Source organism: Coregonus clupeaformis, chromosome 9, assembly GCF_020615455.1.
Source record: "Coregonus clupeaformis isolate EN_2021a chromosome 9, ASM2061545v1, whole genome shotgun sequence".
NCBI classification, from domain to species: domain Eukaryota; kingdom Metazoa; phylum Chordata; class Actinopteri; order Salmoniformes; family Salmonidae; genus Coregonus; species Coregonus clupeaformis.
In genome coordinates this window covers 30,146,211-30,270,571 of record NC_059200.1, presented here as the reverse complement: position 1 = coordinate 30,270,571, position 124,361 = coordinate 30,146,211, and the positions used below count along the sequence as shown (strand labels likewise).

The 124,361-nt window shown below is 41.8% G+C and overlaps 6 protein-coding genes across 10 annotated transcripts; 3 read left to right on the top strand and 3 right to left on the bottom strand.

Annotated features, from left to right (window-relative positions):
- Positions 1 to 4,970: 4,970 nt before the first annotated feature.
- On the top strand, positions 4,971 to 41,283 carry rnf128a (ring finger protein 128a). Of its 2 annotated transcripts, none has more exons than XM_041885934.2 (7): positions 4,971 to 5,483; positions 30,654 to 30,901; positions 34,409 to 34,480; positions 38,398 to 38,480; positions 38,613 to 38,709; positions 38,951 to 39,125; positions 39,701 to 41,283. In XM_041885934.2, the coding sequence occupies exons 1-7, from the start codon at positions 5,078 to 5,080 to the stop codon at positions 39,808 to 39,810; spliced, it is 1,191 nt and encodes a 396-aa protein (XP_041741868.1). In that variant the 5' UTR covers positions 4,971 to 5,077; the 3' UTR covers positions 39,811 to 41,283. The 2 variants fall into 2 exon arrangements, with proteins under 2 accessions (XP_041741868.1, XP_041741867.1); XM_041885933.2 differs by lacking the exon at positions 4,971 to 5,483 and adding an exon at positions 27,611 to 28,191.
- An 8,234-nt stretch (positions 41,284 to 49,517) lies between these two features.
- Positions 49,518 to 63,818, top strand: LOC121573736 (TBC1 domain family member 8B). 2 transcript variants are annotated; one of them, XM_041885931.2, is made up of 21 exons: positions 49,518 to 50,011; positions 53,637 to 53,747; positions 53,982 to 54,100; positions 54,925 to 55,150; positions 55,337 to 55,577; positions 55,734 to 55,941; positions 56,042 to 56,209; positions 56,959 to 57,120; positions 57,340 to 57,490; positions 57,641 to 57,855; positions 57,957 to 58,074; positions 58,226 to 58,511; positions 58,690 to 58,822; positions 58,910 to 59,008; positions 59,102 to 59,170; positions 59,337 to 59,577; positions 59,745 to 59,810; positions 60,087 to 60,179; positions 60,466 to 60,513; positions 60,637 to 60,734; positions 60,916 to 63,818. In XM_041885931.2, exons 1-21 carry the CDS (start codon positions 49,885 to 49,887, stop codon positions 61,348 to 61,350), a joined length of 3,414 nt encoding a protein of 1,137 aa, XP_041741865.1. In that variant the 5' UTR covers positions 49,518 to 49,884; the 3' UTR covers positions 61,351 to 63,818. The 2 variants fall into 2 exon arrangements, with proteins under 2 accessions (XP_041741865.1, XP_041741866.1); XM_041885932.2 differs by lacking the exon at positions 60,087 to 60,179.
- Positions 63,819 to 65,095: 1,277 nt separating this feature from the next.
- On the top strand, positions 65,096 to 93,974 carry LOC121573734 (zinc finger MYM-type protein 3). Of its 2 annotated transcripts, none has more exons than XM_041885928.2 (25): positions 65,096 to 65,167; positions 66,073 to 67,106; positions 67,366 to 67,424; positions 67,510 to 67,567; positions 67,707 to 68,091; positions 68,278 to 68,458; positions 80,028 to 80,240; positions 80,357 to 80,507; positions 80,638 to 80,750; positions 82,329 to 82,415; positions 82,636 to 82,786; positions 82,911 to 83,083; positions 83,409 to 83,574; positions 83,841 to 83,890; positions 84,118 to 84,274; positions 86,153 to 86,268; positions 86,466 to 86,613; positions 86,716 to 86,847; positions 88,157 to 88,257; positions 88,842 to 88,989; positions 89,135 to 89,274; positions 89,444 to 89,558; positions 89,649 to 89,906; positions 92,647 to 92,761; positions 92,925 to 93,974. In XM_041885928.2, the coding sequence occupies exons 2-25, from the start codon at positions 66,080 to 66,082 to the stop codon at positions 93,109 to 93,111; spliced, it is 4,431 nt and encodes a 1,476-aa protein (XP_041741862.1). In that variant the 5' UTR covers positions 65,096 to 65,167; positions 66,073 to 66,079; the 3' UTR covers positions 93,112 to 93,974. The 2 variants fall into 2 exon arrangements, with proteins under 2 accessions (XP_041741862.1, XP_041741861.1); XM_041885927.2 differs by having other exon boundaries at positions 66,073 to 67,112.
- Positions 93,080 to 103,106, bottom strand: LOC121573735 (gap junction alpha-3 protein-like). The gene is made up of 2 exons (XM_041885929.2): positions 102,718 to 103,106; positions 93,080 to 96,055 (listed from the first exon to the last, which is right to left on the bottom strand). Exon 2 carries the CDS (start codon positions 96,004 to 96,006, stop codon positions 94,948 to 94,950), a length of 1,059 nt encoding a protein of 352 aa, XP_041741863.1. The 5' UTR covers positions 96,007 to 96,055; positions 102,718 to 103,106; the 3' UTR covers positions 93,080 to 94,947.
- Positions 103,107 to 104,390: 1,284 nt separating this feature from the next.
- Positions 104,391 to 107,726, bottom strand: LOC121574368 (gap junction beta-1 protein-like). Of its 2 annotated transcripts, none has more exons than XM_041886990.1 (2): positions 107,576 to 107,726; positions 104,391 to 106,047 (listed from the first exon to the last, which is right to left on the bottom strand). In XM_041886990.1, exon 2 carries the CDS (start codon positions 106,031 to 106,033, stop codon positions 105,311 to 105,313), a length of 723 nt encoding a protein of 240 aa, XP_041742924.1. In that variant the 5' UTR covers positions 106,034 to 106,047; positions 107,576 to 107,726; the 3' UTR covers positions 104,391 to 105,310. The 2 variants fall into 2 exon arrangements, with proteins under 2 accessions (XP_041742924.1, XP_041742923.1); XM_041886989.2 differs by lacking the exon at positions 107,576 to 107,726 and adding an exon at positions 106,480 to 106,593.
- A 634-nt stretch (positions 107,727 to 108,360) lies between these two features.
- LOC121573733 (immunoglobulin-binding protein 1) lies at positions 108,361 to 111,739 on the bottom strand. Its single transcript, XM_041885926.1, has 6 exons — positions 111,276 to 111,739; positions 110,670 to 110,972; positions 110,247 to 110,442; positions 110,077 to 110,153; positions 109,772 to 109,881; positions 108,361 to 109,622 (listed from the first exon to the last, which is right to left on the bottom strand). Exons 1-6 carry the CDS (start codon positions 111,485 to 111,487, stop codon positions 109,474 to 109,476), a joined length of 1,047 nt encoding a protein of 348 aa, XP_041741860.1. The 5' UTR covers positions 111,488 to 111,739; the 3' UTR covers positions 108,361 to 109,473.
- Positions 111,740 to 124,361: the final 12,622 nt, after the last annotated feature.

Sequence of the window (124,361 nt, the reverse complement as noted above, 5' to 3'; positions counted from 1 at the left end):
ACCAAGACTCTTCCTAGAGCTGGCCACCCAGCCAAACTGAGCAATCAGGGGAGAAGGGGCCTTGGTCAGGGAGGTGACCAAGAACCCGATGGTCACTCTGACAGAGCTCCAGAGTTCCTCTGTGGAGATGGGAGAACCTTCCATAAGGAAAACCATCTCTGCAGCACTCCACCAATCAGGCCTTTATGGTAGAGTAGCCAGATGGAAGCTACTCCTCAGTAAAAGGCACATGACAGCCCGTTTGGAGTTTGCCAAAAGGCAACTAAAGGTCTCTCATACCATGAGAAACAAGATTCTCTGGTCTGATGAAACCAAGATTGAACTCTTTGATCTGAATGCCAAGCGTCACATCTGGCGGAAACCAGGCACTGCTCATCACCTGGCCAATACCATCCCTACGGTGAAGCATGGAGGCAGCATCATGCTGTGGGGATGTTTTTCAGCGGCAGGGACTGGAAGACTAGTCAGGATCGAGGGAAAGATGAACAGAGCAAAGTACAGAGAGATCCTTGATGAAAAACTGCTTCAGAGCGCTCATGACGTCAGACTGGGGCGAAGGTTCACCTTCCAACAGGACAACGACCCTAAGCACACAGCCAAGACAACACAGGAGTGGCTTCGGGACAAGTCTCTGAATGTCCTTGAGTGGCCCAGCCAGAGCCCGGACTTGAACCCGATCGAACACCTCTGGAGACCTGAAAATAGCTGTGCAGCGACGCTCCCCATCCAACCTGACAGAGCTTGAGAGGATCTGCAGAGAAAAATGGGAGAAACTCCCCAAATACAGGTGTGCCAAGCTTGTAGTGTCATACCTAAGAAAACTCAAGGCTGTAATCGCTGCCAAAGGTGCTTCAACAAAGTACTGAGTAAAGGGTCTGAATACTTATGTAAATGTGATATTTCCGTTTTTATTTGGAATACATTTGCAATAATTTCTAAAAACCTGTTTTTGCTTTGTCATTATGGGCTATTGTGTGTAGATAGTGGGGGGGGGACAATTTAATATATTTTAGAACAAGGCTGTAACGTAACAAAATGTGGAAAAAAAGTCAAGGGGTCTGAATACCTTCCGAATGCACTGTATACAATACAACGTCCATGTGGACGTGTGTGTAGAGTGCGTGTCTTATCATGTGTCTGTGCCTGTGTGTGTCTATTCACAGTCAGCTGTTCCATAAGGTGTATTTTTATATATATATTTTTTATCTGATTCTACTGCTTGCATCAGTTTCCTAATGTGGAATAGAGTTCCATGTAGCCATGGCTCTGTGTAGTACTGTGCGCCTCCCATAGTCTGTTCTTGACATGGATTGTGAAGAGACCTTTGGTGGCATGGCTTGCGGGGTATGCATGGGTGTCGGAGCTGTGTGCTAGTAGTTTAAACAGACACCTCGGTGCATTCAGCATGTCAACACTTACAAAAACAAGTAGTGATTAAGTCAATCTCTCCTCTACTTTGAGCCATGTTAGCTCTCTGTGTACATTTAAGGGCCAGCCGTGCTGCCCTGTTCTGAGCCAATTCAAATTTTACGAGGTCCCTCTTTGTGGCACCTGACCACACGACTGAACAGTAGTCCAGGTGCGACAAAACTAGGGCCTGTAGGACCTGCCTTGTTGATAGTGTTGTTAAAAAGGCAGAGCAACGCTTTATTATGGACAGACATCTCCCCATCTTAGCTACTGTTGTATCAACATGTTTTGACCATGACGGTTTACAATCCATGGTCACCTCAAGCAGTTTAGTCACCTCAACTTGCTAAATTTCCACATTATTTATTACAAGATTTAGTTGAGGTTTAGGGTGTAGTGAATGATTTGTCCCAAATACAATGCTCTTAGTATTTGAAATATTTAGTACTAATTTATTATTTGCCACCCATTCTGAAATCTAACTGCAGCTCTTTGTTAAGTGTTGCAGTGATTTCACTCGCTGTAGTAACTGACGTGTATAGTGTTGAGTCATCCGCATTCATAGCTACACTGGCTTTCCTCAAGGCCAGTGGCATGTCATTAGTAAAGATTGAAAAAGGTAAGGGGCCTAGACAGCTGCCCAGGGGAATTCCTGATTCTACCTGGATTATGTTGAAGAGGCTTCCATTAAAGAACACCCTCTGTGTTCTGTTAGACAGGTAACTCTTTATCCACAATATAGCTGGGGGTGTAAAACCATAACACATGTTTTTCCATCAGCAGATAATGTCAAAAGCCACACTGAAGTCTAACAAAACAGCTCCCACAATCTTTTTATCATCAATTTCTCTCAGCCAATCATCAGTCATTTGTGTAAGTGCTTGTTGTATGTCCTTCCCTATAAGCGTGCTGAAAGTCTGTTGTCAATTTGTTTACAGAAAAAAAATTGCATTGTATCTGATCAGACAATTTTTTTCCCAAAAGTTTACTAAGGGTTGGTAACAGGCTGATTGGTCGGCTATTTGAGCCAGTAAAGGGGGCTTTTCTATTATTGGGTAGTGAATTACTTTTGCTTCCCTCCAGGCCTGAGGACACACATTTTCTAGTAGGCTTAGATTGAAGATATGGCAAATAGGAGTGGCAATATTGTCCACTATTATCGTCAGTAATTTTCCATCCAAGTTGATAGACAACAATACTTTTTTTCACTTCTTCCACACTCACTTGACAGAATTCAAAATTATAATGCTTGTCTTTCATAATTTGATCACTTATACTTGGATGTGTAGTGTCAGTGTTTGTTGCTGGCATGTCATGCCTAAGTTTGCTAATCTTGCCAATGAAAAAATAATTAAAGTAATTGGCAATATCAGTGGGTTTTATGATGAATGAGCCATCTGATTCAATGAATGATGGAGCTGAGTTTGCCTTTTTGCCCAAAGTTTCATTTAAGATGCTCCAAAGCTTTTTACTATCATTCTTTGTCATTTATCTTTGTTTCATAGTGTAGTTTCTTCAGGGTAGTTAGAGGGACATACAGTGGCTTGCGAAAGTATTCACCCCCCTTGGCATTTTTCTTATTTTGTTGCCTTACAACCTGGAATTAAAATTGATTTTTTGGGGGTTTCTATCATTTGATTTACACAACATGCCTAACACTTTGAAGATGCAAAATATTTGTTATTGTGAAACAAACAAGAAATAAGACAAAAAAACAGAACTTGAGTGTGCATAACTATTCACCACCCCAAAGTCAATAGTTTGTAGAGCCACCTTTTGCAGCAATTACAGCTGCAAGTCTCTTGGGGTATGTCTCTATAAGCTTGGCACATCTAGCTCCTGGGATTTTTGCCCATTCTTCAAGGCAAAACTGCTCCAGCTCCTTCAAGTTGGATGGGTTCCACTGGTGTACAGCAATCTTTAAGTCATACCACAGATTCTCAATTGGATTGAGGTCTGAGCTTTGACTAGGCCATTCCAAGATATTTAAATGTTTCCCCTTAAACCACTCAAGTGTTGCTTTAGCAGTATGCTTAGGGTCATTGTCCTGCTGGAAGGTGAACCTCCGTCCCAGTCTCAAATCTCTGGAAGACTGAAACAGGTTTCCCTCAAGAATTTCCCTGTATTTAGCGCCATCCATCATTCCTTCAATTCTGACCAGTTTCCCAGTCACTGCCGATGAAAAACATCCCCACAGCATGATGCTGCCACCACCATGCTTCACTGTGGGGATGGTGTTCTCGGGGTGATGAGAGGTGTTGGGTTTGCGCCAGACATAGCGTTTTCCTTGATGGCCAAAAAGCTCAATTTTAGTCTCATTTGACCAGAGTACCTTCTTCCATATGTTTGGGGAGTCTCCCACATGCCTTTTGGTGAACACCAAACGTGTTTGCTTATTTTTTTCTTTAAGCAATGGCTTTTTTCTGGCCACTCTTCCGTAAAGCCCAGCTCTGTGGAGTGTATGGCTTAAAGTGGTCCTATGAACAGATACTCCAATCTCCGCTGTGGAGCTTTTCAGCTCCTTCAGGGTTATCTTTGGTCTCTTTGTTGCCTCTCTGATTAATGCCCTCCTTGCCTGGTCCGTGAGTTTTGGTGGGCGGCCCTCTCTTGGCAGGTTTGTTGTGGTGCCATATTCTTTCCATTTTTTAATAATGGATTTAATGGTGCTCCGTGGGATGTTCAAAGTTTCTGATATTTTTTTATAACCCAACCCTGATCTGTACTTCTCCACAACTTTGTCCCTGACCTGTTTCGAGTGCTCCTTGGTCTTCATGGTGCCGCTTGCTTGGTGGTGCCCCTTGTTTAGTGGTGTTGCAGACTCTGGGGCCTTTCAGAACAGGTGTATATATACTGAGATAATGTGAATTTTACTTAAAGTATAATTTCAACAATAAATAAAATAATCACATTTTAAAGAGGATTCGTAAAAAAAAATGCAGGGGTTTTTACTAAAATATTTATGTCAAATCATCTTCCATATTCACATGCTTAATGTTTCCTTATGCCATAGCATAAAGACAAGCTACATGGGCTCTGGAAAAAGTACATAGAACTATACAGAAGGTAGAATAGTTGAGTAAACATCCTGAAACAGAGGATATAGTTTATAGCTCAAATGTTGAGTAAACCGCCTAAACTGGTTTCACATTAGGATGAACTTTCCAACTTGTGATGCTGCTACAAAGGAATTGCCAAAGTTATCTTGCTAGATCTTCTGTGTTTTAAGCCTACATTATCACATTATCTTGTGCACTTTTATGGCAGCAGTATTGTATTGACATTTAATGCGTTTGTTGACACTGCTTATTTTAAATCCTGCTAGAACATTTCCTCCTACACTCTTTTAATAACACACTGGCCGAAACTAATGAAGACAGATCATGATTACAACACTGCAATATCGCAAACAAAATGATGTCAAATCAACAGTAGTGTAAATACTGTATAATATTTTTCCAGGCTAGCACTCACAGGTAAACCTGGACTTAAAGTTAGTGAGCAAGGTCCACTGAGATAAGAGAGACCACAACTGACGTAGACTTGGTTTAAGTTACAGAGAAGGGAGGTATCCGTTTACTGCCCAACAGTACAGCGCTCCAGGCAGCCGTTGATCAGGAAGACCGGGCAGGACTGAACTACAGGAGTTGCGAATATATTTGAGAGGAAAATGGAGAAGAAAGGCACACATGGCTTTGGCTTTTTCACATTGCTCTGCTTGATAACTGCTCAACATGCTGGGGCGAACATGGTATTTACGACCGCTATCGTTCAAACGCGTTACTTTAACACAAGTGACAACCAAACCGTGTTACAGAGCTGTGATTGTGGATTATATGGGCTCCACTCTTCTGTCACCTCGGCTTCCGGAGAGGTGACTCTTCCTATTTCGGATCCCTTAGCCTGTGGTCCCCAGACTGGCTTTAACAGCTCAGAGCCGTGGATAGCCCTTATTCAGAGGGGGAACTGCACCTTCGCTGAGAAGATCAAGACTGCTGCTGACAGTGGAGCCAATGGTGTGGTTATTTACAACCTTCCTGGTACAGGCGACGAGGTAACCCCCATGGTGCACCATGGTGAGTGATTCGGTTATTTTCACTTCTCTCTTTTCCGCCCTATGTGTTAGTGCATGTGACATTTAGATCAGATGAATCCATATACTATTTTGAAAGAGAAAGAAGAACCACCGTTTACATCAGCTGCATGGAGCGAAGGATTTGTTTGTATTTCCATGGAATGCAAAGTTGAAGTCTCACGTGTCTCCAAGTTGTGGCTTGTGCTCTACTTTTTAAACACAATAAGGGGTAACACAACATACCTTCCAATTGGTAGTGCTTCAGCCTTTTTTGTTTTTCTATTCCTTACATAATTGCAAGCTTAACTAGAAAATGATATTTAGTGAAGTAAACTGAATTAAATGTGGTGTGCTTGCTAGTCTTGAAGTATTTATGGTTGTGAAATAGTGGCAGTAGTAATGAAAGTAGTGGTAATGTAGGCTATGTGTTAGTTATAGTGACCTATTTTGGGGTGGTTTGTAGGTGTAGAGCAGAGGACTCTGGTGGGAGGAGCTATAGGACAGGCTCATTGTAATGGCTGGAATGGAATAAATGGAACGGTGTCAAACATGGTCTCCATATGTTTGATACCGTTCCATTTGTGGCAACAAAAAAGGGGTTAAATATGTGTCCAAAAAAAGGTAAATATTTCCTGAGCTTTCTTGTCCTAGATATAGGACAGACACTTCAAAACCAATTTAACTGTCTGTTTTGCCATTTATGAATGTGTTATTCAATGCGTTTCTATGGGCTATAGTAGTAAAGGCCAATTTTTTCGGGGATACTTACAGGGGTCCTAAAATTCTAAATCAAATAGCTAAATGATCCATGGTATGACCATCTTAAAACAATTCACAAAGGCTTAGACATTGAGGTTAAATGGTGGAAGACTAGTAGTGACCATCATTTTTACAATTCAAGTCTACGGCCCCTGAAATGCATTGGGATTTATGCAAATATCGTGGTAGTGTGAAAACTATAAGTAGTATCAAAAAGTTTGTCAAGTAACAGTACCAGTGCCAGTCTGTATATTTTAAAGTTGTTTTGGTAGCTTGAACGGTTAAAGAGCTGTGGCTTATCCAAATACTTCCCATTCAAGCCTATGGCGCTTTTATGCACATTTAAACAGTTAAAGTATAAATGGTATCAAAAAGCTGTATACAAGCAACCTTTTCGAGACCAGGTCTGCACCTTTTAAAGATTGAATGGCGCTTCTAGCTTAAACAGTGAAAGACTAGGTATGACCAAATTTTTTTCCATTCAAGTCTATGGCCATTGAAATGCATTGGGATTTATGCAAATGTGACCGGCCGGATCGATTCGGTCTTATGTAGCAAAATCTGAAATTGTGTTTTTTACATTGGATAAAAGTAGAGACTCTGAGCTAGAAAATTGTATATCATACACTACAGTTGAGGAACAATGGGAAAGTATTTCTGCTTTGAAAGTTGATAAACTTGTAACCTCACTTTTGAGAAAATGGCCCTTGAATGTTTTGGTACACCTACTGGAGAGCTCTTCTTAGTCTACACCCATTCAGCATCATTCACACCCTCCTAAGCCTTAGCCCCACCCATCTCTTTAAGAATGTACGTAAGGCCATGTGCTAAACAGAGTGAAGATGGTAGTGTACTAAACAACCAAAGATTTCAAATCTAAAGGCTGTTTTATACTACGTCTATCGACATGTCTGTAGACAGTCGCAGTGACATTAATTGTCGTCCGTTATCAAACTTGTTGTTGTCGTTATGAAAAAGTATAAACACTAAAATGACAGGCTGCATGACATCAGCAGCCTGGTGGTCCAAAATAGCATAACTGGTGTATTTTAACACCAATAAACCCCTCCGTTTAAAAATGAATTTAGTATATGTCAATCTAGCAAACCAGGCAACTAAAAGTAACTTTCTAAACAATGTTTTCGTTCATTTCTAGCTTGTTAGCTAGCTAACGTTAAGTTAGCTGGCTAGGCAGTTGAAATAATGACCATATCATTGCTGACAATGTCTTAACTTCAGCTAATTTTTATTGATTATTACAGGAAAAACTCACAACAAGATCATTATTTAAAAGTTAATGGTGAGCTAATTACAGAAAATGGCTTATGGTTGTGAGTGTGACGAAATAAAAGCAGAGCATTCTACCAGAATTGTTTTTACTTGGACACTGTCTCATTGGCCTAACGTTATATCCTAATTTGACTTTGGTGTAGGTCATGTTGTTCTTCACATTACCGTCTCTGGTAAACACACACTATATCAAATAAAATCTAAGTTTATTTGTCACATGCACAGGATACAGAAGGTGTAAACGGTACAGTGAAATGGTTACTTGCATAGTGGAGTCTTTTGTTTAGACATGTAGCTAGCTAGCTAAACAATTAACCATAATCCCAACTCATAACTTTACTACATGCATAAATCTGCAGGTAACTAAAGCTGACCAACTAGGTTGACGCTAGCTAACATTAGGCTCTAACTAGCAATGCAAATGGTTTTCTGAGATACAAATAATATTACTACATAGATCATACACGTAACGTTAGCTAGCGAGCCAGCCAGCTAATGTTAGCGAGCTAGTTAACAGTACGATTTAACTTGCAATGAAAACAACTTTGACTAAGTTAGAAACGTATAATATCTGAAAATGTAGCTAGCTAGACTCTCTTGCCCGTATACATGGATGAATCGCTTCTCCCTCTCTGTCACGGATGCCATGGTTGCCATGGTTTGAAGATGTAATCCGGAGGCAGATGTTTTATACAACTGCCATCTGTGTGTTCTCCTTTCGACTCCCTCCACATATTTGCTATCAAACGCCATAGTTTTATCCATCTCCTTAGCTATCATACTCTGCTTCCACCGGGCATTCCACTGATTTCAAAACTCAGTCAACTTCTTCCGTGACAACAACACTGTTGATCACCATTTTAGAAGACTACAACGTCTGGTTCAATTAAAATGTTTTTACCTAAATCAGGGATTTCCTCATCGTCTGATTAATTTTCAGAGTCAGAGATAGTCAGCATGGCACGATCATCCTCCAGAAAGTGGAGAGCATTAGCAACACTTTTGCAGTTCTTCGTGATATCTTTGTTGAAGCACCTTTGGTAGCGATTACTGCCTCGACTCTTCTTGGGTATGACGCTACAAGCTTGGCACACCTGTATTTGGGGAGTTTCTCCCATTCTTCTCTGCAGATCCACTCAAGCTCTGTCAGGTTGAATGGGGAGTGTCGCTGCACAGCTATTTTCAGGTCTCTCCAGAGATGTTAGATCGGGTTCAAGTCCGGGCACTGGCTGGGCCACTCAAGGACATTCAGAGACTTGTCCTGAAGCCACTCCTGCGTTGTCTTGGCTGTGTGCTTAGGGTCATTGTCCTGTTGGAAGGTGAACCTTTATCCCAGTCTGAGGTCCTGAGCGCTCTGGAGCAGGTTTTCATCAAGGATCTCTCTGTACTTTGCTCCGTCGATCTTTCCCTCGATACTGACTCCCAGTCCCTGCCGCTGAAAAACATCCCCACAGCATGATGCTGCCACCATCATGCTTCACTGTAGGGATGGGGCCAGGTTTCATCCAGACGTGACTCTTGGCATTCAGGCCAAAGAGTTCAATCTTGGTTTCATCAGACCAGTGATTCTTGTTTCTCATTGTCTGAAAGTCATTTAGGTGCCTTTTGGCAAACTCAAGCGGGCTGTCATGTGCCTTTTACTGAGGAGTGGCTTCCGTCTGGCCACTCTACCATAAAGGCCTGATTGGTGTAGTGCTATAGAGATGGTTGTCCTTCTGGAAAGTTCTCCCATCTCCATAGAGGAACTCTGGAGCTCTGTCAGAGTGATCATCGGGTTCTTGGTCACCTCCCTGACCAAGGCCCCTTCTCCCCCGATTGCTCAGTTTGGCCAGGCGGCCAGCTCTAGGAAGAGTCTTGGTGGTTCCAAACTTCTTTCATTTAAGATTTTGAGTCTCATAGTAAAGGGTCTGATTACTTATGTAAATAAGGTATTTGTTTTTTATTTTTTATAAATTTGCAAAGATTTAAAACCTGTTTTCACTTTGTCATTATGGGGTATTGTGTGTAGATTGAGATTTGTAATTTATTTAATCAATTTTGGAATAAGGCCGTAACATAACAAAATGTGGAAAAAATCAAGAGGTCTGAATACTTAATCTGTATCTTAATCTGCAACAAATCTGCCAATAATTATTATTTTTTAATGTCTGTGAAACTGTACGTTTAACTTGTGGATTACTTGTGGATTTTGAAAATACAATCTAAAATCAAGATGTCAATTTGTTTGTCTACATGCAGATATTGGAGTAAACAGATTTTGGGTTTAAGACAAGTAACTATGAGTAAGGGCAAACATCATGATAAGCTTGCAAGCTGAGTTTGAATAAGACATCCGATTAACACTTTGCATTTATAACGGTTGGTTTTACTATATCAAATAAATAACCAAATCATTGATGGATCAATAGGTAAAAAAAATAATTGTCTCTCGTCTGCCCCTGCATGCCGGTCGGCATACGTGTCATCACAACGCCTCATCTGATTGGTCGAGTAGGCTGGCCTTTTGACTTTGTGAGTGTGGTAACTAGTGACGACCCTACGGAAACTTATTTCTCAAAGCTTAGGATCCAGATCACGTTCTGCGCATGTGTTATCTTACGCACACTACATAGCTATTACTCACACTCCACCTCCCTTTAAGTTTCTCTCTTTACTCACCCACTTCTGAACCATGATGATGTAGCCTATCTCTGCCTCATATTTCTGAATTGCTTAAATAAAAAACCCTGCAGCAATTTGAACTTACATTCCCAAACATATTTCATGAAGGCTAACCTGCTCTGTCTGTTGTAACGGATATTGAAGTTGCACAAGCAGGACACAATCCTTACACATTGCATTGCAGCAAAAACAATCAGCGTTTTGTGTGATGGTGTAGGCACATTTTGTAGTTGCTGCCATATTGTAGCCACTAGTCAGAGTTCCGAATAAAGAATGTAACTCCCCACTTGAGTTTTGTATTGGGGCCAAAAACGACATATCTGCCTTTTAACCACTCAATGATCATGCAAGTACCCATGAGTAGCCAACCTAGCTGTTCAACCTCAGGGCAGCTGAACGTTCTAAGCAGCCTGAACATGTGTATCCAGACCCCAAGTCATTTGTCAACTACAGCTTTAGACCGCCTACTATATGTGATGATAATCTTCAGTTACTGTATGATGGCATATTGTAGCGAGAGTTGCTGAAAAAAGAACTAGCCAATGTTTGCAATGAGAAAACAATCGCTATTTTGACTGCCTGTATGTGACTTGCTTGTGTTTGATATGCCTTCCTAAATATAGGCTACAACCAGTGGTGATTTTAGCATGTAAATCTTGTTGGGGCAAACCAAAAAACAAAAATTGGGATGCATGCCAGCAAAGCCACTACACAACACAACACTAAACAATACATTAATTGCACTATAACGGTGACAAACGGTGCCGACAAACTATTAGGGCCTACATAAAGCTGTCCCAACAGCAGAGTCCCAACAGCAGTCCCAACACCTTACCACTGCTACACCTGGCTATCAGCGGAGCCTTGTCTGGCAGCGAAACAGTTCATTCAGCCTCATTTACTGCCTTTTAAAAAAACATAGGCTGACTTGCTTAAACAAATGTGGTTTCTACTGACAATTGAGATGTACAAACTATGGCATAAGGGGACGACGAGCGGATAAGAGGCAATCAGTAATTTCGATTAAGACATTAATGAGCGAACTTGGACGGACGTAGTCAATATAACTATTTGTTCAGCACTTTCGGAATGTACAGCGACAGAATTCAGAACATGGGCCGTTCTTACTGTGTTCTCCCTGTACACCAAGTCAGAAACATAGGATAAATAAAGGTGGCATATACGCAGACAATGAAAGCTCTTACAATATTTGCTGATGACATTTCTCTAATATAGGCTACATGTGCACCACCAAATCAGAACAGTAGGCTAAGTTATGAGGGGGAAAGGGACCAAATTATTAGGGTGAGGCACATGGGCTACTAACAGCTTACTACACAACATACACTTATGTATACTGTAGCTAAGAAAGTAATACTATCTCCCTGGCATATTATATCATTTATGGTGCAGCATATAATACATATTTGGACTCACCTTGTTGTGCTGTGCTCACTTGAACAGGAAGGTGGCGCGGCAGTCCTTCATGGGCAAATTTTGTCATCAAACTTTGTCATCAAAGTCTGGCCTTCTCTGGATTTATGGGGCTTTCAAGAAAACTGTGAACTCGGAAAAAAACAAGGTTGAATCATGATGACGTCAGTGCTCTTCACGTCGTAGCTGTCAATTAAGCAAATTTCCCAGTTCCGAGTTAACAGTTGTTTTGAGCGTGGCACAAATCATGCTTAATTGACAGCATGGCCAATGTTGAATGTTTATAATTTTAAGCTTGGAAAAGAGACCCTTAAACCCAGACTTGGGACCACACAGCCACTCCACTGAACAGCAGGCAAGTGACTGCTTTGCAATGCTTGCAGTTAGCCACTGATTCCTTCCAAACCACTCATTGTTGAATTTGCGATTTCCAACTCGTTGTGTAATCTTTATGTCCAATGGCCGATGAGCACTGATACGTTTGATCTATAATTTCTCTTCATTATTTCTCTTTATATGACAAAGATTAAAAAGGATTTGCCAGTAGATTGTCGACTTGATTCATGACTGCTAGCTAAGATTTTGAAAGTATGATGTTGACATGATCAGTCCAATCAAAGCTACTGTAGATATAATGTGATTTGACGTCATTTTATCTGTGGCCAATGACCTTGAGCCTTCTTGGATGGGCACTTCTAATGTCACTCTATGGCGGCACCCAAGGGGCTTGAATTTTCTAGCTCTACCCTTAGACTTGGCGGTGACGTAGTGTCCCCATGAGTGACAGAACACTGAGCCAATCATGGCGCAACTAGAACATTACCAACCCCTATGCTCCGTATTTTCCGCTGGCTGCCCCACCACCACCACCACCACCACCACAGAAAGCACTACGTTCATCCAAATCGGAATTCCAAGTCGGAAATTCAGACTTCTGACTCTGACCTGCCGACCTAAAGATCACTGACGTCATGATGCGACCTCGTTTTTCCATTTGTCTTGAAAACATCACAAGCGCAAGAATCGCCTAGGTAAGTCGCTCTGGATAAGAGCGTCTGCTAAATTACGTAAATGTAAATGTAGGTTCAATTCTTGATGGCTGACGTGAATTGAAATAATGAGAAATAAAGTAGATTGTGGTTGCATATGACCTCGACTATACAGCACTGGTTATTTTACTAAGATTTATGAAGTCAAGAAGCTACTACTACTAACTTACTAGTTACAATGACTAGGTAGGTTCACAATGTAAACAAAAGCAACTTGTGTAGGCCTAATTAGAGGATAATTTAGTACAACCACTAGCAACAATTGAATGAGTACTTGCGAAAAACTGACCCAAAGTTATTATACTTAGGCATTATGGATGAATATGGTACAGTACAGTAGGTGAAAATAGAATAAAGACACTCTTCCCCTGTGCTCCTGTCAGCTCTCAAAACAAAGCGATCTGTGTAGCAGGTCGAACGTCACATTTTTATATTTTTTCAACATTTTATTTAACCTTTATTTAACCAGGTAAGCCAGTTGAGAACAAGTTCTCATTTACAACTGCGACCTGGCCAAGATAAAGCAAAGCAGTGCGATAAAAACAACAACAACACAGTTACATATGGGATAAACACAACGTACAGTCAATAACACAATAGAAAATCTATATACAGTGTGTGCAAATATAGTAAGTTATGGAGGTAGGGCAATAAATAGGCCATAGTGCAAAAATAATTACAATTTAGTATTAACACTGGAGTGATAGATGTGCAGAAGATGATGTGCAAATAGAGATACTGGGGTGCAAATGAGCAAAATAAATAACAATATGGGGAAGAGGTAGTTGGGTGGGCTAATTACAAATGGGCTGTGTACAGGTGCAGTGATCGGTAAGCTGCTCCGACAACTGATGCTTAAAGTTAGTGAGGGAGATAAGTCTCCAGCTTCAGAGATTTTTGCAGTTCGTTCCAGTCATTGGCAGCAGAGAACTGGAAGGAATGGCGGCCAAAGGAGGTGTTGGCTTTGGGGATGACCAGTGAGATATACCTGCTGGAGCGCAGACTATGGGTGGGTGTTGCTATGGTGACCAATGAGCTAAGATAAGGCGGGGATTCGCCTAGCAGTGATTTATAGATGACCTGGAGCCAGTGGGTTTGGCGACGAATATGTAGTGAGGGCCAGCCAACGAGAGCGTACAGGTCACAATGGTGGGTAGTATATGTGGCTTTTGTGACAAAACGGATGGCACTGTGATAGACTACATCCAATTTGCTGAGTAGAGTGTTGGAGGCTATTTTGTAAATGACATTGCCGAAGTCAAGGATCGGTAGGATAGTCAGTTTTACGAGGGCATGTTTGGCAGCATGAGTGAAGGAGGCTTTGTTGCGAAATAAGAAGCCGATTCTAGATTTAACTTTGGATTGAAGATGCTTAATGTCTGGAAGGAGAGTTGACGGTCTAACCAGACACCTAGGTATTTGTAGTTGTCCACATATTCTAAGTCAGACCCGCCGAGAGTAGTGATTCTCGTCGGGCGGGCGGGTGCAAGCGGTGTTCGATTGAAGAGCATGCATTTAGTTTTACTAGCGATTAAGAGCAGTTGAAGGCTACGGAAAAAGTGTTGTATGGCATTGAAGCTCGTTTGGAGGTTTGTTAACACAGTGTCCAATGAAGGGCCAGATGTATACAAAATGGTGTCGTCTGCGTAGAGGTGGATCTGAGAGTCACCAGCAGCAAGAGCGACATCATTGATATACGCAGAGAATAGAGTCGGCCCGAGAATTGAACCCTGTGGCACCCCCATAGAGACCGCCAGAGGTCCAGACAACAGGCCCTCCGATTTGAGCGATTTGAGCAACCAAGGCTATTTAGTCTGCCAATAAGAATGCGGTGATTGACAGAGTTGAAAGCCTTGGCCAGGTCGATGAAGACGGCTGCACAGTACTGTCTTTTATCGATCGCGGTTATAATATCGTTTAGGACCTTGAGCGTGGCTGAGGTGCACCCATGACCAGCTCGGAAACCAGATTGCATAGCGGAGAAGGTATGGTGGGATTCGAAATGGTCGGTGATCTGTTTTGTTAACTTGGCTTTCAAATACTTTCGAAGGGCAGGATGGATATAGGTCTGTAAAAGTTTGGATCTAGAGTGTCACTCCCTTTGAAGAGGGGGATGACCGCGGCAGCTTTCCAATCTCTGGGGATCTCAGACGATACGAAAGAGAGGTTGAACAGGCTAGTAATAGGGGTTGCGACAATTTTGGCGGCTAATTTTAGAAAGAAAGGGTCCAGATTGTCTAGCACAGTTGATTTGTAGGGGTCCAGATTTTGCAGCTCTTTCAGAACATCAGCTGTCTGAATTTGGGTGAAGGAGAAGCTGGCGGGGGCATGGGCAAGTTGCAGCGGAGGGTGCAGAGCTGGTGGCCGGGGTAGGGGTAGCCAGGTGGAAAGCATGGCCAGCCGTAGCAAAATGCTTGTTGAAATTCTCGATTATCGTAGATTTATCGGGTGGTGAGAGTGTTTCCTAGCCTCAGTGCAGTGGGTAGTTGGGAGGAGGTGCTCTTATTCTCCATGGACTTTACAGTGTCCCAAAACTTTTTGGAGTTAGTGCTACAGGATGCAAATTTCTGTTTGAAAAAACTAGCCTTTGCTTTCCTAACTGATTGTGTATATTGGATCCTGACTTCCCTGAAAAGTTGCATATCGCGGGGGCTGTTCGATGCTAATGCAGTACGCCACATTGACGCAACTCTTCCTCTTCTATGACATCATGGCGGTCCGCAAACAATCGTTTTAGTGCATGCCGCCACCTACTGTGCTGGAATGTACGCTCAATCATGATCTGCCCAATTCTGTACTACCATGAAAATAAAAACCAAATAAATCCCTACTAACTTCTACCACACCCTCCCTCTCCCCCCAAAACCCCTCTGTTGCATCCCCGGTTAAAGGTAGCAGGTTCTTTTTAGTTATTGCAAAGAGAAACTCAACAGTATAAAGCATTAACATCACAATGTTTATTTCTAACATGACTGCGGATACAACATAGCCGGTTCCAAGCTGAGTCCATCTGCACCCGCTCAAAGGTAGCACACTCGAAAACCCTGGCCAACAACCAATGAGGGCCTGCCAGTTAAGCTATGCGCATTTCAATCAGATACATATTTCCAATATCACGCACTGAACACGTGCATACCATTTTAACCAGGTGTGCATAATAACATGCTGCTTATCTCTCAAACACTACAGCTCCTCCCCTGTTACTTCAGCTAGTTTTGACAACCTTACTCTCTTACTTGACCTTTAACAATGTTTTTTTGTTTTGTTTTGAACCAAAAAAATACAACTCCTGAGTACATAACCCATTTACAGCGTTTTAACATTTCCTTTTACAGGTAACAGGATTCTTCAGAACAAGTTTTTACACATCTCTGTTTACATCTTTTTTTATAGTATTTTTCCAGAAGTCCAGCCTCTGTGGTGGGCGTTTGTTACAGACAGGACGGGGTCTCAGAACAACATTCTGAGGCTGTGGTGGAGGCATTTCAACTTCTTCAGCAGCTGTGCTCTGAGGCACATTGATCGCATTGTCCATCTCAATGTCCATATCAATGTCATCAACATCATAGTCCCAAGATCCTCCTACATAAAGAGAACCATCTCCCTGTGCAAGTGTATCACCTTGTCTCCTTGGCTTGATGTTCAACATCTGATTCACATGTCTTTTCACATAGTTATCCTCAACATTAACCATGTATGTGACAGGACCCAGAACCTTAGTTATCACACCATTCAACCATTTTTCACCTCCCCTGTAATTATTTACCAAGACCTCTTGATCAACAGAGAAGGATCTGACCTTCTGTGGTTTGTCACTGTTGATTTGTGACCCCTCAGTCTGTTCCCTCGGCGAGAACTGTGGTTTGACCAGGGACAGTCGTGTACGAAGCTGTCTCTTTAAGAACAGCTCTGCTGGCGTTTTGTGTGTACTAGTATGTGGTGTGTTGCGGTAGCCATATAGGAAGTTAGCAACACAATGCTATAACGTCATACCACCTACGCTCTGTTCTTAGCTAGCGACTTCTTAAGATTTTGCACTAGTCTTTCAGCTAACCCATTTGAAGCTGGGTGATATGCAGGTGACGTGGTATGCTTGATACCGTTCAATTTTAAGAAAGTTTTCATTTCACAGGAAGTGAAATGTGGGCCATTATTTGTGACTACTTCCTGGGACAGACCATAGGAAGCAAACAGATTTCTGAGTACAACAGTTTTAGCTGAAGTAGTACTCTGCATGTGTACAATTTCTGGCCATCTAGCATAAGCATCCATAACAACCAAAAACATTTGCTTTTGGTCTTCTGCAAAGTCTAAGTGAATTCTCTCCCATGGACCTGATGCCCATTTCCATGTATGTACTGGCACTTTTGCAGACATGCTACACTGCTGCTTGCATATGTCACAGAGACTTACTTCACTTTCAATATTTTCATCAAGTGTAGGCCACCAGAGAAGACTTCTAGCTAAGGATTTCATCTTAACTATACCCCAATGACTCATGTAGTTCTGCCAATAGTCTGCTTTGCAGGCTTTGTGGAATCACCACCCTGTAACCCCAAAAAATACAGTCATCCTCAATGGTAAGTTCAAACTTTCTTTTGACTTAAGGTTTAAAGACTTCATCTGGTACATGGTTTGGCAAACCTGACATTACATACTGCTTAACCATTTTCAATATGGGAGCTTTCTCCTGTATTGAAAGTGATATATCTTTAGCAGTGACTGGCAAGTAATCTATAAATGACACTCTATACATTGGATTTGGTGTAGGACCCCTACAATCACTCAGTGGGAGTCTGGACAACGCATCTAATATGCCATTTAGCAGACACTTTTATCCAAAGCGACTTACAGTCATGTGTGCATACATTTTTACGTATGGGTGGTCCCGGGGATCGAACCCACTACCCTGGCGTTACAAGCGCCATGCTCTACCAATTGAGCTACAGAGGACCATCTGCATTGCCATGCTGCTCGGACGGTTTCTACTGTATCTCATGTGTGTAAGCTGCTAAAATCAAAGACCATTGTTGCATTCTAGCTGCTTTATGTGTTGGGACACCTGTCTTAGGTCCAATAATCTTAAGAAGAGGCTGATGGTCTGTCAGCAAGGTACATTTCCTACCATACAGATACTCATGAAATGTAATAACGCCAAACACCAGTCCTAGTGCTTCTTTCTCTATTTGAGAATAGTTCCTTTCTGTTTTGGTAAGCATCCTAGAGGTAAATGATATAGGTTTCTCAGAACCATCCTTCATTGTGTGAGAAATCACTGCACCTACACCTACCGGTGAAGCATCACAGGCTAGTATGAGCGGTTGCTCCAGGTTGTAGTGAACTAACACCTGGCTAGTAAGGAGATGTTTCTTAGCTTCCTCGAAAGCACTTTGGAATTTGCCATAATAGTTAAGTAACGAAAGAAAAGACCTGAGCTCAGTGGTGTTTGTAGGAATGGGAGCCTTCTCAATAGCTTCAGTTTTCTGTTTCATGGGGTGTATCCCCTCTGCATCTATCATGACCTAGATAGGCTACGCTGTTCTCGAAGAAATAACATTTCTCTCTTTTAACATTCAGATTGCAGACTTTCAGTCTTTTTAGCACTTCTTCAAGATTTCTCATGTGCTCTTCTGTGTCATGGCCTGTGATAAGTATATCATCAAGATAGCAGATTACCCCATCTATACCTTGTAGGATCTGATCCATCATTTTCTGAAAAATAACTGGAGCACAGGCAACACCATAAGGAAGCCTGTTGACCTTGAACAACCCCTTTTGCGTATTAATGGTGAGATAGTGCTCAGAGCTCTCCTCTAACTGTACTTGCTGGTATGCCTGTGACAAATCCATCTTTGTGAACTTCTCACCCCCTGTCAGCTTTGTGAACAAGTCCTGCGTTTTTGGTAACGGATACTGATCTACTTCCAGCCACAGATTGATAGTTACCTAGTCATCTCCACATATTCTTACAGTATTGTCTGTTTTTGGTATACACACAATTGGAGCAGCCCATTCACTGTAGTTAACCGGAGTATGGACCCCCCTTCTGACTCCAACTTGACTAGCTGTTTTTCAACAGCTTCTCTCAGTGCATATGGCACTGGGCGAGGCTTGCAGAACTTAGGTACAGCCCCCTTAGTTACATGTATCTTGGCTGTGACACCTTTTAGCATTCCCAGCTCTGGCTGGAACACAGAGGAATATTTTTCACACAAACCCTCTACTGTCTGTCTCTACAGCTGTTACTCTGTGTACACGTGACCAGTCTAGCTTCAACTGACTGATCCAGTCTCTACCCAGCAGGGCAGGACCATTTCCTTTGACCACCAGCAAGTCTAAAGTTTTAGTGCTCCTATTACACTTGACTGAGATTTTCCTTCTTAGAACTAGTGACTCTTTACTATATGTTTTTAACACACAGTTTGCAGGGCTCAATTTCACCTTTTTGAACCTGCGGTTGTACAACCTCTCTGATATCACAGAAACGGCTGCACCTGTATCAACTTCCATTTTCAAATCAAATCAAATCAAATTTTATTGGCCACATGCACCGAATACAACAGGTGTAGACATTACAGTGAAACGCTTACTTACAGCCCTTAACCAACAATGCATAAATTTTTTTATAAAAAAGTACAATAAAACAACAACAACAAAAAAGTGTTGAGAAAAAAAGAGCAGAAGTAAAATAAAATAACAGTAGGGAGGCTATATATACAGGGGGGTACCGGTGCAGAGTCAATGTGCGGGGGCACCGGCTAGTTGAGGTAGTTGAGGTAATATGTACATGTGGGTAGAGTTAAAGTGACTATGCATTAATAATTAACAGAGTAGCAGCAGCGTAAAAAGATGGGGTGGGGGTGGGGGGGGCAGTGCAAATAGTCCGGGTAGCCATGATTAGCTGTTCATGAGTCTTATGGCTTGGGGGTAGAAGCTGTTGAGAAGTCTTTTGGACCTAGACTTGGCACTCCGGTACCGCTTGCCGTGCGGTAGCAGAGAGAACAGTCTATGACTAGGGTGGCTGGAGTCTTTGACAATTTTGAGGGCCTTCCTTTGACACCGCCTGGTATAGAGGTCCTGGATGGCAGGAAGCTTGGCCCCAGTGATGTACTGGGCCGTACGCACTACCCTCTGTAGTGCCTTGTGGTCAGAGGCTGAGCAGTTGCCATACCAGGCGGTGATGAAACCAGTCAGGATGCTCTCGATGGTGCAGCTGTATAGTTTTTTGAGGATCTGAGGACCCATGCCAAATCTTTTCAGTCTCCTGAGGGGGAATAGGCTTTGTCGTGCCCTCTTCACGACTGTCTTGGTGTGCTTGGACCATGTTAGTTTGTTGGTGATGTGGACACCAAGGAACTTGAAGCTCTCAACCTGTTCCACTACAGCCCCGTCGATGAGAATGGGGGCGTGCTCAGTCCTCTTTTTTTTCCCTGTAGTCCATAATCATCTCCTTTGTCTTGGTCACGTTGAGGGAGAGGTTGTTATCCTGGCACCACACGGCCAGGTCTCTGACCTCCTCCCTGTAGGCTGTCTCATCATTGTCGGTGATCAGGCCTACCACTGTTGTGTCGTTGGCAAACTTAATGATGGTGTTGGAGTCGTGCCTGGCCATGCAGTCATGGGTGAACAGGGAGTACAGGAGGGGACTGAGCACGCACCCCTGAGGGGCCCCTGTGTTGAGGATCAGTGTGGCAGATGTGTTGTTACCTACCCTTACCACCTGGGGGCGGCCCGTCAGGAATCCAGGATCCAGTTGCAGAGGCAGGTCTTTAGTCCCAGGATCCTTAGCTTAGTGATGAGCTTTGAGGGCACTATGGTGTTGAATGCTGAGCTGTAGTCAATGAATAGCATTCTCACGTAGGTGTTCCTCTTGTCCAGGTGGGAAAGGGCAGTGTGGAGTGCAATAGAGATTGCATCATCTGTGGATCTGTTGATGTGAGCCATGACCAGCCTTTCAAAGCACTTCATGGCTACCGACGTCAGTGCTACGGGTCGGTAGTCATTTAGGCAGGTTATCTTAGTGTCCTTGGGCACGGGGACTATGGTGGTCTGCTTGAAACATGTTGGTATTACAGACTCAGTCAGGGACATGTTGAAAATGTCAGTGAAGACACTTGCCAGTTGGTCAGCACATGCTCGGAGTACACGTCCTGGTAATCCGTCTGGCCCTGCGGCCTTGTGAATGTTGACCTGCTTAAAAGTCTTACTCACAGAGCGTGATCACATAGTCATCCGGAACAGCTGGTGCTCTCATGCATGCTTCAGTGTTGCTTGCCTCGAAGCGAGCATAGAAATGGTTTAGCTCGTCTGGAAGTCTTGTGTCACTGGGCAGCTGGCGGCTGTGCTTCCCTTTGTAGTCTGTAATAGTTTTCAAGCCCTGCCACATCCGACGAGCGTCAGAGCCGGTGTAGTACGATTCAATCTTAGTCCTGTATTGACTCTTTGCCTGTTTGATGGTTCGTCGGAGGGCATAGCGGGATTTCTTATAAGCATCTGGGTTTTGAGTCTCACATCATCTACCCTTACATACACATAGTACGGTTTAGTAATGTCTTTACCTGTATCTAATGCAAACAGTTCAGTTCATTTTACGTTACCCAACTCATAGTTAGTGGTGAAAACAGCTGATGTGCCTTTATCAGATGTCTCACTCTCATGTGAGATGTAATGCTCATCACTCTGGCGCTTGAGTGCGACGCAATGCTCATCTCTGTTGCAATGACGTTCTTGTCCTCTCTCTCGCTGGTGTGCGTTGCCCTGGTGCTGATCATCGTTGCTCCTCTCGTCTTCCTGCAGTCGCAGTAAGGAGGCCTCTCCCTCAGTAGCATCCAGTTGTTGGTTCCATTTCGCTTGCTTCGTGTCATTGTTATCCACTTGACGCGAGCGGCATGCCCTGGCTATGTGTCCTTTCTTCTTGCACTCCCGACACTCAAAATCCTTGTAGCGGCACTCATCTGGCTTGTGCCCTTATCCCACGCAACGGTAACATGGTTTACCTGTTGCCTCCGTTTTCTTGGCAACGCTTTTCTTCTCGACTGCATTTGCTTTAAAAGTATTTTGTGAAAACTGCTGTGCACTTTTTTTTGTTACTTAAAGAGAAAAACCCATATCCACAGCATGTGCTAATGTTAAGTATTTTGTGTGAGCTACATTCAGTAAACGGTCTCTCAGCTCTTCACTTTTAACACCACACACAAATCTATCACGTAATGACTCTTCAAGAAATTGACCGAATTTACATGTGGCTGATAGTTTTCTTAAACTAGCCAAGTACTCACAAATCGACTCTCCCTCGAGTTGACTCCTTGCATGAAACTTGCATCTTTCAGCAATAAAATTCGTCCTTGGTACGTAGTGACTTTTCAATAGCGCGACCAACTCTGTAAACATTGTTTCACTTGGTTTCTGTGGCGCACATAAGTCCATTAACAAATTATGAGTCTTTATGCCAACAATCGTCAGAAAAATGGCTTTTGACTTATCATCCTCATACTTGAGCCCATTAGCTTCAAAATACTGTTCCAACATTTCCAAATAGGCTTCGAAACTTTCCTCACTTTCCTCGAAGTGAAAATCCTCGGCCTTGTGAAACGCCATCTTCAGTGCTAGCTTTTCTACGTAGACTGTCTCGATGGAGCTAGCACTTTCTTGCTTGCTCTGTTCCCCTTCAGACAAAAACTCTGGTACTTCGTCGCCAATCTGTTGCATCCCCGGTTAAAGGAAGCGTGTTCTTTTTAGTTATTGCACAGAGAAACTCGACAGTATAAAGCATTAACATCACGAAGACGGTTTATTTCCAACATGGCAGCAGATACAACATAGCCGGTTCCAAGCTGAGTCCATCTGCACCCGCTCAAAGGTAGCACACTTGAATACCCTGGCCAACAACCAATGAGGGCCTGCCAATTTAAGCTATGCTCATCCAATCAGATCTATATTTCTAATATCACGCACTGAACACATGCATACCATTTTTAACCAAGTGTGCATAATAACATGCTGCTTATCTCTCAAACATTACACCCTCCTCAACCCCCCTACCCCATTAAACTTGATCTATATCATGCTCAAACACTCCACTCTTAGGATTGTTCAGCATGTCAACAACCATTTCAACAGTAACATCTGTTACCCCCAATCTCTATTTTGCCGTCTCCACAATAACCTTCAACCTGGCATTTCTGCTTTCCACAACCCGAGTCATATTGATAACCTTACAAATAAAAGCTATGATGTCAACTTTATTTATTATTAAAGTGTCCTTTGACGCCGCACATTCATGAGTGCAAGATTTCTGAACAGGCCTCCAAACCATGCCAGGACCAGCAGAAACACCAGCCTCAACATTATGTCCACTTACTACATTAGGTCCATGGAAGCTCCATCATTCCACACTGTAGTTCCACCAATCTGACTTACAGCCTCCGCATACGATACATAATGACTAATTCTATATCTCTGAGCCTCTCTCTGCACCTGGCATCCACCAAATGCTGCACTATGTTCCCCCCCACAATTACAACACTTAACCTTCACATTGCTCCCACATTCACACTAATCATGTTCCCCTCCACACTTGGCACATATTTTCCTTCCTTTACATTGAACAGCTACATGTCCCATTCGTTGGCATTTAAAACACCGCAATAGGGATGGGTCAAATTCTCTGACATTGAAACTAAGGAATCCTATCTGTACTTTCCCAGGCATAACCTTCTCAAACCTCAGCAGCACTGATAGGCTTTCACTTCTTTGGCTTCTTTCCTACTGATCAACCTTTTGGCCTCAATCACTCTTCCTCCCTTCACATTTTCTTTAATATCATCTATGGACATAAATATTGGGACCCCAGTGATGACACCCCTCAATCTAGCATAAGCACCAGGGACATGGCTTTTAATCTTCTTCCCATTAAGCTTTTCCATTTTCAGAATCTTCTCTTGCTGAGCCTGGCTACCACAAAATATTAACAATCTACCATTTCCAATTAACCAAGCTAATTTCACTTCACCTACCTCTTTCTCTACAGCATTAGTTAGTCAGATAGGGCCTCACTTACATTTACATTACATTTTTTACATTTTAGTCATTTAGCAGACGCTCTTATCCAGAGCGACTTACAGGAGCATTTAGGGTTAAGTGCCTTGCTTAAGGGCACATCGACAGATTTTTCACCTAGTCGGCCCGGGGATTAGAACCAGCGACCTTTCGGTTACTGGCACAACGCTCTTACCCACTAAGCTACCTGCCACCCTGAGGTCTCAAACACTATCACCACTTTCCACTCCAACACATTATTAGTCTTGCTTCCTACCTTGGCCGTTTTTATGCTTTATTTACTAGACGCCCCACTGCTTTCTGTATCATGATCTCTCTTCTTCCTATGTCTTTTCACTACCGACCAGTGGCAACCCACCTGTTTAGCAAAAATTGCATGTTATTTTGGCATTAATTCATGTCACATATCAGTTTGCAAATAATGTCCAAACAAATGTATTGAGTGAATAAAGCCGCATACAAACAGGGTGCAGGTGTTTCAGCCTAGCTCAGTGCTTTCTGTGGTGGAAAATACAGAGCGTAGGCGTTGGTAATGTTCTCTAGTTGTGCCGTGATTGGCTCAGTGTTCTGTCTCTCATGGGGACACTACGTCACCGCAGAATCTACAGGGAGAGCTAGGCAGTTCAAGCCCCCTTGGGTGCTGCCATAGATTTACATTAGAAGTGCCCATCCAAGAAGGCTCAAGGTCATTGGCCACAGATAAAATTTGGTCAAATCACGTTATATCTACCGTAGCTTTGATTGGACTGATCATGTCAACATCATACTTTCAAAATCTTAGCTAGCAAGCTAGACAAGCAGTCATCATCATGAATCACTTCGACAATCTACTGGCAAATCCTTTTCAATCCTTGTCATATGAAGATAAATTATAGATCAAACGTATCGTTGCTCATCGGGCATTGGATATCAACATTACACAACAAGTCGGAAATCGCAAATTCAACAATGAGTGGTTTGGAAGGAATCAGTAGCTAACTGCAAGCATTGCAAAGCAATCACTATTTTACTTCCCCTGCCTGCTATTCAGTGGAGAGGGTGTGTGGTCCAAGTCTGGGTTTAAGGATTTAAATAATCTGTCTGAAAGGGTAATCTTTTCCAAGCTTAAAAAGATAAACATTCACACGCAACACCATGGGCCAGAAAAGGTTGAATACATTGGCCACTGTCAATCCAGCATGACTTCTGCCGCGTTCAAAACAACTGGAAACTCTGAACTCTGAAATCTCAGACTTCAGTGAGTTCGAAAAAACTCTGGAAAAAAACGAGATCCGACTGGGAATATACGTTTTGAACGGACATCCAAATCGGAATTCCAAGTCGGGAACTCAGGCCTCTTTCTAGAGTTCCGACCTGAAGATCATTGACTTCATGATTCAACGTTGTTGTTTTTCCAGAGTTCCCAGTTGTCTTGAAAGCACCATAAATCCATAGAATGCCAGAATTTGATGACAAAGTTTGATGACAAAATTTGCCCACAAGAAAGACCGCCGTGCCATCTTCCTGTTCAAGTGAGCACAGCACAACATGGTGAGTCCAAAAATGTATTGTATGCTGCTGCATAAATTATGTAATATGCCAGGGAGATATGTATACTGTAGCTAAGAAAGTAATACTAAGTATATGTTGTGTAGTAAGCTGTTAGTAGTCCATGTGCCTCACCCTAATAATTTGGTCCCTTTAGCCCTCATAACTTAGCCTACTGTTCTGACTTGGTGGTGCACATGTAGCCTATAGCCTGTTTTAGAGAAATGTCATCATCGAATATTGTAAGAGCTTTCATTGTCTGCTTATATGCCCCCTTTATTTATCCTACGGTTCTGACTTGGTGCACAGGGAGAATATTGTAAGAACGGCCCATGTTCTGAATTCTTTCACTGTACATTTCAAAAGTGCTGAACAAATAGTTATATTGACTACGTCCGTCCTAGCTCGCTCATTGATGTCTTAATCGAAATTATAGATTGCCTCTTATCTGCTTGTAGTTCCCTTATGCCATAGTTTGTACATCACAATTGTCAGTAGAAACTACATTTGTTTAAGAAAGTCAGCCATATCAACTATGTTTTTTAAAAAGGCAGTAAATGAGGCTGAATTAACTGTTTCGCTGCCAGACAAGGCTCCGCAGATAGCCAGGTGTAGCGGTGGTAAGGATTCACTCCATGGTGCTGAAAAGAAAGCTCTGCTGTTAGGACAGCTTTAAGTAGGCCCTAACAGTTTGTGGGCACCGTTTGTCACCGTGATCGCGCAATTAATGTTTTGTTTAGTGTTATGTTCTGTAGTGGCTTTGCTGGCATGCATTAAAAAAATATTGGGGGAGTTTATCCCACCAAGATTTACATGCTAAAATCGCCACTGGATCTACGACTCACATTAATCATCTCAGGATCCCTCCCCCTTAACCCATATTCTTCTACTTTCTTCACTGCCTCAGCATAAGACACCCACTGCACTATAGCGTTTAGTCGCATGCCTCGGAGCGCCTCCGGTATCAAACTTAACATCACTACTTGTATACCCCTCCCACCTATCTGTTTCATGTCTCCGGGACAGTGGTGGAAAAAGTACCCCATTTTCATACTTGAGTAAAAGTATAGATACCTTAATAGAAAGTGACTCAAGTAAAAGTGAAAGTCACCCAGTAAAATACTACTTGAGTAAAAGTCTAAAAGTATTTGGTTTTAAATATACTTATGTATCAAAAGTAAAAGTATAAATCATTTCAAATTCCTTATATTAAGCAAAGCAGACGACACCATTTTCTTGTTTTAAAACTTTACAGATAGCCAGGGGCACACTCCAACACTCAGACATTATTTACAAAAGATGCATTTGTGTTTAGTGAGTCTGCCAGAACATAGGCAGTAGGGATGACCACGTGTTCTCTTTATAAGTGCGTGAATTTCACAATTTTCCTGTTCTGTTAAGCATTCAAAATGTAACAAGTACTTTGGGTTGTCAGGGAAAATGTATGGTGTAAAAGTACAATATTTTCTTTAGGAACGTAGTGAAGTAAAAGTAAAAGTTGTCCAAAATATAAATAGTAAAGTAGAGTACAGATACCCAAAAAAACTACTTAAGTAGTACTTTAAAGTATTTTTACTTAAGTGCTTTACACCACTGAGGTAGGCCTAGCCCGCGAAAGCCAGCATGGACAGAATGCAATAATTGGCTAATATTTGCCATATTCTAATCATTCTCATGTGGCAACAGCCCGTGCCATGGTGAAACTTGTACTCCTGTAGATCTGAAATAATTGGATGGTGAAACTTGCCAGGCAACCAGAAAAGCAAGGCGAAGCAATTCAGACATTCTTGAAAGTCAGGACAATCCTTGTCCTGCAAAGAAAGGTTATTTTTACAGTTGAATTTTTTTATTTTTCAAGCAGTAGGTATTTATAATTAAATGTGGATTGGACTTTATAGTTATGTGATGACGTCACAATTATTTGGCAATGATCATTTATTCGAAAACACGTTTCCATCATAATTTGTCGCAATTAAGAAAGTTTGACAAAAGAAACATGCACCGTTGTCGAATGGATAAAAATGTTGTCGAGCTTTAGAACATTTATCCTATCTGCCGTTTCCATTACACGTCACAATTATTATTATTTTTAGCTTTTGTCGAATAAACCTGGGTCAGTGGAAACCTGCCTATTGTTGCACTATTCAATCAATTAGTGTCCTTTCAGCAACATAGGCTACGGCCTAGCCTAACACATCAGCAAATTTACAAGCATTTCAATGTTAACATTGTTATTATGGCTCTGTGTTATTTCTCCGTAAATAATCCTCGAGGTTTGGTTTAAATGTGTGCTTCTCCTTTAAGCATGAAGATGGGAGTGTACTACTCAGTTTGACCTCGACGAAGAGGACTTGTTCGACTTCAAACTAGTTCACCTGTCAACGGCGTCTGACATAATATTCCTAGTTAGGCTGCAACTTTTCTTTGTTTGGTTTTTAAAGTCTCATACCTTTATCGACTGTTCAACGCGGAGAGGCACTATAGTAACCCACGTCGTAAACAGGATTATGGAACCTTTAGCGAAACGGTATCTATTGTCATGGCTGTTTGTGGCTTCAAGTCTTCAGGTGACGAGTTTGCATTTTGCGGAGGCGATTTATATATGTACAGCCTACCTGAACGTGTCGTTTATTGATCCTGAACACAACGTAACCGTATGGCGACAAGAGGAAAGCGGACTATATGGACAATATTCTCCAAAAGTTACAGTGATGGGTGACGTGTATTTACCAGATCCGATTTACAGTTGTGAAAGTGATACTTTCTATGATGTACCCAGTGGGTCGAAGGGGTGGATCGCCTTAATTCAACGCGGCCAACGATGTTCTTTTTCAGAGAAGATCAATGTTGCGGCCAGTAAAGGAGCTATTGCTGCTGTCATTTTTAATGATATTGGTACAGACAATAGAGTCATCCAAATGTCGCACCCAGGTATGTAGTCTACAGCAAGATGGGCAACTCGGCTATATGTTAGCCCATAAACGTTAACTACCTTTAGCGTCTATTCACTAAGGTATCTTCTCGCCTAAAATGACATACCCAAATCTAACTGCATGTAGCTCAGGACCTGAAGCAAAGATATGCATATTATTGATACCATTTGAAAGGAAACACTTTGAAGTTTGTGGAAATGTGAAATTAATGTAAGAGAATATAACACATTAGATCTGGTAAAAGATAATACACCGATCCGGTAGAGGTTAAGAGCCCCGACGCTTGTTCTGAAAGTAAATTTGCAATTATGTAGCATAGCCTTGGAAGTAAACATGGTAGCCCATCTTTCCATTCTGCCTACTCTTTCTACCATTCTTTATGCACTTTAGACACTTAAAGCTGCAATATGTAACTTTTTGGGTGACCGACCAAATTCACATAGAAATGTGTTATCTGTCATTCTAATTGAAAGCAAGGCTAAGAAGTGGTACATCTGTTCTATGTGCACTATTTCTATGCATCCCATCAAGTTTAATTTTTGCATCTTTTACTTTCGGGTTTGTACACCAGCTTCAAACAGCTGAAAATACAATATTTAAGGTTATGGAAAAATGTGATTCTCTACACTATACTTGCTTGTTTTGTCACAAACTGGAATTTTAGCGACCAGAAAATGGCGGCGCGATTTCTGCACAGTGCGTCTTGATTTGCTGAAAAACAATAGTAATTCCCACAGGTTGTCCATGTGGGGGGTGTTATGAGGTTAGATTTTAATTGAAACCGCAATTAACCTTGTAATATTTCGTCCCTATGAAATGTACAGTGACTCTTTGCTAATTTAGGGAATATGGACAACATTTATTAAATGTTGTTTCTGTTGAAATGAGTCACATGGTTGTCAGAAACGAAGGGACTCTGTTCTAGTGTGATAAGGAAGGTTTGACGCCAACTGTGTGTAAACATCTACATAGTACTGTACTCAGAATTATAATTAAATATAGTGTAGTACTATTCCAAGTTGACATTTTTGGCTAAAACAATTGAGCAACGGTCTTGTTCAACATCCCTCATCTGTGCTTGACTGGTGTAAGCTTTATGCACCAGTTGTCATTTCCAATGAGATCATTTCTAGTTGGATTCAACACAATGAAAGTGAACATGAATTCTTAACACTTACTGAGACAGGCTGGATGACAACCTGTGTAATGGATCTTTCTATTGTTTAAAACTGTGAAGATGTGTACTTTCACAGAGAACAATTCACATTTTGACACTGTAATACAGGGTTTCCCCTATATTCATTTAAATATATATTTCTGCCAAGATGCGCTTTAAAAAATATATTGAGTAGCTCCCTGTGTTTATGCTTACCATTTGTTGTAGTGGCTGCAGCTCAATCACCTCTTTCCGCCATAATAAAGTTTGTGCCTATTCAATGACATGGGGCTTGTGAAAGTGGACTTTGTCTACACATGAGAGGATCCGGACAATAAAATCGTCACAATCGTCTGTAAAACCCGAACCGTGTGAGCTACAAACTCATAAGTCACCACCATCAAAAGATGAGAGACTCACTAGTACTGCTCTACGACATCCACAAGCTTTAGGCAGTCGTCTGAATTCTCTGTCGCGGATGTCCTCATTTCGAAGAGGTCTTCGCACAAAACTGACCCTCCAGACCAAACCGTTGGAGCTACAAACTAATAACACCAATATCGAAAGGGGAGACTCACAAACACCAAGGTGTCTGTTGTTCTGCTCTACGATGCACACGATCTGAAGGTAACCCAGTACCGGGCTGTAAAAATGGCAAGAAGTTTATAAGGGGTAAAATGTGCCACGAATAACATGACCAAACATGGTTCTAAAATATGTATTTTTCCCCCAGAGTTTTCTTATATGTCACGGATATAGGACAGCCACTTTAAAACCTTGTTCCTTTATGATTTTTTTTTTGTTGCAGTAAAGGCCAACTTCAATGTTTCATCAAATATATTTTTTATATACATTTTGTTTTATACATACAGGGGTCCTAAAATTCCAAATAAAATGGCTAAATGATACATTTTATGACCATCTTAAAACAATTCCACATGTTAGCTTAGTAGATATTGCGATCTAAGGGCTTAGACTTACAGGGGTTTAAATGGATAGTCATTGGCTCAATGACTGGAAGTCAATGGGAACAGCTAGCATGTCATTGCGCAAGATGCAATGCACCCCCCACCCTTGCCACCGCTGAAAAAAATACTAGGGGAAACTCTAATACTTTGCAATAGATATGTTTTCACATTAGATAACACTATTCTTACATTGCTTGTTAAATATTTTTGATAAACACATTAGGACAATAGTGACATTTCTTTGAGAGCACCTGGGGGTATATTTAAGGCCTAGCCTGTATATGAGTCTGAGGAGAGTGATGTTTCCTCATACTTTGTTTTCCCCCCTGGTTACAGGAACAGAAGGTATGGTTGCCATCATTATTGGTCACCGACGGGGCATGGAGATTGTTGAGCTGATCAGGCAAGGGATTCCAGTCTCAATGACCATTGAGGTGGGCAAGCAGCATGGTCCCTGGATGAGCCACTACTCGGTGTTCTTCGTCTCCATCTCCTTCTTCGTGGTAACAGCAGCCACTGTGGGCTACTTCATCTTCTACTCAGCCCGCCGCCTAAACAGTGTTCGTCTACAAAACCGCAAACAGGTCAGTCTCCAGTCTCTGGAACAATGACAACAGTTATTTACCTTTAATTATATGTGCAGGGCTCCCTTACGAAAGAGACCCTTGTCTCAATGGTGACTCCCTGTTTAAATAAAGGTAAAATAAAACAAATTCAGTGGTTTGTGCTGAAATAGAATGCTGCAGCACTATCACCTTTTGATCTGTAGAACAATATGACTGGGGAAATTCCACTGGAAACAGTTGTTTTCCTTTCCTGTGTCAAACATAATCTTATACACACAAACATACCTTCCCTTATGTGTGTGTTTCAACGAGCTGGAAACATTATGGAACACTTAGTTGGGCAACACAGTTTGGGGTGTGTCAGCATTCCTCAGCCATACAGAGAGGGAGTCAGGTGAAACTAAAATAAAGAGAACATTTCCTGTTGAGTCAGTGTCAGTGACTGCTCATCTATGTAGAGGTGATTAATCTATTATGTTAATCACTTGAGTTTGTTGCATGACATGGATCCAGCCAACCAGAGAGAACCTCTGGTCAGCAATGTATTTATTATAATGTCGTTTTCTGCCTTTGTGATCTTATGCTTTAGCTTCTCTCTGAAATCTGTGTTGTTGGGATAGAGCGGCAGTGAGTTTCCCTTCTGAAATATGAAGGGATGGTAGGAGTCCTGACTTGTGCTGGTATTCTTTCAGATGGTGACAGATTTCACCGTGTTTTGACTTTTACAGTTCTTTGCCCTTACAGCTTTGCCCGCGTTATTTGTCCAAAGGTTTTGTCACATTGTATTCATTGAGTGTAAATGAACTGTCAGGCCTATATGGTGGAGGAAAGTTTACTATGGGAAGAATGCTCAGTTCCACTCAAAGGTAGCGTTTCCAAAAAACCTTTGAACCTGCTGCTGCGTAACAAGTATTTCCACTTCATCTGATTGGATCTGGGCTGTTATGCAAGGTAAAACCACTCACGTGGACAGGACCATGATTTTCAAGGTTACAGTACTTTTTTCAGCACTGTTTATTACTCCTGCATATAGGGGGTAACCTTGACTGTGAAGACTGACTGGTCTCAAGTGCTTGCTTGCAGGCTCTGTTAACTTATTAGCAGTGTACCACATATTGTCCTTGCTTCATGATCACTCCCAGAAGCAGTGTAGCTCTGTGTTGTCTAAAGCACCCGGTGGTCTAAGGGGCGTCTGTTCACATGTGGCTGATTCTCCAATGCTTTCTGCAGGGAGGCTGGGTAGACAGACCGATACAGAGAAGTGTATTTTTGAGTGGGTAGCTGAGCAGTTAGAGCAGAGCTGACTTCGCCCACTGAGCTAGGACCTTATGCTCAGAGGGCACAGGGCACCATTGTTCAGGCTGTAATCATATGCAAAACTCCAGCTTCGTGCTCGCCCTGTGAACTAGAATGACCGCAACATGCCTCCCTCAAATCTACATATCAATCAAGTAAACATGCAACAGTATTCATTTTAATATATGCCCCTTTAAGGATTATGACAAATGTTGTCAAGCATCAAAACAGTCTGTGCCATGTTAGTCTTTGATATCCAAAACCCAACTCTTTCTATACTGAACAAAAACATAAACGCAACATGTTGGTCCAATGTTTCATGAGCTGAAATTAAAGATCCCAGAAATGTTCCATACTCACAAAAAGCTTATTTCTCTCATTTTGTGCACACATTTGTTTACATCCCTGTTAGTGAGCATTTCTTATTTGCCAAGATAATCCATCCACCTGACAGGTGTGGCATATCAAGAAGCTGATTAAACAGCATTATCATTACACAGGTGCACCTTGTGCAAGGGACAATAAAAGGCCACTCTAAAATGTGCAGTTTCTTCACACAACGCCACAGGGAGCATGCAATTGGCATACTGACTGTCGGAATGTTCAGCGGAGCTGTTGCCAGATAATTGAATGTTCATTTCTCTACCATAAGCCGCCTCCAACGTCGTTTTAGAGAATTTGGCAGTACGTCCAACTGGCCGCACAATCGCAGAACACGTGTAACCATGCCAGCTCCACATCCGGCTTCTACACCTGGGGGATCATCTGAGACCAGCCCACACGGACAGTTGATGAAACTGTGGGTTTGCACAATCGAATAATTTCTGCACAAACTGTCAGAAACCGTCTCAGGGAAGCTCATCTGCGTGCTCGTCTTCCTCACCAGGGTCTTGACCTGACTGCAGTTCGGCGTCGTAACTGACTTCAGTGGGCAAATGCTCACCTTCGATGGCCACTGTCACGCTGGAGAAGTGTGCTTTTCACGGATGAATCCTGGTTTCAACTGTACCGGGCAGATGGCAGATAGCGTTTTATGGTGTCGTGTGGGTGAGCGGTTTGCTGATGTCAACGTTGTGAACAGAGTGCCCTGTGGTGGTGGGTTTATGGTATGGGCAGGCATAAACTATGGAAAACGAACACAGTTGTGTCACCCATTGAGCATATTTGGGATGCTCTGGATCGAAGTGTACAACAACGTGTTCCAGTTCCCGCCAATATCCACAACTTCTCACAGCCATTGAAGAGGAGTGGGACAACATTCCACAGGCCACAATCAACAGCCTGATGACTGGTTTTTGGATCTACGCCCCTACTTTTTCTTAAGGTATCTGTGACCAACAGATGCATATCTGTATTCCTGGTTGTGAAATCTATAGATTAGGGCCTAATGAATTTATTTCAAATGACTGATTTACTTATGAACTGTAACTCAGTAAAATCTTTGAAATTGTTGCATGTTGCGTTTTTATATTTTTGTTCAGTGTATATCACAGAAAATATCTACATAATGATGACATTCTCCAGAGAATCCTCAAAGCCAATGTTGTCCCTGACAGTGATGCCTCATCCTGTGTCTCCTAAGTCCCCTTACATAACGTAGATTCTTCCTGTGTGCCATTGTGCACATTTATTTTGTCTTGTTGCTATGGGGAGGCTGCATGAGCACAGAGTGAGCGGTCTTTAATTGTGTGTGTATGTCCAACGCATGATTTTATTGTACATTCCAAATTATAGTTTTAGAATTGAGTCCGTCACTCTGTCCCTCCAGGATTATTTTTGCCTAATACGAAAAGTCCCGGATGTACGTAAATCTGCTGTTTTGCCGTCCTATATACAAACTGATGTAACGTTTCCAATACATGATCTCAGAGGAACGGCTTAATGACACAGGCAGGGGCTGCTCTAATGAACGCTCTGCTACTCCCAGATCACCTATGTTCTCTAACATGACCTCATCGCATACGGTTCTCCTGCTCCTTCTTATTTCAACAATTTATGGTCACAGTACAGGAAATGAAAAAATTAATTGTTGGTGCAAAATGTTTGCTTTGTTGTTGGTGTTGCATTCTAGATATTACATAGTGATCTTTTGTTTAGTTTTTCAGTTGGCCAGTTGCTGAATGTGTTTGATGATAATGAATTGTCAGAGGGAGCAGATGAATAATGTAATTTAAACAGCAGCCTGCTCACATTTTAATACTGAACACATTCTGCTCTCTACTCCAACAGAAACGTCTCAAGGCAGTGGCCAAGAAAGCCATTGGTCAGCTGCAAGTCCGGACCGTGAAACGGGGAGATGAGGTAAACATGTTCAAGTACAATACGGATGGGTTTATGGTTATTATGCATCACTTTGAGGAGCATATGCAAAATATGGTTGTTTCAAACTGGTAAAATATGGCATAGGCAATTTTTACTGATGTGTGTTGTATGGTTCTTGTTCTGAGAAAATGCTGAGTATGTAAGCTTCGTTTTAACCCATTACACATTTTTTTTTTTTTTTTAATGTGCTTTGTTCTTCTACAAATGTCACCAGAAAGCACCCCCACACCATAACACCTCCTCCTCCATGCTTTACGGTGGGAAATACACATGCGGAGATCATCCGTTCACCCACACGTCTCACAAAGACACGGCGGTTGGAACCAAAAATCTCCAATTTAGACTCCAGACCAAAGGACACATTTCCACCGGTCTAATATCCATTGCTCGTGTTTCTTGGCCCAAGCAAGTCTCTTCTTCTTATTCATGTCCTTTAGTAGTGGTTTCTTTGCAGCAATTCGACCATGAAGGCCTGATTCACAGTCTCCTCTGAACAGTTGATGTTGACATGTGTCTGTGACTTGAACTCTGTAAAGCATTTATTTGGGCTGCAATTTCTGAGGCTCGTAACTCTAATGAACTTATCCTCTGCAGCAGAGGTAACTCTGGGTCTTCCATTCCTGTGGCGGTCCTCATTAGAGCCAGTTTTATCATAGCGCTTGATGTCTTAAAAAGTAATGATGGACTGTCGTTTCTCTTTGCTTATTTGAGCAGTTCTTGCCATAATATGGACTTGGTCTTTTACCAAATAGGGCTATCTTCTGTATACCACCCATACCATGTCACAACACAACTGATTGGCTCAAACGCATTAAGAAGGAAATAAATTCCACAAATTAACTTTTAAGAAGGCACACCTGTTAATTGAAATGCATTCCAGGTGACTACCTCATGAAGCTGGTTGAGAGAATGCCAAGCGTGTGCAAAGCTGTCATCAAGGCAAAGGGTGGCTATTTGAAGAATCTCAAATATAAAATATATGTTTATTTGTTTAACACTTTTTTGGTTACTACATGATTCCATGTGTTATTTCATATTTTGATGTCTTCACTATTATTCTACAATGTAGAAAATAGTAAATATAAAGGAAAACCCTTGAATGAGTAGGTGTTCTAAAATGTTTGACCAGTAGTGTACATGTTCCCACGGGGGCCAGTATGAAAAATGTATGCACTCACTAATTGGAAGTCGCTCTGAATAAGAGCGTCTGCTAAATGACTAAACTGTAAATTGCATGTATGCTCAGTGTCACTACTAGGGCTGTTGGGGTGATGACGTATTACAGTCAAAACGGCAGTCATGAGTCATGACCGCAGTAAAATGCCACGTGACCGTTGAGTCGCGGTAATCTCCTGTTATGCACTCAGGACATGCGTTGGTAGGTCGCTAATGGCCTGGTACTCGGGGCTCTAATGTCCCTCTAACAACTGACATCAATGCAAACACGATCGAAAGTCATATCAAACACTTATCAAAACAGTATCATGCTTTTAAAACTCACATCACTGTGATGATCAATTTGAAGAAAGAAGTTCAAAAGCAGGTTGAAACCGAGTGTAAAACATGGTCATTGTGGATGCTGTTTCAAAGCCTAACACAACAAAAAGGAATACACTTTCTAAGGTGGTGATTAATTCAAAACACCCATATGCATATTCGAGCTTATGAGCCCAAGCCCAAAAAAACAACAGCCCTGCATTAAAAGTATGATTGTGCTGTTATACAATACATAGCCTACGGCATATTACAAATGGCAGGAAAAACACAAAACAAAACTGATTGAAGATGTCTTTGGCACATAATTGGTCTAGCCTATACTCCAAAATTAAACACATTTTAGGAATTGCCTTTGAGTGTGGACTGTATTATTATGCATACTGAATGGTCTGGGTTACATTATGCTATGCTCCAAACTTTCTATCCATGAGTCTGGGAGAGAAAGAATAGCAATTATAGTGAATTTGTATATGATTTTGAATAGCCTAGTAATAGGTCATTTTATTTTTTTTCATAATTAATAGGCTGACACACTACCTTTTTTAAACTACAGAATATCTCACCACCACGCGTTTCCATCTCCTCTCTCTCATTTATTCCTTCCTCGAGCGCGGAGAGGGGCAGCGAAACAGTTTAGTGAAATATGTTTAGTTGCGAAAACATGTTACAATCGATGTTCCCGAACAGAATAACTTGGTTTCCCAAATTAAGCACTGGGTAGCTGCAGGAACAGGGTTAGAGAACTCATGGCATACAGAGTTTGTGCGGAAAATCACCTGTCGCGCAGCGAGAGCATGCTCATCAAATAGTGGTTGACGTGTGGAGTGAAATAAGTGTTCTTATATTTAGTTCTCAGCTGCCCATATTAAGCACAGCTCCGCTATAAAACCAAAGTTGCCTATCCGGCATCATTAAAAAACGGATCGGCGGGAAAGCGCGGCCAACATTCGCTATTCGAGTGCATACGGATGACGTCTTTTTTCCCATGCCCCTGTTCCTGCCCATTTGATAATGGGCCATTCTAAATCGAAACTAATTTGACATATTAGTAAAGACAAGATTAAACTGAGAATAGTCTGATGGGTGAAAATATGATCACTTGATGAGAGAACAGATGTGCAGCCCAAGGCAAGGAATGGAGCACAAGCTTTTTTTCAGACTTTGTCAAATCATCAATAGCCTATAGTCACACCATGCTTCCCATATATGTTTTCATTTCTAAGACATTTTAAGGTTTGTATCATTCACAACTAAAGTTGCCAAGTAACTCTAAATATAGTGTATAGGACCTGTTTCAAATGATCACTTTTATGCTCAATATAGCCACTTCATATGCACACTTGCTCCAAAATGGGAAAAATATCCTTTCTATTTTATTCAGCTAAGTTCAATTATATACTTTACATTTAAGTCATTTAGCAGACGCTCTTATCCGGAGCGACTTACAAATTGGTGCATTCAACTTAGGATAGCCAGTGGGACAACCACCACTGGGGGAGGGGTGGTGTAGAAGGATTACTGTTATACTATTCCAGGTATTCCTTAAAGAGGTAGGGTTTCAAGTGTCTCCGGAAGGTGTTCAGTGACTCTGCTGTCCTGGCGTCGTGGGGGAGCTTGTTCCACCATTGGGGTGCCAGAGCAGCGAATAGCTTTGACTGGGCTGAGCGGGAACTGTGCTTCCGTAGAGGTAGGGGGGCTAACAGGCCAGAGGTGGATGAACGTAGTGCCCTCGTTTGGGTGTAGGGTCTGATCAGAGCCTGAAGGTAAGGAGGTGCCGTTCCCCTCACAGCTCCGTAGGCAAGCACCATGGTTTTGTAGTAGATGCGAGCTTCAACAGGAAGCCAGTGGAGTGTGCGGAGGAACGGGGTGACATGAGAGAACTTGGGAAGGTTGAATACCAGACGGGCTGCAGCGTTCTGGATAAGTTGTAGGGGTTTAATGGCACAGGCACTTATACTTCTTACTATAAAATAATGGCAAGGGACTTAGAAGCATATCTTGTCAGCTAAATGAACAAGCCTACAGCCTATGGCATGAGCATAGCCAGAAAACATACAGTATGCCAACTTATATTATGTTCTTCTAAAATAAATGTTATTCATATCCTAATATTTCTTTAAGACCTGGCTAAAATAAATAATGGATTTATTGTGATGGTGTATATTAAATTGATTTGTTAGACTTTTTAAATGTAGATGTTCCCAAGGCCACAGTTCCAAAGGCCACATTAGTGGCTTGAATGCAGCGTGGATGCCTGGAGATGCTAAACTTGTTTATGTTAATTAATGGGCAATTACCGTGAGACCCGCAGACTTTTGCATGACAATAACCGGCTGACAAAGTTTCATGACCGCCACAGCCCTAGTCACTACAATATATATTTTTTACCTGTTTTTCAGGAGACTGGGCCTGATGCTGACACCTGTGCAGTGTGTATTGACGCTTACAAGTCTGGCGACGTGCTGACCATCCTCACCTGCAAGTAAGTGCCTAACTGTAGTGGTTTTTTGCTTGTTTAGTATTGACACATGGAGTACAGTAGGCCTACCCCTGTCTGCTATTACAATTCCCTTAATTTTGTGATGGTCATCATGATTCTTGTTTTCCTTTCCAGTCATTTCTTCCACAAGACCTGCATTGAGCCCTGGCTATTGGAGCACAGGACGTGCCCCATGTGTAAATGTGACATCCTCAAGGCCTTGGGAGTAGAGGTAGGCAACTGTACCTTGCATCATGTCCTCGGCATTACCCTGTACTTTGAAATAACCTTTGCCTGTCATTCACTGAAGTTTTAAAAACTGTTGTAGATTAAACACAGTATTTACACTGCTAGCGCCATTGTTTAAGGAGAATAGGCAAACATGCTAGATTGAAACGCCTGTAGTGGGACCAGAAATAGCTATGTTTTTATGATTGTGATGATAGTCCATCCATCTGTATCCCCCTGAGCAGCAGCCGGGGGAGGAGCAACCCAGTCATCAGGTGACCATGCCTCCAGACATGAGGTCCTACCCCAGCGTCCCAGTCCCAGAGGACACCCGCAGTGAGACAGCCTCCTCAGGCTATGCCTCTGTCCAGGGCACAGAGGAGCACAGCAGCCCAGCAGACGAGACCCACACATATGAGAGTAAGACACACAATTCACATTCAGAGGCAAATTATTTCAGGAAGTCTTATAACATCACAGAAATAGCGTTTTGAGAGCTTTTTCACATCATAAGCATTGTCTATAGACGTAAGGGGACTACTTTAGTTCAGTTGGCAGTGGTAACTCTTTGTGCAGGTTCTTTGGAAGATGCAGGCTTTCACGTTACCTTGATAATGTGTTAAAGCCACAACCCTATGCACCCCTGCTCAAGACCGTGTGGGTTTTGCCACCTATGTTTGAATTCTAGTGGTTAGATATTCCTGTTACTGAATTTTTCAGATACTTTTTTTGTTTAGTTAGTTTGATTGCTGCAAGTAGATATCACAGAGTTCACTACAAAGTCTATTCCTGATCAAACAACCAGTATTGTTGTTACTGTCTGGGGCTGAAGTGCCTCCTTTCAGTTTCCCTCCTCGCTCTTTAGCTTGCCTATCCATTGACCTCTGTATGAGCCATTGTGCCAAAATAAATAATGACCGGCAGGTTGGTTCTTGTACGGTTTGCTAGCAGCACTTATGAGGCTTGACTGACTGGTAATCATGTTTGTGTTGCAGCATTGGGGCACTATCCTGACCCTGGGTCAGTCCAGGTGGACATCCAGCCCCATTATGACAACCTGGCCTTCGAGGGCGACTCAGGAAACGAACTGGAACCCAGGACATGAACAGCATGCTCACTCCAAGCACTGGAGCTTGGCTAATGGGACTTGCGCCACAATCAATTACATTCAAAGATGTTGTTTCCTGTGGTCATGAAGCAAGTGAAACTAGGAGTGTGGGTCTGAGATTATTCATAGGAAAAGAGGCCTCGACCTACCTATGCATATCATTTTAACATTAAATTGATGAGGCAATTCTTCGATGCACTTACCACTATCTAAGTTAGGAAATTGTACTGTTCACTCTTGTTCAAATCCAGTTTCATTCTTATTTGAATTTAATTGTACTTATAATGATTTATTCGATTACGTTTGAGGTTTAATTACTTCAGTCAATGGATCACATGATCAATTAGGTACAGATTTTTAAATTGTATGTTTTTTTTAAAGCTAATTTCACACCCACAGGTTACTGGGATTAGACTACTCTCCAAGTGTCTGTTTTTAATGGGTTATTATAGGTGACAGTTCCCATGACAACGAAAGTTTGTGGCGATGTGCAAATTCAATTTCAAAACGTACAATAATGCAGTAGTTAGTGCAAGGCATTTTCTGATAAGGTTTGCTGCTGTAAAAATTCTCATACTATTTTTTGCATGGAAAATTACTTTGACAGCAAGCACCGCTATACAAAGCTCAGTTTTACCTCTGGGATGCATTGATTTTATTTCAATCATAAGCATAGGATGTTAGCCTCTCTAGAACATACCTTGGTTTTCCTTGTCTAGCAGAGGAGAGCATAAGATTATGTGAGGAACATTCCAGTTTCGAAATATAGATTTGTCTCATTGTTGCTAATTGATTGTACATGTAAATTTGGTTTGCCACTTGTTTGAGGTAAATCCCAAAATGAGGGACTGCTTCCACCTGCTGTATGCTTGTGACATTACAATTTCTTACGTGCTCTGGCACACCCCCATGCCCAGCGCTTCCTGATCTGTAGCTACATGTCTCTTCTTTTTTGTCTGTTATGAGGGTGATGCATGTTAGGAATGGTATTTTTAAACTTGGAAATACTGAGTCTGGATATGGCAGTAAGAGCATCTCTTTAAACCCCCTGGCTTCATTCAAATATTTGTACATGCGTTTCAGTAACTATCTGTGCTTTTTGGGTGTGTGCCTTAAAATGATTCACCAGTGCAAGATCTATTCCATGCCATCCTACTTTAATAGAAAAATGCAATGAGGTCACTGTATATTTTCAACTAGATTGTGCATGCACTTTACATGTCAATAGTCTTAACCTTGTTCAGCCTTTCCAGAGTAAATGTCTATAGTCTTAAGTATTTTTGCTTAAATAAGGGACAAAGGTTATTCATTATTTTCTTTTACTCAGTTATGTGGGAAATGTAGTAATAACTGGTATATATTCATAAAATACTTTGACAATATTGTAAATACATTTTGGTTTGATCCAAATATTGCTTTGTGCTAATTTGTTCATTTTGTTTATAAAATTGATAAATGTTCTAATCGTCATTCACTAGTGATGCAATTAATTGGCAGAAAAGGCCATGCTCACCTCACAGTTGAGAAACAAGTTCATTGGGCAAATAGGCAGGGAAGGGTGTAATGGCAATTTAGTGGTATTTACTGTACGCTGCCCTGTAGGCTGTTATTTTTCTAATTATAATGCAAAAATTAGGGACATTATTAGTATTCCTAGTGTCAGTCAATTATATCAGCTGCACTTGACCATAGAAAGACTACATATTTATCAGTGTTGTGTTCGAGACCACCTAAAGCGAGACCGATTCAAGATCAAGACTGGAGAAAATCGAATCCGTCAAGACCGGGGGGGGGGGCAAGAGAAGACTGGGAGGGGGACAAGGGGTCCGAGACAGAGTCAAGACCGCGACCAGAAAAATGTGAGTCCAATTCAAGACCATGATTGTAATTTTGTCAAAATAAGAGTTCAAAATGTCCAGTATTTCTGTGTTCATATTTCAGAACAATGTATGGGATTATTTAGACGTTCAGAATAGTGAAAACATGCTTGCTGAGGTAAAATGGAGCCACTACAAATTATTACTAACCCAAACACAGTGGGGAACAATGGGCCTTCTACTACTGAAGAGAAGGGCTAAGGATTTATTAAATAATTATTATAATAATAATACTATTATTTTCAATGATGCAGAGCCCCCACCTGTTTGCCTAAAAAAAAAATATACAGTGGGGAGAACAAGTATTTGATACACTGCTGATTTTGCAGGTTTTCTTACTTACAAAGCATGCAGAGGTCTGTAATTTTTATCATATGTACACTTCAACTGTGAGAGATGGAATCACATTGTATGATTTTTAAGTAATTGCATGACATAAGTATTTGATCACCTACCAACCAGTAAGAATTCCGGCTCTCACAGACCTGTTAGTTTTTCTTTAAGAAGCCCTCCTGTTCTCCACTCATTACCTGTATTAACTGCACCTGTTTGAACTCGTTACCTGTATAAAAGACACCTGTCCACACACTCAATCAAACGGACTCCAACCTCTCCACAATGGCCAAGACCAGAGAGCTGTGTAAGGACAAGGCTGGGATGGGCTACAGGACAATAGGCAAGCAGCTTGGTGAGAAGGCAACAACTGTTGGCGCAATTATTAGAAAATGGAAGAAGTTCAAGATGACGGTCAATCACCCTCAGTCTGGGGCTCCATGCAAGATCTCACCTCGTGGGGCATCAATGATCATGAGGAAGGTGAGGGATCAGCCCAGAACTATGTGGCAGGACCTGGTCAATGACCTGAAGAGAGCTGGGACCACAGTCTCAAAGAAAACCATTAGTAACATACTACCCCGTCATGGATTAAAATCCTGCAGCGCACGCAAGGTCCCCCTGCTCAAGCCAGCGCATGTCCAGGCCCGTCTGAAGTTTGCCAATGACCATCTGGATGGGAGAAGGTCATGTGGTCTGATGAGACAAAAATAGAGCTTTTTGGTCTTAACTCCACTCGCTGTGTTTGGAGGAAGAAGAAGGATGAGTACAACCCCAAGAACACCATCCCAACAGTGAAGCATGGAGGTGGAAACATCATTCTTTGGGGATGCTTTTCTGCGAAGGGGACAGGACGACTGCACTGTATCGAGGGGAGGATGGATGGAGCCATGTATCGCAAGATCTTGGCCAACAACCTCCTTCCCTCAGTAAGAGCATTGAAGATGGGTCGTGGCTGGGTCTTCCAGCATGACAACGACCCAAAACACACAGCCAGGACAACTGAGTGGCTCCGTAAGAAGCATCTCAAGGTCCTGGAGTGGCCTAGCCAGTCTCCAGACCTGAATCCAATAGAAAATCTTTGGAGGGAGCTGAAAGTCCGTATTGCCCAGCGACAGCCCCGAAACCTGAAGGATCTGGAGAAGGTCTGTATGGAGGAGTGGGCCAAAATCCCTGCTGCAGTGTGTGCAAACCTGGTCAAGACCTACAGGAAACGTATGATCTCTGTAATTGCAAACAAAGGTTTCTGTACCAAATATTAAGTTCTGCTTTTCTGATGTATCAAATACTTATGTCATGCAATAAAATGCAAATGAATTACTTAAAAATCATACAATGTGGTTTCTGGATTTTTGTTTTAGATTCCGTCTCTCACAGTTGAAGTGTACCTATGATAAAAATTACAGACCTCTACATGCTTTGTAAGTAGGAAAACCTGCAAAATCGGCAGTGTATCAAATACTTGTTCTCCCCACTGTACATATACACTACCGGTCAAAAGTTTTAGAACACCTACTCATTCAAGGGTTTTTCTTTACTATTTTCTACATTGTAGGATAATAGTGAAGACATCAAAACTATGAAATAACACATGGAATCATGTAGTAACCAAAAAAGTGTTAAACAAATCAAAATATATTTTATATTTGAGATTCTTCAAATAGCCACCCTTGAAGGAGTTCCCACATATGCTGAGCACTTGTTGGCTGCTTTTCCTTCACTCTGCGGTCCGACTCATCCCAAACCATCTCAATTTGGTTAAGGTCGGGGGATTGTGGGGGCCAGGTCATCTGATGCAGCACTCCATCACTCTCCTTCTTGGTAAAATAGCTCTTACACAGCCTGGAGGTGTGTTGGGTCATTGTCCTGTTAAAAAACAAATGATAGTCCCACTAAGCCCAAACCAGATGGGATGGCGTATCGCTGCAGAAAGCTGTGGTAGCCATGCTGGTTAAGTGTGCCTTGAATTCTAAAAATATCACAGACAGTGTCACCAGCAAAGCACCCCCACACCATAAAACTTCCTCCTCCATGCTTTACGGTGTGAAATACACATGCAGAGATCATCCGTTCACCCACACCGTGTCTCACAAAGACACAGCGGTTGGAACAAATATCTCCAATTTGGACTCCAGACTAAAGGACAAATTTCCACCGGTCTAATGTCCATTGCTCGTGTTTCTTGGCCCAAGCAAGTCTCTTCTTCTTATTAGTGTACTTTAGTAGTGGTTTCTTTGCAGCAATTCGACCATGAAGGCCTGATTCACACAGTCTCCTCTGAACAGTTGATGTTGAGATGTGTCTGTTACTTGAACTCTGTGAAGCATTTATTTGGGCTGCAATTTCTGAGGCTGGTATCTCTGATGAACTTATCCTCTGCAGCAGCGGTAACTCTGGGTCTTCCATTCCTGTGGCGGTCCTCATGAGAGCCAGTTTCATCATAGCGCTTGATGGTTTTTGCGACTGCACTTGAAGAAACTTTCAAAGTTCTTGAAATGTTCCGTATTGACTGACCATCATGTCATGATGGACTGTCGTTTCTCTTTGCTTTTTTGAGCTGTTCTTGACATATGGACTTGGTCTTTTACCAAATAGGGCTATCTTCTGTATACCCCCCTACCTTGTCACAACACAACTGATTGGCTCAAACGCATTAAGAAGGAAAGAAATTCCACAAATTAACTTTTAATAAGGCACACCTGTTAATTGAAATGCATTCCAGGTGACTACCTCATGAATCTGGTTGAGAGAATGCCAAGAGTGTGCAAAGCTGTCATCAAGGCAAAGGGTGGCTATTTGAAGAATCTCAAATGTAAAATATATTTTGATTTGATTAACACTGTTTTGGTTACTACATGATTCCATGTGTTATTTCATAGTTTTGATGTCTTCCCTATTATTCTACAATGTAGAAAATAGTAAAATAAAGAAAAACCCTTGAATGAGTAGGTGTTCTAAAACTTTTGACCGGTTATTTTTGTTGTTGCCTGTTTTGCATGTTATTTTGGCATTATTACGTGTCACATGTCAGTTTGCAAACAATTTAAACATTTAAAAAAACGGAGTTAATAAAGCTGCATACAAACAGGGTCTCTTTTTTGCTTTCTTGAGTAAGGCAGCTCCAAAATGCAGGTGTTTCAGCCTAGCTCAGTGCTTTCTGTGGTGGTGGGGCAGCCAGCGGAAAATACTGAGCGTAGGGGTTGGTAATGTTCTCTAGTTGCGTCGTGATTGGCTCCATGTTCTGTCAGTCAAGGGGACACTACTTCACCACAAAATCTACTGGGAGAGCTAGAAAATTCAAGCCCCTTGGGTGCTGCCATAAAGTTACATTGGAAGTGCCCATCCAAGAAGGCTCAAGGTCATTGGCCACAGATAAGATGACGTCAAATCACGTTATATCCACAGTAGCTTTGATTGGACTGATCATGTCAACATCATACTTTCAAAATCTTAGCTAGTAGTCATCATCATGAATCAAGTCGACAATCTACTGGCAAATCCTTTTCAGTCCTTGTCATATGAAGAGAAATTATGAAGAGAAATTATAGATAAAACGTATCGGTGGACATAAAAATTACACAACAAGTTGGAAATTTGCAAATTCAACAATTGAGTGGTTTGGAAGGAATCAGTGGCTAACTGCAAGCATTTCAAAGCAATCACTAGCCTGCTATTCAGTGGAGTGGATGTGTGGTCCAAGTCTGGGTTTAAGGGTCTCTTTTCCAAGCTTAAAAGGATAAACATTCAACATTGGCCATGCTGTCAATCCAGCTTGACTTCTGCCGCTTTCAAAACAACTGGAAACTCTGAACTGGGAAATCTCAGACTTCAGTGAGTTCAAGACAACTGGGAACTCTGAAAAAAATGAGCTCCAACTGGGAAAATACGTTATGAACGGTCATCCAACGGCATTCCAAGTCGGGAACTCTGGCCTCTTTCTAGAACTCCGACCTGAAGATCACTAACGTCATGATTCAAACTTTTTTTCAGAGTTCCCAATTGTCTTGAAAGCACCATAAATCCATAGAATGCCAGACTTTGAGGACAAAGTTTGATGACAAAATTTGCCCCCGAAAGACCGCCACACCACCTTCCTGTTCAAGTGAGCACAGCAGAACAAAGTGAGTCCAAAAATGTATTGTATGCTTCTGCATAAATTATGTTATATGCCAGGGAGATATGTATACTGTAGTTAAGAAAGTAATACTAAGTGTATGTTGTGTAGTAAGCTGTTAGTAGCCCATGTGCCTCACCCTAATAATTTGGTCCCTTTTCCCCTCATAACTTAGCCTACTGTTCTGACTTGGTGGTGCACATGTAGCCTATAGCCTGTATTAGAGAAATGTAATCATCGAATATTGTAAGAGCTTTCATTGTCTGCTTATATGCCCCCTTTATTTATCCTACGGTTCTGACTTGGAATACTGTAAGAACGGCCCATGTTCTGAATTCTGTCACTGTACATTTCAAAGGTGCTGAACAAATAGTTATATTGACTACGTCGGTCCTAGATCGCTGTCTTAATGTCTTAATCAAAATTACGGATTGTCTCTTATCCGCTCGTCGTCGCCTTATGCCATAGTTTGTACATTTCAATTGTCAGTAGAAACCACATTTGTTTCAGCAAGTCAGCCATATCAGCTATGTTTTTGAAAAGGCAGTAAATGAGGCTGAATTAACTGTTTCGCTGCCAGACAAGGCTCTGCTGATAGCCAGGTGTAATAGTGGTAATGTGTTGGGACTGCTGTTGGGACAGCTTTACCGTGAGGGAAAAAAGTATTTGATCCCCTGCTGATTTTGTACGTTTGCCGACTTACAAAGACATGATCAGTCTATAATTGTAATGGTAGGTTTATTGGAACAGTGAGAGACAGAATAACAATAAAAAAATCCAGAAAAACGCATGTCAAAAATGTTATAAATTGATTTGTATTTTAATGAGGGAAATAAGTATTTGACCCCTCTGCAAAACATGACTTAGTACTTGGTGGCAAAACCCTTGTTGGCAATCACAGAGGTCAGACGTTTCTTGTAGTTGGCCACCAGGTTTGCACACATCTCAGGAGGGATTTTGTTCCACTCCTCTTTGCAGATCTTCTCCAAGTCATTAAGGTTTCGAGGCTGACACTTAGCAACTCGAACCTTCAGCTCCCTCCACAGATTTTCTATGGGATTAAGGTCTGGAGACTGGCTAGGCCACTCCAGGTCCTTAATGTGCTTCTTCTTGAGCCACTCCTTTGTTGCCTTGGCCGTGTGTTTTGGTTCATTGTCATGCTGGAATACCGATCCACAACCCATTTTCAATGCCCTGGCTGAGGGAAGGAGGTTCTCACCCAAGATTTGACGGTACATGGCCCCGTCCATCGTCCCTTTGATGCGGTGAAGTTGTCCTGTCCCCTTAGCAGAAAAACACCCCCAAAGCATAATGTTTCCACCTCCATGTTTGATGGTGGAGATGGTGTTCTTGGGGTCATAGGCAGCATTCCTCCTCCTCCAAACACGGCGAGTTGAGATGATGCCAAAGAGCTCGATTTTTGTCTCATCTAACCACAACACTTTCACCCAGTTCTCCTCTGAATCATTCAGATGTTCATTGGCAAACTTCAGACGGCCCTGCATATGTGCTTTCTTGAGCAGGGGGACCTTGCGGGTGCTGCAGGATTTCAGTCCTTCACGGCGTAGTGTGTTACCAATTGTTTTCTTGGTGACTATGGTCCCAGCTGCCTTGAGATCATTGACAAGATCCTCCCGTGTAGTTCTGGGCTGATTCCTCACCGTTCTCATGATCATTGCAACTCCACAAGGTGAGATCTTGCATGGAGCCCCCAGGCCGAGGGGAGATTGACAGTTATTTTGTGTTTCTTCCATTTGCGAATAATCGCACCAACTGTTGTCACCTTCTCACCAAGCTGCTTGGCGATGGTCTTGTAGCCCATTCCAGCCTTGTGTAGGTCTACAATCTTGTCCCTGACATCCTTGGAGAGCTCTTTGGTCTTGGCCATGGTGGAGAGTTTGGAATCTGATTGATTGATTGCTTCTGTGGACAGGTGTCTTTTATACAGGTAACAAGCTGAGATTAGGAACACTCCCTTTAAGAGTGTGCTCCTAATCTCAGCTCGTTACCTGTATAAAAGACACCTGGGAGCCAGAAAGCTTTCTGATTGAGAGGGGGTCAAATACTTATTTCCCTCATTAAAATGCAAATCAATTTATAACATTTTTGACATGCGCTTTTCTGGATTTTTTTTGTTGTTATTCTGTCTCTCACTGTTCAAATAAACCTACAATTGAAATTATAGACTAATCATTTCTTTGTCAGTGGGCAAACGTACAAGATCAGCAGGGGATCAAATACTTTTTTCCCTCACTGTATGTAGGCCCTAATAGTTTGTGGGCATCGTTTGTCACCGTTATAGTCCAATGAATGTATTGTTTAGTGGCTTTGCTGGCATGCATGTAAAAAAAATGTTTTGAGTTTGCCCCACCAACATTTACATGCTAAAATCGCCACTGAACTGACAGCATTTTTAGCAACATGAAATCTTATTACAATCTGTTCACATACAACCCCAGGAAGAATTACACTTTTTAAACATTTTCTGACAAGCGACCACTTAGATTTGGTAATTTTCACGTTTTCATAAATTCTTAGAATGTTTGAGAATTACGTATACTAAGGCATTTGTGAAAATTCTATGGCAATGTAGCATGGTAAAAGGGCTGTGAGTTTTGACAATTAATAGACAATGCAGTAAATAAAACCGAATAAAAACATCTGTCTTGACCAGGACCGGAGTCTACACAGACCGGTGCGCTATAGCCAACCAGAGCTACAGTAGGCCTTTATACAAACTAGCCATTTGCTACTACAGGTTGTTGGTGGCACCTTAATTGGGGAGAACCGGCTCGGGATAATGACTGGGGCGGGATCAGTGGAATTATATCAAATACATCAAACACATGGTTTCCAGGTGTTTGATGCCATTCCATTTGCTCCGTTCCGGCCATTATTATGAGCCGTTCTCCCTCACTGATCTAAAGTCGCACTGTTGCAACTGTAAACACAAAGTAAGGTTCAAAGTGAATGATGGCAGGCCGGTGTGGTGTGGCGAACAGTCTGTTTGGGACCGGAGTAACAAAGCACCCGCTGTTCGTTGAGAAGAGTAAAAACGAGTCTCCAATAACACCAGAAAAAGTCGCTAGATTTGTCGCTAGTCGCTTTTTTGAAAATGTGTCGCTAGAGGGGTCTGAAAACACGTTAAATATAGCGACAAAGTCGCTAAATTGGCAACACTGTAGTGTGCGGCGCGCATGTGAATATATGTCACGTGCTTTGCGATTGTGTAGTCTTTGTGGATGATTTCTCCATTGTACTACATCATTGATAAATCGTATACCTCCACTACACTACATTGATACGCATCAATAGGGATTAAGAAGTGAGTATACGCAATGCCACTGAAAAAAAGTGTGTATACGGTTTATACCTGCGTATACCCTCCACTACACCACTGTCCATTTGTGTTTTACAAAAAGTGCTCTCTCCTATATGAATGCGCTGGTATTTGTTACAGTATTTTGCACTTTGAAGTTATAAAATTTGATACTTTTCAACCGAGAAGGACTATGGGAAATCAAGTCTACAGTATCAAGCGAATTCATTCTTCTGCATACACCCACCAATGTCAAGAAACTACAATCCCCAGAAGCCCTTGTATCGTTGACTTTGGCAAGGTTTCTGTCGACGTGGGAAAGGGTCTGCTTAGTGCTCACACAAACAAATGTCCATGGGTATAGGTTGCAATAGAAATGAACAAATTGACATGCACATTGGATTCAACAAATATATGTGAATTGAAATATGTGGCTTAAACCTGAAGAGATATTGCTGAAAAATGCATTCAAGTTATGGGTGACAGAAAAAAGCAACGATTATTTCGTATTACAAAGGAGGCGAGGATATGGAGAAGGAGGAGGCGGTTTGACAGGTATGTGTTCTGTTCTTTGCTGGTCTCGTAAAACTCAGTGACACCGCAATGACATTCTAGCAAAGTGTGCATGCCATCGGACAAGAGTTCATATTTCCGGTCTATTTTAGAATGTCCCCCTTCAGATTCTGTCATGTAATCATAGGGGTGGGAGACAGACAGTTCTCCAGATCCGCGTGTCAAATGGACAGGCTGGACTCCAAACGTTAGCTTAGATTGCAATAGGTATTGCAATGTAACAGTTTACAGCTGGGCTATTCAACCGGGGGTCCGCGGCCCCCTATAGGTCTGCCTAGATATTGCAGGGGTTCTGCGAAAATGTTTTTTGTTGTTGTGTGGATTCCCCCCCCCATGTTTTTATGAATATTGCTAGCAACAACAGAGTAAACACATTTTGAATGACATACCTACAGTAGATCTAATTTCTAATGATGTCAACTTTATTTCTCAACTCCTAATTTTGACAAAATTACACTAATTGGAGCCAATTACACTCACTGGAGTATCTGACAGGCTTTGAAAAAGCAGCCGCGAATAGGCTACTAGTGTGGCAAGTGCTGCTAGTAAGCTTTCTTGACTTGGACATTATTTTTTGCCAACACATGGCTAACCTTTTCTTAACCAGCTAAACAGCTACTCTTAGCGAAAATGTGTTTAGAGTTCCCTTTCTAGCTAGAATTTACACTTCCTCTTCCAATTATGTGGGAAGGTCAAAATAATTTAAAAAAACTACACCAAATCTATTCATTGTAAAATGTTTATTAATTATCCTTGACATTATCATTCACCTGATAAGATGGGAAAAAACGAATGTTTTGCTAACGTATGATGGGGGTCCCTGGGTTGCCGGTTTGCCTGGGAGTGTGTCCCTGGGCAAGAAAAGGTTGAAGACCCCTGGTTTATAGTATAGCCTGCCTACGATGCAGATTATTTACTTTGTTACCACTGACTGAGCCATCAACAAAATTGCCTCTGTTGTTTAGGCTACAAACCACTGTCACAACACTTGATGATGCTGTCTGAGATGTCTGTTGTTTTGGTACACACACACAAAATGACACAGTAGTGTCATATTGGGTTGCCGACATTTGCTTTAGCTTTATGGGTGGAGCAATAGGCTATACTGAGGGCACACAGCACTTCTGTATGAGAATGTACTCAAGCATGATACTCTAGAGGCAGAAGAGCCAGGGCAGTGCTCATCCATTCCATAGGGTCTGTCTGGTCTACTGATTCCCAGCATCTGAAATGGGAAGATTCTACATTATGAAAATAGTGTTTGTTGATCTTTGAGATCAATGCTGCGCTATTTTATAACCCATTGATCCTCCTTCACCATGCAGGTCTGCAGTCAGTGAACACGTTAACATGCGCACAGTGTTCCGGATAGTAGCTTATATCCCGCTTAAAGTCTTATTCGGGATAAGCTGTTTACATGCACCTTTGATATCCCGCTCACTAGTATCCCTGTATCCATGAATAAACAAGATATTCCTAATTTAAATTCATATTGGTTAAATGAAATAACTGCAATATGGACACTGACTGTAGGCCTATAACCTCTCACATGTAGCATAAAATAATATTTCATTTCTTACAGTAAAATTATACAACAAATGTTGATTTTTGCTCGGGAACAGGAGTGGAGAAATATTATTTATTTATTTCAACATCTCTTGAGAAAATGCGAATGCGCATGTAATGTGTTATCTTTGACACTGTTATGCAAGCAGACAGTATTTCAACCACATACAATATGTGCCCAAGACGAACTGAAGTCTTATCAGAAACGTGTTTCATCGTTTTCTCAGCTTGTCATCTCCTTAAAACCGGTCAAACTGATGACATTTTGATATTTTGCACAGGACCAACCTTTCCACTGTTTTGGAGTTATTGCGTTTTCTCTCTGGTCTCTAAACAAAACAGACAACTTTATCGGTGTTAACTAGATTACTAATGCATTCATTCTATCGATGTAAGACATTATTATAGTGAGCACTACTTTATTTAGTGTTTTAGGGCAACAAGTTATGACAGAAGAGAAGCTACACGTATCTAACTATAGTTGACAAGCAAATGGCCTACCAAATGTCCGAAATTATAATAGGGCCTACCAAATGTCGGAAATTATAAGCAGAAACGGTCCAGTACGGACTAGCCTATCAGCAAAATAATTGATTATGGAATTATTGGTTTGAACTGCGCAGGTAGCCTACTTTATGAAGTGATTTGTTTGACAATCAGATAAAAACATCATCACACAACACCATTAATATATGAAACTGAGCCTGAGCAAACCGCGAAAAACAACAGTAAACAGGATAAGATGTTTACATGCCACAGTATCCCGTCTAAAATCAGCATATCCCAGGCATTTTATCCGGGTTTCTCATAACCGGGATACAAGCTTTTTCGGGTTATTGTAAATGGGAAATGATGTTTTATATGCGTCAACTCAAAAACAGAATACTTGAGTATCCCAAATAATAGTGGGATATTGTTGTGCATGTAAACGTGGTCATTCTATCAATTACACCAAGAGTGAGTAGGCTACCTTGTTTGCTCTAATGCAATAATTGAATGTCAGCTTTAGGTTTCCCAACAATAGTACGTTTTCTTGCACATGGTCACACACAGCCTCTGATAGGCCAATTATCAGCTGTTGATCACAGTTATCCACTTGACTGAAACAGCATAGCTAACTTTCACATTTGCCTCATCTCTAAAACTAAAAATAGCAATCTGGTGGCCTTCTAGTCTATTGAAGCTGACGTGCCAGTGGATGTAGCCTACCGATAGTAATGGTAGATGTCTTTGTCAAAAAGACTGACACTGAGAACATCAGAGCTATAATAACAGGTAATGAATGGGTTTGATGAAGTGAAACACAATAGCTTTCTCCTCTGACTGGGCTAATGATGGTGGAGGACCACCAGTGTCTGCTCTCCTCCTGTTCAATGCCTCCCCTGAAGCCCCCTCCAACTCAAGGACCTTTTTAATCCTGAAGTATCCAGATGTAAATCTCAAATGGCCACAGGGCAGAGAGCAGGCTATTATTTAGTAATACCTGCTCGATTAATTGGGCCCTTGCATATGCACAGGTTTTTCAGCAGAAATTCAGCCAAACTTTTATAATAGATGATTTACAGGGGGAAACGAACTCTGTAATCAGTTCATAGATGTGGTCTAGTCCACCAGCCGGCTCTTGGTAGCAATTAGCCTGGGGGCGAGGTTAAGGCCACTGTACAGCTGTGTCATGATCCCCCAGCCCAGCAGCCATAGATTCTGCTGATGCAGTCGGGCCAGGATAGCAGTAAAGGCCTTGCTCTGACCTTGTTAATAATTTATGAAGGCCACTACAGTCCTAGATAGGTAACACAACACTGTTGATTTGAACCACAGACAGGCAGGGCACTTGAATGTGATAATCAGCACAATATCCGTTGAGTTTTCCACTGTTCCATGTTCCATGATTGATAACCCAGGTGGGAGGGCTGTTTTGTTTGCTAGATACTGTACAATCAATAGGCATGAAATTGCCTCATGATTTTAAAATGTCTCATCATGCATGTCTAATGTCTGACTGTTAAGGGGAAGTATGATTGCTACTTAATTTTTTTGACAGGTCTCCTTGTTGGAACTCTTGATACGATGCTGGATTCCACGTCTAAGGTCGCTCCATTTCGCATTCTACACCAGACACTGGACTCTCAGGTCTACTGGTCAATAGCATGTGGTGAGAGTTTTTGCTCTACACTTTCTCAACTATCCCCGTTCAGTCAGAATAGCCACAATGTAAACATTATAGGCTACAGTAATGTAATAACTGACTACAATCATGTAATAAGAACCTTTTCGGATTGTATTTTAGTCGACACTCATTTCCCATTTTGTAACAAAATAGATGGCTTAGTCGTGCATAGTGTAAACAGTTTCCTTTGCATTGTGAATATGTTTTCCCTGTGATTAGGTGGCACCAAGGAGGAGATCAACCAACACTGGGAGTGGCTGGAGAAGAACATCATGAGAACCTTGTCTGTGTTTGACTCCAGCGATGACATCACCAGCTTTGTGCAGGGCAAGATCAGAGTAAGTAATCACTACAGATAATTAAACACATGGTTTACACAGACACTACTATTATTGATCACTGCCACTCTCACAGGGAGATGGAGGCCTCCTAAAGACTTAATCATTTATTCATGTAGTGAAGCCTACTGATGATAAGTAGCAAGTGCTTACTCTTTGAAAACATTTGGTGGTGATTATGGTGTTTAATTGATTACTGTTTCTGATATGGAAACCTTTGACTGTTTATCAGAGGTGGGACAAAGTCATTGTTATGCAAGTCACAAGTAAGTCTCAAGTCTTTGCCCTCGAGTCCCGAGTCAAGTCGAGTCAAAGATGAGGCAAGTCCCAAGTCGAGTCAAAAGTCAAAGCCATCAAGTCTCAAGTCGAGTCCAAAGTCCTACATTTTAGTTTCGAGTCATTTCAAGTCCTCTTAGCAAGCCTTTGCAAGTCATTACAAGTCCTCGTAGCAAGTCTTCTCGAGTCATAAGGCGCAAGTCCAAGTCAAGTCACGAGTCATTGATGTTAAAGTCCAAGTCGAGTTGCAAGTCTTTGTACATTTTGTCGAGTCGAGTCTGAAGTCATCAAATTCATGACTCGAGTCTGACTCGAGTCCAAGTCACATGACTCGAGTCCACACCTCTGCTGTTTATTGAAAGCTAAGCAAAGGATAGTAGGTTTGTAATAAAAATTTGAATTTAAGAAACTATATGATGCTAATTTATATGCCTTGACATAAATGTTACAGAATGGAGATGGCATGCTGACTTGTTTAGACTGCTAATTATATTTGTTTCCTTCAGCGGCCATGAGAGAGATGTTGTCCTCCTCTTCTCTCTATAAAGGGGCTGATTGCTGAGGAAGGGAAGGTGTCAGGCGTGCAGGAGGACGACCCTGAGAAGTTCCGTGAAGCACTGCTGAGGTTTGAGAAATGGTTTGACCTCCCTCAGAAGGAGAAGCTGGTCACCTACTACTCCTGCAGCTACTGGAGGGGCCGTGTGCCCTGCCAGGGCTGGCTCTACCTCAGCACCAACTTCCTCTCCTTCTACTCCTACCTGCTGGGCTCCGAGGGTGAGACGAAACAGAGACCGAAACCTGAACAACCCCTCACTGTTGATTGTCACTTAAATGCAGAAACTGGCAGGCTTCATCCATTTACTTGTCATTTTATACATTGTATTTGGGTACAATATTATTATAATTCCATGACAGAATGGCAGCGAGTTACTCATTAAAGATAATCTGTTTCCTCTTCAGTGAAGCTGGTAGTCTCATGGAATGAGATCTGGAGGCTGGAGAAAACGTCCAATGTCATTCTGACGGAGAGCATTCATGTGTTGGCCAATGGGGAGAACCACTACTTCTCTATGTTCCTGCACCTCAATGAGACCTTTCTGATCATGGAGCAACTTGCTGACTACTCCATCAAACGCCTATTTGATAAGGAGACCTTCCAGGAAGAGCCCTCCCTCTCAGACCCACTACAGATCACCAAGAGGTATACTGCCTGTCACTGTTATTTTTTACTAATATTTGACAGTTACTTCAGGACACCATAGTGAATGGAGATGATATTAATTATTTTGTTTACTACCTCCATGCTCTCAAGCTGTCCTTCTTTTTTCACTACTTTTCTTTTTTTGCTCTCCTTCAGAGGCTTGGAAACTAATGCTAGGAACGAGCAATTCCGGGCCTTCTTCAGGCTGCCTAAAGAGGAGAACCTGCTGGAGGTTTATGAGAGCTTCCTGTGGGTTCCATTCAGCCACTTCAACACGCTTGGGAAGATCTGTCTGTCTGAGAGCTACCTGTGTTTCGCTAGCCAGGATGGCAGCCAGTGCCACGTCATCATCCCCATGAGAGAGGCAAGACACAGCACACTACCTTGACACTAAACTAATTTAATAGCCTCTGTGGCTCAGTGGTTTTGCTCAATGTTGTTGACCCAAACACCTATCCTTGCAGGTGATTGGTGTGGAGAAGCCAGATCGTAGCAGCAGAGCTTTGACTGTGTGTGTGCGGGGTAAGACGGCTCTGAGGTTCTCTGAAGTTCGGGACTTTGAGCGTCTCGGCAATGCAATCCGCAGGAGGTGTGGGATGACTGCCAGTCCTCAGCACTCTGCATCACCTGAGGTGACTAACTTCCTGTTTTGAACATGTGATCCTCTTCCTGCTTCTTACTGCTAGGTCTCTGCTCCAAGGGCACAATTCCAGTCCGCCTGCAACCCTCCAAATGTGTCTAAGGGAGCTTTCACATCAAATTGGTTTAAGCGGTTTTTCCTCACTCTGGTGCGTTCACCCCCTTAGTTCAGTTCATTTGAATTGGTGTGAACACTCTATCTGCACTCGGGAGCGCACCAAACAACGCACCGTGGTTCTCTCAAAAAGGGTGATCTTGGTCCGTTTCCATTCGTACTGTGGTGTGTTTCGCTGCAGGTGTGAGCGCAATTTGGACCAAACACAGGAAAAGAAGCAGTATTATTGGTTGTTTGACTATGAGCATTTGAACTTGGTTTCTCTCAAACATGTTGTGAGTAGCAGCACATTTATGAGCGCATCCTATGCAGATTAGGGGAGACCGGGGCTGTACAGGGGATATAGGCTACTGAATATATTCACTGCACGTTGCAGTTAGAGCAGCTAAAGTATTATGACGATTGGCTGGGACACCCAAGTGATGCTCCATGATGATCATAGATGGATTTAACGTGAGCATTTTTGCCCAATAAACAAATTACCTTGTGTGAACATATGGTTTTGTTTAGGCATTTTAGTTAGTTAGACATTTGTCAGTGTGACACCAACTGGACCAAATGAAAGATATCTGCCACGCTATAATTGCTGCCATTGAAAACAAACTGCGGGTTCACTGTGCCTTGCAGGTCATCAGAGGGGAGTGCCAAAACCTCATCAATCACTTTGAGGACAACCCAGAGGAGGTGGCTCTGATGGTGGGACAGAAGGACAGCAGCAAGGCTGTCAGCAATGAGGCCCTCATGACTGTGTTCCACCCCCAGGACGCTGAAAATCTTGATCCCAAAATGGTGGGATTGTACTCTAAAACATGACCTTCTCTCCTAATATGAAGAAATATACAATTTTTGGTTTATCTAGGAGCGCTGTTTCTTTTCCCCAGTGTGAGAATGAGCAGAGCATGATACATATGGTGGAGTTTTTTTAAAGGTGCTCTCCCTGTACTGTCTAGATGTCTCAGCCTTGACAGCTCATTTCTTATTACGCTGTTTCATCTCTGTGCCTGACAGCTAAAGGAGAAGATGAAGGAGCAGTCATGGAACATCCACTTCTCAGAGTATGGCCGTGGCACCAGTATGTTCTGTACCAAAAAGACCCGAGACCTGATTGTGCGTGGCGTCCCTGAGGCCTTAAGAGGAGAGCTCTGGATGCTCTTCTCAGGTTCTGTTTGATATGGCTCTTTCACTGTTATATGGCTCGTATGTCTCCTTCACTGATGTGTAAAAGTGTGGTGTCTTTAATGTTTTGCTATAGGTAGCTGTATGTGTTTTGTTTAAATATGGTGTGTGGTGTTTTGCCTTGGTACTCTAGGTGCAGTGAATGACATGGCCACTAACCCGGGGTATTACAGTGAGCTAGTGGATCAGTCTCTGGGGACCAGCACCCTTGCCACTGATGAGATAGAGAGAGACCTGCACCGCTCTCTACCAGAGCACCCTGCCTTTCAGAGCGACACAGGCATCTCTGCCCTGCGCAGAGTCCTCACTGCATATGCCTACAGGAACCCCAAAATCGGCTATTGCCAGGTGCTAAGCTAGAAACCCCTATAACACTTCCCTGCTTTCTTTCTTTCAAAAAGCTAATAAATTAGGCATCTTTACATCTATCCTCCTTTTCTCTTCTGAAGGCCATGAACATCCTGACGTCGGTCCTGTTGCTCTATGCTAAAGAGGAGGAGGCTTTCTGGCTGCTAGTGGCCGTCTGTGAGAGGATGCTGCCTGACTACTTTAACCGCAGGATCATCGGTGAGAGACACAGCTGAATAACAATATAATTTTTAGTGTTGCATCACATTAAATATATGTACTGTATGTGTGTTTGATACTGAATACCTGGCTTACACTTTCTCACATAACTGCTATAAATCCTGTTTACAAACATCTTGTATTTCCTCAGGTGCCCTGGTGGACCAGGCAGTGTTTGAGGAGCTGATCCGAATGCACCTCACCCAGCTGACGGAGCACATGACAGACCTGACCTTCTTCTCCTCCGTGTCCCTGTCCTGGTTCCTCACCCTGTTTATCAGTGTCCTGCCCATAGAGAGCGCTGTCAACGTGGTCGACTGCTTCTTCTACGACGGCATCAAAGCCATCCTTCAGCTGGGCCTGGCTGTGCTCGACTACAACATGGAGGGCCTGATCAGCTCCCATGACGACGCTGAGGCAGTCACCATCCTCAACAAGTGAGTGTCAACACAGAGTGGGCGAGGTCTGAAGGTCAACTTAATTGGTTATTTCAAAGTACCGTATTAGGTTTATGATGGATTGTGAAGCAACATAATCTCCAAAACAATGAGTTAATTCTACAGGAATGCCCATCTTATTCATGTTACTTAACTGCTGCTCTGTTTGCCCTGGCAGGTTTTTCGATAATGTGACCAATAAGGACAGTCCTCTACCACAAACAGTGCAGCAAAACTCAGTAGGGAACAACGACAAAGCATCATCCCTCTCCAAGGTGGACATCAGTGATCTCATCAAAGAAGCCTATGAGGTACTGTAACGGTCAGAGTTGCTAGAACTGACCCCATGTCTCAATGTCAGGCTTGTCATTGATTTAGCCTTTTTAATTTGCTTACAGAAATATGGAGACATGAAATCAGAGGAAGTAGAGCGCATGCGGAAAAGAAACAAACTGTATGTAATCCAAACATTAGAGGATACGACCAAACAAAATGTGGTGAGTGGCACATCCCCAAACTTCCATGGCAACCTTTTAGCATTGTTTACTACAATTTGATGTAGGATGAATTGAGATTGACTTTTTTCCCAGCTACGGGTAGTGTCACAAGAAGTAAAGTTCAGTGCTTCCCAGCTTGATGACCTTTATGCATTGTTCAAGGTATCACAATCACTCTTTTCAAATAATAATATACTACTGCATACACTACATGCGTCAATATTCCTCATAGACACAGAGTTGACACGACTGGCATGAAAAATGGAAATGTGTTGAAAATAGACACAGATTTAAGCGCTGGAAGTTGAATACTTCAATGTGTTTCCAGAGGCAACATTTCCTCAGCTGCTACTGGACGATGAACAGCCCAGTGCTGCTGCACCACGACCCCAGCCTGGCCTATCTGGAGCAGTACCAGCTGGGCTTCCATCAGTTCAGGCTGCTCTTCTCCCTCCTGGAGCCCTGGTCCCTCTGCAGCGGCAACGATGCCCTCTTCCTCTGGGCCTTCCGCCTGCTGGATGAGAACCAGGACGGCCTCGTCAACTTCAAAGAGTTCTGCTGTGCCCTGGGTAAGGTTAGACCAGTGCTCTGATGCATAGCTACAGGTCTATGAATGCTGTGCCCACCCTCCGTTTTCACCATTATCTGTGGAAACGGTATGTCGCATCTAATCCAGCATCAACCTCATGCAACCTTTCATGAAAATGTCCCCCTCCCTATTTTGTTCTTTCCGCAGACATTTTGTACAGCGGCACTTTCACCAGCAAACTGAAATTCCTGTTCAAGCTTCATCAGCCACCAGGTAAGTAAGATCACCAGAACTGCATTAGCACCTTCTCTATTAACCACTTGTCATTCTACGGTCATGATACTTTTGATCTGTATTTCTTCTGCTTGAATACATTATTTATAATAAGAAACTCCCAACACAATTTTGCTGCAGACTATGCCCTTCTAATTTCAACTGTACTGTATATTTCGTGCTACTCTTCTACTCGCCAACTAATCTCTTTAACTGTTCCTTACATCTGTCCCTGCTGTAATGTTGCATGCTCTCACAGAGAATGTCTTCTTCTAGCTTTCACAGGTAGTCCTTTCCACTCAAAGGGCCAAAGACTTCCTCACTTCATTCCAATGACTGACGACCTATCCCACTTGAGTCGATTGACTGGTCAGCTTGCTTTGCTCTTTTCTTTCTCTGCTATAAGCATTTCACTCTTTGCCTCTGTGCTTTTGTCTTTGGTAGATGCTCATCTGTCTGTTTGTCTTTAACAATGTCTTAAGTTGGTCTCTTTTGTCGTGTACAATTTGTTTTACTACTATCTAGATATGTGTCCTTGTAGACAAGGTTTATATATGATATAATTTCTCACTGGTTATGGTGTAGAATAGCAAAATGTACTTTAGTTACTGTATGAGTTCCTTTGACTTATGTGAATGTACTTTACACTATGTAGTGTCCGATCTTCCAGAAGATGGCGTGATCAGAAAAAGCCCTGAAAGAGGTAATTTATTTGGCCTGTCTCTTTTTCTCTTTTACCAAGCTCTTCACAATATTGCTAATTTAAACAGAATATCCTTGTACACATTACCCATTTGTGTCTGAACACTGCACTTTCCACCCACAGGCAGAGGGAAAGTGGATCTGCAGGCCTACCTGAAACAATGGCAAGATGAGATACTAAAGAAAGAGGAGAGCATCAAGGATTTACCCAGAATTAACCAGGTAAATACACCCATATCTAGGTTAACATGTAGTCAATCAGGTGAATATGCATGCAGATATCTTTCTAACAGATCAACTTTGAACAATTGAATCCACATGTTATGTCATTACTTTATGCAAAAAGAAACACAATGACAAAATCTTAAAATTGAATCCATCCCTTTTCTTTTAATGTTGTCAGGCTCAGTTTATCCAGTTCTCCAAATCACTCTACAATCTGTTCCATGGTGACCCAGAAGAGGAGTCTCTGTACCGTGCTGTGGCTCGAGTCACCAGTCTCCTGCTGAGGATGGAAGAAGTAGGGCGCAGACTCCAGGAGCCCACCAGCCCCCAGAAGTCCACCACTAGCCCCACCCAGGCTGCCCCAGAGGGGACTCTACCCGACGGGGAGGCCTGCAGCACCCATGAGAGCTGCTCAGACACCCCTAGCACTACCATCACCCTGGAGGCAGGCTCCATCCCACAGGAGGTGGAATGGTCATTTGCCTTTGAGCAGATCTTGGCATCGCTGCTCAACGAGCCTGTCCTTGTGCGCTTCTTTGAGAGGCCTGTAGACATTCAGGCCCGGCTGGACCATGCCAAGTGTGCTCAGTTGAAAGCCAAGACAAACAAGTGAACTGAAGGATACACTGTGGGTCAAACCTTCTCAAAGCCATTAAGTCTCTATGTTCACTATCCTCACTATTCTCTACTGTTCTTTTTCCGCCTGGTCAGGTAACAGGAGTGGATTCTAAGCCAACCCTGTTCACTGTAACCAAACGCAAGGAATACACTTGTAGAGAAAGCATTCACACCTTTTAACGCCTATAAATTCCAGTTGTATCTTGTAGATTCATAGTTTTAGTTATGTCATCTGCACACCAGCAAACCTGCTCAAGCATCTTGCTTCTATGTGCCAGAGTGGTTTTCTCATGCAGCCTTAAATCTCTCAGCTAATTTTCAGAAACACCAGCCTTTCAAATTGGGGGGTAAGTAATCAGTTGACCTGTGTGGGATATGTAGGGAGCAGCATCACACTCCAGGGTTGTCACTTGAACCCAACAATGGAAGTCAATCATTGCATGAAACCGGCACATGTAGATGGGATAGATAATTGTATATGAGACCTTTACTGTTGCTCATCCATAATTATGCAATGAATGAAACCTAGAATGGAGAGATGAAAGAGACACCACTATGTTATTGTATCTCTGGGTTTACTTTGTAATGACAAGATGTGGCCAATTTATTTCTGCTCATTTTGTGGAGGGCGGCTTTTGAAAACGATGGGACCACTACTTGCTCAAGGCCCAAGGCTGTTAGTCGGAATTCTACATTTCCATTTTCTTACAATATATATTACGTTTTTGCCTTCAAATTCCATTTGTTTTGTTGAAGTATCATGAATGAGGGAACAAGATCATGTTGTCATTGCTAAGTCAAATCACTTTCAGGACACAAAGTAAAAACAAATTGGATAGTTGCTGTTGAGGCAATCACTGTTGTCATTTGAGGACATTGTGCAATATTTGTATTCTAACTACTGTCTGAGTCTTTAAGGGAAATTAAGGTAATATATATAATTTCATATACAGAATAATAAACAATAAACATGTCTTATGATTATGTTCTCTTTTGTTTGATATTGTATAATTTAATTGAGTTGCAAAGGGATTACTAAATTACTAATTACTATTTGTCAGAGTAAATGTTATATTCATAATTTTTTATAATGTCTTGTAAAAGGAAATTATTGTTGTTTGATTATATTTGTGAGACTGCAGATACAATTATTTGATGGGTATAACTGATAGTGTGGCCTGTTACACATTCCTTTGTATATCATTTTCCTTTTTTGAAATCCTTTAAAGCATGAAACGGTGCATGGGCATGGATACCTTATGATGATTCAAATGCAACACAGTTGGTTCTGAATGACTTACTTTATTTCTTGGTTTGATGTGGTGGACTGTAAAATGCAGAATTTTAGTCATTGTTGATTGAAAAAACCTGCTTCAATGTCCTCTGTGTAGTATGGATATTTATATTTTACATAAACAGCGTCTGCTAAATGACTAAAATGTAAATGTATAAATGTTTGTTTTCAAAATTAGTCTGTCAGGAAAAGGACAGCTGAGCAACTTTTACATGGTTTGTATTTTCTGTATTTGAGTGTTCTTCCTCAGTGCCATCTGTGTGTAAAATCAAACCTTGCCGTTATATATTATAGTCTCTTAAATAGACCCCTTATCCCACACCAATAATCACTTGGCAGTAAATACTTCTAAAATGCTGTTCCTTGTTATAATAGCTGCTAAGATTAATATACATATTTGTCACTTTAAAGCCTTTACTTGACAGCACAATATCATACAATATCATAGATCGGTAGCTACTCTCCATTTTCTTTATTTGATCAATATAGTAAAGTAATAAGAGCCCATGTTCATTGGAGAACAAGTGTTAGTGTTTGAAATTAGCAGTTAACTCTTTACATTGCATTAGTGGTGACTTGAGTGGGAAGTTAAATTCCCCTGTGAACAAGTCAACTAAATGAAAGTCTATTAAAATATTTGCAGGGCAATTGCCATTTGAAATGCCACAATTCTCAATTTGTCATGAGAGATTGCTGTGTACTACACTCACATTTAGAAATAAAGAGATTGTGTATAGGCTTTATTAGTTATGCTCTAGATATGTGTAGTCAGATCTTTATCAACTTGGTGCAATACATAGGATAATTGTGTATTACCAGTGAAACTATATTACGTTACCTTTTATTTCACCTTTAAGCTATTTACACTTTAAGATGACTCTCATAGCACAAATGTATTTGGGCCTACTTAAGATACATTGTAAATGTAATTGCTTGGTTGCCAATTAATGGTCTTAATTACAATAACCACATCTAGCGTAAATATTCTAATTTAAGTCTGTGTACTGCCTGTTTTTGTTGCGGGGTTTTCTGGAGGAAAATTAATCCTTTGGAATGTTATGACGTTTTTGATCTGCCTGTGCCTACCACAAGTGACACTTTATGTGAATGTCAAACATCTTGAAATGAATAAAATGTTACAATGTAATAAAATAATCTTAGACATCAAATGTGTTTATTTGAATGAATGAGTTGTTTTGCAAATAGGCCAAGTGAATGAATGGAACAGCCAGGACTAAAATGTAAGATACCCGCATTTGCCCCTATTCTCATGTCGAGACTGCTGCTACATTATTTGACACAGTGATTGTCAGCCTCTGCTACCAACACCCATGACATATGCCTACTTAGCCTCCATAAGTCATAGAATACTAGAAGTGCATGAGCAAAGATAATAGGTCTACAAAACTCTTCTAAAGTCTCACTGACATGAAGATGACCCTAGGTACAGGACCAAATGACCATAGTCAGACAGGGCCTTTGCTAATCGTGATTGGCTCGTTTGTTGTGGAGTGGAGAGCTTGCGAGAAAGCTGTAGCTTGTGGATGTCCCTCCGTGGTTACTTCCGACACCTGTTGTTTATTTAACATTGGTGGAAAATAGAAAAGATTGGTCCGAAATCAGTGATATAGAGGAACTGGTTGAAAATGACATTAGTAGAAGCTTTCATGTTTATTTAAAAGGTGTTTACAGATGGTTCCAAGGATCCTGATAGTGGACACATGGGAGCAGGAGTTTACATTCCTGAATTTGATGTGCAGATATGTAGAAGACTAACAGATGGACTGGTCTACTCTCTCTGTCTGTATGCTGAACAGTTGGCAATGGTAGTTGCTCTCCAGTGGGTGGAGGACACTCAACCTATTAGAATTGTATTATGCTCAGATTCTTTGTCTGTACTGTGTAGTTTATCCTCTGGTAACTCTAATATGAGTGATCTACTATTGGAGGCATTGACTCTATTATGGAGAATTGAGAAAGTGGTTGTAGTAGTGTGTTTCTGTTGGGTCCCAGCCCATTCAGGTGTGGGAGGGAATGGAATTGTACACCAAGTAGCCAAAAGGGCTTTAAACCAGATATAATGTATATTTGTGCTATATTGGGTAGAGGCTAAGATCATAGCCATTTTTATAGACGTGCAGAAGAGGTGGGACTCCCGAGCCCTAGGGTTGAGATTTATATGCCCTCCAAAGAAAGGTCAGTGGAACAAGATTCAAAAGGCGGAGGGGGGATGGGGCGTGGGTTTGTTAGAAGTTAGTAGGGCTCTTTCTTTTAATGTTCTTAGTAGTACAGGATTAGGTAGGAGGGTTTTGTTTATAGATGTTTATGTTGACCATTGACCATTGTTTTTGACCATACACTCCAGTACAGTAGGTGGCGGCATGCACCTTTAACGTCTGTTTGCAGACCGCCATAGAAGAAGAAGAAGTTGTAGCTTGAAACTAGCCACACACACCGCAGTTTGATGGTGGTTGCATCCAACATCTTAGCTAGCTACAGCAACATTTCATATTTGCAGGTAAATTCACCATACTTTGTAGAAGTCTCATAATTTATGTTTGAATCATTAATATTATCTTGTAATAAAGTTACTATATTAGAATTAGCTAGCTAGTGAATTAGTTTGACGGCTAGTTTGCATAAGGCAACGTTAGCTTCGTAACGTTAGCTAGCAGATAGCCTATTTGAAGCTAGCTAGCTACTAGCTAACGTTAGCTAGTAACGTAATTAGCGGTCTCTTTGCAGAGTCATAAAACATTATACGCTTTTCATGCAAGTATCGAGTTATGTCTACTCTATAGATAGTATTGAGATGCTATAGATAGTATTGGACTAACATGTACTTATGTAGCTTTCCAGGTAGTTAGAAAAATAGCTAGCGTTAGCTAGCTAGCATTCTAACTTGCAAAAATGGAGACGCCAGGTGAGGCGCGCCAAAAGCAGCAACGTTGCCATAGCCAAGCTAGCTAGTGGTTGTCACTAGTTACCACAGCCACAGTCAAATGGCTATATCGTAAAAACTCGCTTTTTGGTCGTAAATCAAGGTTAGGGTTAGGCATAAGGTTAGCAGTGTGGTTAGGATTAGGTTTAAAATATGATTTTACCAGAAATTGTAGAAATAGGCGGGGTTTAGCCATAAATATAATGATGACATTGTGGCTGTGGTAACTACTGATGACCGCTGGCTAGCGAGTACCAAACTTTAGCTACATTGACCGAGCTAACTAACTAGATATATGCCTTCACGTGTGTGATCTCATGGTCTAGAATAGTGGAGCCACAATAACTACTTAGTGGAGCCACAATTAACTAGCTACTTGTGGCTGTAATTTCTCAAGCCTACCACCACATTTGATTGACATGAATACAACTGAAGCAAACCATTGTTTTTGTTGTTTCCTTTCTCTTCAATTGTAACTTTAGGTGCAGTATGGAACCCTCAGAGCATCCAGAAACCTCGGCCTCTTTTCAAATGGCCAATGAGAATGTACATCTAGACCTGCTATCCACACAGACTGATATGGACCTGTTTTCTGAGCACACTGACATGGGCCTGCTGCCTGCTCAGACTGATGTAGGCCTACTGTCTGCACAGAGTGATATGGACTTGCTGCCTGCTCAGACTGATGTAGACCTACTGTCTGCACAGAGTGATATGGACCTGCAGCCTGTACAGACGGATATGGAGGTGGCCTACACTGGCTCACTGGGAACAGAGGGACACAGTGGGGAGCAGCAGGCCCTTGACGAGTTGACAACCTTTCTCACCCAATCTGAAAGAGAGAGGCTGAAAACTCAGGACAGCTTGAGCATCCTGGGGGACCCAGACTCACTGGAACTGTCCAAAGCCCAGGTGGAGGACTTTTACAGCCGCACAGTCCTTCCAGAACCATCAGACTTTCAGGAACCCTCAGTCTTTCCAATTCCCTCCGTCCTTCCAGAGCCCTCCGTCCTTCCAGAATCCTCATACCTTCAAGAACCTTCAGGCTTCTCAGAATCCTCAGTCTATCCAGAACCCTCATACCTTTCAAAACCCTCAGACTTCCAAGAGCCCTCCAGCCCAGCCACAGGCCTCAGTCAGGATGAGTGGGGCAGGCAGGGTCACACAGAAGCCTGGTCAGAAATGGGAGCTGAGCCAGGGACAGACAGGCTGGAGGTCACCGTGGGAACTCCGACCGTAACTGGGACACAGATGCCAGAGACAGGAGAGGAGCAAATGGACATAGTGCATGAAGATCCCACTGCATCTGCTCAAGATGACGTTGATCCAAATATGCCTTCTATAGTCAGCGTAGAGAGTTCACACTCTGAGGATGGTCCAGGCAAAGAGGAAGCCTTATCATTCTATGGATTGGTGCCAAAGGTAGAAGGCACAGCAGAGAAAAAGAGTGAGAAAGAACAGCCAGTGGGGGGCAGTATGTCCCCACTATCATCCTGGGCCCAGCCATTGACACCAGGTGAAGGTGTGTGTAGTAAGGAACCGTTGTTTTTAGGCTCATAAGTTTATACATTTATGTAACATATAGAAGTCTCAGTGCCACAGAAATAGTTTGAGAATGATAAAGGGAAATGCAAAACTTGATTTAGGCATAATTACACATATTTGAGAAACGATTAGCAATCACTTCTTCAAATAGCCATGTCAGTTCACATAGTCTGCATCTCCTATGTCATGAACAGCCTTTAGTTACTGATGATCGATTGTGTTTGTTTCAGCTGAGGAACAACCTGAAACTGAGGTCGCCGTCGAGGATCCAAATAGTCAAAAGACTACGGTAAAAAAACAACTTTCCATTAATTCTAGACATTTTCTTTAAAAGTAAGTTAATTACTGTTAGTTACTCTTCTCATTTATTGTAGGGGAGAAAGAGAGGTCGTCGTAATCGTGGAGAAGTGAGGAAAAACATGTCTGATGGAGGTAAAACATCAGTTCTTTGTAAAGCTGCTTATGTTTAGCTAATTAATTTACCTCAGTCTCAACAACTATCATTATGTATGACTATTTGCCCAATTATATGATTATCACACTGCTCTAAATGCATTGTCTTCTGCTGCAGACCAGCTAACAGACAGCGGTTCTGACGATGCAGCTGATGATCCGAGGGACACAGACTTTGACCCCGCACGGTTTGGCCTCCGGCGTTCCACCAGGGTCTCCCAAAGGAGCCAGAGCACTCCGTCCCCCCGCCTCATTTCCCCGAAGCTGTCTGGTCCTGCCTCTACCCCTGCGTACACTCAGAGGTCTGGAGGACCCCCTCCACCCCGGCCGCCACCCCCTCGCCAGCCTACCAGGGTCCTCTGTGCCAACTGCAGTGGAATTCTGCAGAGCGGACAGACAGCCTACCAGCGCAGGGGTCAGCCTCAGCTATTCTGCAGCTCCACCTGCCTTAACTCCTTTGGCAAGAAAGCCCCCAAGAAAAAGCCCTGTGCTTTCTGTAAAAGGTAAGCTTCTCAATAGATATTCAATTAATGTGTTCTTAGTTTCTGCTATTCCTTCCAGGAAGGACAGTGGATTTATAACAAATTCCTCATGCTATTTCATAGTAAAGTAAGTGTTAACATTGTGCATTGTTTTGATCTCAACAATATTTGTGAAATGTACCTTAAGGTTTGTCTCTTCTATTTTAGGGACATGGGTAATAGAAAGGACACCATGCTTGCACAGGTTGGCCAGTCACAGGCCTTCCAAGAATTCTGCAACAGCACTTGTCTTTCCCTGTATGAGGCCCGGCTGGAGAAGGGCCCGACACAGCCCCCCAAACCAAGTGCCCCTGCCCAAAGATGCAGTGTGTGCAACCTAATGCGTGAGGTACCAAAGCTTTGGCCATAACATTTTAGATTATGTGCTCCCAGCCAATTGGCTGCATGTCAACTAAATAGTGTTAGGGTGTCTCAATAGGAGGAAACTCCAGTAGACAGTAGGATGATTATTTAAAGGCCCAGTGCAGTCAAAAACATGATTTCCCTCTGTTTTATATATATTTCCACACTATGAGGTTGGAATAATACTGTGAAATTGAGAGAAAAAAACGATAATGTCCTTTTAGTGTAAGAGCTGTTTGAAAAGACTGCCTGAAATTACTGCCTATTTTGGTGGGATGGAGTTTTGGCCTGCCTTAGTTAGTGGCACTGAAAGCGTTTTAACTAATTTGCAGATATGAAACAGACAATCAGAATATCAGTAAAAAAAATATCAAATTCCCAGTTTATTCTTAAAAAAAACTACTTTAAAAATAGGTTCTATTTGACAGAAAATGCCATGACATAGAGTAAGGCATTGTTGGCAGAATAGACAGATGCAGTTCAATGCATGATCAATATAATTCACCAATACATTTCTTGGTAGCAACAAATATTGCTATCAGGTTGTACATCACAGCTGGCCTGGTACATTGTTTGCTTCCTCCAACCATTGGGGATGCACTGTTTCAGTTTCAATATGACTCAATATGTTGGACAAAAACAGACAAATGTAAGTAAGGCCAGGAATGTCAATACAATCAAACTAGCAAGGGCAATGATCACAAGTCAGTCATAAGTGGCTAATAGGCTAGCTTAACTATTTATGTTGCTATGTATTTATCAAGCTAAAAACGCGGAGCCTAACATTAGCTAGCTAGCTGCTGGGATGATGTTATGTCATTGGACAGTGGGCGAGTGGCCAACTTTTTCCCCCAATATCATTTTTCTGTGGCTAAAGATGCAGGTGTCATTTGGTTAGCTAGCAAGAAATGTAAATCACTTTGCTAGCTAGCAATGCTGAACTTGAACGACTGTTATCCACAGTTAGCATATCTCTTGGTTGTCAATCAAATGTATTTGGCATCGATCAAATGGGCGGGCAGGCAAGTTCCTATTTAGTTGTTAAAACGTGGGTTGGGACAAGCATGCATTGGCAGGCAAGCTGCAGAAGGGCGATCAGGCTACTTTCCCCCCATCGTTTATCAGTGCACTACAAGCTGAAAAAGTTTGAGGGTTTATCTACTGTTCCCTCATTAGATTTTAGCTCAGCTCTCTGGCTGACATTAGTTGTTGATCTTGTTGTTTTTGATGTACATAGGCAACTGAGGGAGAGAGAGCCTACCTTTTCATGGTTGTTTGATCTCCCGTGGTATTTACATATTTGCAGAAATCCATTCAGGTGTATTTTGTGGCTTTCTAATGAGCTAAATTCGTACTGTTGCTACTGCCTGTAAACACACAGTCCAGTTCAAAGTGAATGATGGCAGGCCCGTGTGGCAAATGGCTTATTTGCATATAGTCCTACTGTAGCTCTGATTGGCTATGGTGCACCAGTCTGTGTAGAGTCCAGTCCTGGACAAGACACATGTTTTTATTAGGTTTTATTTACTGCAATGTCTATTACAGGGGTACTCAACTACTATTTGAGAAGGTCCAGTGACACAAATTTCCTATGTGTCAAAAGTCTGGATGGATATCATCCTTTATCGGCGCTGTGGTACAGCGTAGTAACAAACATAGTCGTCTGCGACTTAGGAAACATGTTGTTATATTAACTGTACATTAAATTAATTAAATGAGATGCATCAACATTGCTGAAGAACAAAAGTGGTTGCATAATTGTCTATGCAAAAAGTGCACTGTGAACCATTGTACATGGACCTTAAATTCAAAAATATATATTTAAATAAAATAAAGTGCATGTTTTCTGGAGAACAAAGGAGAGCTGAAAAAAATACATAATCTGAATGCACAGAACGTCACTGTGGGCCATACAATATTAATGTAAAAGTCACTGTGCCTTGCCCTTGCATCAATGAGAGAAATTACACTTTGTCTCCTGCCAATGCTTTGAACTTTGGCGCAAATGGTGTGAGAGCAACGCTGAGACGCTGGTACAGGTGTTCATTGGTGAGCCTGGTGTGGTATTTGTTTTTAATAAAGTTAATTGTGTAGAAGGCTGATTCACAACTGTACAGTGGGGGAAAAAAGTATTTAGTCAGCCACCAATTGTGCAAGTTCTCCCACTTAAAAAGATGAGAGGCCTGTAATTTTCATCATAGGTACACGTCAACTATGACAGACAAATTGAGGAAAAGAAATCCAGAAAATCACATTGTAGAATTTTTAATGAATTTATTTGCAAATTATGGTGGAAAATAAGTATTTGGTCACCTACAAACAAGCAAGATTTCTGGCTCTCACAGACCTGTAACTTCTTCTTTAAGAGGCTCCTCTGTCCTCCACTCGTTACCTGTATTAATGGCACCTGTTTGAACTTGTTATCAGTATAAAAGACACCTGTCCACAACCTCAAACAGTCACACTCCAAACTCCACTATGGCCAAGACCAAAGAGCTGTCAAAGGACACCAGAAACATAATTGTAGACCTGCACCAGGCTGGGAAGAGTGAATCTGCAATAGGTAAGCAGCTTGGTTTGAAGAAATCAACTGTGGGAGCAATTATTAGGAAATGTAAGACATACAAGACCACTGATAATCTCCCTCGATCTGGGGCTCCACGCAAGATCTTTCCCCGTGGGGTCAAAATGATCACAAGAACGGTGAGCAAAAATCCCAGAACCACACGGGGGGACCTAGTGAATGACCTGCAGATAGCTGGGACCAAAGTAACAAAGCCTACCATCAGTAACACACTACGCCGCCAGGGACTCAAATCCTGCAGTGCCAGACGTGTCCCCCTGCTTAAGCCAGTACATGTCCAGGCCCGTCTGAAGTTTGCTAGAGTGCATTTGGATGATCCAGAAGAGGATTGGGAGAATGTCATATGGTCAGATGAAACCAAAATATAACCTTTTGGTAAAAACTCAACTCGTCGTGTTTGGAGGACAAAGAATGCTGAGTTGCATCCAAAGAACACCATACCTACTGTGAAGCATGGGGGTGGAAACATCATGCTTTGGGGCTGTTTTTCTGCAAAGGGACCAGGACGACCGATCCGTGTAAAGGAAATAATGAATGGGGCCATGTATCGTGAGATTTTGAGTGAAAACCTCCTTCCATCAGCAAGGGCATTGAAGATGAAACGTGGCTGGGTCTTTCAGCATGACAATGATCCCAAACACACCGCCCGGGCAACGAAGGAGTGGCATTTCAAGGTCCTGGAGTGGCCTAGCCAGTCTCCAGATCTCAACCCCATAGAAAATCTTTGGAGGGAGTTGAAAGTCCGTGTTGCCCAGCGACAGCCCCAAAACATCACTGCTCTAGAGGAGATCTGCATGGAGGAATGGGCCAAAATACCAGCAACAGTGTGTGAAAACCTTGTGAAGACTTACAGAAAACGTTTGACCTGTCATTGCCAACAAAGGGTATATAACAAAGTATTGAGAAACTTTTGTTATTGACCAAATACTTATTTTCCACCATAATTTGCAAATAAATTCATTAAAAATCCTACAATGTGATTTTCTGTAATTTTTTTTCCTCATTTTGTCTGTCATTGTTGACGTAACTATGATGAAAATTACAGGCCTCTCTCGTTTTTTTAAGTGGGAGAACTTGCACAATTGGTGGCTGACTAAATACTCCCCCCACTGTATGTGGAGGCAGACATGGTCAGGATGTGTAGTGCCAGTTTGTTGAGAACAGGGACATCAACTGTTCTCCAAGATGGCGTAGCAGTACGGTCGCTTTTATTTTTCGTCCTGTGTAAATATCCCGTTTCTTGTTTTTTTTTGTCTATATTTCTAAATTTTTTACTTTCACTCTTTAACTAAATATACTCTCCTGCAACCCGCCTCACCCAACGTGGAAAGGATTCTATTATTTCTTTATAACTTTCATCAAGAACCGTAAGCTGAAACGTGTGTAGCCGCAATCTGAATTGGCTACCTGCTATTAGTTACCGTTAGCGTCTCCACCACTGTCCGTGGCCTACACTATCCACCAGCCAGCTCTAGCTAGCCTGGACAATTCGTCGGCCAGTCTGCACAGCGTGCTATCGACCCAGCGTGCTATCGACCCATAGCTTATTGGACTTTCTGCCGGAATCACTGGACCCTAGCGCCGGATCATCACAACCAGCTAGCTAGCTGCAACTAAATGGCTACGTGTTATTAGTCACTGTTAGCGTCTTCATCTTTGTCCGTGGCCTACACTATCCACCAGCCAGCTCTAGCTAGCCTGGACAATTCGTCGGCCAGTCTGCACAGCGTGCTATCGACCCAGCGTGCTATCGACCCATAGCTTATTGGACTTTCTGCCGGAATCACTGGACCCTAGCGCCGGATCATCACAACCAGCTAGCTAGCTGCAACCTGTTGCTGGCTGATACCATTGCCATATAGCAAGCACCAGTTAGCCTTGAGCTAGCCTGCTAGCTCCCTGCTAGCTGTGCTGAAGCACCAATTTGAACTGCTCTCGGACTCACATATTGCTGTTCACTGGACCTTATGATCACTCAGCTGCACAGCTGATGCCTGCTGGACTGTTCCTTTACACGGTACTCTGTCCTGTTTTTTCTGTTTAGTCTTAGCCCAAACGTTATCGCTATTTCCAGTTGTGTCTTAGCTCTCTCTAATAACACGTGACTGCTTTATGCCTCTCTCCTATGTCAATTATGCCTTGCCTATTGCTGTTTGGGTTAGTTCTTATTATACAATTTCAATGTAGAACCCCCTAGTCCCTCTCAAACTGTCTCATATAGTTCCTTTGTTCCCCCCCATACACGCCGAGACCGGCTCAATCGATGCCTCCAATGATGCTATCTCTTTCATTGTTACCCAACACTTAGGATTACCTGAACTGTACTCATATCCTTCCATATCCTTTTCTGTACATAATGCCCTGAATCTTTTCTACAACGCCCGGAGAACTGCCCCCTTTATTCTATGTACCCAACGCACTAGAAGACCAGTTCTTAAAGCCTTTAGTCGTATCCTTATTCTACTCCTCCTCTGTTCCTCTGGTGATGTAGAGGCTAACCCAGGCCCTGCAGCCCCCAGTATCACTCCTACTCCCCAGGAGCTATCATTTATTGACTTCTGTAACCGTAAAAGTCTTGGTTTTCTGCACATAAATATCAGAAGCCTCCTTCCTAAGTTTGAGTTATTCACTGCGTTAGCACACTCCGCCAACCCTGATGTTCTAGCAGTGTCTGAATCCTGGCTTAGGAAGGCCACCAAAAATTCTGAAATTTCCATCCCCAACTATAACATTTTCCGTCTAGATAGAACTGCCAAAGGGGGGTGGAGTTGCAATCTACTGTAGAGATAGCCTGCAGAGCTCCATCATACTATCCAGGTCTGTGCCCAAACAGTTTGAGCTTTTAGTTCTAAAAATCCACCTTTCCAGAAATAAATCTCTCACTGTTGCCGCTTGCTACAGACCCCCCTCAGCCCCCAGCTGTGCCCTGGACACCATATGTGAACTGATTGCCCCCCATCTATCCTCAGAGTTCGTACTGCTTGGTGACCTAAATTGGGATATGCTTAATACCCCAGCCATCCTACAATCCAAGCTAGATGCCCTCAACCTCACGCAAATTATCAACGAACCTACCAGGTACAACCCTAAATCCGTAAACATGGGTACCCTCATAGATATCATCCTGACTAACTTACCCTCTAAATACACCTCCGCTGTCTTCAACCAGGATCTCAGCGATCACTGCCTTATTGCCTGCGTCCGTAACGGGTCCGCGGTCAAACGACCACCCCTCATCACTGTCAAACGCTCCCAAAAACACTTCAGCGAGCAGGCCTTCCTAATTGACCTGGCCCAGGTATCCTGGATGGATATAGATCTCATTCCGTCAGTAGAGGATGCCTGGTTGTTCTTTAAAAGTAATTTCCTCTCAATCTTAAATAGACATGCCCCATTCAAAAAATACAGAACTAAGAACAGATATAGCCCCTGGTTCTCCTCAGACTTGACTGCCCTTGACCAGCACAAAAACATCCTGTGGCGTACTGCATTAGCATCAAATAGCCCCCGTGATATGCAACTTTTCAGGGAAGTTAGGAACCAATATACACAAGCAGTTAGGAAAGCAAAGGCTAACTTTTTCAAACAGAAATTTGCATCCTGTAGCACTAACTCCAAAAAGTTTTGGGACACTGTAAAGTCCATGGAAAATAAGAGCACTTCCTCCCAGCTGCCCACTGCACTGAGGCTAGGAAACACTATCACCACCGATAAATCTACAATAATCGAGAATTTCAACAAGCATTTTGCTACGGCTGGCCATGCTTTCCACCTGGCTACCACTACCCCGGCCACCAGCTCTGCACCCTCCGCTGCAACTTGCCCATGCCCCCCCGCTTCTCCTTCACACAAATCCAGACAGCTGATGTTCTAAAAGAGCTGCAAAATCTGGACCCCTACAAATCATCTGGACTAGACAATCTGGACCCTTTCTTTCTAAAACTAGCCGCCGAAATTGTCGCAACCCCTATTACTAGCCTGTTCAACCTCTCTTTCGTAACGTCTGAGATCCCCAGAGATTGGAAAGCTGCCGCGGTCATCCCCCTCTTCAAAGGGGGTGACACTCTAGATCCAAACTGTTACAGACCCATATCCATCCTGCCCTGCCTTTCAAAAGTTTTTGAAAGCCAAGTCAACAAACAGATCACCAACCATTTCGAATCCCACTGTACCTTCTCTGCTATGCAATCCGGTTTCCGAGCTGGTCATGGGTGCACTTCAGCCACGCTCAAGGTCCTAAATGATATTATAACCGCGATCGATAATAGACAGTACTGTGCAGCCGTTTTCATTGACCTGGCCAAGGCTTTCGACTCTGTCAACCACCGCATTCTTATTGGCAGACTAAATAGCCTTGGTTTCTCTAATGACTGCCTCGCCTGGTTCACCAACTACTTCTCAGATAGAGTTCAATGTGTCAAATCGGAGGGCCTGTTGTCTGGACCTATGGCAGTCTCTATGGGGGTGCCACAGGGTTCAATTCTTGGGCCAACTCTTTTCTCTGTGTATATCAATGACGTCGCTCTTGCTGCTGGTGACTCTCAGATCCACCTCTACGCAGACGACACCATTTTGTATACATCTGGCCCTTCATTGGACACTGTGTTAACAAACCTCCAAACGAGCTTCAATTCCATACAACACTCCTTCAGTAGCCTCCAACTGCTCTTAAACACTAGTAAAACAAAATGCATGCTCTTCAACCGAACGCTGCTTGCACCCGCCCACCCGACTAGAATCACTACTCTAGACGGGTCTGACCTAGAGTACGTGGACAACTACAAATATCTAGGTGTCTGGTTAGACTGTAAACTCTCCTTCCAGACTCACATTAAGAATCTCCAATCCAAAGTTAAATCTAGAATCGGTTTCCTATTTCGCAACAAAGCCTCCTTCACTCATGCTGCCAAACATGCCCTTGTAAAACTGACTATCCTACCGATCCTTGACTTCGGCGATGTCATTTACAAAATAGCCTCCAACACTCTACTCAGCAAATTGGATGTTGTCTATCACAGTGCCATCCGTTTTGTCTCCAAAGCCCCATATAATACCCACCACTGTGACCTGTACGCTCTTGTTGGCTGGTCCTCACTACATATTCGTCGCCAAACCCACTGGCTCCAGGCCATCTATAAATCACTGCTAGGCAAATCCCCGCCTTATCTTAGCTCATTGGTCACCATAGCAACACCCACCCGTAGTCTGCGCTCCAGCGGGTATATCTCACTGGTCATCCCCAAAGCCAACACCTCCTTTGGCCGCAATTCCTTCCAGTTCTCTGCTGCCAATGACTGGAACAAACTGCAAAAATCTCTGAAGCTGGAGACGCTTATCTCCCTCACTAACTTTAGGCATCAGTTGTCAGAGCACCTTACCGATCACTGCACCTGTACACAGCCCATCTGAAATTAGCCCGCCCAACTACCTCATCCCTATATTGTTATTTATTTTGCTCATCTGTACCCCAGTATCTCTATTTGCACATCATCTCTTGCACATCATTCCAGTGTTAATACTAAATTGTAATTATTTTGCACTATAGCCTATTTTATTGCCTTACCTCCATAACTTGCTAAATTTGCACACTGTATATTAATTGTATTTCTGTTGTATTTTTTTGATTTTTGTTTTGTTTTACCCCATATGTAACTCTGTGTTGTTGTTTTTATCGCACTGCTATGCTTTATCTTGGCCAGGTCGCAGTTGTAAATGAGAACTTGTTCTCAACTGGTTTACCTGGTTAAATAAAGGTGAAATAAATAAATAAATAAATAAACTGAAGGCACCATCTTTCCCCAGAAAGTGACAGGGTCACAATCGCCAGCCTGCTCTTTCAAAGCCACATTTTGTTGCAGCTCAATCAACTTCATTTGCAGTGATGCAACATCTACCCATTTGAAGATCTGTTTTGCTTCTTCTGACAACTTTGTCACATTTATGACCAAGGAGGGGTTCTGGATGAGCAGCAGCATTTCTCTCCCAACAGTGAAGTCATCAAAGCGAGCCTTGAAGTTATCCATCAGTTTCTGGATGAAATCAACATGGTTGGGAACATCATTGTCTCCCTGCGTTTGCATCAGAAGATTGGGGAAGTGGACAAGTTCTCCTTGGAGATCATTCTTGAAAGCTCAAATTTCTTCTAGAAAGCCTGAACTGCTGTTAGCATATCACACACTGTGCAACTGTTTCCATCTTCTCATCTTCCAAAAACACAGAAAACTGAGTTGCCTTGTCACTCTTTTCCTCTGATAAGAAAGCTTTGATTTCCTCTTGAATGGCCCAAAAGCGTTCCAAAACCTTGCCTTTGCTGAGCCATCTGTCATTGTTGTGCAGTAGTAAGTCATCAAAACTGGCATTGGCCTCTGTCAGAATGCCTCGTAGCAGGCGGTGTTGTAGGGATGATGTTGATCAGTTTCATCATCGTTGTCATGACCTCGGAATATTGCTTTCCCAGACTGGCACACAGGACAGATTGATGGATGATGCAGTGATATGATGTCAGGTCAGGGTGGTCCTATTTCAAATGTGCAACCAGTCCCCTCCCTCTTCCTATCATGGCTGGAGCTCCATCTTTGGTGATGGAGACCACTGACTTCAGATCTATCCCCCTTTTTGTCAGCATCCCTTTGATGGCCTCATGGATATCCTCTCCCCGTGTGTGTGCTTCTAGATTAGTTGAGCCAGCCCAACAGCTCCTCACAGAATTCCTTCTCTGTTTCGTTATAAAATCTGACACACCAGAAGCTGTGCATTATCAGTGTTATCTGTTGATTCATCCACAGCTAATGAAATGCATGGTGCATTCTGAATGGCCTCATCAAGTTGTGAAGTGAAATCTTCCGCTAATATTTCAGTTCTCCTCATTGCTGTGGAATCTGACAGTGGGATCTGTTTGATATTTTCCCTGAGCTCATCTTTCTGTTTACCTTCCAGCAAGGTTTCAGTAACTTCACACATGCATTATTTTACCATCTCAGTGTCAGATTTGTTTTTTGGTGTGTTTTCCCAAAACCCAAGCTATCCTCAGTGAACACTGCACGTTGTTGGGCTGTCAGGTAATTGACAAGGACTTTGGTGGACCTCTCATATTGGGATTTGAGTTGGTTAATTTTGTTTGTTCTCACCTCCGTGTTCAGGGGATACATCTGATCGAATTTACTATGCCTGGTGTCATAATGGCACTTAACATTGGCACTTTTCACGAGAGCTACGGACTGGCTGCATATCAGGTACATTGGTTTTGTGTTAGTTGCGGGGAGAATGAATACTGTTCCGTCCACTCGTCTTTGAATATACGGTTTTCATAGTCATGATAATTTTTTTATCAAGCCATATTAACAAAGATACTGGTAACTAAACTCATATCTGTGATTATTAACAGTTGAACCATGGTCAAATCTTTGTTTCTTTATGCCTCCTTGTTCCAAGGTTCCGCAGAGGATAATTGTGAAGGATATTTGAGGATATTGATGTGATTGGGTAAGACGCGGCCTCTTGTATTTGCATATAACCATGCAATTGGATTAGATTGGGCACTAGTAGAGGTGGGTGTTGCTTCGAGAGAGCGAGAAAGAGAGGTTACTGAGTTAAAGAGACCGCTGCGCCAGGTAGATTTTTAAAAAGCTGTCTAAACATAATTTATTGACTTTTCTATAACAAAATGCGATGTTGTCCGGCCCGGATTGAACCTTCCTCTGGGTCCGGACCGCGGCCCGCCAGTTGAGGTTGGCTAGTCTATTAATTGTCCAAACACACGGCTGCTTTCCCACTCTATATTGCTATAGAATGTTCACAAATGCCTTACTATACGTCATTAACAAACACAATGTATTAAAACGTGAAAATGACCATATCTAATTACTACATTCTCAGAAAATGTAAAATATAAAAATAAAAGGCTTCATATTCTTCCTGGGGGTGTATATGAACAGATTTTAATATGATTTGATGTTGCTAAAATGCTGTCAGTTCCACATAAATAGACCAACAAGAGAGTTCCAAACCTCTGCCAAAACCAGCTAGTTTTCTGTTTTCCCCTCCCCACTCATGCCACTCCCAGACAGTCATATCAGCATTCTTGCTTGAGAAATTGCTCTTTGCTAAGAAGCAACAAAAAAACTAAGAAGCTGTTTCTTTTTGACCATTTTAATTGCAAACAATCACAGTAAGGTACTTAATTGTTACCTGAAAATTATTTGATATTGAGTTAAAAATGGCTACACTTCCACAATGCTTTGCTTATGGTTTAAAATGCTGTAGGCTGTTTTGTTAGTCATACATTAAATTGAAGCTATTTTAAAGACTGCATCTTCTACTCTTGCAACAAGTCAACATTTTATGCTTACCTCGAAAAGCTGGCACCAGCCTTACCTATTCTGATTAGAGTTTCCCACACCATCTGTTAGTCATTTGTACAATAAAATGTATTAAAAATAAGTAGGCACTTTTTAATGCTAAGCACTGCAAAACCACACAATGATGTGATTATGGTATACATTCTTTAAAATATCCTTTGTGTTAGAAATGCTGGTCAGAGATCTGATCAGCACTCTTCAATTCAAGCTCAGTCGATATAGGGCAGCCCACCGAACACCTGTGCTAATGTGAAGTATTTGTCACGTCATGTGCTTTTCCCAGAAGTGAAACAAAGAATCCCTAAACCCTAGTGACACACATTTCAATGTCACCTCATGTTGATATTTCATAATTGAAAACAAATGTTATGTGTGTAGCTGGATCTATGCTGTGATGATGGAGTCTGCATGAGGCAGGACTTCTGTCAAACGTTGAAATCCATATCGACAAGTTTATGCTGTTGTTGAGTCTGTTCGTATGCTATGAGCAGGCAGCAGAATAAATTATAGCCAACTGGTTGACTAATGGGAAATGAAAAATGATGGCGTTATTTGAAGGTAGGATTGTTAGAATTCAGCCCCGAGTTTCTTACATTTCTTCCCTCCTGCCTCAGATCAACCACGAGGTAACCATGGGGAACATGATTCACCTCATGTGCAGTGATGCCTGCTTCAACCGTTTCCGCGCTACCAAGGGCCTGAAGACCAGCTGCTGTGACGCGTGTGGCACCTACATCAACACCTTCACCTCCCGGGCTGAGTACCTACTGCATGAGGGACAGCAGAGGAGGTTCTGCAACTCCTCGTGTCTCAGGCTGTATAAGATGGTGGGTGAATCTCTCTTCTTGAATCTACAGTCTTGTAATATTGAGTGATAAGAGAGTGATTTGTCTGCTTAGAGTGTTTAACATCTGAACGGCTGCTGTGTTGTCTTTGATTTCAGAAAAACACTAAGGTGCTCTCATGCCAGTGGTGTAGGACTCTGTGTAAGAACTTTGACATGCTGTCTAAAGTGGATCAGTATGGCAAGACCAGACACTTCTGTTCTTTGTGCTGTATCGCCTCACATAAAGTTAAAACGTCTGGGGACACAGGTACCTTCTACTCTCCTTGGCTTGTTTACTACTGTATTAATTCACCTTTTCTTAATCTGAATGTTTTGACATGATGTCTGACTGTGAATGGCTCTTCACTACTACTACTACTAATCTGTTTCTTTTCCAGTGCCCAGTGAAGCCTGCAGTTCCTGCAAAAGAAGCCCCTCTGAACCTTACTACTGTAAAACAAATGAAGCCGTGTATGTCTTCTGTAGCCCTAGCTGTTGGAGCAAATTTCAGGTAGGATAAACCCATACCCTGAATAGAGTTGGGACAACACTACAACCTACAGTGTTTAACCTCTTAAGGATCGGACCCTTTTTTCCCCCCAATTTTCGCCTAAAATGACATACCCAAATCTAACTGCCTGTAGCTCAGGACATGAAGCAAGGATATGCATATTCTTGATACTATTTGAAAGGAAACACTTTGAAGTTTGTGGAAATGTGAAATTAATGTTGGAGAATATAACACATTAGATCTGGTAAAAGATAATACAAACAAAAAACATTTTTTTTAATCATCTTCGAAATGCAAGAGAAAGGCCACAATATAATATTGCAGTTTAGGCGCAATTTAGATTTTGGCCACTCGACGGCAGCAGTGTGTGTGTGTGCAAAGTTTCAGATTGATCTAGTGAACCATTGCAATACTGGACTATTTTGTATCAAGTCTGCCCAAATGTGCCGAATTGGTCAATTGTTACTTTTTCAAGTACATAACTATAGAGAACATGCAAAAATGATATGGTAATACAAAATGTAAGTTTACACACTCCCAGGAATGTCATACATGGCCGGGCGGGGTGGGTGTGGAGCCAGAGACAGCAGGGGTTCAAACTGTAGAACCCAGTTCCTACATTTGAATATAGAAATGGATTTTATTAAACAAAACTATGCTACATTTTATCTCTGGGACCCTTAGGATGACAAATCAGAGCAAGATTACTGAATGTAAGTACATTATTTACCTTCAGAGGTGAATGTACGAAACCAGTTGCCTAATGATACGTTTTTTATTGTTGTGCACTCTCCTCAAACAGCATGGTAGTTTTTCACTGTAATAGCTACTGTAACTTGGGACAGTGCAGTTAGATTAACAAGAATTTAAGCTTTCTGCCCATATAAGACATGTCTATGTCCTGGAAAGTTTGCTGTTACTTACAACAGTCATGCTAATCACATTAGCGCACGTTAGCTCAACCGTCCCGTATACGGGACACCGATCCCGTAGAGGTTAATCATGCCTACTCTCAAAGATTTGTAGAACATTTTTGCATTAAAACATCGTCTGACAGATGTTTATACAACACTTTGTTATTTTATGTGCATTTGTTTTAAACATTTTTAATGCCTCAGTTGTTCAACAACAACAACAAAAAAATGATTTTTGGTGATGGATTCTGAAAGTGATAAAAAAGAAACAGTTAATATTTACAGTGTGATGTACAGGCTTGGCCGTAGGTGCCTGTTAAGCAGAAAAATGCTAGTTAAAATGCACACCAAGCAGCTGCAGTGAGGAGCTCAGCCTCACTTCTGGAGCCCATTAAAATAAAAACTCATCATAAAGCTCTTTAGTGTGGAGAGGGTCACCCTTTGAAAGCTTTCGCCTTTATTCTACAGAAAACCTATGAATTAGGGCTTGGTCTGTTTCTGCAAAACCCTCGCAATAAAATGTCTGAGAATGGGCTGAGACATTCTTGAGTCCCTCTTTGATACTAGTCCTGTGAGGTAGTTTTTTTTTTGCCTTGGCTTAATGTTTGCTGTTTATTCTCTTCTTGTTAAATCTCCAGTTTAAGAAATATACTCTTCTTCACAGAGCAACAGTCCCAATGGAGACATCTACTTCAACTGTCTCTCTTGTCATAACATGTTCAGTGGGGTACCAGAAATCTTAGACTGGCAGGTAATCCAAATTTGCCTTTTACATACTTGTTTTTTAGTTTACTAGTCTCAACATTGTGGCAAAAATGTTTTTTACGGCTGGTTTAGTGAAAACTGTTATTTTTTCAAGACTACTTCAATAAGAAGTACATCCATTATTATGTGTGGTCCTGTATGGCTCAGTTGGTAGAGCATGACGCTTGTTACACCAGGATTGAATATATTATTTTGTTTGCTTTCAGGACTCAATATATCAGTTCTGCTGTAAGGAGTGCTGTGAGGACTACAAGCGTCTGAATGGTGTGGTTTCTGTGTGTGAGCACTGCAACCAAGAGAAACTGCTGCATAAGAAGATAAAGTTCTCTGGGGTGGAGAAGACCTTCTGCAGTGACGGTTAGGATGATGCATGCATTTCTGTGCGCATTGTTATATGTAATAGATTGTTGGTTTACATGGAAACACTTTCCTGTGTGTCTAGGCAGAGACTTATGTTTGTCTGTTGTCTCTTTTTACCAAGGTTGCATACTACTGTACAAGCAAGACTTTGCTCAACAACTGGGCCTGTGCTGTATAACCTGTACATACTGTTCTCAGACCTGCTCACGGGCAGTCACAGAGGAACAGGATGGCAACACATGGGACTTCTGCAGCGAAGATTGTAAAAGCAAATACCTCCTGTGGTACCTGAAAGTATGTCTAAACAATAACAATGTCATATATACACCATGACCATATGACTGGCCCTGAAGTTTTAGATGGCTGCCGGTACACAGGCTGCATTCAGTTCACCTGCTTTCACTGTGCATAGTCTGTTGTATGTGGTAATATAGACATATTTGTTTGAGGAATGGTAGCTTCAGAATGTATGTGCTAAACTGCCAGAATATGGTTGTCATGACGTCATACATGACAGAATGAATCCAGAATATGCATGATTTGCGATCAAATTATGTGTTAGCAGTGTCATATATTACCAGGCTACAATGTGTATTTTGAGCTATGTGTGTTCTCCTAGGAAGCACAGTGCCATGCCTGCAAGCGTCAAGGGGAGCTCCTGGAGACCATCCACTGGAGGGGAGAGATCCAACACTACTGTGACCAGCCGTGCCTCCTGCACTTCTACAGCCAACAGAACCAGCCCAACCTAGACACCAAGCAGGGCCCTGGGAGCCTGCTCAGCAGTGCGTTAGCTTCACGTACACCAATACATGCATGCAAACAATACCCACACTTAGTTTTTCATAAACCCAATCCATACATGGGAATAGTTTTTTCTATGTGCGCTTTGTTGTAATATAATCGTTCAACGTTTGATTTTCACTGTTTAACATAATGTTACAGAGTTAGTGCTATTGCTTTTGTGATTTCCCTCAAATCTGTAAAATGTAAACATATGTTAGTCTCAGTAATTGGCTATTAAACTTCTATATGTTTACTGGACTTACAGGTCATTCCCCAGAGTCTACACCTCCCCCTGTAGCTACAAAGACAAGTGAAGTAAGTGTGCTTTTTGACTTGATGCTCTAAAAGGTGGGGGGGAAATGCAACCGAAAGGACACAAAAATGCATTTGATCATGGTTTTTACCACACAAACAAACGTATTCTCTGCTTGAAAAAAACTTCATTGGATTTTGAAATAAAGCTAAGAGCTACTTTTCTCTATAAAACGTATGCTGAGTGAACGTCCAAACATTTATTTTTGTCAATTTTTCTGTTATTTCAGGCCACAGGAAGAGGGCTGAAGAGGACTGTAGCCAAGCCTGCTCCTCCCTTCACTCTACCTCTCTCCCAAAGGAACAAATCCTCCATGTGTAAACCCATGATGGCCACTACTGGTGTCGCATGTAAACCTGAGATGAAGTCCCAGAGTTGCCAGACAGGTAATGGCGAACGTAAACCCATGTCCATTTTTATAGACTGGTTGGCTGACAACATCACGAAAATGATGCGCCCGCATCGATGTGGCCGGAAGGCGTGCGTTATGATTCTGAACGATCAGATAGCTAGCAACAATGACAAGAAGCTGCCAAGTGGGGAGTCGTAGGTGGCTCGTTTCAGACCATTGTAGACTATATGACCAAAAGTATGTGGACATCTGCTTGTCGAACATGTCATTCAAAAAACATGGACATTAATATGGAGTTGGTCCCCCTTTTGCTGCTATAACAACCTCCACTCTTCTGGGAAGGCTTTCCACTAGATGTTGGAACATTGCTGCGGGGACTTGCTTCCATTCAGCCACAAGAGCATTAGTGAGGTCGGGCACTGATGTTGGGCGATTAGGCCTGGCTCGCAGTTGGCGTTCCAATTCATCCCAAAGGTGTTAGATTGGGTTGAGGTCAGGGCTCTGTGCAGACCAGTCAAGTTCTTCCACACAGATTTCAACAAACCATTTCTGTATGGACCTCGCTTTGTGCATGGGGGCATTGTCATGCTGAAACGGGAAAGGGCCTTCCCCAAACTGTTGCCACAAAGTTGGAAGCACAGAATTGTCTCTGTAGCGTTAAGATTTCCCTGGAACTAAGGGGCCTAGCCTGAACCATGGAAAAACAGCCCCAGACCATTATACCTCCTCCACCAAACTTTACAGTTGGCACTTTGCATTCGGGCAGGTAGTGTTCTCCTGGCATCCGCCAAACCCAGATTTGTCCGTCAGACTGCCAGATGGTGAAGCGTGATTCATCACTCCAGAGTCCAATGGCGGCAAGCTTTACACCACTCCAGCCGATGCTTGGCATTGCACATGGTGATCTTAGGTTTGTGCGTGTGGCAGCTCGGCCATGGAAACCCATTTCATGAAGCTCCCAACAAACAGTTATTGTGCTGACGTTGCTTCCAGAGGTAGTTTGGAACTCTAGTGAGTGTTGCAACCGAGGACAGATGATTTTTACACGCTTCAGCAGTTGGCAGTCCCGTTCTGTGAGCTTGTGTAGCCTACCACTTCGCGGCTGAGCCGTTGTTGCTCCTAGAAGTTTCCACTTCACAATTACAGCACTTACAGTTGACCGGGGCAGCTCTAGCAGGGCAGAAATTTGACGAACTGACTTGTTGGAAAGGTGGCATCCTATGACGGTGCCACGTTGTAAGTAACTGAGCTCTTCAGTAAGGCCATTCTACTGCCAATGTTTGTCTATGGAGATTGCATGGCTGTGTGCTCGATTTTATACACTTGTCAGCAACGGGTGTGGCTGAAATAGCCAAATCCACTAAATTAAAGGGGTGTCCACATACTTCTGTATATATAGTGTATCTTATTGATAACATGTCTTGTTTTGACTGATGTAGTGTCTATTCTAATATGGCTAAAATTCTCTAGCTCGCTAACCAACAACTGTAACGATGTAGTTGAGACAACAAGTGCTCATTGCAAATGTATGTTTTCAATAAACATTTGGACACTAAATATAGTTTATATAGTCAATTCTAAGCCAACCCTGTCTGTTTTGCCCCATAGTTGCTCACACATCACTTTTGTTTCTAAACAACCAACCTGTCTATGGGACTCACTGGTTAGTCTAACACTATATTTAATATTATTTCATATGTGTTTAATATTTAAGTTATTTTCTTTAAGAATCAATAGGTCTGTATCATTGATTTATAAGTCCAAAAATGGATGTAGCAACTAAGGATTCGCGTTTTAAACAAAACATCCCTATTCGTATGCTAAGAGCTTTATGTTAAATCAGGCCAACAATTATAATTAGCAATTGCAAAAAAAGCACCTTCATGGTTTTAATAAATATTGTCTGTTTCAGATGATTTCTTGCAGTCCCCACCTGTGGTGTTGCCTGTCCCTGTGCCTGTGTTTGTTCCTGTACCTTTGAATATGTACTGTCAGTACACTCCCATACCAATGGCCCTGCCGCTGCCGGTGAGTTGGTTTTGTCTAGGACCTGTTGAGTATTGTGCAAAATTTACTCTAGGCTTATCGTCATTAATTTCGAGTCTAGAGTAACTCTTAGTTTCCACCCAAACTTGTTCCTTATGGGTGCCTACACACTGCTGCAATAATGTCTGGTTCTCTAGAGGGACTGTCTGCTTATTGTTTTGCTCTTTATTCTCTGTTAGCTCCCTGTCCCCATGTTCCTACCTGTCACACTGGATCATATCGATAAACTTGTGGAATACATAAATGACCTGAAACTCCAGATCCCGTCTGATCCACTGGAGGCTGACATTCTGGCCATGGCAGACATGATAGCAGAGGAGAATAAAGGCAAGGGCTCCTCGGCTCTCTCTCTCTCTTCTTAGTCAACTTGCCATTGGTATTCTATATATAATTATTGTAACTATATGATGGTTATATGTGTTTATTTAGATCTGGACAGTGATCAGAGGGACTGCAGCTTATTTGATTCTACATCCCAAGATGACATCCTCTCCATGGCTGTCAATATGGCTGATGTACTGACTGAGCCAGGCCAAGACCCAGTAGATGAGCTCACCAAAGGTAGGTTCAAGCTTTATAATATGCAATGTCTAATGCAGGGGTATCCAACAGGTCAATCGTGAGCTACCAGTAGCTCGCAGCCCACCTGTGAGTAGCTCGCCAAACAATTCTGAAAGTACATGCATTTTTCATGTGTTCCACCGCAAACTGTCATAAACAAATCTCACAAGTATCAAGACACCGCAAGCTCCTTGCTACTATCAATGCAACATTTACATTATCCCACCCCTGGTGAGCCGCTATTTGCTTAAAAAGACAAACCTAACACAATACCTGCCAATTAATTTCTAGCAATATTGCCACTGTCTGTGTGGTGCGTGCGTTTGTCTATCACTCAGTGTGTAGCCAGTTGATGTGATACCGTCTTGAGGGTTGAACAAAATACTTTCCCCAAAACCTTCTCAATTAAATGTTAACTGCAGAGCAGGCTTACCTGGCAGAAGTATATCATGAGTAAGTATGTCATTTGTATTTGTTATTTGCAAACTTTGCCATGAAATGAGCAGCAGCCGTACAGAACCATCCTAGACCGGCACATTCCTCACTCGCTAGATGCGCAATTAAAGGGCCAGATGCGCAATTACACTCAATCCAAATGTATTACTTTTCTTCCAGACCTAAAAATGTTCTTCTGATGTGATTTAAGCATTGACATGGACTCCGAACATCCATTTCATTGTTTTCTTTGAACAATTGTAATTTTCAGAGTGAAAACAAAAAAATATATAAAACCAGGAAAAAGGAAACTGAGAGAACATAATTTGGGAAAGTATAAAACAGAATTTGTAGATTTGTATAGGACAGACACTTCAAAACCTTATTCATTATGATTCTTTTTTTGGCTGTCCTTTTTGCCATTTATGAATGTGTTATTCAATGTGTTTCTCTGGGCTATAGTAGTAAAGGCCAAATTCAATATTTTATCAAATAGATTTTTGATTTAAAAAATTATTCCTAAAGGGGTCTCAAAATTCCGAATCCAATAGCTAAATTATCCATGTTTTGACCGTCTTAAAAACAATTCCATATGTTAGCTTAGTAGAACCCCGCCCCCACGACTTACAGGACCTGGGGAAGAGTTGCAGGGGAGGAGAGAACAATGTGCCTATTTGAAAGCTAGGGGAAAAAATAGTAGCTTGCAACATGTTTCATTTTTTAAGTTGTTTTAATGCTATAAAAGGTTGAAGACCCCTGATCTAATGTGTAGTTTGCTTTGCCGTCTGAGATGTGTAAACGTACACTATAATTGCACACACTCTCAACAGTCTATGATATATATTTTGTGTCCCTTATCATTTGTGCTCTTTAGCTTCCCTGGACCTGAACCCCAATGTTGATTTCCTCTTTGACTGTGGGATGCCGCCACATGCTACTTCAACAGAGCAGAGCTCCGACGTCGCTGTTCAGAAGGTATAATTAAACACAGCCTACAATACGTGTATTCTGTCTGTCTTTTATAGACCTTACTTTACTTTACTTTTTGTATTGAATTAAATAGTGTCAGAAAAGCGTCAACTTATGTGAGCGACACAGTGGAATCACATGGGATAAAACTGGCACAAACATGAGATGTCTTAGTGTCAGACTTACCGGAGACCAGTGGTCATGTTCTGCGTACTTAGACAGGTGCAACAGGGTCACAAAGGTGAAATGGTTGAAAAACAAATATATCCCTGGTGGAAGGCAGGCAGGCATGGTCCCCAACACACGGCTCATGTAACATAAGGCAACAGTCACCAAACCTACAAGATGGACTGCTTACTAATGAAAAGTGTCCTTCTTAAAACGAGATTATTTGACATATATACTGAGAAATTTACTTTCGCGCTTTGGTGGTCTCTTGGACCAGACAACGTGTTAATGATCATTCCACATGTAGAATTTATGTAATGGGTGCACTCGAAGAGAATATGAATAACTAACTAACCAACTACAGTAACTAGCCCTTAACAGGTCATAGCAGTGTGATGTCTAATATAGGCTTTGTGTCACAGGGTCCCAAGCGTCAGGCCATGTCAGAGATGACCCTGCACGATCCCCTGGACAGTCAGCCTCTCGGCGCTGGTTTGAACAGCTCCCTTGGGGTCAAAGCCTGGAGGTCATGGGCCCAAAGCAAGCACTCGGACGCTGACTACAGAAAACGTAAAATATCTCTTGAATGGAACTTTAAATGTACCCATCTTTGATAGTTCTCCTTTGAGTTTGATAGATCTCCTGTGAGTAAAATGGGCAGTAATGTTTCAATGTAATCCTGATAATAAAGTGCCTGTTATTTTCTCCCATATAGAGAAACCATTAGACCTTCTCTTGTGCAGTCCTGAGGAACTGAACCATGGCCTTTCGCAGTTTGTCCAAGACATTGTTCATCCTAGAGGACCATGCTACAAGCCTGACAGTGTATTTTACCTCTGTCTAGGGATTCAACAGGTCAATCCCAATTTCATCATGGTTTCAGTCTTGTAGTTAATATTTGCAATTTGTTGAAGAGTCCCTTATTAAAATCTTAAGTGATTTTATTTTTTAGAAAATGTCTATTTTGTTTACACGGTGTGTTCAACTTAAACATTTGATCACAGTGGTCTTGTATATTTTCCAGTATCTCCTTGAGAACAACCGGATGGTGAATATATTCACAGACCAGTTATATGTCACCTTCGCTGAGGAGCTGAATAAGATTGTCAGCCAATGGCTGCCTTCTATGTCACCTAACGGTGAGTTCATATTTCTATTTATTTTCACACATTTTGTGTATGTGTTGTATTTGGGGTGTAAATAATGTATTTGTGTGTGTTTGGGTGCAGGTGCTCTCAGTTCTCGTGTCCTGGAGGAGCACCTGTGGGAGTGTAAACAGCTGGGTGTGTACTCTCCCTTTGTCCTGCTCAACACCCTCATGTTCTTCAACACCAAGTACTTTGGTCTGACCACTGTGGAGCAGCACCTCCAGCTCTCCTTCTCTACAGTCACGCGCCAGGCCAAGAGGAGGTCTACACCACATGGCATGGTCAAGTCATCTAGTGTCTGCTACCACCCCAAATCACATCACAAGAGAACAAGTAAAGGTGAGAGTTTGTGTGCCACTAGCTAGGTTTCCATCTAATTGATGACAGATTTTCATGCGAATATTATAACATCCTCATAGAGAAAATATACGCATTTTCCCACCAGTGGTGTGTTTCCACCAAACAGACTTGTTGCAGATAAGTCAGTGCGTGATGACTTAGTGGGGGCTCCCGGGGGCTCCCGAGTGGCGCAGTGGTCTAAGGCACTACATCTCAGTGCTTGAGGCGTCACTACAGACCCCCTGGTTCGATTCCAGGCTGTATCACAACCGGCCGTGATTGGGAGTCTCATAGGGCGACGCACAATTGGCCCAGCGTCTTCCGGGTTTGGCCGGTGTAGGCCGTCATTGTAAATAAGAATTTGTTCTTAACTGACTTGCCTAGTTAAATAAAGGTAAAAAATAAATAAAAATACAATGTACTTTTTCGCTTAAGTTTTCATGTACCGAATAAAAATCAAAAGTTCAATGTGTTTCCATCGAATTTTCAACTCTGTGCCTACTCTGGTCTTGGCATGTGCACTCTAGCCAACAGCTGGCAGATACAGTGTGTGGGTAGGCTAGTCTACATGGTGAGATTATTATTATTTGTCAAACGGCAGTCAAGCATCGATCATCATGTCACCAGAATAAGACCCTCGATATTTATTGGAAAGGAGCATCAAGATCGACGTGCACTTTCACCACCCTGTGAAATTCATCATAACGTTGCGTGACTCCAAGTTTACTTCGATATGATGGTTATTATATCAATATTTACGCATAAATGAGTTTCCACCACAATTTCTCGCATAATTCATTATACCGACATAAAAAAGATCCCACCATGTCAAATGGACAAATGATCTGTCATCATTTATAAAATTGTACCGAAACTACCTGTTTCCATCACAGCTGTGGTGATTATTTTATTGTTTTACAGTATGACTTGACACGCTTAAAAACTGGATGGGGAAATGTGGTTAGTGTACCAAGTCACATCACAACATTAGCGTTCATTTGTATTTTCCATGTCTGAGATTGGTTTTGGTATAAGAAAGCCCAGTGCATGAGAAGTGTCAGTATGCGCTGTAGCCCAATGGAAGATTGGCTAGTTGTCATTCCCAGTAATGAGAGATTGAGTTGCTTTGGGTCATGGGTCATGACCCCAGCCTGGGGGGGAAGCAGGTCACCTATCTTGAGTTGTACCACCTTTCAGCTGAATGACAGGGGGGCTGACCAGGGCTAGAAAATGGAGTCATTACATGAATATCTACAACTAGGTGAAATTAAATCTTTGAGTTCATATTTAGAATGTTTGAAAGTCTAGTATAGAGTTATGAGGTCCAGTTTAGTGGTAAGAATGTATTTTTCAAAACATCCTAAAAATACTGTACTTGTAGATATAATATGCTATTCCCAACAAAACATATTTTCAACTCCAGTAATTTATATAATTTGGATGTATACTTGACCAAGGCGTGGTAGGGTCTTTGCCTTTATCTGCTAAGGAATGATAGGAGTTGACATGTCTTAAAGTAACTCTTAGAGCCTGGGTTTTTCTTATCATTAACTCCCCTTATCACTACAGTGTTTTTAAAATGCAATTAGATGATGGTGATGGGTAATTCTCTTAGGCAGGGACCACCACTCCTAAACATGGTGCATCTGACCCCAAAGAGCTTCCATTGAAGATAAATTAGTAAAAACCGTTAAACTAGCTTCCGGCGATCAAATAACATGGTGCCAATGAGTTGGACTGCCTGGAGTATAACACTGCAATGCCTGTGAAATTGTCCTGGTGCCAGTTGTTTATTTATAACATATAGGCTAGCCTAGACCCACACCTCCATCCTACTCAGTGTTTCTCTGTTTACTGGCATGTTCTGACTGAAACATAATCACGTGTTTTAACGTAGGTCTATTTTGAACTCGGCCCGACCATTCTCTGGATATCAGTGTCACTAGCTAGATTTCTCAGTGGCTTTGTAGGTCAGTTTGAAATTGATCAGTTTGGTACTATTGTGGTTTTATGCTGACGTATAAAATAAATGATTTTAGGGTGACATCACCTGTTGACAGTTTGTGTTCTATGAGTGCTTGTCTTAAATATTACAAATAACAGTGAGAGACCTGTTGATGTAGGAGAAGGAAGTTGTTTGCCCCCTTCCCCCCCGGTTGGTCCATACTGCTATTCTCAGTGTGTCGGACGGCTATTTATACCACAGAGTGGAGTTCTTTGAAGAGCTGCTCTCAGCATGGGAGGTGTACCATGGTATGTGTCTTAGAACTGGCCCTGGCCATACACACTACAAACACCAACCCCTGGCCTGTCACTGTTTGCCAAGGGAAAACCAGGAAGCTAAAAGGAGCTGTGGAGCAACTCGGAGTCGTGCAACATGATATATTAGTAGAGAATCTCTGACTGAATGTCTGAAAAGTGTTTTAGATGTAGCTAGTGGCACAATAAATAAAGTCTAAAGTCCATATATCAACGTTGGATAAAACATGTGGGCTTGTGACCTTCATGATATCCAAAAGTACCTTTTTGTAGGAAAGACCATTTCAAAATAATATTCATTTTATTAACCTTTTATAGTATGAAAGACGGTGACAAAAAAAACTAAACTGTTCCCCATAACTGTCTGGCCATCAGCTTAATCCGTTTAGCTTGGCCCTAACTGTAGCCAAGTGTTAAAATAAACACCAATGGGTCAGTCAGACAGTGAAGTGAGCCTGTACTCTGTTCTGTTTACACACAGAGGGCGGCTTGGGAAAGAGGAAACGGGATGAGCCTTCTGAGCTGGAGCAACAAGAGAACCGGTTGAACCCTCTCAGATGCCCCGTCAAATTCTTTGAGTTCTACCTCTCCAAATGGTAAGCAATGTGGACTGGCCAGGTATGCACAGCAGCGTTTAAAACGCCAGTTGAAGGCCTTGGACTATCCCTGAATTTGTTTAATACATTGGAATGAATAAATTAAACCGTACAGTTTCCTTTCTTAGATTCACATATGGTGTCTGTCTTTGTGTTCTTACAGCTCTGATGGTGTGCGGAGCAGCTGCAGTGCATTCTACCTGCAGCCGGAGAGCACATGTATGGCTGAGAGTCCTCGCTGGTATTCTGACATCCCCATGGACAAGGGCAGGCTGGGAATTATGCTCAACAGGATCCTGGCTCTCAAGGATGTCTATGACGAGCACCCGGGACAGGGAGACATGGACTGAAAGCCACGCAACAAGTTTATATAGTGTACATTGCTGATGTGGAAGCCGCTAGCACAAGGGATGACGGGCATATGTTACTTTTTCAATTTTTTTATTTAGTCATTTAGACGCTCTTATCCAGAGTGACTTACAGTAGGGAGTGCATACGTTTTCGTACTGGTCCCCCGTGTGAATCGAACCCTCAACCCTGGCGTTGTAAGCACCATGCTCTACCAACTGAGCCACACAGGACCCACAACCCTGGCATTGTACTAACTACAATGCCTTTTGTTGTCCCATGGTTGTTAAGTCACCCCTACACAAATAGTTCAGTGAGCATTTCCCCTATAGAATTACCATTGTAGCTAGATCTGTATAGAAACTATATTAGCACTGCAGTATACCACCCTCAGTTCAGATAATGTATTTGGAACGCTTAGGTACTTTGGGCACTGTCAACGACAACTAGTTGAAACGTCTGTGGTTCGTATTGGAAACCCATATATTTGTTTGTTATGAAGTGTACAGAACAGCTGTATAAAAGTCATTTACTTTAGTTCATAAAACCATTTAATTGACACTGAATTTAACCCCCTATGCTAGCCTCACTGGATTTTTTTTTCATTCAAAAGCTTAATGTTCATACACTGATAATATAAACAATAATGTTCAACTTAAACACTTTAAATCTGTGTTTACCATGTGGCCAGTGAGGTGGAAACCATTTATTGCTGCCAGAGATGTTCACATGTACAGTATCAAGAAACTCAGTCATGGCAGTCCTTTTACTTCATAGCTAATGTGTATATATATTGCCCTTCATTTAAGAATTTCTTATTGTTACAATCATATAACCAACTGTTCATTAAACCACACAAAAGAAGCCTAACTTCATGATATCTTTTTATTTTAAACTTTTTGATCCTGCTTAGATTGTATTGTCTTTCATTTACAAACTAGTACGGTTTAATGCATTTTCTGTCCTGAATGTCTTGAGAAAAGTTGATAATGTACTATAAAGTTTATTTTCTGTCTTTTTCTAATTGAAGGAATCAAGAATGAATGTCTTGTACAAATTCTTCATAAACAACAATTCACTATTCATGGTTGTAAAATCAATCAAATGCATGCTGCATCTTAACTTTCTGGTGTGTAGTCTGTGCCCAAAGCATTACACAGACGAGCAATTGCTTTGGCATTATTTCCAGTCAGAATAATCAACATGTGTTCATAAGGAAACAACTTGTCTTGGAACACATTGAAATATTATACTGCGCATGGCAAATGTTTGACTGATGAGAGAGAACCTCCAACAGTTGCTGTTTGCGTGCCCAAGCTAACTAATTTATTAAGCTTTGGACTTCAATTGGCCTCGGTCTCTTTGCATACAGACTCGCTGGCAACCCTCTCCAGTTAGCGATATGGCACTTGTCCAGGGAGTACCCTTTACCTCTGGGAGTTGTGCGAGTCAGACTTTGGTCTCGTCAGTTGACCAAGGGATTGTTCTGTACAGGAACATAACTGAAGAAGAACAGGAGCCCACCTCTGTTTCTAGCACTGCACATAGAACACACAGCATCTGACATGCTTTTCAGTTGAAGTTAAGTTTTCAGGAGTAAAATGTTTAATGAGAATCAACTACCTTGAATAATTAAAAACTATTATCCTAAGCCTCCACAGAAGGTTTTTGTTTCTGGCCCCTGACAAATGAGGTGGTGATCTATCCTGCTTTGTCTGTTTTCACCCCTCAAATGGCCCAATACTTTTCCCCCACCAGAGGTGGAAACACGAAAGTTTTAATCTTTAGGCCAAGCAGCTGTATAAAACCCTGTGGTGGAAATGCGCCTTAACTGGCCCTCAGATCTTCAGATCATCTAGTCTGGTCTTACTATTGCTGTGCTTGCTGGATCGCCGTTGTTTCTCTGAAGGCGACCCTGGAGCAGAACTGGAGCATTTCCTTTCTGTGGTGTCACCCCCTTCTGGTTTACTGTTCATCTCTACAGCCAGGTTGTCTCTGTTCTGCTTGTAAGCCACTTTGCTGTTGTAGGGGTGGTAGGTAGAGTCAGGCTCATTCAAGATGTACTGATCTGCATGGTAGGGCTCATTGGCTGGGTGGTGCCTGGGGAAGTAGTTATAGTTTGGGACAAAAGGCACCACTGCCTCGCTGGGGGCCTTGGACCCTGTCTCACATGTGGACTGGGCACATCTGTACCGGCGGCACTTGGTGAACCCCAGGTGATACATCTCCACTATGTTTAGCACCAGTGAGACACATGCCACTGCCAACATGAAGAGGATGAAGATAGTCTTCTCTGTGGGCCTGGAGATGTAGCAGTTCACCACGTTGGGGCAGGGTGAGCGGTTGCAGGTGTACAGAGGCTTCAGCTCAAACCCATAGAGCAGGTACTGAGCGATGATAAATACCACCTCGAACAGGGTTTTGAAGATGATGTTGAAGACGTATGTGCGTAACAGGACCCCCTGCAGGCGGATGCGGCCAAAGTCGTCCCGGACGGGGGGCTTCTTGGGCTTGGCGTCGGGCAGCAGCTGCTGCTTGTCATTGTGGATGGCCAGTTGCGCAGCCAAGTTTTTCTGCTTCTGTTTCTCCTCCATGCGCACCAGGTGCAGGATGTGGCCCAGGTAGATGAGAGTGGGTGTGGACACGAAGATGATCTGCAGCACCCAGAAGCGGATATGAGAGATGGGGAAAGTCTTGTCATAGCAGACATTCTGACAACCAGGCTGCTTGGTGTCGCAGGTGAAGCCAGACTGCTCATCACCCCACACCTTCTCAGCTGCAGCTCCTAGCACCAGGATCCTGAAGATGAAGAGCACGGTCAGCCAGACCTTGCCTACTACGGTGGAGTGCTCCTGGGCACTCTCCAGAAGCTTGCCCAACAAGTTCCAGTCCGCCATAGTGGCTTACTCATATGCTCAGTCTTACAGAGAGATCCGAAACAGGAACCTGCAATCAGAATAAAAACATAATGTAAACGAACTGCATCAGACAAACATCACAATTAGATTGAAAACCATTGCATAAAAACGTGGATAGTTTGAGGAAAATGCCTCACCGTAACTATATTATTACACCTAGGGTGGCATAAGAAATTAACCTATACTGATGCATTTTCATTTATAATGGTTTTGGTTGTAAAAGCTTGCATTTAAAGATAAGAGCCAAGCATTTTTTACTGTTGCTAAACAGACCTCTCCAGCTCAATAATTTGTTTGTAATTTAGTTTTTAGCTTTGTATTTTTTTGAGTGTGTTTCTGTAAATGAACCAGATTCACTTCTATATATAATGTTCTGCTACACGTTTCTGTGGTTCTGTTTCTTCTAGCATGAAAACATTTGTTCAATACATTACATTAATTTGGTCCCTGCAGAGACCAATTAAGCGAGATTGGTGCTTCCTGGCAATAATTTGCCATCATTTCTCTAAAGAGAAAGTAATGCCCATGCTTTGACTAGTTCGCAATATATGGCCTTGTCCTTTCCACACAGTTTATTTTTCCTAATCCCCAAAATGTGAGCGGTTCTGAAAAACAGGAAGAAAAGTGTAATGTTGGTCATGTTCCTAGAGTGTTGTCATATGCTTGTGAAACATCTTGTAGAAAAGCTCAGGGTGGTCCATGCATATTTTTTGGTTTTACCTCCATTATTCTGAGATAAATAATTTCCTCAAAGTTCCTCTGTTTTCATTAGCATGTTTAATTTGACATAGTGGCTGCGGGTCCTTCATTTAATGGACACATCACAGGCAACAGCACGATATAACACCTGTTTCCTTGAGGAGAAACCGCCCATCAAGTAGACCTAGGGTTGCAAAATTCCAGGAACTAACTTTCAATAAATTCCCTGGTTTTCCAGAAATCCTGGTTGGAGGATCCGGGTTTCCTGCTTATTCCCTACTAATTCCAGTAATCTTCCAACCGAGATGTCTGGGAAACCAGGGAATTTCTTGAAAGTTCCCGGAATTTTGCAACCCTAAGTAGACCACTATCATGTTATTCGTTGGAGGTGAGATGTGAGCACATTGTATGAATGGATGATGAATATTCATCACAGTCAGTTAGTTGTAGGCTACTTGAAATGTTGTGTTTAGTGTATTCAGTATGCAATATATCAGGAATAGATCATACCAATAGGCTGACACCCATTTGAAAGGTTCTACAGTATACTGTATGTATTTCACCCTCATACTGAACCTGTTCGTAGTCCCAAAAGACCCTGCCTGTCATTTTAGAATTATATGTACAGTGCCTAGTGAAAGTCTACACCAAGGTTAAAACTAATCTTGAAAAACAATTGAGTAAAATTAAATTATTTACAAACATGTTTGAAAAACAAAAACTATACTGAAACTATTATGTTTGACTCCAAAACGAAATAAAATAAAAGCTATCATTAATTATGTTCAGTTTTAGTATTTTTTCTCAACTTTGGGCAATCAAGCTTTTGGGGGATTTTCAAGCTACTGAATATGGCTGGTAAATGTGGCCAGGAGATGGCAATGTTTCAAAAAGGCCTAGCTTGTGCATAACTATCACTAGCCAGTGTTGCCAACTTAGCGACTTTGTCGCTATATTTAGCGAGTTTTCAGACCCCTCTAGCGACACATTTTTTAAAAAGCGACTAGCGACAAATCTAGCGACTTTTTCTGGTGTTATTGGAGACTTTTGGAGACTCTGATGTGAAAGCACATATCATTCTTACTCTTCTCAATGAGCAGCGGGTGCTGCCGTGGGCCCCGAGCAGCGGGTGCTGCCGTGGGCCCCACCCCGTGGGCCCCACCCCCGTCCCAAAGTACTCACAGGCGGCCCAGTCCTCGCGCAGCAGTCCCTCCAAGCTGCAGTCAGAGCAGGAGATGTTCACCCCTCCATGTCCAGACTGCAAATGAATCGCGCATGCGGGAAGCCGCCGCTGGCTGATCCCGCCCAGGCGGGATGTAAATGTAGGGTGTTTTTTACTCACTTTTTGTCTCTCCCACAACGTTATTCCTCTCTCCTACAGCGTCCATCACAATTACATGCACATGGCCAATTATGCAAATTAGGTGATGACATCATTTAGTGACTTCTAGCGACATTAAGGACATCCAATAGCTACTTTCCTTACTGAGGAGTTGGCAACACTGTCACTAGCTATCACTAGCTAACAAGAGGAAAAACGGCTAGGTAGCTAACTTGATTCTTCTTACATGTACTATTAAGGTTAAAAAGCATCGGATTGGCGAGAGAAAGTTTCCTTTTACCTTTTTTTTTGCACCATTCCATTCCTTTTAAAACCAAGTCACTTTGAGATTAACTTTATAATTTAAACCTAACCTAACCATAGCTCTTGAGAACCGAAGACCATACAGCCATAGGGTTCTCATTTGAACAATTGACCAGAGCTGGGCCAACGTTTACAACTGTCCCGACGTTCCATCTAACCGTTAATAATCACTGTGTACGATACGATTTTGGAAACCTCTTTCATATCAACCCAAAATGATTTAACAAAGAAAAAATATATATTTACTGTGCGCCGTTTTAACACAGATTCCCACAGAGGTGTTTTGCATTGCACTTCCTGAGCTAATTGGAGAGAAAAAACGTAGGAAAAAAACTTAGGCTCGAAGCTGTATTACACAAAAAACCTCTGTATAAATCTGTGGTAAAACAGCTAACAGTAAATGTTTCTTTCTTATTTGTGAAGTTATTTTTGAATGATAATGAAGTTGTGTTCAAGGTTTCCCAAACCCTATCACAAGCAAGAATTGTTTCTAGATAGAACGTTTCACTCTTTGCTAAATCTCCTCAGCTAATCAAAAGGGACGTGGAATGACTCCAACGTAGCATTGGAGTCATGAGAAGGGCTAACCTAACCTACTGTATGACCTGACCCATCACCTTGTGTATTACTGCCCCCAAATTGCAAGAAGTGACATCCCCAAAAACACACAAAAAACAATACAACCCAAATGGCTCCTATGCATGCTTTCGGTCCCTAACCCTAAAACGGAAACGTAGTCATATAAAAACGAAATAGAAATATTTTTATACAATTTAAACTAAATAAAAACTAGCAAATCAGGTTTGAAAACGAATTGAAACTAAACTGAATTTAAAAAAATATTTAAAAAAAGAGAGAAAGAAATTTAAACGAATATAAAAACACAAAACTATAATAACCTTGGTCTACACAACAGTCTTAACATTTTGCTGTTTTAAAATTACATTTGAAAAAAATCATACCGATGTACACAACATACTCCACATTTTCAAAGTGAAAGAACAATTACAGAACATTTTCTAAATAAATAAAAAAACGAAGATGTCTTGATTGAGTATGTTTTCACACCCCAGTTAATAGCTGGTGGAAGCGCCTTTGGCAGCCATTACACCTGTAGAATAAGATTCTACCAACTTTGCACAACTCCTAGGGCAACATTTATCCATTGTTTTGGTAAGAAATGGCTCAAGCTCAGTAAATTTGATTGGGAGTCATTGATGGACAGCAGTATTTAAACCTTGTCTCTGATTTTCAAGCAGATTTAAGTAGGACTTAGACTGGACCATTCAGGAACACTCAACATCTATTGGCATTAATATTTGTGTAATTTTCCAGCTGAAAAATAAAACCCTATCCCAGGGTTCGTAATTCAGAAGACTGAGGCAGGGTTTCCTCTAACTTTTTATCTGGGCTTTGCTCCTTTCATGTTTTTTGTTTATTTTTATTCTGACAAAGTCCCCAGTCCATATTACCTTTTTAGATTTCATTTTAAAGCAGAAAAATGTGCAAGGGGTGTGTAGACTTTCACTAGCGACTGTATGTATGAATACCCATTGAATGCAAACTAAGTACTGACTGTACCCAGAGAGTATGCACTGGAGCAGGTAGTGGCCAGTCCACTGTAGCCTACTGCCAGGCAGTGTAAACCGGAAATCAGATGGAGGAGCACCAAGACAAACACACTGACACACACAGGGCCTCAATAGGTTGTAGCTCTTTTCTCCATAGATATAGGTTTCCAGGGGTTGAGTGGTCACTTTAGTAAACATACTGATTGATGCCAGTTAGACTTGCGTATGGAAGTGGCGGTCAGGTTCCCAGATGAGTTTCACTTTCCACACAGGGATTTTAAAGTTATTAAAAACTAGGCTGCTGTTACCTAAGAGCCTTCCATGACAGTATAGTGTACATGTGGATGGCCAAGAACTTGTCTCAATCTAGGACTTCCCTGATTACATTCATCATAATCCGTGGTTTAATCATCTCAGACTTCATCTGCTAAACTTTGCTCTTATTACACACTAATATTATTTGATAACAACACTGGCCTGGTTAGTAGAGACAGTAAAGCATTGCACTGCAACTACACTCACTGAAATGGTTGACTTCCCTCGTTACAGTTTGAATTTGAACCATTTCAGAAATTCAGAGACTAATACATTTCTGGTTTCCAATTGGTTCTGGGAATGAAGCAATACGTTTCCTGATTGGTAAAACTGAACGTTTTTTTAAACGTTATGAGAACGGAAGTGAACATTTCGCCTATTCTGGGAACGTACATTTTTAGGTTCTGAGAACTTTGGTTCCCTGAATGTTTTTCTGGGAGGTTTTATTAATGTTCTGAGAACATGTTTAAATAAAACTGATAGCTTAGTTTAACTGTTTTGTTTTGAACAAGCATAGACAGGACACTTATTTGCTTAAGCAATCATGCAAACCAATTTTTTATTTTTTTATTGTGGGATCGCGTCAGTGAGATTCAAACCTATGATCTTCTGTTTTCAACCATGGAATTTGTCTGCTGCACCACCAGGATGGAGCTAGGATGCCATGTTCTTTTAACTCATACAAAGCTGTTCAATTTAGTCTATTCAAATAGACCCCATTTAAAAGGAAACAAGCACTCATTAAGATCAGGTGTGGCCGATTAATGGGCGGGTACTGGAATGTGTAATGGCTGTATGGTAGAGGAAATGGTTGATGTATTATTATTTTGTGAAATGTATGATGTAGAAAGGGAGAAGTTGTTTGACAGGGTCAGAGAGGTTGGAAGGGAATGAGGAGTGGGTGGTATTTTGGGTGGGGGTAGTGAGGTTTGAAGGGAATTATTTTATTTTATTAGAAATTCAGGTTTAAGGGCCTCCCGAGTGGCGCAGCGGTCTAAGGGACTGCATCGCAGTGCTTGAGGCATCACTACAGACCTGGGTTAGATCCCAGGCTGTATCACAACTGGGAGTCCCATAGGGTGGTGCACAATTGGCCCAGCGTCGTCCGGATTAGGGGAGGGTTTGGCCGGGGGGGGCTTTACTTGGTTCATCATGCTCTAGCGACTCCTTGTGGCGGGCCGGGAGCCTGCAGGCTGACCTCGGTCGTCAGTTGAACAGTGTTTCCTCCAACACATTGGTGTGGCTTCCGGGTTAAGCGTGCGGGTGTTAAGAAGCGCGGTTTGGCGGGTCATGTTTCGGAGGACGCAGGACTCAACCTTCGCCTCCCGAACCCGTTGGGGAGTAGCAGCGAGGAGACGAGATCGAAATTGGGAAGAAAAAAGGGGGTAAAAAATAAGTGAAATTCAGGGTTAGTTAAGAGAATATAGTGGTATAGATAGGTCGTGACCGGCCTCACACTTCAGTACAGTAGGTGGCGATGTATGCACCTGTCAGTTGGTTGTGATTTGCCAATAAAACTTCAAGAAGAAGACAAATTAATGGATGCGGCCAACACACCTGAGCACACTTAACAATATAGAAGATCTAGTTTTGTTGATGCTGAGAAGAACTGAATGTATATGTTTTTTAATAACATTCTTAGAACGTTCTCTGAACTTTATTAAAGTTTTCTTGTGGTTTTTATGGAAAGTTTTCTTAACGTTCTCGGAACAATTTGAAAACATTACTTTAAATAGAACCATGAGGAAACCTGTACAGCAGGAAACGTTATGCTGAAGTACTGAAATTCCCACAGAAAAAGTTTTTTCTTAACATTCTCGGAACAATGTGAGAACATGACTTTAATAGAACCATGAGGAAACCTGTACAGTAGGAAACACTATCCTGAAGTACTGAAATTCACACAGAAGAACGTTGTTTCTTAACGTTGTCGGAAGAATGTGAGAATATGACTTTAAATAGAACCACAAGGAAACCTGTAAGAAACGTTAGGCTGAAGTACTGTAATTCCCACATAAGAACATTGATTCTCTGAACTAATTTGAGAATATTCCCAATGTCAAACCAGTGTGAGAACATTCCTAGAACATTACCAAAATTTAAATTAAATGTAACCATCTTTGAACCTTTACAAAATGTTCTGTTAAAATAATGAAATACCAAGAAAATAATGTTTTTCTTGTTCTTAGATGTGCTGAGAATGTTCCAAAGCCAAGCAACTATCCTGCATCATTCCCAGAAGTTTTGGGAAGGTTGTATGCAACAACAAAATATATATATACTTCATGCTGAAGTACTGGTTATGCAAAATAACACGCTTTCACCAATCTCTAAGAACCATATGGTTCTCAGGATGTTATGTGCTAGCTGGGTATTGACCATATTAGTGACCATATTAATGATTTCTAATGTGATTCTTCATTCTTCAAACTTCTATAGACACAGTGCGTCAAGACCCACCTTCCCATAATGCTCATCTCCAGTGGAATTGCAGATCCAGTGGTGGCGTCTCCACTTAGGTCGCTATCACAGTCTACACTGTGGTACTCCTGTCCCCGACAAGGCCATGTCCTTTGATAGTGATGACACTACACTACAAATGTTAAGCGCTCTTGTCTCCAAATGGTTTCAACTAGTTTTCAGCTCTCGTTGAATCTCCTTACTAACGCCCAATAAATGTGTCCTGTAAAAGTAACCACCAATAGGACCTCTGTAAGCACCCTCTTTCACTGTGTCAGTTAGCTAGGATGAGAACACTCACTCCCTGTAGAGAATTATAAGGCCCACTGCTAAAGTGATGTTTCTTTACGACTGAGTGGCGTTAAAGTAGCCCAATGGGGGGAGTGGGTTTAAGTCTTGCGTGGCATGGCTCTAAATATAATTCACTGTGAAGGGAGTGGCTGTGCTATCACACTCAGTGGGCTTGGGGGGGTTGGTGAATTGGAGTTGAAAGGTAAAGTGTTCCAAGGCCTGTGGCTGTTTGGGGTGGGAGAGCATCAGAAAATGGAAAAGGTGGGCCCTCCCTTCATTGTTATGGCACGTACTCCGGTGTCATTGTTGACAGGCTGACCAGAATCTCACAGTCTGTGGTGGTTGTAAATTCAACAGAAGACATCCTTCCAAACAGAGGCAGTTAGCTATATTTACTTTACCTAAAACAGAAAAAACAATGTTTTGTTAAACTGACCTCTGTTCATTGTATGGATGAAATCATAACCCTTTAAGCATCAAATTGTATGGTCAGATAAGTCAACAGAGAACACATAGCACATATGGTACATTGCAAATCTGCACTTTGAAAGGTACATTATGAATGCTTACCATATGACTTCTGTGAAAAAGGTGCTGTATTTATCCATTAACAGCTTGTTAAAAGCAAAGTGTCAGGTAAGAATAATGCCAGATAACATCTACATTTAGTGGAGTTATTCATAGCGGACAGTGAAAATCATTGTGATTAGATGTCTCCCTTCTCAGTCAGACCTCACACCTGATAGACTCTCTATATATGGTCTCTATTGACGTGCTCCAGAAAAAGACAAATGCCTTCACACCTGCCCCTGCTAGGTCCAGCTGTCCCCAGGGTGAATATTTCTTAGCCTCAGAGACTGAACTGACCCCTCACAAGGCTACGCTATTGATAACCTGGGACCATGCACAGTCTATGGTTTATGGTTTTAATTGCTGAAGCTTCCTCAGACATTTCCTCACAGGTGGTCTGACAGCTCACAAGAACTCCAGCATACAGTACCTCTGACTTTAAAAAGCTTCACGAGACTTCATTCTTTGATTGTGTTTCAATCAATACAATCTATGGATTGGATTTTTCTCTTTCCTATTCTTACTCAATGGCACTGTCAAATGATCATAACAGCAGAGAATCTAAAAGCCATTAGTACCTGATGTTTTGGTTAGTTTTATGTGTTTGTGCTGCTCTCCTGTGGCTTTCTGAAGTATTACATAAATACTTTGTATTGACCACCTTGTAACTCAAGACAACACACATTAAGCATTCAAAACACACTCATAATAGCTGCGTGTACTACTAGCTTGTTAATATTTCCATGTGGCTATTGCACATAATAAAACTCAAGTGTTTTATTAGGAATGTCTAATTTTATTAGCTACAGTAATACAAATATGTGCAAGACATTCAACATAACAAGGCATGGTATACAACAAAACAGGAAGTAAAATACTATATATATTTAATGAAGTAAAACCTTTACAGTACCACAAATTCTAAACATCTATTATCCTTTCTCTCACACACACAATAGTTTTAAAGCAGCAATGCTGTATATAGTAAGAAAAACTATGAGATAGACATGAAAACATGTTCACTAATCATTTGGTTCTTTTATTGTAACTTCAACTAAGCATATTTTCTCATTCACTATTCTATTTTACTCTCTACACTTGCATAATCAGTCTCATTCATAGCATTCAAAACACTATTTGGATGTCTTGAAGCATTTGATATTTCACTATGAAAGTGAGATAGTTATTAGTAGTGCTTTGGAATAGCCTCATAGTTATTAGTAATACTCCACCAAATGTTGGTTAAATTCATCAGTTGGACAGTTTTCTTGGGTTACTATTTACAATAAACCAGGGGTACCAATGCTTTGTCCTAATGATGCCGCATTATCAGTGATTAAAATGTCTGTCAGGAATTGAAAGCTATTTATGAATCATAATACAGAATGGATGATGAGCTGGTTTAGTTGCTTGAATCTTGCAGAGTATATCGAAGGTGACTGCATATTGAATTCAGCTAAATTTGAGACGTTACAAGGTAAGGGACTGTTAATAAATCAGTTTACCATACGTTTCTTCAGTCTCCTCTTCTGGAGCTTGTTTTATATCCAAACTGAAATTGTCCTTTGAGTCATATCTATTTGAAGTGTCATTTCAACAAGTATAGAGAAAGTGTGAACACCTCATCATGGCACTGTAAGCAGAATGAATGAGTGTTGTTAAGGCCATTACTTTGAGCTTTGAACATATGTGCCCAATTCCAGTTACACAGTGCTGGTCCATTTAGTTTGTTCTAGTAGGAACAGAGCTTTTGGGTGATCCATGCTCCCATGGTTGAGTCTCCAGCATTGCTTAAGTGCCTACTGCAGGCCTTTCCCACTAGGAAGACCACCTCTGCAATGTTGAGCAGGATACAGATCCCTGACACAGCCAGCATGAACACAGTGAAGACGGTCTTCTCTGTGGGCCTGGACACAAAGCAGTCCACCGTGTTGGGGCAGGGGTACGAGTCACACTTGACCAGCCGGATCATCTTATAGCCGGGGTAGATCATGTAGAAGAGATACATGAAGGTCACCTCAAAGATGATGCGGAAGAACAAGCTGATGATGTATGTCCACCAGAGGGCACCTGCGATCTTCATCTTCTGGGTCTTGATCTGCTCCAGGTCCTTGGGGCTGGCCCGGCCAGACAGCTTGTAGAGTTTCTTGTCGATGTGTCGGCGGTGGGCCACATGCATGGCCACCAGCAGGGCTGGGGTGGACACCAGGATGAGCTGCAGGGCCCACAGACGGATGTGTGAGATGGGGAAGAAGTGATCATAACAGACGCTGTTGCAGCCGGGCTGCTGGGTATTACAGGTGAAGCCGGACTTCTCGTCGCCCCACACACTCTCTGCTGCAACCACCAAGACCAGGATACGGAAGATGAAGAGGACAGAGAGCCAGATGCGACCGATGCCCGTGGAGTGTCTGTTTACACCGCTGATGACGGCATAAAAGGACGCCCAGTTCATTTTCGATTCCAGGTCTGAAAAACAAGGACGGCATTAAAATTATTTAATTGTAGAAAGCTTTGAGGTCAATAATGTTGATAAATTGTTGCTCATTTTGCATAGAAAATTAGCCCTACATACGTAAGTTATGTCCACATTTCCACAAGATTTCTGTAAACAAATACTAATTGCACGGTTTGTTACTAAAAACACAGATCTCACATAACCCGCTTCACCAGTCAACACCACTGTCTGACCAGCACTGGTCAGCGACTGAGATATGGGGAAATCTCCATAAAGCCATCCATTCTCAAAAAGCAGAATCCCCCAAGACTAATTCCATATCCGTCAAAGCCAATGGCAACTGAGCTCTCTCCAGCTTGTTATAATTCAGATCTATTTAATTCCATTGTTCCAGTCATTCCTGCCATGGCAGTAGAAGAGACTTGGAGAGGTGGAGAGGTTACCAAGCTCAACAGGAGGTGTAAGAGGCATAGGCGGCACCCAGGGTGGAGGACAACGTTGACCCGCCGGTGTAGCGTGGACATTGATGTGCGTCCAGTGGAGAACCAAACCTCTCTACATGCCCTGACGTTGGTGGGCGGCTTAAGGTGACCATTTTCCCAAAGTCACTAGCAAGGGAGTATCTGCCTCCATGTGACCAGTGTGCCATGTTGACACTGGCACCAGCCTGCATGGTATATCTGTTCCCCTCCCCCAGCCGACTGACCACAGACTGGGGTCATAGTGGGGACTTTCATGAAATGTTCTATAATATGTAGTGTCACAACAAAGACTATATGATAAGTCAATGCCAAAAGTGTCTACAGACAACATGGTTCGGGTCTATTTCCCTTCAACTCAAGTCAAATCAAGATATAAATGAAAAAACACATAATTCACGATTTAAAAAATATTAATGACAGATTTTTCCTGATAAAATGAGAAATTTGAGGTAATATGGTAAGAGAAGATTAATGGAATGAGATTCCTGAACATGAGATCGCAAATTGAATGGCTAAATTAAGATTTCCACAATAAAACCTTTAAGTATAGTTATTATTTAAGATTTGCATGTTTTCTTAATTCTTACAGCGCGCACCTCTGATTTTCTAATATATTTCACAAGCAACCTATTATGGCTGTCACTGGAAAGCACAGCTATGGTTATCCAAGCGACATACAATAGGCTATCTATGTAGAAGAATGAGTGAATACAACACAACTGGTGCTTTTAAATTATGTTAATACATCAAATAACACTTTTTAAAGGATACTTTTAGATTATTAGTATTAATCCTAAATAAACATTTCCAAAACATCAGTAAAAATGTTTGTTTGACTAGGCAGAAAGATGACCAGGGAGAGATCTCACCCCCTTTAACATTTTAGGCCATCATTGGAAATAAGAATTTGTTCTTAACTGACTTGCCTAGTTAAATAGAAATAAATAAATAACATGAAACCTAATCACCAACATGTAAATCATGACAAAAAAAATTAAATGCTTATACTTAATTTAGATTTCATAGCTGTAACAAATTATTAAATTAATCAAATTACCTTCAGTAGAAGTAGTGCACAAACACGCCCAGAAACAATTGAGTTACCATCAGTATAGATGGATTTCTTCCCATTAGTGATTCTGTGAGCCAGAACACCATGAGTTTGCATTGCTAATGATTTCTCTCACACTAGCCACTGCCCTGCACAGTCGGAGTCATATGCTCGTGTGAATAATTTACATACAATAGCTGCTTTTATTAGATCCAACAAGCCCCTTTAGAATTCAGATCAAGCGCCTCAGTTTCCGCCTACCCTCAGCAAAGGAAAGAATCTGTGTGGACACAAAGAAGCCTGCCCTATCTATTGTGCACTGTGCTGCAAGGGAAGTGAAGGCTGCTTTTGACACAATACAGAGTAAAAAGTACAAAACCCAAACAAAGAAAGTCTAACCACATGCAGAGGGAGTAAATCATATAGATAACAGTAGAGAAATAAATGCTTGTTTGTTCATAAAAAATGTAAGTCTTGTGTGCGTGGTATTTTCAAAGACATTCTAACCTTTCTTGTATACCCACCTGCTGTCAAAAACGTAACAGACCATTCTAGTAAAGTTCTGAGGGATACTTTGGAGAGATAATCTTAAATAATCTTAAACAAGTCTCAGACAGATCAACATCTCATCTCTAGAGGGAGCTAGGTCCACTGATGGATGACACACTGACTGAGACAAAGTATCACAAAGACACATCATGAAGCTAGAACTAGGTGGTGTACTGGGCATCATTTCACTTTAGCACAGTGGTCCAATGGGTAGCAAATAAAATAAACGTTTAGTGAGGATGTACAATACATTGATTTAATTGGCTGGGAAACAGAAATACATTTTGAGATCACAATTTATGCTTTCACCAAAATACACATCAAGTTACATGGGAGCAATAGTAGTCGTGTTCAATATATGATTTTGATTAATGCACATTTTGTGTATGTGTGAATATCAATGTGTCAATAACAATTTGCTTGACCATAGCAGCTTACTGTATCATATTTATTCTGGATCGTATCCATATTTCCAATGCACTAGCAACTTCTTTAAGAAAAAATGGGGAAAAAGTACAAAACACTCAAATAATTTGTTGTTACAGTGGGAACCATACAGAATTCCTGCTATTGTGGAAAAATAGACCAAGAGTTATCAACTCTGACAAAGGAATCCACCAAGTCTGTCAAAAAGAAATAAAATGAGTCAGCCATACTTTTGAGAAGAGCAAATTGCCTTTCACACACACAGTTCTTTAACAAAGAGCAAAACAAGATGAAAAGGGAGTGGCTCTAACATCACACCTGCATAGCAAACCATTATTCAGTTTCACAATGGACATCGATCAGAGGAAACATGTTTTAATAATGGGGCTTCTTCCAGGTATAAGCACGAGCTAACATAACCAATCAGATGAAGTATGGATGACAAAATACAATATCAATTTGTTGTACCTGTAGAGTGTTACCACCACCTTTCTAGGGCATTTCACAAGTCACAACAGTTTAAATGCTGCTGGATACTCTCAGGAAATATGACTCTGTTTGGGAGCAGCTGTTAAACCATTTATCATCAAATTCACTTACTAATCTTCTTAAGCACAGCACTGCGCTGTCTCAACAGAGACTGGGCCTTCGTGTCAATACTTGGTTGTGTATTTGCATAGAGCCTGCAGATCATATTAATGGCTACCACTAAATAATGTTCCTCTGATATGGCCACAATGAAAGCCGTGATTTACAGCATCAAAATAAAAAGAGACCATAAACAGACACTTATGAACAGTTTCTGTCTGGGATTGTATAAACCTCCCTTTTCTTCAAGGCCATCTTTCCATATACACTGGCAACTTTTTAAAATGTATTTAAGAGGGAATGCAGACCAGGTTTGGCACGGTTGCTGTGTTTGAGGGTTGTCAGCCCATGTTTTTACGGTTCCCATAGCCTCTCCGATGTGTATCCTTCCAGTTGTCCCAGTCTCTAGCTTTCTGCAAGGCCTCCTCATCATCATTTTCAACCCGCTTCTCTTTCTCTTCTTGTTCTCGCTCTTCTGCATCAACGTCCTCTGAAGGGGGGACAAATTGCATTTGGTGAATGAGACAGGGTGAAAAATAAAACATGGTTCATGACCGTTTAAATTTTCCTCAAAACAATTTAGGTACATACAGTTAACTGTAAATAGAAAACGATTATGAACATCTCTGTTAACCCTACCAGCGCTGCGAGGGATCCCCTGGTCCGGCAAGGCATTTTTCTTCCTGTGCTGCTCATACCACTCATCCACGGACATAGTAGGTAGGCTGGGATAGCCTGCCCCAAACACTCTGAAATGAAAAATTACACATTTTTACACATTCATCAACTATTTACTTCATGTCATATAATAAGCAAGTAGCTATGTAATCTTCATAAGGGAGGTTGGACATAGTACTTCTTTTGTGAGCAGGAAAACAGCTAAATATTTTACATAAATATTTGCTGAATGAGAAAATAAATGATAAGTTTGAGCAGGTGCCTACCGAGCCTGAACAGCATCTTTGGTGAGAATGAAGGGTTTCATGGGAGGCCTTTTAGATTGTGATGGCTCTGCTGAACTCTGCACATGGAACATATAAAGAGCATCAGAAAACCATACTCTTTCAATTAGTCATTGGTGAATGAGATTAGTTACATCTTCAAATCCATGTACCTGTTGTAGAACATCCATCCTGGTCAAAATCTCCATTTCCTGATCAATGCTCTCAATCTCCTCCAGGGATACAGCAATCCATTTCCTCAAGTTGAGGAGGTAGAAGTCTCTAACTATCTCGTCGTCTGCCTGCCCACTGTCCACTGCTGCCTTGATCTCTGATAGCTTGGCCTCAGTGTCCTTCCTCTGGTTGTATCTGCAGAGTATAGCACAATAAATAAGAGTCATCAGAACAATTTGGGTGCAGATGAATTGCCATTATAAAATGAACAAGACAGATGTTTAATTTGTTAAATAGCTGAGGGACATAACATATTTTAAGAGGTGCGTGACAGGTACTAGACCTTCAAGCATAGGCCTAAATATTACTTGTGCAGTCCTGAATCAAAACAATGCTTTTTGAAAAGCAGATGTTTCTGATACCTTTCTATCTTTGCAGCTCTTACTGTCGCCATCGCAATCAAGTCCGGAGGTTTGGGGGGCCCATTTGCTGACTCTTCTTCCAGTGTGCCAGCAGAGTTTTCATTGGTGTTGGGTAGTTCAAACTTTGATATGTTATACTCCTTACATCTTTTCAAGAAGTCCAAAAAGTAACATCTAGCTATCTGAACCTGCTCTAATCGTTTTGCCAGGTTCACTTGCTTCATAGTAAGAGCCCCCAGGAGGGCAGGCAACATCAGATATTTCAGATCTGTGGTTGCCACCTCCTCCAACTCTTCATTTCGGCTAAAAAACAAACATGAAGAATGAACAAGAATGAACATGCAGCATCACCTTCATTGTATGGCCTTAGCTAAGCTAACGTTAGCTAGCTACCTAGATTGTTTACGATTTAGCCTAGCCCAGCAAAAGTATCTAGTTAGCTAAACTGTCAAGCAACTTTAAGGTGGAATCTATTCGTTATCAAGCTGACTATACAATTTTATACATAATCATGCCCAATACATGACAGTAACTAGCTACCTGGATATCTGGCTAGTCATCATAGCTTGAGTAGCTAGCGATCTATATCTAGCTAACGTTAGCTACCTGAACAAGTCGAGCTGGGCAACCATCCGCGTTGCCTCTTCCAGTTGCGTTATCCCACGCTTGATTTTAACCTGGATATGGGTAGCTGCGATGTGATCATTTGTGGTGTCCACCTCCCCATATAGTTTCCATCCCCGATCTAATAAATCTGATAGTTTAAGCGGTTCTTCTGACTGACTTGGTGACAAGCTAGTGCTTTCAGCGGCTGCCATTTTTATTTTATTTTTCAACGTAATGACTACTATCGGCTTCCTTATTCATTCTACGCTCACTTCCTTTATGCCAAGATCCAAATGGTTTCCGCTAGTTACCATAGCCACAAACTCAGAATTGTCGTAAAAATGCATGATCATAGTTAGGGTTATGTTTAGGTTTAAAATCACATTTTAAGAAGATACATTTTAGAAATAGGGTTATGACTTTGTGGCTCTGGTAACTAATGATGACCGTCACAAATGGAGATTAATCAGAGAGGAAGAGTAGAAGCGAGAGGTTTCACTCTCGCCCAAATCTGTCCAAAATAAGCCCAATGCGTTTCAATGGGTTTATTTTGGACCTAAACGTGTCGCCTGCCTTCCAGCATTTGGGACAACGACTCCCATTGTTAGGGCGGAGACATGAGCATCTCATCAATTATATATATATAGATCTCTGGCTGCATCCAGCTACAGTGCCGCCCTTACAAAAAAATATTGCAGTCAGAGTGAAGTATAACTGATATACACTGAAGTATAACTGCAGTATGTTGCAAATACTGCGTCCAAAATAACACCGTTTTTTTTACTGCAGTAATTTTGCAGTGTAACTGCAGTTACAGTGCAGTATAACTGCAATTCAACTGCAGTACACTGCAGTTATTCTGTAATTACTGCATCCAAAATATCACAGTCGACTGCAGTTACTGCAATTTCAAAACTGCAATCTTTTTTTGTAAGGGCGGCCACTGAGCGGCCTGTCACTAAAACCCGCCTATCATTAAATATATTATTCTGTAGGTAAATCGTGCCACTCCATTTAGTATGATCACAGATGGAACAATGAGCCAGATATTTCACTGGCTGTATAAATGTGAAGCATCCGGTTAGCGTTTCCACTCACTACCAAATATGGTGATGAGAGGAAGCCCAGTGTCCGGCAGTGGGAGAAGATGGAGCAAGATGGATTTCTCATCGATGAAACATTTGATCTCCATACAGTTTTCTGTTTCCAAAACGAAAATCTGTAACAAACAGAGTGCACTGCATTTTGTAGACTTTACCCTTTGCCAAAGTTTTACAAAATTGTGTTGTTTAGAAGGAGTGCAAGGGCGTATTGAGTTATTGCACATGCGTACTTCACATTACTTCACAGTAGGCATTCCCTAACGGAAATATGCAAAGAAATGCTAGAACGTGCCAATAGGATCTCACTAGCTCGTGCTTGGCTCTGCCTACCTCCTTGCTTGTTCTGCCCACTATGAGTCATTTGCTCCTGTTACAAACTACAGGCTCTGGTCAATCTTGGGTTAGTTATACAAATCTTTGGTATGATGCCACGTTCAAGTGCTAGTCAGAACTAGGAAACTCAGACATTTCTGTTCCTGTCTTTCTTTCGCTACCTCCTACTCTTCCTTACCTCCTACTCTTCCTTATTCTCTCATCAGAAAGTATTCAGACCCCTTGACTTTTTCCACATTTTGTTACATTCCTGCCTTATTCTAAAATGGATGGAGAAAAAAAATCTACAATCTACACACAATACCCAACATTGACAAAGCAAAAACAGGTTTGTAGATTTTTTTACAAATAAATAACAGAAAAACCTTATTTACATAAGTATTCAGACCCTTTGCTATGAGACTCAAAATTCAGCTCAGGTATATCCTGTTTCCATTGATCATCCTTGAGATGTTTCTACAACTTAATTGGAGTCCACCTGTGGTAAATTCAATTGATTGGACATGACTTGGAAAGGCACACACCTGTCTATATAGGGTCCCACAGTTGACAGTTCATGTCAGAGCAAAAACCAAGCCATGAGGTCGAAGGAATTGGCCTCCATCATTCTTAAATGGAAGAAGTTTGGAACCACCAAGACTCTTCCTAGAGCTGGCCACCCAGCCAAACTGAGCAATCCGGGGAGAAGGGCCTTGGTCAGGGAGGTGACCAAGAACCTGATGGTAACTCTTACAGAGCCTAAAGGACTCTCAGACCATGAGAAACAAGATTATCTGGTCTGAAGAAACCAAGATTGAACTCTTTGGCCTGAATGCAAAGCGTCACGTCTGGAAGAAACCTGGCACCATCCCTACGGTGAATCATGGTGTTTTTCAGTGGCAGAGGCTGGGAGACTAGTCAGGATCGAGGGAAAGATGAACGGAGCAAAGTACAGAGAGATCCTTGATGGAACCCTGCTCCAGAGCGCTCAGGACTTCAGACTGAGAAGAAGGTTCACCTTCCAACAGGACAACCACCCTAAGCACACAGATAAGAAAATGCAGGAGTGGCTTCGGGACAAGTCTCTGAATGTCCTTGAGTGGCCCAGCCAGAGCCCGGACTTGAACCCGATAGCTGTGCAGCGAAGCTCCCCATCCAACCTGACAGAGCTTGAGAGGATCTGCAGAGAAGAATGGGAGGAACTTCCCAAATACAGGTGTGCCAAGCTTGTAGCGACATACCCAAGAAGACTCAAGGCTATAATCGCTGCCAAAGGTGCTTCAACAAAGTACTGAGTAAAGGGTCTGAATAGTTATGTAAATGTGATATTTCTGTTTTCTATTTTGTAAAAAAAGTATAAAAACCTGTTTTTGCTTTGTCATTATAGGGTATTGTTTGTAGATTGATGAGGGAAAAAACTATCTAATCCATTTTAGAATAAGGCTGTAATGTAACAACATGTGGAAAAAGTCAAGGGGTCTGAATACTTTCCCGAATGTACTGTATATCCCTCACACATTCTCTTTCCTTCTCTCTCTCTTTGTCTCCTCTAACACCAGTAGTAGTATGCAGCCCAAGCCATCAGGCCGCCCCATGCCAATGTCTTGAAAGACCAGAAATCTAAATGCCTGATCAAGGGATTGTTATCCATAGTTTTTCGACTGTAAATTGAAGTTTCCAATTTAAAGAGTAACTTTCATGTTTTTTTGGGTTGGGGCTTAGTTATAGTGAAACACGTCAATTCTGGTCTTCATTTTGACAGTTCGTTGCAAAAGTAATATGTTTTGGTCTTTTAGTAGTAAATCTAGCTCTTTTTGCCCCCTAGCGGTTCAACTCTACCATTGAAATCGTGAATTAGAGGTGCCTCTATGTCATCTCAAGAGAGGGGTTCAGTATGAAATACACTCCCTTCTAGATGTGCTGGGTGGTACCGCCTAAAGGCTCCATAGACAAACATTGGCAGTAGAATGGCCTTATTGAAGAGCTCAGTGACTTTCAACGTGGCACCGTCATAGGATGCCACCTTTCCAACAAGTCAGTTCGTCACATTTCTGCCCTGCTAGAGCTGCCTCGGTCAAGTGCTGTTATTGTGAAGTGGAAACGTCTAGGAGCAACAACGGTGGTAGGCCACACAAGCTCACAGAACGGGACCACTGAGTGCTGAAGCGTGTAGCGCGTAAAAATCGTCTGTTCGTAGGGAGCTTCATGAAATGGGTTTCCATGGCCGAGCAGCCACACACAAGCCTAAGATCACCATGCGCAAAGCCAAGCGTCATTTGGAGTGGTGAAAAGCTCGCCGCCATTGGACTCTGGAGCAGTGGAAACGCGTTCTCTGGAGTGATGAATCACGCATCACCATCTGGCAGTCCGACGGACGAATCTGGGTTTGGCGGATGCCAGGAGAACGCTACCTGCCCCAATGCATAGTGCCAACTGTAAAGTTTGGTGGAGGAGGAATAATGGTCTAGGGCTGTTTTCCATGGTTCGGGCTAGGCCCCTTAGTTCCAGTGAAGGGAAATCTTAATGCTACAGCATACAATGACATTCTAGACGATTTTGAGCTTAGAACTTTCTGGCTCTTTCCTGTTTCAGCATGACAATGCCCCTGTGCACAAAGCGAGGTCCATACAGAAATGGTTTGTCGAGGTCGGTGTGGAAGAACTTGACTGGCCTGCACAGAACCCTGACCTCAACCCCATCAAACACCTTTGGGATGAATTGGAACGCCGACTGCGAGCCAGGCCTAATCGCCCAACATCATTGCCTGACCTCACTAATGCTCTTGTGGCTGAATGGAAGTAAATCAATGCAGCAATGTTCCAACATCTAGTGGAAAGCCTTCCCAGAAGAGTGGAGGCTGTTATAGCAGCAAAGGGGGGACCAACTCCATATTAATGCCCATGATTTTTGAATGAGATGTTCGACGAGCAGGTGTCCGCATACTTTTGGTCATGTAGTGTATTTTGCATGATGCTTCCTTGACTAGACTACTGACGTTACACACAATTCAAACGTCAGTAAGGCACATTTCCGCCTATGACCAAATTCAACATTTTTGCTTACCGTTTCATACACATCTATGTGCTTTTACGAGAGAAAAAAAACATGTAGGCTATGAGGATTATACATTTATATTCGTAGCTACATGCATCATAACAAGAAATAGATGACAATGGTGGTCCTGTCAACTCGTTGTATTTTTTCCCCTACCGCTGTGACTTATTGGTGGCACATCTGCTAAAACAGTTGGTTCATAGTTCAATGGTTGTGACTTCCATTTGGGCAGATATCTATATATATATTTTAAATTCTTTATTTACAATATTCATCCCGTGCCCACACATTTCTAATTCTGAAAAGTGAAAGCATACCTACCTATCTTGATTATTGTCGTTATACGGTCAAGTGCTGCAAAGAAGGACTTAGTTAAGCTGCAGCTGGCCCAGAACATTGGCACATTTTGCTTGGCTATTTTTATAAGAAACATTCACGTTGGAAATTCCAAATGGTTTGCATACTCAACTTACACACAGCACTGACACACACACTTACCCCACCAGACATTCCACCAGGGGTCTTTTCACAGTCCCAAGGTCCAGAACAAATTCAAGGAAACTTAAAATACTATACAGAGACATGATTGCATGGAACTACCTTCCATCTCATTCAGCAAATCTGGTCCAAAAAGAAATAAAGCAACACATCTCGGCCTCTCCCCCATGTGACCTACTTTTTGTGTGTATGTATTGACATGTATGTGTAACTGATAGATGCACACACACACACACACACACACACACACACACACACACACACACACACACACACACACACACACACACACACACACACACACACACACACACACACACACACACACACACACACACACACGTTAATGTTTTTAAATGTATGTCAATTGTAAAGTAAGTTGTCTGTAATGTCTTTTTCGTTATGTGTCAGACCCCAGTAAGACTAGCAGTCGCCATTGGCGTCGGCTAATGGGGATCCTAATAAATAAAATAAAATAAAAAATACTGATTGGATATGAAATGAAACATTTTCACAAAAGCAACAGACGTACAGTAGAAACAAAATAAGATGCTTTGACATAATCCACTTCAGAAACTTTAGTCTGCCTATCGTCAGGCTGCCTTTATAGTCGAGGTAATTTTGTCTTATTTGGGGAATATGACCTACTCTTACAAAAAAAGGTGCTAAGTAGAACCATTTAGGGTTCTTCGGTTTGTTCCCATAGGACAGGGGTCGGCAACAGGCGGCCCACGGGCCAAAACCGGCCTGCGAGTGATTCCAGGAAGATAGTGGCCCGCGGATTCTTCCTAGAACCCTCTATGAACGGCTCTGCCAATAACCCTTTTATCTTTAAAGGGTTCTTCCTAGAACCCTCTATGAGCGGTTCCACCAGTTTTAATAGCCATTAAAGTTAAACCTTTTATGACAATACATTATATACTAAATATATCATAAGGCCATTATTTGAGGGCCTAGTTATACCCTACCACAGTGGTGTAAGGAAACTCCTTGTTTACAGGCCACATTAGGCCTGCAAGTCACATTATGCTAGCTTTCAAAGTGATGTGTAATTTCCTTTGGAATCCAGCCAGAGTGGGCATATCCAACAATTGGAACATTTAATCACCCACAACCTGTATTCAGAAAGATTGATTCATGAGACTACCTACATCATTTAAACTGGACCAGCCATCTCAGTAACAGGTGCAATAAGTCCAACTACTAAGAAATTGGATTAGTTTATCTTTGTGTAGATTAATAAACCACTCAAAATACATGCAAAAACATAGATATTGAAACAAACAATTCTGAAAATCAACCTGCATTAGAGCAATGAGAAATATGATGATGGATGTGGTTTTGAGTGTTTTACTCAACACAGAGTAAAAATGACACAATCCCACTCGACTCTGGATATTAACACCAACACTGGGGTTCTTTTACACCACTGAGTGTTACAGTTTTTTCTATCGCTTTTATGCTATTATCACGAGTATGTGATGAATTTTCAAAACTCGTAGTACAAAACTCCAAACTGGTAACACTTGTAACACAGCAAGTCTTATGTTCAACATTTTTATTGTGCATTCATTTTGTTTGGAGACCAAACAACCATTGATCCAAAATCTAAGTTCACTGTGTAATACCATGAGAACATTGATTTAATCACCAAAACACAACATAATAATACTGTATGTTCTCAATGTAGTTGTTTTAACAAACAGTTAATCCAATACCAAAGAATGCAAGATACATGTTTTAAAATTGCTCATTGAATGTAATATGCTACAGTACTGTAAATTACAGTACGTTACACTGTTTCACATTAGGCAATACACTTACTCATCAAAATTGACAGAAAATCTAATTTCCATAATTTCTATCCCATGTGTGATCAAATGTGTGATTATTTACTGTAAGGCGTCTTTCACAACCATTGATGCAAAAAATAAATGTATTGTTGTTCAGATATAATTACAACATAGGTGTACTGTAATCAAATTAAACAAGTTAATTGAATGAAAGAAAGAAACATAACGTTTAGCAGGCACTAGTTTGCATCAAGCCTGTCTTGAGCATTTGGCCATAGGTTCTCATTGACATCGCAGTAAATGTCCTCATTGTTCATGCACCTGACAAAACTTTTTTGAATGGCGAATCCAAGTCTGACATTGGTCTGGATTGATGTCATCGCATGCCTCATCCATGGCCTAAGCGAGGGTGGCACGCTCATGGGTCCTCTGTAGCTCAATTGGTAGAGCATGGCGCTTGTAACGCCAGGGTAGTGGGTTTGATCCCTGGGACCACCCATATGTAAAAATGTATGCGCACATGACTGTAAGTCGCTTTGGATAAAAGCGTCTGCTAAATGGCATATTATTATTATTATGGGGATGGCAATCATACACCTTCCACCTGTATTGTAATCATGTATTGTATTTTAAAGTGTTGTATTCTACTTACAGTTGAAGTCGTAAGTTTACATTCACCTTAGCCAAATACATTTAAACTCAGTTTTTCACAATTCCTGACATTTAATCCTAGTAAATATTCCCTGTCTTAGGTCAGTTAGGATCACCACTTTATTTTAAGAATGTGAAATGTCAGAATAATAGTAGAGTGAATGATTTATTTCAGCTTTTATTTAATTCATCACATTCCCAGTGGGTCAGAAGTTTACATACACGCAATTAGTATTTGGTAGCATTGCCTTTAAATTGTTTAACTTGGGTCAAACGTTTCAGGTAGCCTTCCACAAGCTTTCCACAATAAGTTGGGTGAATTTTGGCCCATTCCTCCTGACAGAGCTGGTGTAACTGAGTCAGGTTTGTAGGCCTCCTTGCTCGCACACGCTTTTTCAGTTCTGCCCACACATTTTCTATAGGATTGAGGTCAGGGCTTTGTGATGGCCACTCCAATACCTTGACTTTGTTGTCCTTAATCCATTTTGCCACAAATTTGGAAGTATGCTTGGGGTCATTGTCCATTTGGAAGACCCATTTGCGACCAAGCTTTAACTTCCTGACTGATGTCTTGAGATGTTGCTTCAATATATCCACATAATTTTCCTTCCTCATGATGCCATCTATTTTGTGAAGTGCACCAGTCCCTCCTGCAGCAAAGCACCCCCACAGCATGATGCTGCCACCCCTGTGCTTCACGGTTGGGATGGTGTTCTTTGGCTTGCAAACGTCCCCTTTATCCTCCAAACATAACGATGGTCATTATGGCCAAACAGTTCTACTTTTGTTTCATCAGACCAGAGGACATTTCTCCAAAAAGTACGATCTTTGTCCCCATGTGCAGTTGCAAACCGTAGTCTGGCTGGCAGTTTTGGAGCAGTGGCTTCTTCCTTGCTGAGCGGCCTTTCAGGTTATGTCGATATAGGACTCGTTTTACTGTGGATATAGATACTTTTGTACCTGTTTCCTCCAGCATCTTCACAAGGTCCTTTGCTGTTTTTCTGTGATTGATTTGCACTTTTTGCACCAAAGTACGTTAATCTCTAGGAGACAGAACGCGTCTCCTTCCTGAGTAGTATGACGGCTGCGTGGTCCCATGGTGTTTATACTTGCGTACTATTGTTTGTACAGATGAACGTGGTACCTTCAGGCATTTGGAAATTGCTCCCAAGGATGAACCAGACTTGTGGAGGTCTACCATTTTTTTTCTGAGATCTTGGCTGATTTCTTTTGATTTTCCCATGATGTCAAGCAAAGAGGCACTGAGTTTGAAGGTAGGCCTTGAAATACATCCACAGGTACACCTCCAATTGACTCAAATTATGTCAGTTAGCCTATCAGAAGCTTCTAAAGCCATGACATCATTTTCTGGAATTTTCCAAGCTGTTTAAAGGCACAGTCAACTTAGTGTATGTAAATTTCTGACCCATTGGAATTGTGATACAGTGAATTATAAGTGAAATAATCTGTCTGTAAACAATTGTTGGAAAAATTACTTGTGTCATGCACAAAGTAGATGTCCTAACCGACTTGCCAAAACTATAGTTTGTTAACAAGACATTTGTGGAGTGGTTGAAAAACTAGTTTTAATGACTCCAACCTAAGTGTATGTAAACTTCCGACTTCAACTGTATATATTGTAGTGGTTCTGTGTGGCACAGTTAGTAAGGGCATGGCACTCGCAACACCAGAGTTGTGGGTTCTATTCCCACTGGGATAACATATGAAAATGTATGGACTCACTGTTGTCACTTTGGATAAAAGCGTCTGCTACGTAAATGGTATATGTTACAGTACTGTACTGACTAATGCAGTTTTAGTAAAGCAGTGTGAAACCCCCCATCAAAAAGACCCCAGCAACTTCATTTTGGATACATGTTTACTGTATAGGGGATGCATTTGTTACATACAGCACATCTCTGATCTCTTTAAACTTACTGTGACGTAAAATCATAATAGTACATTTAAGCAATAAGGCCTGATGGGTTGTGGTATATGGCCAATATACCACGGCTAAGGGCTGTTCTTATGCACGACGCAATGCGGAGTGCCTGGATACAGCCCTTACGCGTGGTATATTAGCCATATACCACAAACACCCAAGGTGCCTTATTGCTATTATAAACTGGTTACCAAAGTAATTAGAGCAGTACAAATACATGTTTTGTCATACCTGTGGTATACGGTCTGATATACCACGGCTGTCAGCCAATCAGCATAAGGGCTCAAACCACCCAGTTTATAATGTCTGATATACCAAGGTTCTCAGCCAATCAGCATTCAGGGCTCGAACCACTCAGTTTAAAATACAGTATATATCATACTTCATATGTTTATATTTTACAAACATACATTTTCATTACTTTTTCTTTCAATCACATTGGTGCAATTTTCACAACAAGTACATGTATCTGGTACATTTTCAGAACTCTAAGAACAAAATTCAAAACAGATCATCAAAATGGTTCATGTTTCAAAACTCTTAGCACATTTTCAATTGACTAAATACAACAAACAAATTCACAAAGTCACTTGTTCACTGCACCAAATCACTCTTACAATTTGGACACATTCTAAGTATCTGCTTTTCAAAATGCAATATTCACTTTACTTTTGCTATGATCTTCTTGTTATTTATCATTTATTTAAAGTGCAGAAAACTGATAACTACTGAACCACAATTATGTAGTGCCTAGTTAACTTATAAGTTTGATAATTGCTGATCACTGTAAAATTCAATAAATGCATCAATTTCACATCCATTTATGTTGGAAGGTAAAACCAAATCATATATGGATGTGGCTGTAAATACTACATCATCATTTTCCATCAGCCAGTGTGCTTCAATAGGACAAAGTGGAAAGGGTCACTATGTGCTACCATTTGGAATTATAGTGTAGTGTACAATGCACTGCTGAAATACCTGGGTTGTATATAACAATATATTCCACTCATTATCTGAATTTCAGTGATACACTGTAAGCTGATGAATTTCAAGTAGCGAGACAAGCGATACTGTATCAGTTGACAAGCCACGTAGAAAAGGTGATCTTGTACGATGTTGCATGGGGCAGAAATGGAAAACAACACTGTGCTACGTTTTTACAGTTGCCAACTGCTTTACAATACCCATATTTCTGATGATTAGTCCTATGTATGTACTGTAAAAGGATAATGAAACTGTAAGACTGAAATACAGTGCATTCGGAAAGTATTCAGTCCCTTTGACTTTTACCACATTTTGTTACATTACAGCCTTATTCTAAAATGGATTCAATTGTTTTCCCCCCTCATCAATCTACACACAATACCCCCATAATGACAAAGCAAAAACAGGTATTTAGAAATCTTTGCAAATGTATAGAAAAAATTATAACACGGAAATATCACATTTACATAAGTATTCAGACCCTTTACTCAGTACTTTGTTGAAGCACCTTTGGCAGCGATTACAGCCTTGAGTCTTCTTGGGTATGACGCTACAAGCTTGGCACACTTGTATTTGGGGAATTTCTCCCATTCTTCTCTGCAGATCCTCTCAAGCTCTGCCAGGTTGGATGGGGAGCGTCGCTACACAGCTATTTTCAGGTCTCTCCAGAGATGTTCGATCGGGTTCAAGTTCGGGCTCTGGCTGGGCCACTCAAGGACATTCAGAGACTTGTCCCGAAGCCACTCCTGTGTTGTCTTGGCTGTGTGCTTAGGGTCGTTGTCCTGTTGGAAGGTGAACCTTCGCCCCAGTCTGACGTCCTGAGCGCTCTGAAGCAGGTTTTCATCAAGGATCTCTCTGTATTTTGCTCCGTTCATCTTTCCCTCGATCCTGACTAGTCTCCCAGTCCCTGTTGCTGAAAAACAACCCCACAGCATGATGCTGCCACCACCATGCTTCACCATAGTGATGGTGCCAGGTTTCCTCCAGACGTGACGCTTGGCATTCAGGCCATAGAGTTCAATCTTGGTTTCATCAGACCAGAGAATCCTGTTTCTCATGGTCTGAGAGTCCTTTAGGTGACTTTTGGCAAACTCCAAGCGGGCTGTCATGTGCCTTTTACTGAGGAGTGGCTTCCGTGTGGCCACTACCATAAAGGCCTGATTGGTAGAGTGCTGCAGAGATGGTTGTCCTTCTGGAAGGTGCTCCCATCTCCACAGAGGAACTCTGGAGCTCTGTCAGAGTGACCATCGGGTTCTTGGTCACCTCCCTGACCAAGGCCCTTCTCCCCCGATTGGTCAGTTTGGCCGAGCGGCCAGCTCTATGAAGAATCTTGGCGGTTCCAAACTTCTTCCATTTAAGAATGATGGAGGCCACGGTGTTCTTGGGGACCTTCAATGCTGCAGAATTTTTCTGGTACCCCTTCCCCAGATCTGTGCCTCGACACAATCCTGTCTCGGAGCTCTACGGACAATTCCTTCAACCTCATGGTTTGGTCTTTGCTCTGACATGCACTGTCAACTGTCGGACCTTATATAGACAGGTGTGTGCCTTTCCAAATCATGTCCAATCAATTGAATTTACCACAGGTGGACTCCAATCAAGTTGTAGAAACATCTCAAGGATGATCAATGGAAACAGGATGCACCTGAGCTCAATTCCGAGTCTCATAGCAAAGGGTCTGAATATTTATGCAAATAAGGTATCTGTCTTTTATTTTTAATACATTTTCTAAAAACCTGTATTCGCTTTGTAATTATGGTATTGTATATTGATTAGATTTGTATTTATTTTATTGAATCCATTTTAGAATAAGGCTGTAACATAACAAAAAGTGGAAAAAGGGAAGGGGTCTGAATACTTTCGGAATGCACTGTATTTCTCAACATGCTCACAACCTGCCATTGGATACACATTTTTTTTTAAGATGGTGCATGTCAAGTTATAGTCAAATACTGTATGGAAAATAATATTTATCATTTACTATTCTTTCAATTCAGCACTTCAAAAAGAACAGTTTTGACATTTGTATCTTGTTTTTTCTGCTATTGGATTAAATAGTAGTTTTACCCCTAGAGTCGATCTAACTCACATAATAAAAATCCCCATCAAAATCCGTCAGTTTACAGTTTTTTTTATCGCTTTGGTACTATTTTCACAAGTATGTGGTAAAATTTCACAACTCTTAGTACAAAAATCAAAACAAATAATCAAAAATGCAGTTTTTTCTAAACTTTAAGCACATTTTCAATTGACTAAGTACAACACATAAAATCACACAGTAACTTTTTCACCAAACCTAATCAGTGTTTCATCTAGAAATACCTTTCATATAAAGTAATTGCCTTTCACAATGCAATGCTCACAATACTTTTCATGTGAGTCTCTTCTCATTTGTTTAAATATATTTGACCATTGCTTAATCCAACTGTGCATCACTTAACCGTTTGGTAAACCTATAGTTTTTAAACTGGTTTGTCTACTATATATGGATTTTGAGAACTACAGAAATAAAATGTGTTTGTAAAGTATAAACATCTAAATTACATGCATGTCAAGGTGATGTGTATGCGGTGAACGAAGTCAAGCGCAGGACACCGAGCTACTGGCAGACGTACTTTACTTGCACAGTAATGAACATACAAAAACAAACACAAAAACACCTCCTAACAGGGAGGAACAATACTCGCATACAACAGCAACTGCCGACCTCACGGAAAACAATCACACACAACAAACAATGAGAGAC

Bases quoted from the DNA above. Each gene is read 5' to 3' on its own strand.
- LOC121574368 (XM_041886989.2), bottom strand. From the start codon at position 106,507: ATGCCTCTTACACCTCCTGTTGAGCTTG. The intron at 106,048-106,479 runs GTAACCTCTCCA...CTTGTTTTTCAG, and splicing joins TACACCTCCTGTTGAGCTTG to ACCTGGAATCGAAAATGAAC.
- LOC121573736 (XM_041885931.2), top strand. From the start codon at position 49,885: ATGTGGCTTAAACCTGAAGAGATATTGCTGAAAAATGCATTCAAGTTA. The intron at 57,856-57,956 runs GTGCTAAGCTAG...TCTCTTCTGAAG, and splicing joins CCAAAATCGGCTATTGCCAG to GCCATGAACATCCTGACGTC. The intron at 58,512-58,689 runs GTGAGTGTCAAC...TTGCCCTGGCAG, and splicing joins GCAGTCACCATCCTCAACAA to GTTTTTCGATAATGTGACCA.
- LOC121573735 (XM_041885929.2), bottom strand. From the start codon at position 96,006: ATGGCGGACTGGAACTTGTTGGGCAAGCTTCTGGAGAGTGCCCAGGAG.
- rnf128a (XM_041885933.2), top strand. From the start codon at position 27,768: ATGGAACCTTTAGCGAAACGGTATCTATTGTCATGGCTGTTTGTGGCT. The intron at 28,192-30,653 runs GTATGTAGTCTA...CCCTGGTTACAG, and splicing joins CATCCAAATGTCGCACCCAG to GAACAGAAGGTATGGTTGCC. The intron at 30,902-34,408 runs GTCAGTCTCCAG...CTACTCCAACAG, and splicing joins GTCTACAAAACCGCAAACAG to AAACGTCTCAAGGCAGTGGC.
- LOC121573733 (XM_041885926.1), bottom strand. From the start codon at position 111,487: ATGGCAGCCGCTGAAAGCACTAGCTTGTCACCAAGTCAGTCAGAAGAA. The intron at 109,882-110,076 runs GTAGGCACCTGC...TTTTCATTTCAG, and splicing joins AAAGATGCTGTTCAGGCTCG to AGTGTTTGGGGCAGGCTATC. The intron at 109,623-109,771 runs GTAGGGTTAACA...TCCCCCCTTCAG, and splicing joins GGGGATCCCTCGCAGCGCTG to AGGACGTTGATGCAGAAGAG.
- LOC121573734 (XM_041885927.2), top strand. From the start codon at position 66,080: ATGGAACCCTCAGAGCATCCAGAAACCTCGGCCTCTTTTCAAATGGCC. The intron at 80,241-80,356 runs GTGGGTGAATCT...CTTTGATTTCAG, and splicing joins GTCTCAGGCTGTATAAGATG to AAAAACACTAAGGTGCTCTC. The intron at 83,084-83,408 runs GTATGTCTAAAC...GTGTTCTCCTAG, and splicing joins ACCTCCTGTGGTACCTGAAA to GAAGCACAGTGCCATGCCTG.